This window comes from Corvus cornix, chromosome 2 (genome assembly GCF_000738735.6).
Source record: "Corvus cornix cornix isolate S_Up_H32 chromosome 2, ASM73873v5, whole genome shotgun sequence".
Lineage (NCBI taxonomy): Eukaryota > Metazoa > Chordata > Aves > Passeriformes > Corvidae > Corvus > Corvus cornix.
This window is the reverse complement of record NC_046333.1, coordinates 74,742,106-74,886,284: the sequence shown is the minus strand read 5'-3', so window position 1 is coordinate 74,886,284 and position 144,179 is coordinate 74,742,106. Positions and strand designations below refer to the sequence as shown.

Genomic DNA, 144,179 nt, shown 5'->3' with positions numbered 1-144,179 from the left:
ATGTGTCAGGGGCAGGGAAGGAAAGGATGTTTAATGTTTCTTTAAATTATAGGTTCTCCAAATAATGAGCAAAACCACTGGATTTTAATAGATCAATATGGAGTTTCTATACACTGTTTAAAAGTCTCCTCTATGGTGAGTGAAAAGAAAAATGTGTAGAATGTTATCCTACTTAAAGACGTGGGAATATATTTATGGATTTCTTATGAGATGGGTAATGCACAGTTCTTGTGTGACAATTAAGAAAGCCTTTCAAATTAGTTATGATTGGTTTTAGTATACCAGGTATTATTGGATTGGTGGTGGGACTCCCATGGTAAGAAGTTAATGAATAAAACTTTCATAGGATGGCCAAAAGAATCACAGAAAAGCATTATATAATGATCTGAGTGCTCCCTGAGAAGTACTGAATATACTCCTACATTTATGGAACCCTTAATGAATAGATATTCCGATAAACTTGCAAGAACATGTAGAATAAGAACGACAGAAAACATATAACTGCAGACAGTGTCTGTATATTGAATGAAATCTAGTCTTTATAATTCAGTTAAATTTATATAAATTAGGCTGTACTTTGATTAATGTAAATTTGCAATGCTTCCCATTTAATTATTTGGAAAAAGAAGTTTTTGCACCTTTCATAAAGATATTCAGAAGGCCAGAAAAAATGTCAATGATAACATAGTCCCTAAAACTTCACCCCAACATCCTTAAAGAATGCACATATATGGGACTAACATTTTTTAACAAATACCCTGTGCTTATTTACAAACTTTATTTTGATTTGTTAAAATCTGTTAAAAAGTTAAAAATTGGCGGGTTTTAGTCCAAATTTATCCCGTTTTATTTCCCCATATTTATTTTTGCTACTAACACTATTTTTATCATCAACATCAGATGTACTATTTCTAAATAAATTTTAATCTGTTCTAAAATCATTCTAATAAGAAAGGTAGAAAATAATGGTACTTACTCTGAAGTGCCACTATATAATTGCTTTCTACCATGACTCTAATGGATTTAAAATGTCACTAAAATTATTTATTTTGAAAATCAAAAATCAATAGTGATTTGGAGTCCAGCTTGCAAGAAGGAGGTGAAAAAGCAGGCACTTTATACTTTGTGACAGACCTTTTTCATAAATTTATCCTTTTAATAGAGTATTTCATCGCATTGAATAATATGTATGTGAAACAAGATACACAACATGAATACGTCTTGAGATGGAAGATTAATGCACAATTATGGTTATACATCTTGGTTCTATATCTGAATGGTACACATTATCAAGAAACAGGTAGGAGGACTGCATTCTGCAAACTTTTCTGAAATTAAGAAGCCCTGACTTCCTATGCTTCCAGCTCCAATCAGACATAATATTTAAATTACAATAATAACAATAATAACAATAACAACTATAATAAAATTGCAAAGGAGATTGAAAATAAACTGCATGGAGCAGTGAAGCCCTTGTTTATTAGAACTATGTATATCATATAGTGTACTTAATTTCTGTTAAATGGTGCAGAATCCCATGCAATAAAAACATTCATTCATTGAAGAAGGTAGAAAGTGCAGTAGGGATACAACACTTTTGTAAACTTATGTCCAGTAATATACCTAAAAATAGGATGTTAGTTATGTCTGGGAAGATAAAAAAACCCCAAACAACAAAAGCCTAACCAACAAAAACAAGAACAAAACAACAATAACCAAATCTCCCAAACAAACAAAACCAGAAACTGCCCCCTCCCCCCCCAAAAAAAGTAGAGTTTATTTCTGTGTGCTTCTAATTCATGAAAAATGACTCAGAAAGTTTTCACATTCTTTTTTTTTTTTCTGTTCCAGAAACTGTAGTTGGCACACTTTATTTCTCTACTGCCACTCATCTGACCTCTTCAAATGACAGGGCTAAGGTATTTTTACAGTCTTTGTAAGAAACCATCAAGCACCTTATGTGTGTATATTGGGCTTGTGTGGCCAGATTTTGGTAGTGGAGGGACTGCAGGGGTAGCTTCTCTGAGAATATGCCAGAAGCTTCCCCTGTGTCCAGTAGAGGCAATGCCAGATGACTCCAAGACAGACCTGCAACTGGCCAAGGCAGACCTGAGCACCAACAGTGGTAGCACCTCTGTGATAACATCTTTAAGAAGGGGATAAAGTTATTGCACCAGAATAACTGGAGTCAGAGAGGAGGGGAATGAGAAAATGTGAGGGAAACAATGGCAGACATGAATCTGTTGAAAGAGTAAAGCATGAAACTAAGAGCTCTTTCAAAGATGCTTCTGCCACTTCTGTATTCTGGCGAAAGGGTGCTCAACCAATGTTATCAACTGCATACACCGCAGCTATAGACTCTATTGTAAATGTGGACTAAGTAACACGTTGTGATTTTACTTACCTTAAAACTTTTGTTAACATTTAAACATGGCCATGAACTGTCACTTGCTGAGCTGAACAGCTCCAGTGCAGGCACAACCTGCAGTGAAGTAGAGGTGAATTTCACAGCAAACACAGTAAATTTCTAGAGCCAGGGAAACAGTTGCAGGACAGCACCGAGACCCACATGGAGACAGCAGCTTTCCCTAGGGTGATGTTTTAATGTGAGCAGAGCCAACAATGCCAGCAGCTGCTCCCACTCTTCCATAAGGGGCCTGTAGGGAGTGCAAGCGACCAGGAGTGTGGTGAACCTAGCAGGCAAACAGGGCATGGCACAGCAGCTTGCACGAGTTTGTGCTACTGGGAGGTCTCCTCTCTCACCATCTTGGAGCATCGAACAGAGGCAGTAACCAGACACAGAATTTTGTGAAAAAGGGCACACAGAGGTCTTTTCATCCCCAGTCTCATTAGTGTATGCTTTCTCAGCTATGGTTTTGGCAGGCTGCAGAGTTCATTCTCCTGTAGCTGCTGGAGTCACTGCACCAGCCATGTCAGAGGCCTCCAGCCAGATCTTCTGACGGTAGGCGTAGTGCTCTAGATCTCAGGTTGCCCAGAGCACCTGATGTCTCTCCATGAGGCTGGGGCTGATAATCATTTCTTTTGCAGAAGGTCTGCTGTTGTTGCTGACCTGTGTTGTCAGGTGAAGTATCTACAGAAGGAAATGAGCAGGCTGAGTAGCATTCATGAGAATGATTGAAAAAGGTAGGCTGTCCTGGGAAATGCTACAGTCTCAGGAGTCTCAAACCTCCACTTAGACCTCTGTCAAGTTGTTAGTCAGGGGTCTGTTTGAACATGAAGGCTGGAAGCTGGTCACTGCCCATACTGGGACGAAGGCTCCTACTGCTGAAATCTTAGAATAGAGTCATAGAATCAGTTCCTTGGTATCTGCACAGAACTCTGGAAGTGCATGTAATTTTTATTTGAAAACTGAAAAAATCCATTGTGATCAGGGACTAAAACCTAGGTTTTCCCCTCAAGGTGAGCAGTGAGTTACAAAGTAAAATCCTTCATTTTAAATCACATAAATCTTGTATTTCTCTCTGTACCATGATCGTTTATCTAGGCAAGGAGAAGAAGGGATTTCATCCCTGACTGGTTCAAAACAAAATCGAGTCTGGTCTTATTTCCTAGACAAGCAGTGCAATGAATGTATTATTTTGTACTTTTGTATTTTAAAGATTTTATGTATTTTGAGAAAATTCACTCAGTGTTGAGTATTTGCTATAGTTCTAAGACATATTATTGCTATTTCTTTATAACAAGAATGGTAATTAAAATAAGCCACTGCTTGAAGCTCAAAAATCAACTAAATTTTGTTTGGAAGCTTCAAATTATGTATTTCAACAATTGTATCTAAATGTCCTCCAACCCTATGGCAATATCTATGCTGTTTCCTCAGAAAGATTGAAAGGCTCCTATAAATACCCAGACTGGGATGCACTTGTGGAGTAGGTCAGTCTTCAGGTTATTTCCAAAATAAATGCATGGATCCTAAAAGGGATTAATACAAATCATGAAGCTTAATCTGCATCCCTTCTACCGTATTGAAAGTAATTTTGGTTTAGAAATCAAAAAAAGGCGATTTAACAATGTTAATATATTACTTAATTTTTTTTGGAAAGCAATGGCAATTTCCATTTTCTTCACCCCAAAACATAGGGCAGTTGAATTAAGAAAACTCATCAGATATGCTAATGTCTGAAAAGACGTACTAATGCTGATATAAACTAGAATGTCAGCAAGCTTATAAGGATAATGACTGGCACAAAATAGTTCCAAATAATTATTTAATTTTTAAATTTTTTACTTTCTTTTTGCTGAATTCCTAGCATTTTCTTTTAAAATTATTTTAAATAGCATTCATATAGAAGTAAGGGTAATTTTATAATGTCAAGTATTAATTTGGTGTTCTTTTGGCATACTTATGTTAGTTCATGATTCATTTCTTCAATATAGCCACTGTCAAGGATTTTTGTAGGAGTGAGAAGCATTACTTCCTTTTTTAAAATTCTTATTTCTTTTGCCCCATCCTTTTATATTTCTTGCTATAGCCTGTGAATGCCCTTAGTTATTTGATTCTGTATATGACACAGTAAAAATAAAACTACACTGAAAGGGAAAAAAACCAAAGAAAACAGTGTGAATCTATGGAAGATGGATGAAATAAGGTAACTTTTATTTTTTAAACTCATATTTTACAGCTGATCTACACTAAAGCTTTAGAGTATATTCCAGACTTGATTTTGGCATGTTAATTCATTATGCTTATTTTTTTTCTCTATGGTCTTTTACCTTTTAAAATATTCTTACTATAATACCATTTAGTATTTAAAAAATTAGTCTTGCAGCTAAATTTGAACCCAGAATGCTTCTTATTCTGCAAAGCATTTAGGCCTGGATTTGAATATGATAGGTTTGAATTTGTTTTCTAGGTTAGACCAGGTCCATTACATTCAGATTACTTCATATTTCTGCCGTGACATTAAATTCTTTGCTGTAATGGTGCTCATTACTTGAAACAATTTATATAAGTATCCTTTCAGCAACACTGTTTTTAATTTCAGTAATGTATTTTTTTTTTCTAGGGATGAATGCCAAAGTCTTTATTTCGGTTTTATATTTCCCTGTGAAAGAAATGAAAGCATTTGGGAAATCGTTAAAAGTAGCCAGATATTTGTCGTCACAGGGTGAAAACCGGTAGGGTTTCCATCACTTGTTCTCTTTCTAGAATATTTAGAAGAGTTTTGGGGGGACATTAATATTTTTAGCACAATATAGGACATAAATGATATAGGTCTAGTTAGGAAACACAAAATTGAGGTTATAGATCAGTACTCATGACAGTAATAAGATTCACAAAAGTTACTTATTTTCCTGCTTTGGATATATAACTGGGGGGGGAAAAAATACTGGTTTTAGAGGCATAAATCTATTTCTACATTTAGTAGGTTCTGGAACATGACTAATTCCTATTTCAATTTGGTCAGGGTCTTTTATATGTTTTCCTCTGAAAAGTTTGATTAAAAGGATTCTCCAAATAAGTTACAATCAGATTGTCACAACTGTTGCTGTTGGGAAATGTACACTGGAGGCAATTCCATGCAGATCTTGTTTCAATTAAAATCAATTGTTTTCCAGGAATAACTCTGAAGGTGAGAAACAGATGGAAATGTCAAAATGGATGGAAATCCATGGACCAATTTAGTTCTGTGAGTTTTACTGCTTGATACACTGGAGTATAATGTACAATACCAAAGTTCTCTAGAAGCTTGTGATATTTCTTGTTGCCCTCTTGATGTAGAAGTGAATTCCTGTCATCACGGGTAATTCAAGTTGAGAGAACCCTCCCACCAAACAAGCCACAAGATCAACAGATCTCTTAATAAAGATAACTTTTTGGGTTTTTTTTCATATTTTACTTAGAAAAGTACAATTATTCTATCAAAATAGAAAAGGTAGAAGCATGGTCTTTCTGAAATATTCTTTGAAAGATAAGCAGAGCAACTGGAATCCAGAAACTGGATACTTTAAACTTAGAGATAATTAAACTTATACTATTTGTTCTAAGTTCTGTTTAAAAGGTTTCAAGTTAACTTTTGGTGGGAGAGCTCTATTATCAGAAATATTTGATGGTTTTCTAAAGCAACAAGAATTAAGTAATCAGTGTCAGCCTTCTACCTTTCAGTTCCCATTATAGCTTTTGAACCCATGAACACTTACATCCAAATTTCTCAAAGATTCAAAAGTCATAGAATTAACTTCATATAAGTTAGACAATTGGAAGACAAATAAAAAAGATGCAGCTTATGTGACCTCCAGAACAATGCCTGGCCTGTTATGTGGTGTCTCTTGATCAGGAAAGAACATGTGGATACTTTAACAGAAATGAGTGGAAGACGTGTTGGAAGAAATACAGGAAATATGAGTAGAAGGGACAAGGTCTATGAGTAATTTTGTCATCTCTAGGAAATTAAGTTTGATTATTTCATATGCTTTTGCAACAGCTTATTTATTGCTAGGAAAAAAATGTACTAGGGCTGCTTTGAAATGTGAAGTCAGTTACAAGGAAGATTTAATAAGACAGGTACCTTCCACTTCATGAGAATTATTTTATGACCCTGGGCCTCCAACCATGATTGTCAGCAGTGATTACTCATGTTATGATCTTTATTCTTCTAATAGCCAATACAAGATGCAAAGGACCTAATGGTCAGCAATTATTAAACACAACCTTTGAAATGTAAAATCCTTTTTTTTTTTTTCCTAAACTGAGAGTTTACAGATAGAATACTTCTTCCTTTCAGCCATTGTCATAAGAAAATTAAAAAGACTGGTGGCTGTCAGATGAACCATGTTGTGCTTTTATGTTCATTCTGCGACTGTCTTGTTTAGTAATAAGGATTTTTTAATTGGTGAAACATTCCCAGGAGATATGGTTGTACATTATACTACCTACAGCTACACTTAATAGTTATCTTCCCTATGTTTTCTCCCTGATTATTTATTTTTAATTTAAATAATAAATAAGTAGTAGTGCTCAGATTGCCAGTGTAAGTACTTAATAGTGTAAGCTAGAAGACATAAACTTGAAATGCTGTTTGTAATATAAATGGGAAGAGAAAATAAATTACCTGGGATTTCAATCAGTAAAAAAAAAACAAAGACTGAAAATATTACTAGTGTCATCATATCTAGTCCCTTAATTTTCTATCAATCTATAAAGCTGCATCATCTTTCATAAATCTCATGAAGAAAAAAAACCAAAACAAAGTCATATCAAAAGTAATGCATCATTAAATGTAGTGCAGTACTGTCCTAGTTTTGGCCAGATAAGGGTTAATTTTTTACAGTAGCTGGGAAGGAGGCATGGCCAGACCCAGACATTATTTGATGCCATCTCATGTCACTTGCAAGGGGCAGGAGTAAGGGACTCGATCCAGGTGGGAGAAAGTGGGGTGTGGTGGGGAAGAACCAGTCAGTATTTTGTCACAGTTTTCCTGTGTAAGTAGTTTCTTACTCTTATACCTTTTGTTATTAATACTGTTGCTGTTACTCTTTGTTATCTTATCTCGTTGTTTCCAGTAAATTGTTCTTATCTCAGCCCCTAATTTTCACATTTTAGAGCCTCCAGTTCTCAACTTCATTCCTGGAGTGGGAAGGTGGAGGGGAAGGGTGGGGAATGTGCAAGCAGCAGTTGGTTTGGGAGAGTGTCAGTTGCAGGGGGCACTAAGTTGTGAAATGCCACTCCTGAACCATGACAAGTACAAACACTAGAAGTGTCGTCTTACAAGTACTGGAGGTCTAAGGTTCATGTCTGTTGTTTTCCACTGCAGTGCTTTTGTGTCTGTAGCAATAAATAATGAGGTAGGTTGCTAAAACATGATACTACTGTCCAGTGTCACCCACTTACCTTCCTTGAGTGTCAGAAAAAGTTTTCACAGATCTTCAATATTTCTGTAGCCTGAGTTTTGTATATTATTTTGTATTATATTTCTGTGTGCACTTAGAGGTTAATACAGAGAGAAGCAAAATATTGTATAAATAGGTATGAAGGGAAATAAAAAATTTTAAAAATCATTGTGACACTTAGATTGATTGCACTTTTTATTAGTTATATAGACTTTGGTCATAATTATGTTGAAGCCAAACTATTCCACGTATATGGTGTTAAAGAAGGTATAAGATATTTCAGGAAGCTCTGAATATCTCTGTTTTATTCTTACTCTGGTAATTGTGCATTAATTTTCAAGTAATTTCATTTCAATGTGTCATTGTTGTACATTTGCTGAATGTGTATGATGGAAATAAATGTATTTCCATCAACAATCTGGTTTTGGAAACAATTACTGGAGTAAAGGGTGCTTTTGGAGGATAGCTTTTAATGGAAGTTGCCCTGAATACACATCAGGTAAGTGTTTTGGCCAATCCAAGTGAAGGATATGTGCTACTCTTAGGGAAATCCCTCTCTTCCCACCTTTATAAAAGGAACCTTAGAAAGAAACCCATGTGTGATGAGGAAATCTGTTTAACAAAAAGCCTTGTAACTGTGTACTCATAATTCAATCACCCATTTTGCCTCTAGAGGCACAGGAAACGGTTCCTACACATCCCTTCAGGGAGGATAAGGTTGTCAAAGAGACTCTTGCACTATATGGCACTATATTACCATTTTCTATAAAGAAACATTGCAAAAGATTGGCTTATTTCTTAGAAACCTGGAATCTAAATACTTCTAATCTGTAATAAACTAATAGGCTTTATATAACTGTGAAATGTTTCTCAACGTTTTCTTTTTAGATTGCTCACACTTAATAAGAATTTGTGTGATTGCAATTTTTGTTGCTTTTATTTTCTTCGAATTCATTGTTCTCCATGAGTCTTGTTTTTAAAAGCCTGGTTTTTTCTTTGCTTTTTTTTATTAAAAGCCTGCTTTTTTGGTTTTTTTTTTTGTGTGCTTTTTTTGTTTGTTTGGTTTTGGTTTTTTGTTTGTTTGTTGGTTTGGTTTGGTTTTTTGTTTGGTTTTGTTTTTTTTTTTATTAAAGGCATATTCTATCATATTATTTTTTCATAGAAAAGAAGTTAGAGCTGTATTTGAGACTGGAAAAAATGTTAAAATATTTTCTTATTATTATGAATAAAACATGAATGAAGGAAATTATTTAAAAATTAATAACCTAAGCTATCTTGTAGTACAAATATTCAACAACTAAAAGGATGCAGTATGGTTCTTCTTTATTGCACATAATCACGAACATCTCTATGCTGTGCTGTACAGTGTTCACTGTAACAGCCTATTATGTAGTCAGAAAAGTTCATACTACCCTTCCATCATTTAAAAATCATTTAAATTCAGTAACCATTACAGAAATGTTTTACATATGTTATTAATATTGTGATAATCATGAGAAAGATTATTTATATTATAGATATATAATTAATATGTCCATAATAATGAAAATATTTTAATATTAAGAAAAGTGCTCCAAAAATGCCACTGTAATATACAGTCCTAGCATTTAGTCCTTACATATATATAATATGTATATATTTTATATACATATGGTATAATTACTGCAATGTAAAAACAAAAATAAAATTTTGGTCCATAAATACAGCAGACACATTTTTATGTAAAGTGAAGAAGAGTTTGAAAGAATTCCTACTATCCAACAAAATTTAAAACTGCATGTTTAATGATCCATGGTATGTTTAGGTACATATACTTCACATCTAGATTTCTTCATCAGTGAGAAAATTTCCTAGATTAATGGATTTCTTTAGGTTGGAAAAGACCTTTAAGATTATCATGTTCAACAGTTAAGCCAGCACTGACATGTCCACCACTAAACCATGTCCCTGAGTATCATATCTATATGTCTTTTAAATGCCTTTGCTTCTCAGGTCCCTGCCTTGAGGTCCATCCACTCAATAGATGTGGGAAGAGAGGTTGCCAGTGACGACTGAGGCACAAATGTTATTGAATACCTCAGCCTTCTCCTTGCGCATTGTCTTTGACCTTAATTTTCTGGCTGACATACCTGTAGAATCCTTTATTATTATTATTATTATTATTATTATTATTAGTGTCCTTTCCTGAGCTCTAGCTCTGCCTTGGACTTCCTGACTCCATCTTTACACAACTGGGCAGCATCCCTACAATCCTCCCAACATATCTGTTCCTGCTTCCACTGCTTGTGCTTTTACCTCTTGCCCTTTAATTTGTTCAGCAGGTCTTTGCTCAGCCATGCTGGGGTTTTGCCTTCCTTTTCTGATTTCCTACACCTGGGCATCAAGAGCTCTTGCACACTATGGAAATGATCTTTAAATATCTGCCATCTCCTGTTCTTCTCCCTAGTTTCTCAGGGCAGTTTCCCTGGGAGTCCCATTGACTAACTCTTTGAACAGCTGGAATCTTGCTTTCCTAAATTTCAGGGTCCTGAATTTACCCTTTCCCCACCCTGTAACTCACTGGTCTGTGAACTCCACTAGTGCATGATCACTGCAGCTCAAGATCCCTCAAATCTTGATGTCACTGATCAACTCACTTGCATTGGTGGCCATGAGGTCCAGTATTACATCCAGTCTTGTAGGGTTGTCTACTATCTGACATAAGAAGTTATCTTCAATTCACTTCAGGAATCTCCTGGATTGCCGACAGCACATAGTGTTATTTTCCCAGCAGATGTCAGGATGGTTGAAGTCCCTCACCAGGACAAGGAGCTGCGAATGTGATGCATCCTACAACTGGAGCAACAAGGCCTTGTTAATAGGCTCTTTTTGATCAGGCAGCCTGTAGTAGACACCAATCACAATGTTCCCTTTCTTGCTTCATTCTCCAGTTCTTACTCATAACCTTTTCAACTGCTCATGTCTGTTCTTCAGAGACAGCTCCTTGTGCTTCTTTTAATTTTTTGATGTAGAAGGCAGCCTCTCCACCTTTCCTTCCTCTCCTGTCCCTTCTGAACAGCCTGTAGCCACGGATAGCCAGACTCTTATCTTTGTACTCATATCATCAAGTTTTAGTTATGGTAAGTAGGTCATAGCTTTCTAGCAGCACAGTGGCTTCCAACTCCTGTTTGCTGATGATGCTGCATGCATAACCGTGGGGGCACTTCAGCTGTCACCTTCTTAGAGGAATGCACCTTAATTCCTCTGAGGTGTTTCATCAGTATTTCCCTGTTGGTTCCTATTACTCCATGAGCCCCTAGCCCATCTGTGCAAGATTTAAAGTGTGCTCCAGTCTACCCACCATGACTCCGAATAGCAGGCTGAGGGCCCTCAACAGCAACCTGTCCCTCTAGCCTTGGCTTTGCTCATTGAGGAATATTTCACAGACATGAAAGAATTGGTAATATCCTGACTTTATATAGTGTAAAGACCTATTTTTTCGACTCTTTCTAGATTTTAACAATGAAAGGGAACATGAAAGGAAACATGGAATGTGAAAACTGGAATACTGGAATAGAATAGATTATTCCAATTGGAAGGAATCTACAATGATCATCTAGTCAAACTGCCTGACCACTTCAGGACTGACCATAAGCTAAACATGTTTTTGAGGACAGTGTCCACATGTGTCTTAAACATTGACAGGCTTGGTGCATCAACCTCATCTCTAGAAAGTGTTTGTTTGACCACCCTCATGGTAAAGAAATGCTTTCTAATATCCAGGATAAACCTCCCCTGATGCACTTTTTTTTTTCCCCTGCACACCCTATCACTGGATCAGGGAGAAGAGATCAGTACCTTCCTTCCACTTTACTTCCCCTCCTCAGGAAACTGCAGAGAGTGTTGAGGTGAGCCTTCAGCCTCCTTTTCTCCAAAGTAGGCAAGCCCAAAATGGCCAGCAGAAAGAAGCACTCCAACTAGCCAAATTTGGTTGATTGGTGGCAATTTGTAGGGATAATGTGCCATATTTTACTGGATAGCCCTCCAGTGATGCTGGAAGCCAAGGTAACAGGTTATCTTCCTGAAGCAGCACATTTGGCCGTGGACAGTCCTTCCCCTAGAAGATGGCTGCTGAGAAGACTTTTCCACCTGTTCAGATGTTATGTAATTAGCATAACTTTAGTAGCTGCTGTACATCCAACACCTTCTGTACAGGCAATTTTGTACATGGACTAACAATTCAAAGAATTTCCTTAATATAAAATTTTTGAACATGCACTGAAGAGGTGATAAGTGGAGAAGTATATCCCACATAGAGGAAGAACGAGTAATATTTTGTCCTTCCTTCACATTTCGTACTTCTACAGGCTGACAGAATATAAAGACATATAGAAGAGTGCTTACAGGTAATTGAGAACTACCTGACAGTACTGGGGAGATTAAGTCAGTGAATATTTGATTTTTAATCTAAAATATTAATTTTGTAATAATACTAAAGAAACTGTAATATTCCCACTCATATATACTAATATTCTGAAGATGGCAAACTATGTGAAATATACTTTTGTCATACAAGGGATAGTAGAGATTCTATGAATGGATAGTTGCAGAAACTGCCTTAGAAGATAATAAATGAATCTAATTTTAAAGAGATGCTGAGATGATCCTAAGCAAGGTACAAGCTTAGCCTACTTTTTCTCTCACATTTTACTTAGAATGCTTTGTGCTAGCTAATCAACTGATATTAATCATTCAGGTACCATGAAATACGTACAAGCCCTAGGGGCAGTACTGCTACATTTATCTTATTGTGACAGAACTGGTGCAGAACTGCCTTAAGATATCTGTATTCCTACAGTGTGTATAATGTCACCTGGAGCTACCCCATGAACATGTGGCAGACTAATCAATTCTGTGAGCTTGCTCCTTCTCTCCTCACTGGTGCAGGGAGTGTAGAATGGAGGCAGGAAGCGAGGAAAAATTATGACTTTAAAGTAAATATCTCTGGAAGGGTGGAAAAACATAGAAAAACTCTCATTTGAGCTGGAACTGTCATATTTCTACCCTACGCCACAAATGAAATTCTAGGGGCTTGCTTCCTTCCTTTCTTTCTTTCTTTCTTTCTTTCTTTCTTTCTTTCTTTCTTTCTTTCTTTCTTTTTTTCTTTCTTTCTTTTTTTCTTTCTTTCTTTCTTTTTCTTTCTTTTTCTTTCTTTCTTTCTTTTTCTTTCTTTCTCTTTCTTTCTTTCTTTTTTTTCTTTCTTCCTTTCTTCCTTTCTTCCTTTCTTATCTTTCTTCAATCCTGTCAAAATATTATTTGTTGTGATGTGATCTTCATGGGTTAAAACAGTGTTCTGACCCCTTGTGAAGATTGTATCTTTATTTTGTTCTTCTAGTACAGTTTCTTGTTTCTAAATGTGTGTTTGTTCATAGGTACACATCTTAATAAATTTGCCATCTTTTTCAATTCTCAATAACATTGGAAAACTAAAGATGGATTAATCTAGAGTCTGATTTTAACATTCTTTGTCCTTCTAAATGGGACTTGAAAATCAGATGGAAAGTACTTACAATACCTTGCTTTGTCCTGTAAGCCTGTATTTAACTGCCTGTTGGTCAGAATAATGTGCACTTATTGCAGAAAATTGTGAGCCAAAAGAAATCTTCAGACTGCCACTATGAAACCTATGCACCTTCCATTTTTTTTCTGTAGTTCTAGAAATTGCTTTGCACAGTGATAGAAAAATCTTGGTGAGGAAGAAAATTCAGGACCTAGTTCACAAGAATGAAATTAGTAGAAAGAACTGAAATAAATGGATTTCCCTTGCAATAGGTTTATACTACTCTTTTGATGCTTTTTTTCTCTTTTTTTTTTTTTTAGCTTTAGCAGAATTAATCTTGATATGCAGTAATTTAGGGTAAGCAAAAATGACATTATAAGATATCATTTCAAAGAATAGCCTGATAAAGTTATAATCTGGCACTCTTAGCTTCAAGCAAGTAAAGATTTGGAAACTAAAGTATCACATTCTTTAAAAAATTACATGTATTTAATAGGGAAATTAAAATTCCTTCTCATTCAAATAATGCATATCAATCACATGAAAATTCAAAACTCTTTTGACTGTTCTAATTCGGTGTATTGTTCCTATTCAGATTAATACTTCAAGAAAATATTTGGATGCCTCTAATTTTAAACTACTGGATTTAAGTGAAAAACTGAAAGTTCTTTGCCATATAATAATCTCACTGCTGTTCTTGGATCTACACTGTATAGGAAGAAGTAGTATGGTTTAGTGAAGACCTGCAGTCAGTGGAGTGGAAAAGAAAGTGCATTAGACCAGAAATAGTAGCCTCTAAAGGAATGTGCCATAAACACAAAAGTATAAATGTTATATACAGCAGAGTATTTGAATTTCTCTTGTACATATATATATACACAAACACACAAAAAAAAGAAATATTGTGAATCCACACATATAAAATCACTGTTTAAAAATAGAGTATAGCTGTTCATGAAACAATACTTAAATTGCATCCAAATAGCTAATATGTGCTACTTTTCTACATAGCAAAATGAGAGTTGTCCCTACCAGACTTACAAAGGGTAATGACTTGTTTTCTAATGGTTGATGCAGACATATTAACCACCCCAAAATTTCTCTTAATTCTTCTGATGGACCTTGGTCTAAGTCAGAGCATCCTAACCCTGTCTGCCACCTTCTTTGTTGTAATTTCAATTCACCATGTTTCACCAGTTTCTTCATGCTTACATATTTCTGCAGTTTTGCTTTATCTACACTTGGAGAGAAAAATTAAATACTCAAAATCATACATCAAGCTCAAGACTAATTTTGAGATTGTTCTTGAAAAGCCAGCTTCTCCTCCAAGTAAGTCTCATTCTATTACACATATCTCAAACATTAACTGGATATTTTTGCATTGCATTACATCTTCTGTGAGCTACTAGATTAGGCCCTGAGTTCATCTTAATCTTCATATAACTGTTCTCAGATACAAGCTTGCGGCCATTAAAGTTGCCCCTCAACAAAAGCAAAGCACATTTGCTTTTCTGCTTGCTACCTTTCCAATTGTTCTACTGATCCTATGATTTTTTTTCTGATCCAAATAGGAAAAAAGAGCTTCTGTTGGGTTGCTGAGATTAATTTACTCTCTGTTCCATTCCTCAACAGTCAGTTTGAGTGTCAGAGTAGGCATGTTGGCATGTAGGAGGTGTCAGAATGTTGCAGAATTTCAGGAAATGCACAAGAGAACCTTGTGAAGAATAAAACCTCTCGCTGTGGTGTCAGGAAGCTACTAAATGGACTCACCTGTATTTTTTAGCCGTGATCCATTGCCCTGTTTGCTAGGCAATGATTTTAATCATTGTTTAGTCTAACATAAATAAACATCAGTGGTGTGGTTCAGACTTCTTGTCTGTTCCGCCTGTGAGTTCAAAAGGGTCTCATAAATACATTTTTGATTTCATCAGACAGAAGAAAACCACACACCAAACAATTGAGTACCTTGCCCGTCTTTATAACACAATGAAGATATTTCTATTGACATCTTTCCTATGTTCATTATCACTGTCATTCTCCTGAAAGGTTAAGGTATTCACAAACTCATTTGGACTCATTTAACACACAAAAACCCCCATTTTTCACTTCCATCTGTGCAATGATACTAAATCATAATATACTTCAAATTATGAGGTCTGTGTTAAAAAACAAACCAAAACTCAACCCAACCAACAAACTGAAATTCATTTCCATTTTTTTCAGAGTTCTGATTTCCATTTGTGTCTGGCCATCTTTTGTAGAGAGATAAAAGCAGAAATGTTGAGGGAGTAGGCAGTAGTGAAGGAAAAAGAGGAGTAGAAGCTATTCCTGTCCAAAATCCAAACAAGAGCACACCCACAGGGTTCCAGATCATGAATAGACTTGGGTAAAAGTATTGTTTAAATAAAAGCTGTGGCAAAAAGAGAATACTCTGATTGTGCATGGTAGCTGGAGCTGTGTGCTTTAATTCACCACGTTAAGGACTGTTCTGGTCCAGTTATTCATTTGTCAAAGAGATACAACAAAGAAGATACAAAAAAAATGTGTTCATCACCCATCATGTACAACTGCCTGATGTAGTTGCTGTCTAGTGCAAAAATAAATAAATAAATAAATGCATACATAAATATTAGGTTTTTTATGCAGAGGTGCCTGTATATGAAGAGAAAGTGGAAAAGTAGTCAATGAAATTTTAGCCAGTCCCAGTAGTCAAGGTAATAATGCTCATCATCCACAAGGCTTTGGATTGACACATTATTTCCAAGTTTAAAACATCTATTAATGCTTTATTTCATATTTTCCAAAGATATTTTTAAGGTTGTTAAGTTGGCATTTGTACAATTTTGAGGATACTTCTTGTATGCCTCTCATCAAGAGGTAGGTACTTTCCAAAGGTAAACAGGAAAGCTGATCAAGTTGACAACAGAAGCAATGCGTAATAAGCTAAGAAAATTCACAGGGAATGTCAGGATTGTCTCTAGGACCCTTAAGTAAGATGTTGTTGTCAGCTGAAAATGAGCTAAGACAATTCTTCTAATTGCTGAAGAGATGCTTCAGGGGCCTCAAGTTATCACCATAATTTCCTTTTCAATCTATGCAAAATGCATGTATGAACCAGCACATGCATTTGCTACATCTAATAGGAATACCATCACCATATGGCAGTTTTCCATTACTTCTAGCCTTAAATAGGTAAGTACAATTCTATCCCTCTCTGCTGAAAGGCTGCTCACAGTTGGAAAAGCAGAATGATGTTGAAAGAAGGGTTGGAGAGACAAGACTCACAGCTGGAACCTAAACAGTTTGAAGAAAACCAAGTTGGACTTGGTCAGTTACTGAGTCACCTATATTTCAGACTTGTAAAAGGTATCTTTGTATCCAGAGCGATCAATGACTTTTTATTCAGTAACAAAAACCAAAAGAAATTAAGAAGATGGAGCATTTTTACTTATAAATAAAACCAAATCATAGAATCGTAGAATCCTTGAGTTTGGAAAAGACCTCCAAGATAATTGAGTTCAACCTTTGACTGAACACCGTAACGTCAACTAAACCACAGCACTAAGTGCCATATCCAGTCTTGAACACCTCCAGGGATGGTGGCTCTACCACTTCCCCGGGAAGACAGTTCCAATGTTTAACCACCCTTTCAGTGAAGAAATTCTTTCTGATGTCCAACCTGAACCTCTCCCTGCCACATCTTAGGACCATTTTCTCTTGTCCTGTTGCTAGTTGTCTTTGAGAAACGGCCAACTCCCACCTGGCTATGACCTCCTTTAAGCAGTCGTAGAGAGGGATAGGGTCTCCCCTGAGCCTCTTTTACTCCAGGCTGAACATCCTCAGCTCCCTCAGCTGCTCCTCATAGGACTTCGTCTCCAGACCCTTCATCAGCTCTGTTGCTCTTCTCTGGACATGCTCCAGCACCTCAATGTCTTTCTTTTGGCGAGGGACCCAGAACTGGACAGGGAACTTGAGGTGTAGCTTCAGCAGTGCTGAGTACAGGGGGACAATCACTGCCCTGGTCCTGCTGGCCACACTATTGCTGATACAGGCCAGGATGCCATTGGCCTTCCTGGCCACCTGGGCACACGCTGGCTCGTGTTCAGCTGGCTGTTGACCAGCACCCCCAGATCCTTTTCTGCTGGGCCCCTTTCCAGACATTCTGTCCCCCAACCTGTAGCACTACATGGGGTTGTTGTGAATCAAGTGTAGGAATGGGAACTTTCCTTACTGAACTTCATACCATTGGTCTCGGCCCATTAATCCAGCATGTCCATATCCCTCTGCAGACCCCTCCTACCTTACAGCAGATTAACACTTCCACCAATTTAGTGCCATCCTGAATGGATGCACTAGATCTCATCACCCAGATCATTGACTGGCCCCAATAATGAGCCCTGGGGAATACCACTTTTGACTGGTAGCCAGCTGCATGTAACTCCATTCAGCAGGTAGACTAAATCCACAAGTTTTCCTTTATCCAGTAGGCAGGTCATGAAGTTTTGTTTACCTAAAGTCTTCCAAATATTTATTCCAAACTTTGTCAGCTGCAAACAATATATTGCAACATATATTTGTTTTGCTGTTTTGGTTTGAAATTTAAAAAAAAAAAAAAGGTCTATAGTTTAGTGTCTCAGAACATATTTTATGCAGAAATAATAATGGCCCAATTTTCACATTCCTGTCTGGAAATGTTTTTCCACCCTCACCCTGGAAAAAGAGCAAAAAAGTCAGTGTGAATCCCACAGAATAACAGAAATAACAGATAGGTATATGAGGCCTCTGGTCACCAACATTCCTTGTCCATGCATTCAGGAGACATTGTGTTTAATCACAAGTTAAACAAAACTTCTCACAAGAGTATTGTGGTCTGGCAAAAACAAGTTTGGAGGAAATATTTTCTATCAGCATTTTACATTTTACATTTACATTCAGCCTCTGGTCACCAACATTCCTTGTCCATGCATTCAGGAGACATTGTGTTTAATCACAAGTTAAACAAAACTTCTCACAAGAGTATTGTGGTCTGGCAAAAACAAGTTTGGAGGAAATATTTTCTATCAGCATTTTACATTTTTCTCTATGCTAGCGTTGTATGTTAGTAGATTCCACGTGCAGTTGATCACAACTGTGCAATTAGTAGCCAAAATCTCTGAAATTACCTAGAGAAAACAAAACAACATGCGGATAGTCAAGCCCTGCATGACAGCATGCACAGCAGTGGGTGTTTCAGAAAGTCAGAACTCAGGTTTTGACTTTCATAGAGAAGTTCCCCCTCACAAGATAATGCCATTCACTTTATAGTGCAAACCCTCACACAGTCCCTGGGAAATAAAGACCTGTTAAAAATGTGTGAAATAACTAATTAGCATAAAAGTAAGGAGCAGTTCACAAGGTACAACATCTGCAGAAATAAGGTGTGAAACACTTTTTCAGAAGGGTAAATGAAATAACCATCAGTGGTTTTTAAAGAAAATTGCTGGCTATTTTCCCCCTACACTGAATTTTGCAAACAAAGGATATTTAAAGAAATAAAACCAACTCGGTGTTTATCTGAAAAAAGTATGCCAAATTTTGATTATTTCTTGTTAAAAACACAAAGAAATTAATTGAAATGTGCTTTCTCTCCTTCAAAAATTTGCATGGAAGAAAATTAGATCGGTTTCACTGCTGCAAATGTTATGAAGGCAGAAGCTGAATTGCCTAAATCATGTGTTTTATTGCCATGTTTTAGAAAGCATTTTAGGAAAGATGAGATGCTATACAAAATGATATTTTTTCTCAGCCTGAAAAATACGTATTCCATATTCTGCAACAGCTGATGTGGTTCCTTAGAGAAATTATATATCCCACCTTTAATACTGCAAGTGCCACAGTAAAAGATGTCTCACATTTAATGAGAAAGGTATAACGCTTCAGAAAAACTTTGAACACACTTGCAACTTCATACTTTGATGTTTAAAGAAACAGTACAGGTTCTTTACACATTAAGTGAACCTTCCCAAAGGTTTTCCATGGAAGGAATGAATAGTCATAGCCTCTGGCATCAGACAATCTGACCAAGAATGAGCAGCCAAATCTTGAGTATGATGACACGGCCAGCTGAAAAAGACCTAAAACTGTTCTGAGACTTCAACCCAGAAGAGATGCTAAAGAGCCACAATTTTTTTGTCATACTTACGATTTATATAAAGTATATTGAGAGATTCCTAATAGAATGTCACTGAAAGTTATAGTATGGGGTTGGGACATGACATTTCTTTTCTATGAAGATAGTATTATTTAATATGAACACAAAAAAAATGAACAACATTCTAACAGATATTTCTTCAGTACGTAGAACCACTAAACAAACACCTGGATTTGGTCCTTTTTCTAATTCTTCCTGGTGTTTTATATTTTGCATTGATAAAGTTACTACAGGACATCTAGTCTTGATTATACTTTAAATAAAAGTCTTAATAGGGTTGAAACAACAATTATTACGGCAATATAATCTTTCATGCAGAGTCAGTTAATGCCATCATTATGTGATTGAGTCCAAAACATTAAGGTGAAAGCAGTTTTGCAGCATTTTTGCACAATATGCCTCTGCTTGAAGCATCAGTCCAGTTGAAAAAAGATAATGTTTGGAGGGGGAGAAATGGGAGAAGGAAGATGAAAGACATATAAATCAAAATAGGAGGATTTGAAGCCCATATAAAAAAAAAACCCCAAACTTTTAATTTCCAAATATAGAGCATAGATTTGGTTGTGATTTTACTTTTTTTCAGTTGGCACATCAGTTATACTGAAAAGGACTAGAAATGTTTCACCATGTACATGCATTATCCTAAAGCAAAACTTCACTAAATTAATAAAACATACAATAACAGTTTTGTATATGCTAACATAAACATATTTTAATTCTCAATGTAACTCCTCACATGAAGCAGTGTTGAAGTAAAATGTTATATTTGGGAAGTTGTTCACTTGAGCATGAGGATTAATTATCACAAATTCAAATAATGGTTAATTTTGTATTTGTAAAATGAGTTTGTCTAGAGAAGAGATTTCAAATGCCCTAATTTGTAGTTTGTGAGCCATTCCTCTATATATATTAGTGAGATAACAGTTTATATGTCTTGTGTAGTCAGAAATCTGTGACATATTTATTGAGATATTCCATCTTTGTGAAATTTATACTTCTAATGATGTTCTGAAATGTGAACCAGATATGTTTCAATAGAGAGACATGATCAGATCTGTCTTATCAGAGAGGGATGATATACCTATACTATGAAAATGTTATGACATATACTAAAGCTTGCGAAAAATAATTTTTTATATTCCTGTACAATTTTAAAATGTGTCTTCCTAAAACACAATATGAGGTTAACACGGGAGTCAGCAGTTCAATTTTATACTAGGTCTTGGTGACATCACAAGACCTAATTTTAGGTGGCTTTATTTTTTTTATGCTGTAAAAATATCATTGTTGCTTGCTGAATATTTGGATTTCTATTTAAGTATACTCAAGATGATATAACTGAAATATGCTGATATTTGCATATCATCAAGAAAACAGATGATATCTTCCAGAGACATTAGAAATATAGAGCTTCTTACTGAAAGTCAGAAATATTTGGTCATATAGAATATGTTTTAGACAGCTGTATCTTGAATTCCTCCTGAATGGCTTAGGTGATATTGTTGAAATGTATACATTTCAGGGGGAGCACCAGCAAAGATCAAAAAATTGACCAAGTTTGCATCATTCTTGCCATTCTTCGTAAGTCTTCTGGTTGAGAAGAAACTGTAACCAAATATATGAGAATCAAGTAATAGCTGTGCTTTGCTATTAACACATATATCTGATTCTCAAAGTAATTATGAAATATTAACAATGGAATTTCCCTGAAATATAATAATAACAGGATGAGATGTGGGTTGTCTTCAGTCATAGTAATGCCAGGCAGAGATACAGATAATTTTAGGTCTTGGTTTTCTGAAAGTGATAAGTAAAAAAATCTTTATATTGCTTCTAGCTGTTTTTATGAATCAGGCAAGGGTCACAGACTTTGCACTTGAAATTTTCTTTTCCCTAGTCTTGTTTTGCTCCTTATCCACCTGGGACTACTGATGCCTTTAAAGTAAATGAATGGTGCTTCTCTTCGGAACTGCACCAGGACATAGTAGAGGACTCCACTACAGCTCTTTCTCAAAGGTAGTCCCCCTCATGCTCAGTACACAGTTTAATTTATGCCCATCTCTGATGAAGAAGAGAGTTAAAAATCCACAGCCCACTGTTTGTCTTTTTAAAACTCTGTGACTGCTCTTCTATACTGAAGAACAAATGAGGGCAAGGTAGACTTTCAGAATGAATAAACAAGTTGATTCTACCTTGTACATACTGGTTTCTCAAAACAAATTTATTTTAATAGAAGGTTTTATTTATTCATATGTTTTTATCTTTGCATGTTCTGCTTCCTTGATTGTGCATGACAAACCCCACTATAGTTATGAAAGAGATGGAACACTCAGAAGTCATAAAGTAAATGGTCCTAACTCAAATTGGATGCTGCTGAAATTACATTAAAGTTGTCTTATGACTTAGGGTTCTATTTTCTTCAACATCAGCAGTGGAATATCAAGGTGCCAAAAGGGACAAGGGCCTAAAAATATTCAGTTAAGCTGTGAGTGGCTCGTTGATGGTTATCAGAACAGAACTGAACCTGTTTGAGGTAAAGCCACTGGAAGAAATAAAGCTGAGCCAATGATCGAAGCAAACATTGGCCATTTTTTCAAGTAATACAACAATATTTTATTGCTACATTATTTTAATACTTTGTCCTGTTGTGGTGATGCAATGTTTTTATTGTATTTTTATATGTTCTCTGTACCCCAATGGTTCATCCCTACCTTCCCCACTCCTGCCCCCAGTTGGTCTGTCCCAGATCCAAGCTGTGCCCCCGGTGCTCCCAATATGGTTATCCCCTCCCCTTGTTCTGGCTCTTTCCCTATCAATCACCCAAACCCCTCCCATTGTTCCTGAAAGTTTGGTGTCCGTCACCTGAGCCCTCCCGGTTTATCCTTATGGTCCTTGTCAATCCCCCGAGATCCTGCCCCCTCGGATACCTCCCCTCTGGAAATCCCCTAAACCTTGACGCCCCATTGGGGCCTGTGACCCCTTTCTCTCCACCCCTCAAGACTGTTGGCCCATGTGAATGTCCATCCCTGTCCACATCCCTCTCCTAAAGATCCCTATTGGTCCTCTGTCAATCCATCCCCGTTGTAACGCCTCCCTTTATAAGTTGTTCAGATCTGATTGGGGCTTGTTCTCTGTGGATACCCTCCAATAAGCTTGGATTATGTCCCACGGCAAGCCTCCCCGCTACTTTTTATCGTTCCCTTCCTCGAGGGCTGCTGGCTGCTGCAGTGCCTGGAGCCGGTGCTCCCCTGGGTAGAGCGGAGGCTGCAGAGGAGCAGCTTTAAAGCTCCGTGCCTCCAGCTGCTCCCCACTCCTGCCGCACACCGCTGGAGTTAGCCTGGGCAGTAGACAGCAGCGGTCACTGCGAGATCCTGTAATAACACTTCAAAAAACAAACACAAAACCAATTGTTCAGCTTTCATTACTTCATAAATAAAAATTAATTTATATTTAATGTCCGGTGGCAGCATGAATTGCTGTTAATTCGTTTCACAGCGTTTGAGTCCTAGACAAAAACTAGGCTGCTCCCCTCTCCTGTCTGACATTTTCCTTTTAAACATGAAATGTTTTTCCTTTCGTATCTTGCATAAGATAATTGTTTGTGCATTAAATGGCTTAGATATATGTAAATAGGTGATAGAGTAGTTATTTTTGGTGGGCTTAAAGAGATTTTTATCTGCATCTATGAATGTTGATTACTATTGCTTTTACTTACATTAATTAAGGGATGCAATCACAGAAATATTTTGTTTTCATTGAAATGGACTGAGCTGACAAATAGCTACAAAGCTGAAACTTAACTGTGCAGATTCCTGTAAGTTCTGTAGGTTGATTTGTTTTTCCTTACATAAAAACTTTGAGAAAAATTTCCTCTGTTTTTTCAGTTACAGGTCTTCAAAGTTACTCTCAAATTTGGTTTTAGGCACCTTCAATTAAGCTTGCTAACATTAATTTTAACAGTGTTAAGGCATGCTTGAGAAATAGATGGGCTTTGGTTTGTAACATTATGTACTTGATGCTGAAAGAAATAACATCCTTCTGTAACAATGCATAATCAGGCAGGTTTTTAGCTCTGGAACTACAAAGATTTGAATTCAGAAAGGAGATACACAGGACTGTTTGCTTACTGTCTTGGTCAAAACCCAGTTTCAGTTTGCAAGCATGTGCACATCTGCAAAAACGTGTACTGAACCAAATGTGGAAGACTGAAGCACTTCATGAGAGCAATTTCTCATTAGGTAATTGATTTTATTCTGACAGTTCTTAAGAGCAGGGGTAAGGCCTGTGGTATTGGTCAGAGCATGCCTGTAAATAAAATGACAACAGTAAGTCATATTCTTATATGAGGGTTTCTTAATGTGTTGTCAGAAAGGAATAAATATTGACAAATTGCTAAATCTACCTTTAAGAATAGTTAGAATTTATTATTCAATTGTTTTTATGCTATGAACTGGAATTTTAGGGAAATAGAATTTGCTTTTATGTCTCTGCTGATAATAAGGCTTTTCTTTTTTAATGTTTTATAGTTGAAGGTTTAGGGTATTTTTTTATTTTGCTATATCACAGATAAGAAATCTAAAGTTTTACTAATATTAATATTAATATAAGATTCTATTTTTTTCAGGAAACAATAATGTGGTAGGCCCTTACTTACACTAAACAAAGAAACTAACAAATTTTCCTTGCATTTTAAATGAGCTAAAACTACAAGGAATCTTAGACCAGTCACATTTGAAAATTTTATGTATGAAATGGTTCCTTGCACTTTACAATACAGGTAAAACTGAATTTGTAAGGAAAAATCTGATTAATTTTATCATCTACTAATGGGAATAATGCTCAAACCCAACATTAGCAAAATTGAGGTTGTAAAGGCAACTCAGAAAACGCTGTTATTGAGGTTGTGCTTATTCCTTTATTTTGTGTGTGTGTTATGGGTGAGTTTTAATCATGTGGTGGTTTTTTTCAGGTTTTTTTTTCTCTATAGAGGGAAAGCTAGCCTGCACTTCATCAGTAACTATTGACTTTGTCCAATGGATGGCCAAATATTTAATTTGCCTTATTATGCTTAGAAAGGGCTATATCAAGTATTTTGCTTTGTTTTGCTTTGTTTTTTTTTGTTTTTTTTCCTGACATTCCTATTGTGCTTGCCACTATAGAAGACCAGTGTTAGAAAATTAATTTAGTAATAAAAATCCTCATGGCCTAAAAGGCTTATTTATATATTTTTTACAAATAAGATCTGAGGAATAACTACTAAAGTAAGAAAATACCTTCTAGCTGAGATATGTAGTGAATTCTTGGTTTGAAGGGCTGATGATTTTGCCACAAGCTTGGAGCTCAGAAATTCAAACTATATAGATTATGTTTACCAATACTTATTTTATTTTAAGACTCTCCTTAAAAGGAGAGTAAAAGTAGAAATTGAAAACTACTTCCTTGGGAAGCGGTATTTTTGTTGGAATATTTTTACTACGAATGACAATCTCTGTATGAAATGAGGCAAATCTCTACAGAAAATAGTCATTATATAGTAGCCTCAAACTATTCCCAAAACAAGTCTACCCAGTGTGGAACTGAGGAAAATAGAGCAAGTAAAATAGGGAAGCATAAGAGCTACCATAATACTTGGAGTATATGGAAATTTGCAATAAGGAAGATTTTTCTCTCTCTCTAGTGCACTAGTGTGGAAGAAGGCCAGACTGAGCCCTTAGCTAAAAAGGAACACTTTTTTACATGAACTGTTTTTCAGATGATATAATTAAAGGTCAGAAGACAACCTTCATGATTCTCTTTTTTTTCTATCTTCCAGTCTCATTTGTACAAAGGCTGCTCAGGTCACTGTTTTGAGTTGGTGATGCAGGAAAGTTTATATATCTTTGGTGTAATTGTGCATAGCAGTTTTCTAAAGTTTCTCTGCTGGGAGTGTCATCTAGAAAGGTTACTGTGACATTTCTGAAATTGTATCTTGTTAATAGGAATGAAACATGTTTGTTTCCCTTTTAATGCATCTATATTGTGTACTTGTTTATCTGTATTGTGATATGCTTATTTAGAACATGAATACATACTTGTGTATATATATATATATATAATATTGATTTTAGAAATAGTATTTTCTTTCGGATATATTTTGCTTTGAATGTACCATAAACAGTAGTAAGCAAAACAATACTTCTCAAACATGAATAATTTGGAGGAGAGAAAGAAGTTGGACAACAGTTTCCTTCCAATATTAGTTTTCAGCAGCCTCTGAGTTACGAAAAGGTTTTGCCAACTGCCATAACTAAACAAAGTGATGGTTATGGCAGCTAAATTATCTATGATATCCTTGACTATGTCTGATGGAGGGAAATATTTTAAATTCCAATTTATATTATAGTCTTATTAAACCTAGTGTTTGCTAGCTATTATGCTAACAATGTCTTGGAAAAGTACCCACTAAATTTTCTTTGAATAAATTTATATTTTGGCCCCACTTATATTAAAGTGCAACTGTAGTGAAGGGAAGGTGAGTTGAGCTGAGTAAAGGTAAAATAGAGCTTTTCTGTCAATACCATCTAACATTTTCCTGGTCTACTTCTATTCTGGATACTGTTAAAACATTTTCTGGCATGACAATTCAGCAGCTGTTAGAGATACATCGAAAGAATGTCAAGGATTGTTGATCCATTTGCACTGAGAATTAAATGGTGGGATTTGTTTCTGGGGACAGAGGGAATGTCATATAAATGAGAACATATTAATCATTATACCAGAAATCCAAATGTCTAGATCATCAAAGCCTGTCTTTGATGGTGGCCAGCTGTGGGTGGTTAGGAAGAGTGAAAGCATAAAATAAGCATGTAGTGATAATTACTTTTAAAAGTTTCTTCTATGATCACTGACAGCATAAAATTCCAGGGCTTCTTGATTGATTATAACTTACATGGAGGAGCTCTTGAAACATTTCCTTCAAAAATTTTGTAATCCATTTAAGCAAAAATGGGTTACATCTACGTGTAGATTAAGCATCTACAAAATCTTGCAGCAAGGAACTCCATGGTCTTAAGTGTGTTTTGTAGCTGAAAAATAATCTCCTTTTCTTCTTTTTGAACCTGATATTTGTTGTTATTATTAGAAGATTCCTGATTCTAATATTCACACAGTGAGTATTAGATCCTCCATATAACTCGTGTTTTCATAGACATCTGTCTCCTATCAGCTGCAATATCCCAGCCTGCCTTGTTTTTTATAGAGAAAACATTTTCTGACTTTGATCATCCCTTATCCTCTTCTTTATCTTTGCAAGATGGAGAATAACTTTTCTAGGGGAGGACATGCTAATGACAACAAATAAAACCTTCAATATAAGGACATGACAGTCAGTAGCATAATTTTTTTTTTTGTTCTTTTCCTGATAATTCTTAATATATTATTTCCTTTATTTACTTAATACTGAGGTAAGACTTTCCCACAATTAGCTATCATAAATACAAGATCTCATTTGTGAATAACCATGTTGTATCACTTCATCAGTTCACATTCTTTTGAATGGCCTTTTTATTTACTCAATAACAGTCCTAAATAAGCTCTCATACCCATTATTCATTTGCTTTGCCAGATCAAAAGAACAGATCTAGAAGAATTCCATTTTTGTCCTTCCTCTATTAGGATTATTTAATATTTACTTTAATTGATTTTTCTGTATTTTGTTGAGAAGATTTTCTAGCTTAATTTCTTTAGGAATGTTGGTGATAGACCTTGCCAAATATCTTTTGGAAAGCTAAGCAGACTGTGAAATCTGAAGTTCCCTTCTCTATATGTAAAAACTGTGACTGCCTTAATTCATAGCATGAAAATGAAATTCCTGTAGGTGGCAAAAATCTGAATTTCTGTCCTTTGGAACAAGCAGATTACCATACTAACCAGAAACCAGCCAATATTATGAATGTTCATTACTTTTGTAATTTTTTACTATTTTGAAATTAATGGGATGAGAGACATAATAGCCACGTGCAATATGATGGAGATATTTTTTATGCATATATGTTAAATACACCAAAGTTCCTCTGTAAATTAAAGTTTGTCAACAGTGTCATGACTTCCAAATCTTTTCAGTTGTTACTGATTAATCGATTTGTATTTGCTGTACTTTCTGTGACTGCAGAGTTGCAAAACATCCTACCTGTTTGGAATAAATAAAACATACATATAACATATATAAAACATATTTTCTAGATTAGCTGCTGACTTTCCTCTGAATTTTAATGAATATAATAAATTAGAACTTGTTCTGCTTCCCTCAAAAAGTTTTGCTAAAAGTTTCCACACACAGTGCCTAGACATGGGTGCAAAAATATTTATAAAATGCTTGTCTTCCAAAATTTAATCAATAAACAATATACTGGTTTGCAAACATGAATGGAAATGTAAAAAATTATTTTGCCAATTGCAAGTTTAAAATTCAAACGATTTCTGGTTTGTAGTCAAAAAACAAATATTTCAGATTTATTTTCAAATTTTTTTTTTTCCTTGTTGACTAAGCTTTACATCAATTTAAAGACAATGAATTTTCTCAAAAAGTAAATGTTTGGTTTGATTTTTTTTGGGGAAAAAAAAAGAGAAACTAGCATTCAGAAAAAAATATTGGTTTAAAAACTGTCATTTTGATTTCATGGTTGACTATATTTTTTTAAAATGGAAACAAAAATAGCTGTGAAGAAGAGAAACCAAAAAAAATTAGAAAATTCTCTCTGGCTTATTTTATTTGCGAATTCCCATGTAATTAGTTCTATCTTCTGTCATGTAGAAAGTGACTTTTCATCTAGCTTCACCATGTTAGAATAGAGTTTAAATAAGCTTCTGAAAAACTGGAGAGACAATAGAGAAGCCCAGAATACTTTGTTGGAAAAATAAAAGTTGTATTCACATGTCTCCTTATATTTCGTATTTTCTCCTTATGTTTACGATTTATAGGACGGCTTTGAACATAATAGATAACACTGTTATGAATGAGTGAAATTGTTTTAGCTTGAACATCAATCTGTGCATCTTGCTATGAACAGATTACAGGTGGGTGATTTCTGTGCTGTTCAAGTGAGCCTGATAATGGTAACACAGTGTTTGAAGGCTTCTGGTAACTTTTGTTGTCTGATCTCTAATTCAACTTATTTGACAAAAAGTAAGGAAACCTAAGCTCTTGATATTCTTATATCAGATGTACGTTACTAACTAGCTTCCTGAAAGGGTCATTGTTTTTTGTTTTGAGTAGTTAGTGATGGGCCAAAAGAGAGCATTTACTTTTTTTTCACTGTTGGACAGACTTAGAGGAACACTGTCAAAAATTTTAATGCTGATAGAATAAGGGCAAACCAGTCTGAAGCAACCTGGAGAAATGATTGCATTTAATTTTCTCCATCATTCATGATGATTCTTGTGGGTCCCTTCCAACTCAGAATATTCTGTGATTAGCATAATGAGCAGCTCTGTAGCCATTAACAAGTGTTTATGTAGTTAACCCAGTAGGAGAAAATTATAAGAACAGGTTTGAAGGGAAATAATGTAGCAAATTTGGTCCTCATTCTTCCAACTTTGTGTGACAGGTAACATAGGAATAATTTAAGAAGTAATAGGAACATCTGATTCAAAAGCAACAAGAGTCACACTGGAAAATGAGTGAGAGGAATGAAAGGTAAACTCTTGGCAGACAGTAATGTAATAGATAAATAGTTTGGTCTGGGAATACTATTACATATGACTGAAGGAGAAATGATGGAAATATGATACCTTGTAAGAGTGAATGAGTGAAAAACATCTGCATATACAGAGATGGAAGCTGGTGGGTATTGACCTGATCATTTGCAATGTGAGGATTTTGTTGGTTTAAGTGCTTGTTTTGCTCTCTGGGTTTTTTACTCTCCTTACTGTTCCTACTTACTATCAACCAGTTTCCTGAAGGACCTATGAAATATTACTCTTTACATTACTGTCACTAACATAAGATCTTGTGCACATCTCCTTCCAAAAAATCCCTTTAATTCTTTAATTTTTTTTTTTTTTTTTTTGCAACAGACTCCAAGAACTCACTGTCCAGGTCCAGTGGCTGCAATAGTTTTTATAGGCTTCTGACTTTTTAAACATTCATAAGGTGTGTCTTGTCAGTAACATGTAAGTTCCACCTGAAATGCAATATTAATGCATTTTCTTTGTTTTCTATGGTCCTGCGGCATTTTTGTCTTAAGAACATATAGAAAATTCATTCAGACTAAACAATACCAGGATTTTGTTTACTAAATGTTGTTATATTTTGTTAATTTTCATACCATTTCGTGTGGCTGAGCTTAGGAGGTACTACTTAGGAAGCAGGAATCTTGTTTTACATTTTTTCCACTTTGAATTGTCTAAGAGTTTCACTTTCCAATTCCTCACTACTCTGAGGGTGTAAGAAGACATTGTGATAGAGTCCTTGATTCCTTTCTTCTCACTTTCTATGACATAGGATGCTCGTGGAGATGATCTTTTCCTATATGGCCTTACACTTGACCGAGCTGTTGTGACCCATCCATGGTGTGTAAGGCCATGGAGAACATTGTGGACTATTCCGAGGTTGCCTGTAATATTAAGAACCAGAGCCAGTTGTTTGTGATACATACAGGTCCTAAAATAAATCAGATATAACAATGAATTTTGACTTCCAGAATGCTATTGTAATGATTTGTCTGCACAGATGACCTCATATTCCTGTACCCACTTCCACTAGGCTGGAGCATTGTATAGTAAAATATTGTATATTTGTACAGGGAAATTCTATTGTCAGAGTAGCATCTACAATGCTGAAATGAAAATTTGTATTTTAACTTTTCCTAAAATGTACTGAGAAATAAATGTCCAAGGATATGGCAACAAACTTTAAAAAATTCCGTTCATACTATTTATATAATAATGGTAGTAGTATGTTTATATATGGTTATATACTTTCACAATGTATACTAACATTTTATTTAATAACACATACAGGATTAAATTTAAAACATCAGATTCAGATTCTGCTGAACAGTTATAAAATAACTTCCTTGAACATAGTGATAGACAAATATTTCCTTATAGAAATTAGTACTGTAATGTAAATCAAAGTTATACAGTCTCATTTGATGTTTGCTGATATGTATGAATAGTGAGGGAGATGTGTGAATTTGTTTGGTTTTTTTTTTTTTCTGGAAAAAAAAACCCAGAGATTTTTACTGAGTCATATGTAAAAGTGTTGTCTGGACCTTTTAAACGAAATCTTGTTTTTAGCAAAGAGGGTAAAAGCCCAGACGTTTTACTGCCATTTTATCTTCTGTCCTAGTACATACTCAGTTAAATACCTAGGGTGTCACTGATCTCAATGTTGCTGTAGTCAAAATTAGTTTAAGAAGAGTGTCTTTTATCTATGTACTTAATGGATGGATATTATTTGTTTGCTTCTTCCTATTACATGCTGTTGAAGACAAATGTAGATTTGGAAGAAAAAAAATTTAGTCCTGTTCACTAGGTACTCATAAAGAAGATCAACTGTTTGTATCACCTGTAAGACTTTTAAAAAGCTTTGTAATGCTGATTATGTAAGACATTTCTTAATATTCTCAGATTCATGTTCTATTAAAGAATATAAAAAATCCTTAGTTAATAAAAGTATTATTGATTGAAGTGAAGAAAAATCCATAATAGTCACAGTTTCTTAATAGATCAAATAGTTTAACTTGATATCAAGTCAATAAAAATTTGGTCTCTATTGCACCAAAGTAGATTGCATAATGGTACTGTATTCAGCTTTCAACTTCATTGGGTTTTATCAACCCATTAAGAAGAAGAAATATCCAACTAAAAGAGAATGCAGCATTCCACTTTTCAGAGGACTAACATATTTCCAATATCTCTTGGTTTTATGCCAATAAGCAGCTAAGAGAACGAGAGGAGGAATAATCCTTCAGATGTGTTTCTCCCACACTAGCTAATACAGACCTTGTAACATACTGCTTTGGCTCTGAAATTACTTGATCTCAGCAGCATTTCAAATTTGCAGTGCTTGTCTAGTACAAAACTTGTGTAACCTAAAGATTAAAAGAAAAGAAGAGACATTTCAAAATGCTTTTGGGTACCTATTTTGTCTTGTAATATCTAAAGTATAATTTTGGTTACAGTTGGCTAGTTGCTCAGGTTTCTTTTTACTAGACTTGAGAAACCTCAGTAAATTGAGGGGAGGGGAATGCCAGTTTTTGTGACACGTTTTGTCTTCAGATTGACAGCTCTAAAGGTGGTTGAAATGCATCACATAGTAGCTTGTCAGCAAATGATTTGTCTTTGGAAAAAAAAGAGCTTAAAAATGATTGAGCATCTTTTTACGCTGTATCGGTTGCAATTACAGATCACTTCTGATGATGTAATTATGATTCAAAATGGAGAACTATAGAACAAATAAACTGAGATTTTGAAACTAATGTTATATGTTTGGATAGATAAATTGTGCCAGCATATTTTTAGAATAAGGCTATTCAAGATAGTAATTCATCTTTCTGGACTAGAATATGATCAGTTTAGTTAAAAAATAATAACAAAAAATTCTCTTAAGCATTGAACTGTAGACAGCACTTTTGAGCAAGTAAGTGCATAGCTTGTTCCTCTCTCAGTAAGCACAAGCACTTCAGTCTGTGTTGCGTGTATGGACAATATTTCAGCACAGAAGTACTAGCAGTTGGTTGTGATGTCACTGGAGAAATTCCATGTTCTCTTCAAGCTTGAAACTCATGGCTAGAACAGGCAGGCAAGCATTAACATAGTTGTAAAAACTGGTTTATTTTTTAAAAATAAATACAAAAATATAAATATAAAACATTGGCAGATAGAATTTGATGAAATGAAGTTGCACAAACTTTTTTTAAACCAGCTGCATATTACACTTATTAACACCACATGTACATTTTGTTTTATTTTAATGTACAGAACAGGACATACTGGATTTTTTTTCTTCTTTGCCATCTTAAAAGCTGCACTTGCAGGGATAGGACATGTACCTAACAGAAGCGGCTTGTACATGAGGTTGCTTAAGGGATTATCACCCTGTTCAAATTTCTGAAGGTAAGATATTGTTTATTTTACTTACTAAAATGTACAACACTGAATTTCCATAGCTTTGGCTCTTGGAAGTTGATTAAATAAAATGTTGTATATATTCCAAGTGGCATCCTACTAGAAAGAATGAATGACATTAATGGACAAGTTTAAAACAAATTTTAAAAGGAAACCATTGTGCTGAGTGGCAGGAAAATTTTCCTGAATGTTAAATACTGTTGAGTGCAGAAGGTGTCTGTAAAATTACTTCCGCTTAAAGGAAAAGACAAAAGTAGCCTACTGTAGGTTAAGAAGTGTCTTTGTCACTTTCTCCTCCACCGTACATCTCAGCTAGCTTATTAAACCGAGGGCCCCACTCTCGCAGGTAATCATAGTTTTGGTCTCCTTCGGTAGTACCTGACTCCAAGGAGCTCAAGGATTCAGCTATGGAATCATTTCCTTCATAGGCATAGGTTGCAAGCGAGTCATACGGCGGCGCAGAGGGATCAGTGTCATGCTCTTTTAGCCTTTGGTTAATGAAATCTCGGACATCCGTGTTGTCTGGGGCCGAAGGAGTCCTCCGTGGCACAAACAATGTTTCAGGGATAATGTCTCGTCGAAGCTTCTTATCTTCAATAGCTGCTGGATTCCTCAGTGTGCCGATATCAAAGGCTTGGGTGTCTTCCTCTCCGCCGCCTTCGTCATTATAACTCACAATGTTGTCTCTGATGTCCTCTTTAGAGAGGATCAAAGGCTCCTTCTTTCGTTGCCTCTTCAGAGCAGCAAATAGCACCACTATAACTTAAAGAGGGAAACAAAGAATGAGTAAAGATCTCTATTTAACAATTTCTTAGCAGCAAATCCATCAGGTACAAGAACCACATTTCAGCTACATTTCACCAACTCATTTTTTTGATAACTGGATAAACACCTCTATCTGTATAATGGTGGCACAGTACAGTCTATATCAAAAAGCTATTTTGCTTTGTGTGCTCTGCTTTACAGGACCATGAGCTTGTCTGCATGCTCTTTCTGTAGCTGTAATGAGCTTTAAATAGCCAGGTCTATTCTGAAGATAATTTTCCTCTTTCAAGCTCAAAGGACCTTACTAAAAAGTGGGTTTTAGTTGAATTATAGGTCATTGAGAGTTATTCTGAAAACCACAAAATGGAGGTTTTACAAAATTTTCCTTTTTTTTTTTCATTACAGCACTGAAACCACTAGATAGGTAGTGCTTTAATATAGTAAAATTACTTCTTACTGTTATATTAGATGTGAAATATATACTGCATATTGATCTTTAGTAGTTATTTAAATAAAAAAGAGACTTTTCCTCAAAAAAAAAAATTAAAATGAAAGACATGAAAGCAATTTTTGGTTATACTATTCATCCTCTCTGAACTTTTTTTTGGACAACTTAATGAAAGAACATAAATGAGCTTCTGGTTGCACACTGATAATTTTACCAGTCTGGGCCTTGAATTCTTATTTACAGTGTTCAATTAGCAGATAAACAAGGTTTGCCTTTGTTTTTCCTTTTTATTTTAAGCTGCAGTTAAGTTCTTCTTGCAAAATCCATCATCATTAATTTTATCAACCTGCATAATTTTGTGGAATGAGTCAGGCCTGAAATATTTGTTCCTGGGCAGAGGAAGATGTGTTTCTCTTCTTACCTAGCAGAATAATGATGCAGAGGAGAATGGCCACCAGTGCCCCCGTGCTGAGGCCGGCAGGGAGGAGCAAGGCCTCAGCGCTGCAGGACTGCATGTTCCCCCGGCTGTCACAGGCGCACACCCGGATGGTCAGCGTGCCTGTGCTGCTCTGGATCGGGTAGTCGTTGTCCGATATCACCACTGGTAGAAGGTAAGTACTTATTTCATGTCGACTGAAGCCATTCCTTCTTGTCAAAATCCTGGCAGTGTTATCTAGATTGATTAAAAATATACTGTTGTAGACTATACGAACAGAAACCACACCACTTATAGTAAATGCAAATCGTCATATTTTATATCACTGAAAAATAATTCCTGATATCATAGTGATACCTCTTGTTTTTTCTAACAACATTCCCATTTGATCAGAAAGCTATTTATGATTTTTTAGGTGCATCTGGCCCGCTCCTCTGTGCCTCTGCACCACTTTTGCGTGTGATTTGAAAAGAGGATTTCTCAAAGCTTAAAGTGCTTTCTAGATTAATGCATGCAGTGTGTGACACAGTTACAGTTCAGGGCTGAAACCCTGAAATACAGCGGCCAACTGAGGAAAAATAACCTTCCACTTTGAGCAGTTCAAAAAGCACTCTGTTCTGGAAGATTCTTTCTATGGATCATCTGTGACAACACCCACAGGAACGCTATCTGTCAACTCAGTATGAGATTTGCTACACCAAACCACTTCCAACACGCTGTAGAACAATGAATATGTACCTCAGCACATGAAGTAGATTTTTTTTTTTTGGATAGAAATTGACTTAGGAATTCAGAAAATGTTAAAGATGGTAAGTATTCCTGCATGGTTTTGAGAAGTGAACTTACTAAACTGAATCTGTAGCAGACAAATCTTAGTTGTATGCAGGATACTTCAGCATCAAAAGCTGTTCACTGAGTGGCCAGAGGAAAGGGAAGGAAGAGAAGGAATGAATAACACAGAGAGACTATTTCTTCTACTGTTAGAGCCACAATGCTAGAGTGTCAGCCAACACCAGAGTTGTTAACTTTTTAGTCCAAAAGAGAGAAAAAACAGGTTTAGTGTGGACTAAAAGCAAAATTTAATTTTCATCATAGTTGTGGATTGCTTGAGCTATGTGGTTAGCTATCTTGACAGCCAATCTTCAGACAGAACTAAAATAACCCATTTGCAAAAAGAAAGAAAATAATTACAGACAGCAAGGAAATACCAAGATCTGTAACTCTCTGAACTCAGGACCTAATTTAAAACATTAAATCATATATTTTTTCATAGACTTCAAGATGTGAAACACAAACTTTTCTTTTATTGCTTCCCTTCACTGGTTTTGTGTATTTTAACACTATTTGTTTTCACTCAACATCAAAAATTATGTGTCTTAGGCATCTTTAAATAGCTCTCCCACAAGTGACTTTATAGGGTACCCAAACTATTTGATTTACTTCACTTTCCCTACTGTTAGAAATTTTTTTCTGCTGTTGTTTGTAGTCTATTACTTCCTGAAATCGTCATCAGGCGTAGAGGATTATTCCTGCTGCCTTTATGCTTTTGACACATTTGAAGGCTGATACCATGTCCCCTCTCATTTTAAAATTTTGTAGTTTAGAGTCCTCTCCATTAGTCATACTGATAATGAAGGCCAAAATTCATAGTCTCACTTCCTCAACAGAAGCTTCTGAAAATTTTCTCTGATAAAGACCAATTGAGGAAGGATCAAAAGAAAAGCCAAAGTGCCTCTCAGAACCATTATTTTCATCAACGGTCAGAAAGAAGCAAAACAGAAGGCCAGGGCAATCAGAACTACTTGACAATAGGCTAAAGTGAAAAATCTCAACTTGTCAGCTGAAGGAATTTTTGAAAGGTTGTTATTCTTTTGCAGTCAAGCATTTCATCTGTCTCTTACCCCAAGCCAGAACTTTTTCTGATTTTCTTTATAATTTGTTTTATCACATTTTTGCCTCACTTACACAGATAAAAATGTAGAAGTCTTAAACCTCAAACATTCAGGTAAAGTATTCTTGACAGTAGCAACCTTCACAGCTTCTCTACATATTGATAGACATCAAAAGCAAATATATTTCAGGAATGTAGCCAGACAGCAAAGATAAAACTCCTTCCTTGGAACAGGCATGAATTTTACCTTCGTTATCCTGAACAGTGAAGTTAGGGTTAACGGCAGCTAAACTGAAGAAAAATTTTTGTCCACCAAGAGGGTCATCTTTGTCTACTGCACTTATGGTTTGAATAAGCTGCAGGAAAAAAAGCAAGCAAACAAACAACAAAAAAACCCAAATACACCTGGGTTTTTGATACAGCTGTCTGATCAAAGAAGATGAAAAGCATTAAATTAACTTAGCATTCAAACATATTGACTTAATATTTAATTGGTAAAATATAAAAACTAAGCAAATGTTCAACAAGTATCTTATATAGTTTTTTTCAACAAGGACATCTGTATTTTTCATGTGGTAGTACATGTGCACCTATATTTTTATAGCTACAGAGTGGACAAAACTTGCCAAAAATAGTTTCAGCTGTAGCCAGTAGTTTTTATGCTTCATTGTTGATTCATCATTTTAAATTCTCATCAACACCTAAGACAGTAATTCACATTACTTTTTCTATTTTTGTGATAGAAATGGTATTTTATCAAAGCAGTATTTTTGATAGGGAAGTTAACATTTCAAATTAAATTTCAACATTAAAGCATCTTTTCTTAAACATGATTTTTCTATTTATTAATACAGCAGAACACACCAACATGATTCCAGAGATGAAAAATGCCAGTTAGATTTTACATATATTTCAGCTCTTGTAAAACATTGTAGCACACCCTAGAGATGCACCACCTTGGACTGGGATGAGAATCTGGTGTCACAATTCTCGGAGAAAGCTGCACCAGGTCAGTCCCATACTCAGACTCAGAGCTTTGTGCAATGCCTACAAAAGATTTTGGGTGTTTTTGGGGAAAGTAATGGCAAGCCCTTTGTCAGCACTTATTTGTCTGTCAGGTAAGGGAATATGTGGCTTTTTCACTGAAATTTCTATACCTAACAGTGGCAAAATATTGTTTCCCAAGCAAAATGCATTTTTTAACTTTATTGCTTAATTTCACACTGGGGCTTTTTTTATACCATAACATATAAACTAAATTTAGGGCTGGATTTTTGTGCATGCATGCTTGAATTTTCCATTATGTTCTTAAGTCTAACTTCCAAAAATAGATTAATCTTTAGTCTAGATCATTTTTATTCTTCATTTCTTATCCATCATTTTAAATTGCACTGCTTTTTCAACCATGGAATCACATCTAATTTTTACCCCTGCTCCTTCCCTATGTACTTGTTAAACCCTGTTTGTTTTTCCTCTTCCAGTTTTTCCAAATGCAGCCATTTCTCTTCATATCACAGCTTTTGTCAGGTCTGATCATCTTTAACATCAACAGCTGCAATGCACTCCTCTTTGCCTTAACAAATGCATGACCAACTCCCAACTTCTTTCTTGTCCATCCAGAAAATAGCAGTAAATTTCTTGATCAGGCAAGGATGGGATTTTTTTTAATATTGCAGCTTCCTTGCTTTTTCAACAAGAGTTTTGTCTTTCTCTTCTTTCTTACACAATCCTCCAGTAAGTTTCTAAATGAACAAAACTGATAATGCAAGCATAGAATATTATTTGTTTTTAAAGAATGAGTATTTTAATTATTTAGTGAGCAATTAGCATATGAGTTTTGATAGCTATTTACAAAATGAAGTCAGAAAAACACTAGCTTATTTTACTTTACAACTAGAGACCATGAATATGGTCAGTTGCAGGTGTTGGGCTGATGAAAATCAACTGATTTGCTGAGTGTCCATACTCATAGTTTAAAAAGAGTATGTAGAATTGGAAGCATTAAATTGCAGTTTGAAAACTGTTTCCTGAAAATATTGATTACTATGTTAATGTGATATATTCTGGTTTAGGTGTAGTTTCAAACAGTGTTTTTTCCTTTTAGACCTGCCAGCCTTGGGAAACCCCAATTACCTTGTAAATAAGGGTATAAGACTCTTAAGTTGCTTATTCTTTCTAGAAATGCCACAGAGCAGTAACTGCAGGGAAGACAAGGATGTTACTGTCTAAGATAAATCAGAAAATTAAGGGCCCGGAAGTAGTCATGAGGATTTTTAGCCACTAAAAAATTGATAAACCAGTAGAAACAAGTTTGTTGTATGGTCTTCTTATTCCAACAAAATTCATCTTTCTGCTTGGTAGGACCTCTTCAAGCATCAGTTCCATCAACTGTTTAGGTAGATGCTTTTATCTAAAATATGCTGTACAGTTGCTTTTAAATTCAGGTCAAAGAAAGAAAATATAATGTGCTATTAAGGAAAATAAAGCAGAACTATTTAGAAACCCTACACCAATTTGCAGTTCAAAATTTTTTCTTGCCAGTGTGAAAAAAAAGTAAACCTTTGAGAGTTTCTGAAAAAAAGTAAGGCAAAGACAAAATTCTGATACCCGTAAAACCACTGGAAGATATAAGATCTATGGCTATATAGTGAAGAAACTAAAGTAAGAATGAATCAGGGGAACTTGAAAAGAAAGAACAAAATTCCAAGTAAATTGACCACAAACTCTCATTTGTCAAAATAAATGAGGGAGATGCAATAAACAAAGATAAAATAACACTTCAGGATTAAAGGATTTAAGAAATTTCTATAAAAACATCTGAAAAATAGGAAGAGAAAATTGAATGCTAGAAAACAACTTCAAGGAATTTAGTTTTTTAATAGATACAAATTTTAGCTCATTTTAGAGAGACACTTGGTGAATAAAACAAGGAAATTTCTGGAAATATAAAGACCCCAAAAGCCATGTTTAAGCAAGATTATGGTGAGAAAAACCTCTGATAAGGATTGTTATATGGGTCAAATGAGCTGATAGCATGAGGAGCAGCATAAAAAGAACTAGGTTCAAGAAACCTAGTGTGTTTATATAGTCTATGCTGAATTAAGTTATAGGGAAAAGGAAAATAGATTACATCATTCATATTTTAAAATGTCTTTGAAAGAAAATCCATTATGAGCTAGACCTATTTACATAACATTGGGCCATGTGAAAAGGGAGTGGGCATGTACGGACTTGGTAAAATGAAGGCTAATAACAGCAGGATAGTAAGAAGCCATTTAAACATCACAATGTACTTGTGCCAGGTGGAGGTGTCCGAGTGCTGGCGCTGGGGCAGTGCCGGGGCTGCCCGGGCCGGGCCCAGGCGGTGCCAGCGGCTGCAGCGGCCCCAGCGCAGGGCACGGCTGAGCCCCTCAGCCACGGGCGGGCGGGCGAGAGCCCCGGAAAAAGCCTGGCCAAGGGAGGGCAAAACGCTGCCCGGCAGCCAGGGCTGAGCGGGGGAACCGTGCGGGAAACAGCCCTGCGAGCCTGAGGGGACAGCGGGAGCGGGGACGGAGGCGGGAGAGACCCGGCACGGATGGCCCTGGGCCAGGGAGAGACCCCGGCGGGACAGGGGCTTCCCTGCGGACCTGAAGGCGATCCCATGCAGTAGATTTATGCTGAAGGACTGCACTCCATGGAAAATACTCACACTGAGGCAGAGAAAGTGTGAGGAGGAGTGTCCGAGAAGAAGAAAGTCAGTAGTGAAGGGGTGAAGGTGAACCTGGGAAGAAGGGGGGTATTAAGGGAAGGTGCTTTAGTTCTTCTTTGTTTCTCACCATCCTGCCCCATTTTAAACGGACAGTATATTAAATTAATTTTCCCCAAATTGAGTCTGTTTTGCCAGTGATGGTAATTGGTAAGTTTGTCTCAAGGCACTTTCTTTTTTACCTTTTATCCCCCTGTACTGTTAAGGAGGGAGGAAGTGGCTGGGTGGGCACGTGGCTGCTGACCAAGGTCAACTCCTGCCGCCTTTTGTTTTTGCAGGTCATTTACAAAGAGAGAAGCGCCTCTCTTCTGACGATTACGATAGGGAAAATGAATGTATAGAAAAGATATACTCAGCTTCCATGCAAAATCTCTCTAAAGCAGAACTGACTTCTGCTTTCTAAACAGATTCTTGTCTTTTACGTTAGAGGATCTTTGGAGACTGGCAGCTGAGCTGCCAGATGTGTGACAGCTGGGAGCTGACAAAACCAGTGGGATTCCATCTGTCCAGATGCCCAGCTCCTGGATCTTCTCACCTGGGGGTGGAGGACAGCTGAACTTCTTGGGTTCCAGGACTGCAGAGGTCTGAGCATTTTGCTGCTTTCTTTTCCTGAACTTGTACTGAGTCAGCCTTGTGTAGCTCCCATAAATGCCTGTGTCCTCTTTACACCGTCACACCAAGACTGTCCTCATTTTTGGGGGGGTCAAAACAATGGCAACCACTAAAATAGCAGTCTGCCAGAGGTGCTGCTTGTGTGTAGCTTGAGCTTTTTAAGATAGGATACCCTCATTGTTTGTAAGGTCACGGTACGATCTGACATCAGCAGTAACAGCAAGCAGGAAAACAATCACAGACTACAAAAGTCACATTTCTCTCCTGCTATATATTTGCATATATGTGTATGTTTGTATACATGTGTATATGTGCACATGCCTAGGTATCATATATAGTATATATAAATGTACATATATATGTATGGAAAAATATAATATTCATTACAATGTCTGTCTTTAGCAGATGGCAAATGCTGAAATGAATACCACAGAATCTTTGACTGATGAAGCATCATTAGCTTCAGTGGCCTAATAGAAGATATAAATTTCATGGATCAAACCTAATCATGAAAACCTGAAAGGGAAGAAGAATAGCAGAAATGTGGGAGGAATCAAGCTTAAACAACCATGTTCAGCTTGGATTGATTAGATTGTCTCAGGACAGATTGAATTTGAAAAATAACAAGTCTTATTTATGATCTGCCAGTAAACAAGAAGAATATAATTACATTCAAATAGATTATTCATGTTATCCTGCATTACATTTTTTTCTCTTGCTGTGAATTGTTTTCTTTAAGCAATCATTTGCAACTCAGATTTCTTTAAAAATGTTTATATTTATGGCCCTCTCAATAAATTTGGCAGGTTTTTTCTGATAAAGACACTATTGAGCTCTATAACAAATAAGCATTTGTGGATGTGTAAACTTATTTAGCATCTCATTCATTAGTTATAAATGATTAGTGCTATTTTATTGAACTTTTTAACTGATGGCCTATTCTGAAAGTAAACAGAAAAACAATGAAATGTAGAAATAACTTTTATATTTACTTTCAAGTTATACTGACATCAGTAGTCTAGATAGCACAAAAACACCTGTTCCTCAAAATACATTTATCTGGAAATTTAACTGTTCTATTAACATTTCTTGTACCTTCTAGAACCTGCACAGAAAAAAATTCTGAAACCTCAGATGGGTAAAATTTGTGGATTAATGCATTTTTATATATATGACTTTTTTAACACAGGATTTTCTTTTGTGAAACTGGAAGAGGAAAATTCAGTGTTCTTCTTTTACAATTCTTATTCCATATGGCATATTGAAAATGATTAAAATATTATTTTAGCATTTATAGTAGACACTTGAACTGTCAAAAATTCTACATTTTTAGCCAGTGATTTCTCTTTATCTAACAGCTTGAATTCTCTTACGACTGTCATGGCAGACAAATGCACTTGCTCAGTACCTTTAGATACTTTATGCATTATAAATTTGGGCCTTAAATTTTTTGTTCTAAGTTCCAACTGATGTCACTTTGGAAAGAAGAATGGCAACCTGGATGTGAAATTTGTAATACAACCTGAATGTTATACCTGTGGGACTCCAACAGTTAGACAAGCTGGCACTTCTGCCACATTCTATTCAAAGGTACTGAAAGGGTTGCACTGAGGTACTACTGCTACCATTTTAAAAGGTTTTATTATTGGCTGATTATGCTCTGGGACGTGTAATAGGAAAACATTTTTTTAACAGTTCTAATAAGCAACTGCCTGTTGGGATTTAGGTATTAAGAAGTACAGTCATTTCATTTAAATTGAAGTACACATTGTGTAGCCTCTAAGAACCAAAAGAAAATGTTACCATTTAAAAAATGTATGTTTTCTTTTCAGAAATTTTTGATGTGATAATGAAAGAGAAATTCAACAATTAAAAAAAAAAAAAAAGTGTGACAGATTTTACAGTTTGTAATCGCAGTCAGTGTGGATTGAAATATATATGAACTTTGCTATTGGAGAATTACTGAAAATATAGATCAAACTTTTTAGTTACATATAGTGTCCTACTTTGTGAAATTAATGGCAGAGTGAATCATGACCATGCCTTGGACATATCTCATCCAGATTTAACAGCAGTACAGGGTTCTGTAAGGAAAAATGGTGATTGAAACACTGATGTGCTTGTAACATATTGAGATTTCACTCTAAGCTCATTTACAGAGCTACTTCACTTTCATTTTTAACATTTCAAAAGCTATTTTGGATATGATTTTTCCCAAGCAATAGGCAAGAATGAGGTACAATTGAGCACTGTAGCAAAACTGGATAGTGGGAAGTGTTTATCAAAGGCATACCTGTCCAGCTCTTGCATTTTCACAGACAAAAGTGTCGTAGAATACAGCAAACTGTGGGGCATTGTCGTTAACATCCAAAATTCTTACATAGACAGGAACACGAGTAGTATCTTTGGGGTTGTCTGGCAGCATAAGAGAGAAGAAAAATGAGATTATTTTTTTATTAAGAGTTTTCTGTTTTCTTCCAAATTTCATGAGCATGATGAAGTTTGAATCTTGTCAATATTTAGCATACAAACCAGTAACAGGTCAGAATAAGTCCTTCTGGAAAATAAGGAAATTATTTGTGTAGAGTAAAAAAAATGAAGTATTGGGATCTAGTGAGCAATTAAGTTTTTCATGAAGATAGGGGGCTGCAATTGTTAATAATATATTCAAATGCTGTGTATGAAAAGTATGCCCACTACTACAATAAAAAAATTGATCATTTGGTGGGCTCAAGGTCTTGCAAGGTTTTGATTTCTGATTTTAAAATTCTTTGTGATCTAGTTTGTTTTACAAAGAGAGACATGATTGACTTTGTGCATTGTGTTGGTTTTGGCTGGGATAGAGGTCATTTAGTTGATGACATGCATACATATTTTGAAAAATGTTCAAGTCTGACTTTCCTTTCTTGGCCAACAAAAAAATGAAATTCCAACAAAATGAATGAAAGTAACCCTCCAAGTATTTGGTAAAGAATTTATTAGAATAAGATTTTTTTATGTTTAAATTGACTTTTAAAATATGAATGTAGGTTTTCAGACCTTAGGTTAAGAAACAAGAATAACCTCTCCCTTGCCAAATGCCAAGATCCTACTATTACTCAGAGTGCTCTTTTGTTAGTTTAGGTTAGTTCAGGAATACAAGTGTCCCTGTCCTCACTTGCTGATCTTGCTGCCATACCAAAATATGAAATAATGCCTGGGTGTAAAAAAGTGCAGCTGTTTCTTGGAATTCTGCTGGATGGTTGCTAAACACTATATGATTTTGCAACATTAATGGAATTGGATAAGTAACAACAGTAACAGATTGTTCCAAATTACTGATTTCCCCCTGCTTTTCTTCTGCTTCAGATAAAACTAAAGACATTTAGGAGCAGCTGGAATTACATTTCCTTGTTATCAGTAACACCTTTGCTAAAGAGCGTGATGTGGATCTTTTTGACATCCTGATTGTTTAAATTTCCAGGTTTAGGACACAGTTTTTCATAGCCTTCTGCATGTTTGTACTAGCTTTTCAAATCAGTTCTAACACTGCTTTCTCATTGTGTCATGCTTCACAGGTAACATTTTAAAATATTTGAAGGCCTAAATCTCCCTCTTCACTCCTTTCTCCAAAACTTACCTACCTCTCTGGAGAATGCTAGCTACTCCAGATATGTCCACAATGAAAATTTGCTCTAAGATTCCTGACAAGGAAATAAGTTTAGCACTAAGATATAGTCATACAAGGATGCTAAGTTTCATCATTATATAAATCTGAAAAGGATTTGTACAACATTGGACAGCAATCTGGATGGTTGCAGGCTCAGGACAAAGCATGACAAAATAAAAAGGGTGTTGAAAAAACTACAGGTTTTTTTGGTTGGTTTTTTTACACAGAATCTTTAATTGGCAGGACACAATGTTTCATTCAGTTCTCTGCAGTGTAGCTCTTGCCAGCCACACTTCACTGCTGGTCAGTATGTTTTCCTTTTTTTTTTTTTTTTTTTGACTGATATAGAACTAGCCCGAAAAATAAGTGACTTTGAAAGGAAGTAATTCTTAGTAACTGATTTCAAAGATCAGACCTTTGTCCCTTAGAAAATGTTCTGTCCATTGATTAAAGCTAATCTCAATAATGTAGTAGGTTTAGGGGGATATCTGCTTTTCTCTTTATACTGTTAACATTAAAATATCTACAGAGAGAGAGATATTTTAAATGGTCCAAGATATGCTACAGCTTTGGGATCAAACTGGATGGAACTTGTAAGATTGATTCTAAGAGCTGTAGTTGTAGATACCATAGGAAGGGATAATGAAAGTATTTCTAAAGAAATGAAGAAAACAATTGAGACAAAAACACAGGTTACCATGCTAAACTCAGCTATTTTAACAGCAAAATCATGTTATTGTCCTCCAAGAAAAGGAATAAAACATAATTACTCCAGTCTTATTATTTAATTGGCTAACATTTCAGAAGTAACTTGGACATTAAAGGTCAGTGATGGATGTAGGTGAGAACAAGAGCAGTGAGGAGACAGCTGCTGTTAGCTACCCACAATTCACTTTTCCAGAACATCCAGTAGAAAGGGGCATGGGGCAAGGAAAGGAGGGGTTTTATTTTCATCACAAAGTTCCAGCTGTAACTTTACAGACTAAGGAAAACTGAAAGGAAAAAGAAAAAGCAAATTGGCTTACTAATCTCAGCTGCTATAACGCTAAGATTGTGCCATTGTGATATCTCACGGTCAAGTGGCTTAGAAGTATAGATGGATCCATTTCCAGAATGAATGTTAAATATCCTGTCAAGGTCAGTGTGACGATCCAGAGAAAACCTAAATATAATAAAGAAATAAAAAGTATTGTCAAAATCATAGAAAGTCAAATAAAACATATATTTCACAAGTCAGTATAGGTTTTATGTTCTACAGTACAAAGGTTAGTTTGGAAAGACATATATTTAGTTTCTATACACATTTCTGAAAATTCTGAAGGTTAGCTCCATGGAATAAGGAATTAAAATTTGAATTTTAAAAATTTGATACAAGTGTAATATTTGATAATTGGAGCTTTTACAAGAATATATGAGAATTATTTTAAAAAATCAGAATTTCAAATGTTAATATAAAGATATTAATTAAATAATTATTTTAATCTTGAAAGGAAAATGGTCTTTGATACAACGTTTCTTCAGACTGAGACTGACAGCTAATTTACAAGATCTTCAAAAGTATTGGTATAAGCTCAGCTTCTACTATTTCACTTGAGATCAAGTTAAAACAACCTGTATAAAAATAAGTTCACATGCAGAACTTTCACTTTCATGCACAGATGTTAAAGGACCTTCTATATAGCTGCCATACTTCTGCAGGCAAGATGTCCACCAACATGATATGGTGGTGTCAAACTAGTATCAGAAAATTGCTCTTTCCTCCATTTTTTTTTTGCTAACATTTAACATTGCCTTAAAATTAGAACTGAACCTTTGATGTAGAATTAAATTTAGGATTTTGCCAAATACAGAATGTCTATCAGAATATGTGTCAGAATTGGGCCGCATTTTTTAAAAAGTTATATAGTACACTTGTGCAGTACAATAGAAACAAATGTTTATGTTTCTATGAAAATGTATGAATGATCTAAACTATTCATCAAGTGGTTTCACTTACAGTACTTAACTAAACTGAGCCAAATAAAAAAAAAAGCTGTTATATGAAAATAATATCTGTAAGGTTTTGGTGGCTGCAGTTTGCTCTCTCCACCACACACAATCAAAGTAAATACGTAAGAAAAACAAATAAAACCCCAACAAACAATTCAACACCAAAATGACTACAAAAACAACAACAAAAAAAGGAAATTAGAACAGCCAATTAAAACTTCTGATAGTACTACTTGGCTTGTATGATTAGCATTTCATTTTACTTCACACATGATATTAATTTTATTGAAGACTAGAATTTATTTCATCATCACTCTAGAAGTTTTTCACAGTGTGAAGCAAGAAACAATCCTGAAGGGCCTACTTGAAATCAAGTTTTCTATGAATTGAAGCACTGGAAAACATTTTGTGTGTCTCTTGTGTGCAAATAAATTGCTGTTGCCTGACATGTTTGGAGGTTTACAAACAGCACCATTCTCAATTCTGTCTATCTCTGGGACACTAATAAATATTAGAAAAAGCCTCTATGTGAAATTCATGATTTATTGCTCTTTATCTTAATTTCTTTAGCAAATAATGTGTTTACAGACACTGAAGCATTACCTTATTGGACTTGAGGCAGAATCAGGGTCCCGTGCCATTACTGTTCCTATTATTGTCCCTAACTCGATATCTTCATGCACCTCAAAAAGGTAAGAAGACCTGCTGAAAACAGGAGGTTCATCTACATCTTCTACAGAGATTTTCACAATAGTTGTGTCTTTGAAAGGCCCAAGGTAATAGAAACGTGGGTCCACATGGGTATTTTCAGCTTCTACTTTCAAAGTATAAAGTCGTCTTGTCTCATAATCCAGTGGCTAAAAATGAAAATTGTGATAAATTTTATTAAATTATATTTACATTTTGACAGATATAAATTAATTTATAAATAAATTATATTTACATTTTGACCTATATACATAATGGAAACAAAAGAGGGCTCAAGCTTTATCAGACCCTGCCCTGCATTGTGGGAGCACTAACACAATCAATACGTTCCCCACCACAGGACTCACTTTGTCTAATAAGAAATTACCACTGTTTTTGGAGGAAGTATCTTTTCCTAAATATTAGTTGAATTATCTCATCACGAATGACAAAAATATTTTCAGTGCAAATTAACCAATTATTCAAGGAATTTTGCAGCTGTTTCACAAGAATATGGATTTGAAACAATCATAGAATCATTTTAAATGCTTGAGATATTGTCTGGAAATACAAACATTCCAGAACAAGGTATTTAATACCTGTATTTCATAGGAAATACTGAGAACTCCTGGATAATAAAAATGGCCAGAGTATTCTTATTGTCAAGCCTATGTAGCTGGTCTTAAATATCAGGAATGTTTTAGGTGTCTTTTGAGGAAGGTGTGTGTGTCAAAGCTCTCTATATCTAGAGGAACAGTAAGGTTTAATCTTGTTCCTTTTCATTTAATTTAATGAATCCAACATCAGAGGGGGTTTTTTTTGAAAATATATTTGACATTTTTGTCAGTAGTTCCTTTTTAAAATGGAAGGAGGAGCAGTTCACAGTTATAATTAGAAATCATATTGGATAGAAAAGAATTCTATTCCTTCAAATTTTTCTAGCTGTCATAGATGAAAAGCGTTAGCTAATTAATGATTCTAAGGAAATGAGCAAGCTGAAAATCTACCTTTCTGACACAAAGAAGATTTTATTAACTCCCACAGAATCTCAGAGAGATATAGAACTGGTGGTTTTCATTCATCAAAATGGGTGGTTGATGACTTATCTTTTTCTGCCTAGCTGCTTTTAAATACTAATTAATGTTCACGAAAGATGCTGAAGTGACAGGTTAGATATTTAAATACACTATTCAAAAGCAGAAAGATGCAGTCCAGTGAAAAAATGAGTTTCCCCACTGACCCAGACTTGTTTTAAGAAAGTAGTCAGAGCAGATGGGAGAGTATCTATGAATACAATTAAGAAATGCAACTATTTAACCTAGATCTGAGGCTATTGCTGTGTCTGTAAAGTGCATCATTCAGCTGTTAAGGGAGGCTGGCTTCAAGCCTAAAAGCATAGAAGACATGCTAGTCCTGATTCGTTCTAATTGGTTTAATTTGACAGAATGTGCACCATGAATATGTAAACTTGCTACTACAACATTCACATCCAATTTGGACATCTTGGCCATCTACAATGCAAAACATGGATATGAAACCTGTGGCTTATACAGGAATTCCAGCACATCAACAGAATGAATAAAACTCTTGCCCAAATATATGAAATTGTGGAAAATCAATTATTTTGCCTGTGAGAAATTGTATAGAAAATTTGTATAGAAAAATTTCTTTTACAGCAGATAATAAATTCAGACTTAATAACTTCCAGGCTCTGTAGAGGAACACAAACTATTTGTAGTTATTCACCACTGAAAACAGAAATTACAATCAAAGTGGATAAATAATAATAATAAAAAAGGGAGTATTTTAATAAATCAATGAACTGAGCATTCTCATCTCCTTCCTTGCTTGTTAGTGCTGTTGTCTGTGGTATTGAATAAACTACTTATTCATCACTGAGAAAGCATCATGAAAAATGCAAATTCTGTCAGACTGTTAATGACAAAATCAGAAGATCTTGTTCATTAGTATTTATTGGTGACATTTTTGGAACTGCTATATTATAATTTAGGAAATTTCTTATGTTTGATTCAGCTACTAGACTTTTTTTTTCCAAGATGCTATTGATTTAATATAATAGTCTGTGTGAAAAATCTGAAGCAAGAAAGAAAAGAGCATCTCCAGAGAAGCCTTCAAAACTTCTAGGAAAAATATTAGATCTCAAACTTTGTTTTTTTCATTTTTTCCCAGATAAACAACTACACTGACTATGAACACCATAAAACACAGAAATTAAAAAGGAACACTCTTGGCAGAACTTACCACTTCCTTGGTTGCCATTATCAAGAGATGTGGAGTTATGTTTTGTATCACTGTTTATTTCATTATCCTGTGTTTAAGAACATTCATTTGGAAAGCTAATATAAACAGTGCTTTATGTTAAAAATTATGCCTGAATATCTTTTCTTTAGAAGCACATCTCAAAATCCCAAAGACAAGGACCAAGGGGACTTCTGGAAGGGAAATTTTTGAGGAGCAGGAGAGTGGCACTTCTGTGTGTGAGATCTTAGACTTCGAAGACAAGCATCTGAAAGTGCTCTGACAATGCAAGACAAAAGGTAGAACTAAAGCTAGTTCTGGAACAGGAACACCATCATTACATACACATTGCTCAAGTTGTAACCCTCTCATATGTTGGAAACAGGAACAAAACCATATAGCTTGCAACACAAGTCTGTTCTGGCATACATTGGTCACTTAAGTAGATGAGAATCTCACAGAGAAGGAAAATCTCTGTCTTTCAGTACTGAGTGAGCTGCTGATTGCTTGCTGAAGAAAATAGGTTAGATAAGTACTAAAGAAGTCTGCATTTGAAATCACAGAGATAATTAGTGCTAACACACTGAGGCTGGTCTACTTTTTCATACTTTGCTGGCAACAATGCTTTAAACCTACGCTGCATCTTAGAGGTGGTCACCACCTTTTATTTCCAGTTAATCTTTAATAGGAAATAGTACCTTTCAGTCACTGATGGGGGATGCTTGCAAATGTTCAGCAGTTAGCACATGTTATCACATGATCTAAGCAATGAACATTTGTGACATAACATTGACATCAAAATCATTTAGCAAATGCCGTTAATAGACACCTTTCTCACAGTGATGATGCCTTCCTGCGTGTCTTTCTGTGTCACAATATCAAACATATCGGTCCCATCGCCATCTATAATTCTGTACTCTACTTCTGCATTTTTTCCAGTGTCCGCATCTGTGGCTTTAACGCTGCCAATGGCTGTCCCAACCGGGGAGGACTCAGGAATGCGGAGATGGATGGTACCTGTCAAAGACAAAGAGCCATTCAGGACTCCCACAAGCTGGTATACATGCATGGAGTAACACTGTGTGACACAATAGCTGATAATATAATTTTGTATGTTTTTTATTCTAGAGAACTTGCTATTTAATATTGAGAGGATGGACAAAATATGAGGTAGAGAACTATGCAGAGGAAAGCTTTATATAGAAGATTGAAAACAAAATTGTAGAAAAAACATTAATAGAAAAGTAGGGTTGAGAAGGACCCTTATTCTGTCTCAGAGTAGAATCAACTATATCTGCACCCTTCTTGCCTTTCTTTTCCTTGTAATTTTCTTGTCCTTATTTTTCTTTCATTCCTGAAATATCATCTGGAAAGACTGCTTTGTGTTCTTGCCAGGTTTCACTCTTCTTTTTTACCCCATAATATCTAAGGGTAATCTTTGAGATATATTTTACATGTATTTTGTCATGGAAGCAATAACAAGAATAGAATTCCTTGATTTTTCTGGCCAATTCTATGCAGGAGACTGACATTTCAGCTTTCAAAAATAGATAGTAAGATATCATATTAAATAAATTTGAATAACCCATTAATACAGGGGGAGGATTTTTAAAAATCTACAAGCAGAAATTATGCCTATACTTGCTAAAGCAGTTAATTCATACTCAAATAAGCTTGTGAATATTGCAGTTCCTGTTTGTGCTACTTTTTCTATCTCAGTTATATCCCTTTATTGTGGTGTCATACAGCTGATAAAATACACAGGAATAAAACTGCCATCATTCAGACATGCTGCAGTAAATTGAAATAAGTATCTTGCCATATATTTTAGCATTCTATGTCCTAGTCTTAGTGTGAAAACTGTAAATAAGTGTTGAGATCTTTGGTCCCATCTGTTGGAACATACACTAGATAAAACATGTTGGGGACATAATGCACTATGACGAATTCTCAGAAAAATATTTTTAAATTGATTAAAATCTACTGTTGTCATTCCAAAGATGAAAGTGAAGTCATCAACTCTCTCTTGAGCAACATTTTCTTCTCTGGCCTTAGTTAAGTTTTCCAAGGTTTTCTGTTCTACTTAGAGACTACCTAAGTTAAATGAGTTAGAAGTATACTTTAGTTGACAATAACACAGAAGTGGAAGTGGTAAAGGGCAGCAACCTCAACAGTAAAAAGTTGAACAGGGCACCCAAAAAGCAACACATACATGCATTGCAACAAATGAGTAGTACAGAAAAGTCCATTATGGGAGTTATCAGCTTTGTGCAATAAAGAAGAATCACGGGGAGAGAGCAATGGCAAGGCTGTATGGGAAGGTCACTGACAACATGACTTTTAACACATCTTCAGGAAAGCATGAGCCATTTGAGGGTTATTGGTGTATTACAAGCCAGCTACAGAGTGACAGTCACTATAAAAAATTCCTATTATTCATTGGGTCATTTGAGATCTTTTTCTGTTTCTACAGAGTTATTTTTTTCTGTTTGATTATGTCATTATTTGACAAACCTAAAAAAAAAGCAAAAATTAAAAAATAAATGCATTCACATTTAGTTTACAATTAAATATTGAATGAAAAATATTGAAATATTGAAAGTCAATTTCTTCGTTTATTTTTACTTGAGCAGTTTTTAATATGAAACTGACATATAGCAGCAGAATGAATTCTTTATGGCTGTGTACACCCCACATTCTATTTATATGTGGTTTTTTTTGCTCAGCCACATTTTGATGATCAATCTACTATTTTATCCTGCATTTTCTATAACATTTTCATTACCTTTCTCTAATACATAAACCTGTATGCGTCACTACTAGAGAATCTCTCTGTAATCACCTAATGGTTAAAAAAAAAAAAAAAAAAAAAAAAAGAAAAAATTAGCACCAGTTTAGTACTTAAACAGTACTGTAGGAGACTATGGTGAAAAACTGGGGGGTTTTTTATCCCCCATTAATATTTATATGTTATAATTATTTTTATGAGGTGTCAACTATTCCCCATGATTTTTTCTGCAGTGCTTAAAACTACATCTCCAAGCTATGCCTTGTGGACACTACTCTGACTCCCAGTGCAATACCCAAGTCATTAATTTAGTCTACAGTGGTAAGAGCTCATATCATGAACTGCTAATAAGGTAGTGGAAACAGAGAGTGAAAATAACCAGAAACTTATAATATAAAAGATAATTTTTAATCTACCCTATCCATTTATAGAAATCTCCACCACAGTATGAGACACTTCATTTTATTATTTTTGTCACTGAAGACATTTAATGCTTTGACTAAGTATGGGATACAGTGCAGCTTTAGACACTGTATCAGAATACAAACTACACCAAAGTAGAATTATCCTTGCAAAACTCTGCTGTCAGTCTTATTTCTCTCTTCTCAAGGAAAATAGTCAACTCTTGCATTTACTCCAGTGAATGATGTCCTTTAATTTGTCTGTCAGGAAAAGAAATGGGAGAATCAAGGAAAGGAACACTTTTCCATATACTAAGGAGAGCAGAAATCAGCTCGAAGATTAAAGTCTACACACTTGGGATTGCAAATACTTCAGTCAGTCAGAAAGAATGAAAAAGCAATCTTATTTTGCTGTTTACCCTTCTTCCCATTCACTCTTGAATAGCCATATAATGTAAAGGTAAATATTATAAAGTACTACAGGCTATAGTCTCACAGGAGACATGGGCTGCCATAAATCAGCCTGGACTGAGTTTCATTCAGAATCAGGCTTCTAAGTCCATAAATCACATTTTCTGTTTATGACTGATCAACAGTATCTCCTTACTTTTGAGAACACTTGGAAATATTACAGTTGAAACAGAGATCCAGTGTCTGAGGTCTTTGAAGACCTTTCTGTAGGACCTTGAAAAAGTTTTTAATCTCATCACCACCATTATCTATGTGGGTTTTAGTATATTTTTAAGATGAGAAAAATACTCTGAAGAATCTTTGCTTCATAATCTAAACAACAGAGGAATTAGGGGTTCTTATGTATATATTTTTTTTTTGAGAAAGTACGATACAATACAATATGTAGAATTTTCCACAATTTTAGTATGAGTTTCTCGTGGGTGACATTTAAGCTGTTATTAAAAATTTTATTGAAACATATAGGTGTAATATGCTGAGTCCTATGGAAACATAATGGGCATTCTAATACTTAGTCTGGTAATTTATAAATATGATATGAATATTATGGTCTCATGAACCTAATACATCTATTTTTTTATTAATGGAATAGAAGACTAGTTTAACTTAATCAGTTTGAATTCTAGAAGTCTTACTGAACTCTGTTAAAACCATGAATCATTATAATGTCTATCTGCATTTTGAGATAAAATATAAAGATTTTTTTTAAAAAAGTCAATAGCTATTTTTACTTTCATATATCTAGTAAAATGTGTCATCTTTGTAAATGTTTTATTTTTCATCTTCAATGAAACATACATTTATATCTAACAAAGAAATTGTCAGAGAGAAAACAGAGAGACAAAAAACCAACAACATCAAAAGCCCATGAGAGTAAAATTAAGTCTCCTTAAAGCAAACGACAAATCTGATTTAAACTGGCATTAAAGAAAAATGCAGAGATGCTACATCAAATCCTCCTCTCACTCAAACATTATGTTGGACTCCCAGGTAAGTCATGTAAAAATGGTCCAGAAAGTTGATTCCATCATTCTGACTTCTAATTTAGTACACTCTTAAAGAAACAAGAAAAAAGAAAGAAAAACATAAATATGCACTTTTGAGTCTTTTATGCTGTCTTAAGTTTAACCGTTTTTTTTTTTTCTGTAAGGCTTTGAACATGACACCTCTTTGAGTAGTCTTCTTCAGTATGTCCAGAAAGGAGTAATACAGCATTCCTCTCCTACACACCAATGGAAATACCATAATCTTCTATATACAAAGGGAAACAATAAAGATAATAAATAAAAAAGTTGAGGGGAAAAAAAGAAAATAAAATTATAAATTAACAATAAATTCTGCTCAGAACAGAACACTTGTAGAAATGCACAAATTCTAATTACTCAATGGTGCATAATTTTTTTATTTCAAGTGTGTAAGTGAAATGACGTGCTGCGAAACAGCTAAACACATATATATTAACTGCAATATTAAATTGAACAAAATTACATACTCCAGTTGTGCCATAAAGAGCATAATTTGAAGCTGATTCTGTTATTTTGATCCAGAAGAGTGCATCAGTAACTACTGGATTGAGTAGAATTATACAGAACGTATAAAATATGTGGTGAGGATACTCTAAATCCTTTACGTATCAAGTAAGTCTAAATCATCCTGTAAGTATTGCAACTTCAATTTATTCAAAAGGCCTCAAATGTATTTAAAATGCTTAACTGTTATAAGTTTGATGTTACATAGTTTAGTATTTCCATATTAGATAGAGACCAAGAACATTTTAACATTTTAGTTTGAGGATAAAAAGTCTTGACAGCTGTATTATCAAAAGGCAAAAAGCATTATAAAAACCTCCACTAAAGCTGTAAAAAACCCTAAAAAAGTTAAATGTCATTTACTTTAATTTGGGAAATTTTCTATGTTTTATAGCTCTTATAGCTGAAAAAGTACAAATCTGTTTGATTCTCTTCAAGTAATTTTTTTTCCACGTTCTTCATGATTAAATACTTAAGCAGATACTTCAATTCAAACATTTCTGCATATCTAGAATTACAACATGTTTTATTTTCCAGTGGGAGAGCATGTAGGATTTAAGCGATAGGTATGGAAAGAAAAAAACATTGCTCTAATGCTCTTATGAGTCCACCTACTATTGCTCCCCATATTATTGGGAGGTATTCCAGATTTACTGCAGTTATATTTGATCATGTAACTGTTTTCTAACAAACAAATCCTGTAACATTTAATATACTGCTTTAATAATAATAATCAGCACATAAGCCTTTTGTTTATGTGTGCCCCATAATCTAGATTTACTCTAAATTAAACCAGATGGTGATTGCTTAACTCTTATAGCACAAGTCAACTATTAAATGCAGCTTACTCTGGGGGAAGCGAGGTGGATTGTCGTTGACATCAGTCAGTGTGATGTTCACAGTGGTGGTCCCTGATAATCCACCCATCTGGCCTCCCATGTCCTTTGCCTGGATAACTACTTGGTACTGCTCCCTGTTTTCTCTGTTCATGTTTGGCAACGCAGTTCTGATGATACCTGAAAGAAATACATTGAAAAATAAAATCGCTAATGATGCATCTTTTTTTTGTATTAGTCTTCAAACATATTTCTAAAATATTCATTTAATGTTTCAAGGTACACATTTCTGTCCATAAGTTTTATCATAGTCTACTTATAATTATAGTCTTTAGTCTATAGTCTTTAGTACAGGCTATGTCTTGGTTGAATACTTAGTTTTACATCACAGGTCCCTTTCCAGTTTCACGCTAAAAATGATTCAAGATATTTATGCATAAGGTTTAGGAGAAAGATCACCTTCTATTAATCCAAGTAGAATCATTAGAAAAAAAAGAACAATATTTTCTAAGAAGAAACCTTTATTCTTGCCTTTATCAGAAATGTTATTTAGATCTTAATCTATAAATAGTACTGCTGTAAAATCACTTATACTTAATAATTTCAGCTGTAATAACTCTTGATTTTTTATATGTATTATAAAAATTATACATCATGAGAAAAAAGCAAGAAATGTTCTTTCATTTCTGTTAGGCTTTAAAAATAAAATTTTTAGGTGACCTAAGGTCTTTTAAATGAAAGAATTTAAAGTTTATGATAAATGAAAATAATCAAAATTTTCATGACCTGTTTCTGGTTCCACAGAGAAATATGGCTGCCCTTGAAGTATGCTGTAAATTATTCTGGCACTGTTTCCATATGAAGGGTCATCAGCATCAGTAGCTGTAACTTGGACCACAGAAGTACCTGAAACATCCAAAGCCAACTTAGTTTCACATGACACTATGTGGAGATCTTAGGGCATCAATTTCCATTCCAACAGACACCAAAGAAAATTTCAGTTAATATCGATTGGATTTTCCAAATATATTTGTGATCTTATAATCAACATCAGGTTAATTTTGCATCTCCTTCTAAACAAATTAAAACTAAACTTCCCTAATCCCACGTGTGATTAAGATTTAATCAGAAAATGTAAACAATAGCTATGTCTGAGATTAATTCTTATCCTTACCTAGTTACAATAATTTCTTGTATTCACATCCTCTTTTCAGAAGATTTTTTTTTTTTTTTAATTGCAATAAATACCTGCTTTCCATTGCCTAGAATGGGTTTGGGGTGTTTTGTGGTTTGTTTTTTTTTTCCTTTTGCTTTGTTCAGTAATATCAGGATGATATGAAACTATACATGCAGGAATATGACAGACAAAGATGATTAAACAGGTCAATGGAAGTTGTGAAAAACAAGTCATCAGTTCTCCCTGCTTTCTAAGTGTTACTATAGATAGATACTACCAGAAGAAACATTTTCACATGAACTTTGAAATCTGCTGATTATTTAGGCTACAGAAACTTTCCTAGCCTTAAAGACCTCTAAATTTTAGTAGAATATACCAGTCCTTCAAAACATGAAATGTTTGCCATTACTGCTGACGGTTTTTCCTCAATCAAAATATTTTCTACATCCTGTTCAACTCTTCCATCAGAGGAATAAAGTATGGACAAGAATCTCTCCTACTGTGCATCCATAAAGTGCAAATACTATTTTAAGCATATAGGAAAGAACTGAAAAAAAAAGGGAAAAAACCATCATCATATGCACATGACTGGCTAGCCATAGGCTAATCTGAGGATCAGAAGACTTTAAAACTTGTTTCTCCTTTTATCCCAATTCTTTCAAAATTCTTTTCCCCACCAAATACTGCCAAAAATGAAATAAAGCACCTGTAAATCCAAGGCCCGTGACACAACTATTTATTCCCTCTCATTGTCTTTCTATACTATATATTTATTCTAACATACATAGAAAAATGAGCAGGAACAAACGCTATTTCTCCATTTATTTGGGATTTCATGACATGATGACAAATATGCTTTTAACAAGTAAATTGTTCAATCACAGCACCAGTATCAAGGGAATGAGCATGTGCCTAACTGTTGAAACAGAGATGAGTTCTCAGAAATTTTCAGTTCTCAACTGCTAGAGAATAGAAATACTTCTTTCAGTGCATCCCCGAAAGTACTGGTATCTCATAAAGAAGGCGAAACAGGCATTTTCGTGGTTATATTATTCCATATTAAAATGAAATGAATCACGGACTTAAGAGAGAAAAGCCCCAAACACAAAATAAAATTTTAAAATATAAAAAAATGCTACACAGGTATAAAGAAAGTAAGTTAAAATAACTTTCTATTGTATTAAAGATTGCTTTAGTGACCATCTGAAACATGGCTGAACCTGAAAATCTGAACTTTTTTTTTTAAAAATAAGAATGTAGGGATGATAGATCTGTTCTAAAAGTTTTGTCTCTACCATTCAAAAATGTCTCATGTATTCTGCCACACCAAACCCCATTTGTAGATATATGTCCATACAAGTATTCTGTTTAAAGGTGAATGGCCTTTTTGTTGAATATATTTAAGTTCTGAGGAGTGTTGTCTTGTTTCTGAAATGCACTTTTGGATCATCCTACTATATATCAAACTGCAGTGCTAGAATGTATACTTGTTCCTAAAGAACATTTTCTCTGAAATAGTAGAGTTGTGTAAAAGAAGGATAAGACAAATCATGTTCAGTAGCTGGAGTGCTGCAAGTTTAAAAAAAAGGCAAAAAAAACCCCAAGCCACTGAGTACACTGACCAACATGGAATTATACACATAAAGTTTACAACTCCATTTCATATCCATAAAAACAGAGAACAGTCATAATCAAGGTCATGTCACAACAGCATGATGTATTAATCAGAAACCTCTACAGTGCAAATCCATGAAAGGAAATACTTTGTCTCTTTTCCTAGTTTTCACATTTCCTTCATTTGTGCAAACAAGACATATCTATTAATAGGTCAATTGTATGAGACTTTTATTTCATTTTAGTTTAAAAAAATAAGGAGAATCAACTTTGAAGAAGAATTTGGAAGCAAACCGAAGAACATATTTAATAACTTTAAAATATATTAAAATAGTTCCATTTTAAATGTAATAATATATGTCTAGCAGTTACTGCTGCCTTGAGTGTCATAATGAACATATATTAATTATTACTATCTCAGTACACATGCAATGAGACAGAGCAAATTATATCATCTGTGCTTCTCTCTAGCTGCAATGAGCATGGATGCATATGTCCACCCCAAAAAATCTATCAGACACTTCTGAGAACTGTAGATTTGCACCTATTCCCTTTAAAGTCTGTGGGAAGAGACTTGTGCTCCTTAATTTCATCACTATCACACTGCAATTGGTGGGTTATGATCAAGACAGTATACTCTCCATTAACTAAAAGCAGTAAGGATGAACTTTACTTTTTAACGTTACCTCTGCTCTTTGGCTTTTATGGGTCAGGTAGTTGGCAGGAGAAGTGCAAGGGCACCACTACACTTCCGAGTGCCATTCAGGATGCAGAACTCTCCTTTGATCTTGGCCCTCGCTATGAGAGGAAAAGAGATGTGTTCTCTAGGCTTCCACAGGGGGATCAGCAATTCCCTATTAAAAACCTGACAGAAGCCACGTCAAGAAGTGAACAGGAGTAGTGCTAGCAGTGTACCAATTACATTGTGAACATCAGCTGCTAAACCACCAGCTGGTTTTGCTTTGCTTCAGTACACTGAAGACCACTGATGCTCAATAAAACAAATATATTGTTTATTCTGGTCTGAAACCTGGACCAGAAATCCAAAGGCATTGAAGATGATCAGTTGTGCCAGGGCTTAAAAACTACAGTATAGAGATCACTTAGTGATCATCACGTGGTCTAGACCTTGCTCTTTTACATAGTCACAGGTTACTTCTGATGAAGGTAGTTGACCTTCAGAATTTAAAGCCTGATCTGAACTCTATTGGAGTGCATAAAGGAGACACTGATAACATACCAGACAGATGGAGATGGACATTTTACAATGGCATGTAGGGATAGGACAAGGGGAAATGGCTTCAAACTGAAAAAGACCAGGTTTAGATTACATATAAAGAAGAAATTCTTTATTGTGAGGGTGAGAGTGACTGAGACACGGACCCAGACCAGCAGGGAAACTGAATTGTTTATTCAAAGAAACAAGCTGGTTTTATTTACTTTTTGAAGTCACAGTATTTCCTTACATGGTAATTCTCACTACGTGACCTACCCCATGTTGCCACGTCAGCAACACACTTTCTAAATGTCCTTCCATGGGGAGATCAAGCGCTGTTCACCCGTCCGTCAGCTCCCGGCAGGCTCCTCTCCGCAGGGGTCTTCCCTGTGACACCTTCTTACCCCAGGGTCCGGTGGAGACAAGCCTCTGTGTGCTGCCATGTGCTCCTTTGTGCTGCCATGTGCTTCTGCAGGCACGTCCCACAGCCCATAACCCAGTTCTATCTTATCTCTCCCCACATGAGGGTGGTGAGACACTGAAACTGTCTTGGGGTGACTTTATGATGTGTATCCCCTATCACCACCCTATGCCCAGACATGATTCCTGTGCCTTTCTGCATCTTTAAAACTGGGTGTGAGAGAAAGAAAAAAAGCCAGAAAAGCTTTTCAAAGCAGTTTGTGCTCCAAGGACACAGAGCTAGTTGCTGCTGCTGCTGCTGCAGAGAGGAGGCAAGCACCTTCCTGCTTTTCCCGGCTCTTGGCTCCTTTTCTTGGAAGAGAAAGATGGAGAGTTAAACTCCTTTGTTTTCCTGGTACTTTGGTTTCTTCTTCTTCTCTTCTGGACTGTTCAACAACACCGGAACACACCAGGAGACCTTACACTGTGGCCTGGAGGGGCCCAGGCCAACCTGGCTCCGAATAGGAGAGAGAGAGACCACACCAAAGAAAGGACTCTAAAATCTTATCAGGTTCTCTCCACAGCAGGTTCTCTCCACAGAGCAAGGTTTTATTATCTGGCATCATTCTTTTCCATTGTGCATTGTGTCTTTTAAATAAATAGTTTTTTCCTTTCACTTTCCTCCGAAGAAGATTTTTCCTGAACCTGGTGGGTGGGGGTGGCTGTAACCTGCCTTCTATCAGAGGACGTTCAAATTTGGACATTCCTCCAAATTTGTCTCAAACTGGGACAAGCAGGTTGCCCAGAGAAGCTCTGGATGTCCCATCCTTGGCAGTGTTCAACGCCTGGCTGGATGGGGCTTTGAACAACCAAGTGGGTGTTGGAACGAGAAGATCTTTAAGGTCCATTCCAACTCAAACAGTTCTATGGCTCTATTAACATGGCACCATGTACCTTATTAATAACATACCAGTGAATTCTGTTATTTTCTCCTTGCATAATCGCCAATTTTACGATACCGTGAACTAGAATTCAACAGTGGTAAACCTGGCCCAGAAACAAACAGTCTTTTGTCAGATTATTGTAGCTCTCAGAAGGCATATTTTAACATAACTTTAATTATAGTGTTTGACTCTCCCCAGGGTCTAGGACTATAACAGTAATTAATATATTTGGCCCTTGCTGATGTTTGCTGCAAGCATCTTCAAACACAGTACAAGTATTAATTACTTCGACCTCACAATTCATTTTGTGATGCATACATATTAGATAAAAATCACCAGAGATAATTATCTAGGAAAAGGAATACACAAAATATCCACTGTAGAGCTGGATTCTAAACTTAGATTTTGGTTTCTTTACTCCCAGCTGAGTTATATGATATTTAACTAGAGGAAGTACCCTCCATAGTAAATTATCCATACAAATAACAAGACAAATTAATAGAAATTTTCTGCTCTTTCTGGTGGAAAAGACAAGAAATAATGACACCTATTTTCCCCAGAAATAATGACACATGTTTTCCCTTGAAATAATCTATTTCAAGCTGCGGAATACAGAAAAGAACTGAAAAGGGCTGCATTTTCAGAGAACTCAATGTCAGAAAGATCTTTGACTACATGGTACTCATGCAACTTAGAAAACAATAAGTTGTAAACAAGCACAGAAGTGGATAATTTCAACTCTTTTAAGATGTCCTTTTAAAGGAAAAATAATGTTTCATCTTAGGTTATTTTTGCTTTACTTTTTTTTTTTTTTTTATTTTTTGTCCCATCTCCTTTTGGCAGGATTTGTGTGCAGAGTGAAATCAAGCTTTGTAGAAAATCTAAAAATATAATAATTTGTGTTTTTGAAATGTCATAAGTCAGAAGATGCAAAAGGGCTTGCTGAGAGAACTTAATATGAAAAAAAAAGATTTTAAAATATCTTTGTTAATAGGAAACCAGAAGGAAGTGTTGTAAGATGAACTCTGTGGCAGAGAGGACTAAGCATTGGAAACTGGTAAACTGCACTAATGAGGGAGTATATAAGAAGCCAAGGTAGAAAGTTAAGGAGCTCTAACTGCTGTCCAAAGAAAAAGCATGTAAAGAGGTAGAGATGACAGGCCAACAGGGCACCCTGTACATCACATGTATACCCAGAAGGAGGTTACATCTTCCGAAGCTTATATTGATAATTTAGAACACTTACAAGATGAAATAAGGATAAGGAATGATTAGAGGATATATAGGCTGTGAAGATATATAAATATATAAAAAGAAGTCTAAATAAAAAGTTCTGGAAACTTTTCTAAAATACGCTAATAGGCAAAATCCACAGGAAAATCCATCTAGAGGAAAATAGACTATCTGCAGTTCTGAAAAGAAATCTCCAAATGAGCAGAAAGAGATAGGTGAAAAATATGATAGAGCAGAAGACTGTTGTCAAAACCTTAAGAATATTCTGGGTCATAAACTCTGAAAGTAAGGAAAGGAAAGAGTGAAAGAAGATGAAATATCCAGTAATCAGTACAAAGACTTCAGGAGAATAAGTTGTCTTCTAGGATATCGATCCGGCTGCAAGATCCTGAAGTTGGCCCATTTATCTCTATTTTCTATGTTTAATGAGCAACAGAAAAAAGATGAACAAGAACAAAGAATTGTTCTTGTCAAGGCACTCTATTTGATAATAGCCATATTCTCAGGTACCCATCTGGTACCACAGCCCGAGGAAGAAATCTGCTGTTTGTGGTCTGAAAGAGGCTGGTGTATGGCTACATCACGATTTGCTACCTTAAAGATAGAGGCATATGGAATAGATAAAGGCTTCATAGTGTTTTTCTGACCTCCTGATCATCTTATAGTTCCTTCTAGTACAGGGCACTTCAGGATGGAGCAAATCCTGTACTCCAAGGGTGCACAGATTTCAATCACTTCAAGTTTTTCTACATAAGCATTTATTTATTTTCTTTGTATTATGTGATACCCTGTTTGTCATCTTTCTGGTGTTCAGGTAAGTGCATACAGGGTTCATATGAACACCTCACCATTGTGGCTCAAGTATAGATGCATAGAAATAGACAACACAGTGGCAAAACTGCAGAATTGTTGACTTTTTGGGTTTTTAACACTGCTTAAAGTAAAGATAAGATTAAGCCCATTTGAAACATCGGTATTCAGTACCAGGACTGAGAATGCCAGTCACCAGGTGATAGCAGAGGTTTTGAGAATGCAGTCACAGAATAGCATAAATAAAAGGCACAGATACAAGTTGTAAGTTATTAGTCGTATTAAAGACTGACATGGATTTAAAGTATAACAAAAAAAAAAAAAAAAAGAACAAATATTTATTATCTATAAAACATCACTTGTGTGGTAAAAAATACATATAAAAGATGATGACAACATCTACAGGAATTCGAAACAATGAACAAAGAGAATTATTCTAGTGTTGTGTCCTCCAATAAGAGGCGTGACATCTGATGTCTGTTACCATCTATCTGCAGTAGGTCCTCTTTCACCTTTGATAATGAAAGTGACATGTCTTTTATTTTGCTTTTCACCCCATTTTACTATTGCCACTCACCCATCCTACTTATATATAAAAGGGTCTTTCTCTATGAAGTCGGTTTGAATAAACTGAAATTTTATAAAATACTGTGTGGGTATGTTTGTGTGTCTTTCTAGTGGTCCAGCCTTTGTATCCGATTGATAGTTGTGCTAGCTTGAAAAGAAACCGGTGGGAGATCACAACTCAGGATTATAATTTAATAGGAAAATTAAAATAAATGCAATAGTACAAGAACACCAACAGAGTCAGGATATAACCTGACACCCTGTTGTGGTGAACCATGACCAACCTGAGGGCCGGCCCCAAAAGCCTTAACAGAGCACCCAAGAGGCTGGGATCTGTGCCTTACCTGTAGCTGCAGCTCTCCCTTCTTCCTATTTCTCATATTCGGTTGTATTTCCAAAGAGTTCTGTGTTCTTCAGCAGCTAATTGGTCTGTGTTACTCCTCCCCTCCTACCACTTTCCCCATGGGCTGTAATCCCTTCTCCCCACCCTCGTAACACCCCCTGGCTGATGTATCATTGGTTACTGTGTGTTTTCCATGCTTGCTTGTCGGGGTAGAAAACCAGCCTGGCAGGTAGGTGGCTGGGTCTTTCATCGTGGGTTTCTACCCTGCAATGAACTCTGTTCCCCCACGTGGAGTCCCTCCGCTTTATCCTGCCTCCTCCGCGCGCCTAGCCATCAGGGAGCCAGGCGAACACAAGCAGGTGCTTTGCCGGCTTCCCCCATGCCACCATTGGACTCCATCTGTCCCGCTTGGGGCAGGCAGCAGTTTTCTTGGTACCAGGACAATGTGCTAGCCACAGGACGGTACTGCAGCAACACCCTGTTAGTCAGGGTGGTGGTAGCAGTCCAGATGAAGTGGTCCTGTTGAAGCAGTGATCCTGTAGAAAAGGGTCTGGTCTTCACCTGAAGGTCCAGTGGTGTAGCTCTTGTCCTCTGGGAGTCCCATAGGTAAGGGCTGCTCGTACTGTTCCAAACCCCAGATTATATCCAGGTAGGAATGCTTGGCTCCTCCCCCTGGGCAGAGCATCTCACAATGGGTTGATGTAATTCTGTGAGTCATGCGGTGGGTCCCTGATTGCCCATTAACAGAGATAGCCCCTGGAGGGAGTTATCAGGGATGAATCATGGTAGGAGATAACAAACACTGTCCCACCTGCTTTAACAGCTTGTGAAGATGATAATACAATAGTTGCTTTTGGTTACATCTTACATTGTAACCTAGGACAATAGTAAACTATCAAACTTGGTTGTACCAATAGTAGCAGGAGTGCAAGTCATTCTATAAAAATAATGATGTGGATTTTAGTGGATAATTCTATCATAGAATCACATAATATACCGAATTGGAAAGGACCCATAAGGATCGTCAAGTCCAACTTCCTGCTTCTCAAGGGACTACCTAAAACTTAACCAAATGACTAAGGAAAGCATTCAATACACTCTGACACTTTCCTGGGGAGCCTGTTCCAGTGACTGAACAATGTCTCAATGAAGAACCTTTTCCTAATGTCAAGTCTGAGCTTCCCTTGACACAGTTTCATTCCGTTTTTGTGTGTCCTATTGCAAATCAGCAGAGAGGTGAGGTCAGCACCTTCCCCGCCTGTTATGCAGGGACACCTGCAACAGTGAGGTAGTCACGGAATAGATGCACCTGCAGGACTGGGCAGGAACTTGTCACTGTTCTCCCCTATCCCTTAAGTCACTGCACTCAGCTAAGTGGAACAGAGTGAGGATAGGGAATCCTTCACATGATGTGCTGTCTGCTTGACAGGTCTGACCCAGGAAAGGCAGGGTGTGGTTCCAGTAATCTCTCTCTCAGACTCCCAATGTATAGCACAGTGCCATACTGTGTTGACTATGCTGGATTAGGTAATGAAAATATTACAGTCCTGATAGTATCATACTTTTTATAGAACCATATAACTCATACATACTCAGGTAAGGGCCATAGTAATTTAGCTTTGTCATTTCTCTTTCTGGGACGTACCACTGAGAAAATACTTATTATCCTAAACTCTGCTTAATGTTTCCAGACACTTATAGAAAGATTAAATGTTTCTACATTCTCACAGAAGTGGGTACTGCAGGAGACATTCAATGCAACAATGCAATAACATCCAAGACTGCAATTTCTATCTGCATTCCTTACATCAAGCCTAACACTTTCTTAGCCCATGGCCGACTGTACTGGGCAAGTAATGGGCTGCTCAAAATAATATAACTAAAAAAAAATAAAAAATAATGTGGAGAGATAAAAATAGAGAAATGCAGGAATTTCTTCCTATTTTCCTTTGGATGGGGAAGTGCAATTGTCATAAAAAAATATAATTGTTTCTTCTTTCATAAATTTCTCATGTAGGCTGCTGTACTAAAAATGCTTGAATTGTACAATGTCAGAAAAATACTAATTTAAAAATATTTTGTAATTAATGATGTGATAGTATATTATTAATGTACAAATATGTGAAGAATTTTAACATAATGACTTCACAATCTCTAATTAATTTTCTCAATCTTCTAATTAATTTTCTCAAAAGTTTCATGCAGCTTATTCTTTTAGAAGATTTCTCCCCTTCTACATTCAGCCTTTAGTTTTGAGATTACTGAGTAGATTTTTTTAAGTTGGATAATTAAATTAGTGTTATTAAGAAATGAATCAACTTTGATGAATACTTTATAAAATCACGTCATTCTCTCATGGACCACAGATGAACATATACCTCTAGGGATCAGCCATAAAGCTAAAAGTAATAAAGGTAAAAGAAAATTCTACCTATCGGGTAGTCAGTCAGTCACTCTAGCAGCTGAATGGCCACATTTATGAAATCCAGGAACATGATAGATTTGAACTGAGTTATAATTCTCTAAATTATTTCCATTTTTTTGACAGAATAAAGTCCATTTGTTTCAGCACAGCTATTTATGCAAGATACAAGGTTAAAACACTAAGTGCACCCAAGCTTTTTTTTTGTTGCTCTTTATTTTTCTATACAGTTTTCTTATCATCTTATCTCTTTTTTGTTGTTGTTTCAATGCTGAAATTTTGCAGTTTCAAAATTTTATCATCTATATACAGATGTACAAATACACTGGAATCTTGGAATCTGAATACTTTAGAATCATTGAAATAATGCCGTGAATGTTTGAGAACACTTAAAGAGAAAGATGATGTTTTTGGAATTGAGACCGATAAAATTAGGAATCTATAGATTATAACTGAATATTATATATTTGCATAATATTTAATGAAAACACTGAGTAACTTTTTTAAATGTTTCCAATCACATTTTAAACAATGCATTCAGTAATTTATAGAAAGAACATGAGAAATAAAGTGGAAACTCTAAGCCATACTTTTTCAACCCTACTGTAATCTTGCCATAGGCTTCTCTAGAAAACGCAGCAATGTTCTGTCAGGATGCACTTTCAAGATGCTCTACCTAAAGCTGTATATGTTTATGGAAATTTAGAACTGATCAGTCCATTAGTAACTTTGTATTACATTTTATTAGATTTTGGAACAGTAAAGGTGGAAGACTTTTCAATTCTTCTCTTTACATGGACTGATTTGATGACATTTCAGTGCAGGCCTACATAATCATCTGTCAGATTTTTTTTTATCTTTCTTTTTTTTAAATTTATTTTGCTTTATAATAAAAACGACTTGCTGAATGCTGGAACTTTTAAAAATTATTCAACCACAAACTGAAAGCAGATTGAGATATTAAGAATAAAAAACTATTGGTGTTATGCTTCCATACATTGCTGCACAGATTTGCTGAGGTCATTCTCTTTCAATAGTTTTTTTTTCTCTTTTAGCGTTTTCTAAGGCCCAGGAAGGTAAGTACTAAATCTTCAATATCTGTATATATAAAACGTCTCAAAAACTAATCATCTCAACAGGCTAATTTAGTAATCTAAAACACCTGTTTGATCTATTCAGGCAGTGGAAGTAATTAAAATCCTAATAATAGCCAAAAGTTACATTGAATTTATTGTTTGTTTTCTGAATTTTTAGAATTTAACATTATAGTAGCTACAGTTACACAGTGAATAAATTAAAACTAATTTTTAAAATAAACTTCATATATTTTTAAGTTTTTCAAAATTATTCCTAAAGAATTGTATGCACTAATATCAATAATAGCTCATATTGTTTATAAAATTCACCAGCTGGCATGATCCAGGCCACAACTTTGTACTTAAGATAAGAACTGAAAATACGTTGCAAACAGAAAAAGATTTACTCAAACAACTGTTTAATATTCTTGAAGGCTTCATTCATGGATGGAGTTAAAGGAGGGTGTGAAAGTACAAGAGGATTTGGGTATACAGTAAAAAAGTGAAAAAAAGAAAATAAAGAGGGTGTATACCTTCAGACAGTGCATCAACATCACATGAGTCAATATATAATTTTCCTCAGCCACAGAGAGAGTGGAGACAGCTCTCCGTTCAGTTCTTATCACCACTGGAAACTTCCAGTGAAAATGAAAGAAAAAAATTTATTGAGCTTTCAACAGGCTAATTTAGTCATCTTATTCTAACAGTTCTTGAGGAGGAAGATGATTCACCATTACCTACTATCTATTAATATTTATATTCCAAAGAACTGTAAAGCTAATAATTTGGATGTTCCAAGTAGAAATAGATCTCAGATAATAGAAATCTGTTTCTGGATGCAATTTCAATATTTGAACAAACAAGTCAAAATGAAAATTACTTAAGTCATCAGGTAGAATTCTACATGACTGACTTTTGAGAGGACAGGGAAATAATTTGTCAAGTAATGGAGAACAGTGCTTCAGTATAGAGAACTCACCTACTACTGACATTTCAGGAACACTAGCAGTATAAATTTCTTCTGGAAATGTTGGTTCATTGTCATTGATGTCATGGATCTTGATGACAAACTCAGATTCAGGTTCCACTGGTCTTAGAGTTCTTCTGTTGATAGCTTGGGCACGCAGGGTGTAAAAGGCTTTCTCTTCCCTGTCAATTCTCCGAGTTGCATGAATGTCTCCTGTTTTCTCATCAATTATAAAAAGAGTACCAGCCCCATCTCCTGACAAAATGTATTTGAGGGATCCATCTCCCTTATCCTGGTCAGAATGAAGCTGAAATGGAAGAATACAGAATTTTGTTTAGAAGCAATGAAACAGATGGAGGTTTTAAAAAAAACATTATTATATGTTAAATTATTCTGTATGTAAAAAATGTGGTTAATACCCTTAAGAAAGTAATTTTCATTCACCCTGACTGACAGACAGTGTTTCCTAACTTAGCTCCAAGCATCTTTTCACTTGACTATTCTGGCAGATTTTGCTTTTGCAGCAACACCTGTTCTCTGCTAAGAAACCTTTGCACCACAGTTCTTAAAGTATATTTTTATGTTAATACTGACCTTTTCTTTCCTTGAAGAGATCCTATTAAAAATTCACAACTGCTGTGCTAGTTGTAAATTCACTAAGCAGATAAAGAACATGGCTAAATACAAGACAATTAAGGAAAACAGAACCACTGGTTTCATGAAATAATAATTTTTAAAAATTTCATTTCTTATTATTTATAGTTCTCCTAGATTGGGGAACATTTCATTTTAAGTCATTATCACTTTCACTCCATCAACTAATGTAAATAGCCTAAAGGAAAAAAAAAAACAAATTTATTAAGCATTCAATACTGATTTAACACCCATTATATAAGTTGTATAAAGCTTGACTTCTCATATATAACTTGCTGCCCTGACTGTCTTTATATAAAAAATATTCAATTATGTTTTTTTGTTCAGTACAGTAGTGTGGATGATGGCTTATTTGGTCTTTTGGACACAGCATAATTTATCTCATCACCTTGTTGGAAAGGTCTTTCCAATCTCATTGATTTTATAATTAACTGAAAGAAACTGGCACTCAGATTTATTTTCACCATGAAATATATTCTGTCTGTAAACTTACTTTTGACTTCAGCAGAAGGATCAAATCAAGCAGAAGCTCTTTTAACAAAAATGAAATGCAAATATAAAAACTTTTTTTAAAGTCACACCCAAGAAATATCAGAATATTCCAAAAAGTTTGACAGAACTAGTGCATTTTTTATTTCTAAAAATAGTTATTTAAACACATAATAACAACATCGATTAGATCTGCAGTAAGATTATATTCAGTCATGTGAAGAGCTTTGGTTAGTTTAAGCTTACATTTCAGATCATGAAAAAATGTCATACATGTCTCATAGTATAAATATCCCCCTTGCTATGCAGCCAAGAATATATTTCTCTTTTTCATCTATGATCCCTTTGTATTGTCTTCCATAGCACCCATTTAAAGTATTAGAAGTAAAAATATTCAATTATTATATACTATGTTATTTTGAATGTGTCTTTCCTTGTCTTTTGTGCTGAAAACAAACATACAGAGTGGGCTGATAGGATAAGCCGAAGTTAAACAGTAAACTTCTATGTTGTGAAAAATTTTCAAACACTGAACATTTCCCACAGACTTGAAACATGTGGAACAGACAGAACTCACCAGGAATCTTGGATCAAACCCTTCATGTTAGAAATTTGAATACTGTTATGTTCTGAACTTTGATTTTCTACAAAGTATTTAGAACTATTAAACTTCTCTTACACTACACACATGTATGTTTACTTTACAAAGTGAGTATTTTCTTACTGCTTCTTTTCATTCTACAATAAATAAAAAAAATAGGAAACTCCACCAAAAATAAAGAGTAGGAAGGTAGATGTTAAGAAAAATCTTTTGCAAATAAATATATTTCTTTCTTTTGCTTCTATTTCTCTTGATGACTTCAAACTGAAGATTTCAAGCCATCCTCAAGCCTCTTTTGAGGAATGAATTTTTAAAGTGAACTTTAATTCCTCAGTCTCCTCCCTTGATGGTCCACAAAAACTGTGACCTTTCACGCCTCCAATTAACCCTTTCACCCTTCTTTTTAAGGGACTCAACAGTATCTTCCAGGCCGTGTCCCATTTTAAAAGGTCATTTAGTGTAAGTAGTCGTTAAGTGTTTTCTCCTCCATGTCTTCCTAGAATATAATTTCATCTTCTAAAACATTTTGGTCCTAGGAACTTGCTGCTGGTCCATGACCACTCTATGAAATATTTTCACAGCAAGAGTGATGAAGAGCATGATAAGAGGCTCCTCTTCCTTAGATGTCTGACAAAAATATAAAATAAGGTCCTGTTTGAGAGGGATCTTTAAATGGGCACATTGCAGTTTTCCCAGATGCTTTCCAAAGCCAGGTCTGGTAAATTCTCACAAAAGTTGACAATAATGTATCGATGCTGCAATATCTGTTTTTTGACTCAGAAACCAGTTAGCAGTCTGGCAAAACCCATTCTAATAAACTATCTCCAGAATAGCATAACTCCATGCAAACAGTTCCCAGCAAGAGTGTTTGGACAAATTTAATGTACAAATGATGCATGGAAATTGTTTTGGAGAGTGATAGTTAACAAAACCATGCCAGGAATTCGTAAAATAATTTAGCAATCCCAATAATCATATTCTGGTGCCTTAAAATGTTGCCTGGCACTACAAGCCTGAACAGAGTAGTGAGGAGAACTAAATCAGAAAACTAAGAAAATCCCTGAACTAAAAACTATGAAGCTTTTGAACGATTATATTTCGATCCAATTCAGCATGAAAAGATCTTTTAATATACTTATTTGTCTAATATGTAAGGTACTATCATTTTCTATGGCTTTCCACTGCCTCTCCTGTAGCTATGTGTAAATCTTAGTAAGGTAATTTGGAAATTATTTTTTATGCCCACAAAATTATTAACCTATTACCTCTGCCAAATTCAAACTTTATACTTGTGTGGGTTTTTTGGTTTGTGTGGATTGTTGGGGATCTTTTGACTGTTTGTTTGTTTTTTCCCACACATATATTAGCCAAAAGTCTGGAAGGGGAGCTGAGTAAAAGACTGAAACATCCACATAAAGACTTCTAGGGAGATGAGAGTTGCATTTCACAGTAACATGTTTAAAAGGAATACCAACCTTCATAGCTTAGAAGAACACTTTAAGCTATAACACTGTGTTGTTTAAAAAAATGTTAATAATGCCTTTGGCAATCCAATTTAAATTGTATGCATATACATAAGAGTCCAGAGTTCTTGTAGAAAAACTTCAAATTCAGAATAACATTTCCAAAGGTCTTTTGGGGTGATCAGGAAACACAAGCTATAGATACAATGAGCAAGTCTTCCAGATATAATTCAAGGGGTGAAAATGCACAGTATATATAAACAAGGAAAGAGAATGTCTCTCATTTTGTTTTTTTATCTCTTAATTCAATCCAGATGTTACTAGAGGAATCAAGGAGACTAAAGGCTGCCCAGTGTGCTTCACAGCCCTTTACAGTGAATCATTACCCAGCTTTGAAATGCATGAGCAGTGTGTCAATCAGCGCTGCAGAGCTTTTTCATTTTACTCAAGTACTAAAAAAATGTTCTGCGAAATATTTCTCTGCTACTTTTAGTATAAAGTGTTTCCTATAGTTATTTTGGCTAATGGGCATCTGTGATTCATGTCAGCCAAGCTGAGAAACAGAAAGACATCTGTTTCGTTTAGCAATTTCATTGCACAAAATGATCAGCTGTGAAGATGTGGTTTTGTTTTCATATCTGTCACTGATATTTTGCAAACTCCTATTTCTTGCTGTTCTTCTACAGAAATGCTTCCCTTTTCAGCTGCACTGGTATATGTATTTTAGGTACATTTTTTCTCACTTTACAGGAAATCAGAATGTCAGCTGGTATTATTTTATATAGCCCTGTTTCATCATACAGAAATTGCAATTACCATGAAAGACATTTTTGCATATCTTCTATCTAAATTGGTTGAACAAACTTTTTAATCCAGAAGGATTTCATATAAATAGAAAAGGAAGGTCTTGTTAAACAGAAGATAATATTTACAGAGGGCCACAAAATGGAGTGTTATGTGAATACTTAAAAATGAAACTGAATTACCAATCCAAGACAGAGACAAAAACAGGTTTTAAGAGACAGATATACTTTTTCTTCAACTGCAGGAAAAGACCCCAGAGTTAATTAACATATTATATTCTTCTTTAGGGTAAGTGCAACCATAAACAAAATGAGTTCATGAAAAGATACCCCAATCAAATTCAGCTCAACAACTTTTTAGGTCTGTAAAAGACCTTCGTAAAAATACTTTCAAAAGACTTTAGTTGAACAACATAATTATTCCGCTTTGGAAATTACTTGAAAATTACAACACAAGAAATCCATGTTAATTGGCATCCAGTGATTCAAAGTAAACCTGTCCACTCAGAAATTTAGGGTTTCTCCCCACCTTCCTCCATGAATTCCACTAAATTCTGAAATCTCCCAGAATGAATATAAAGTATGTGGACTTTTTTTCTAATAGCATACAAAGTGCTAACCCTATTTTCACCAAAAAGCGACAAGATGCTACTGTGAAAAACAGAGAGAAGATTGGGCTAGTCAGATCTATTTTATCACACAAGCTACTTCTGGAATTCAAAATGATTTATGACAATGCCAGATAAAGACTTTAAGATTTGTCACACCTATTTCTATTTGAATTTCAAATTCAGAAGTCCCTCTATGAGTTTTTAGTGATTGGTATTCAAATAACTAGACACCAGATATGACTGTATTAAGAAACTTCCCTTTAGTTAGAAAACTTACTGTAGGCATTAATACAGTTCAAGTGTTTTTTAAATCTTAATTTAATAGGCTATAATGTATAGGACATTTTCCAATACAGTTTAAAGTTTTTGCAGCCTTTGCAAAATGACAGACTATTTTAATATTAACCTATTAAATGCACTCTTACTCTCTTACTTTATAGTAGCCATTTTTAATTGTATAATGCAGCATTTTTTTTTCTACTTTCTTCTGCAATGTGTCGGTATTTCAATTTTATCCAAGTATCACATTAACAATGAGACCTCAGTACACTCTTAAATTACTCTATCTTTTAGATTTTATTCAAATAAGCTTTGAATGTCTCCTCATTCTGAGGACAAATTGTAACCTATTAGCTTTTTTCTAAGTAATTATATTAGCAATGTGAAGCCAAAACACACCATGGAAGCATTTGCCATTTCACTCAGTGTTCTAGTGCACATTTAATATTAGCAGCTTGACTGGATACTTAGTTGAATAATAATGATTGTCTCTCTAAACATTGTCACAACAGTTGCCAGATTTGACATGAAGTTAACAAAAAATAATTGATATAGAGTTTCCACAATGGATATATTTATTTTAAGCATCATGAACTGAACTGTTAAATGATGCAGTTGTTTAACATTAGCTGCACTTACTGTCAAAGATTTTCAGTAAGTAAAGCTGTAAAAGACCAGCTCATATCCTGTGTGGTATTCCCTCAGTTGGCAGATTTAACTGTCATGGCTTTAAGCCATATTTTACTCACCAAAGAGGTTCACTTATTTAAATTTATCTGAAAGGTAACCTTTTAAGCAACTCTTTTCAGTGATTCTGTAATTTGCACTAAGTTTTATTGAGACTTGTCACACATTAAATTTTCTCACTCAGTTATATTGTCCGTTTGCCAGGGCTGTTCTACTGTGTGTTATTTAAGAGAAGATGGGCAGAAAAGAAAAAGACCGATTTCAAACAATGCTTTGTGAGACTGGGAAGGGTAAGGGGTGAACAAACTAAAATGGAAGCACAACAAGTAATGTAAGATGAGGAGTATTCTGAAATTCTTTTGTAAGAAGCGGAAATGAAAACTCCAGTCTGCAATGCATTTTCAGACTGTATTTGCTTAACTTGATTCACTGTCAAAAGGAAAGATAAAAATATTTTCCACCATTTTTATTGATAAAGATCACAGCAGTTCCTTGTTGTTCAAAATTTGTGTTTGTTCTTACCAATGTTTTAAAATGGTAAGAGATAAATTATAATTAGTAATTTTTTTTAGCATTTCTTTCCACATCCCTGGATGTAATAATATCTATCACATAAATAGAAATATTATTTTCACAGCCCCCTACAATCTTCACTATGGATATAATCTTGAGAGTTCTCAGTTTCCAGAAACTAACCATACAGCAAATAGATTTTTTCATCAGTAGATTTATATCTTTTTCCTATTACTGTAGCTTATTCTAAAGGGAAAAGTCAGAGCAGGTAGATGGTCTTGTCACTGACAAAATAGTCTAAGATTTCAGGTGAGAAAGGCAGGATTTTTTTTAAAGACACATCATATGAGCAGCAGCAAAAGGTCTTTCATAGATGCACTAAGTCAATATACCAATACCCAAACTCCCTCCACAAGCCGAGATCTTTAGCTGATGTTCAGAGAGTTAAAACAAGAAAGTTTCAGCTTCATTAGGTTGTGGCAGCTTCCACTCCAGAAGACACAGAAGCATTGAGCTAAGATGGAAGACTAATTGAATGCCATACACCAAAAAGTTATTTCATAAGCCAATATTCATATTGTTTTCCAATTTTAATGTAATAAATACAGCCTGTACATCAGGTAAAGACAGAAAGCAGAGAAGTGCCAGTGGACCTGAAGTGCCCTTACTTCCTGGCACCTCCAATAGATGTCCGGGTATGAGTAAGCAGAAGGGAATTCTTGTGTTAAAAAGAAAAAAAGAAACCTGACCTATGGCAGTTGTTCAGGTCCCCATTCATTAAAACGCTGGACTGAACAAAGAAACATTGTTTGGTTCTCCTGCTGCTGAAATCAACTTGGCACAAGCTTACATTTCTACTTCTATGAGTAGACTCTGTACACTATCCTGTGGTCTCAGAATGAAAATACGTTTGATAAGATTTTCCTCAGACTTGGTTGGAGGTTTTTTTAATATCCATATTTTTTATGTGTTATGTTTTTTGGCTGTTTTTGACTAAAATAAAAATCTGCACTAAATATTTTATAAGGTATTAAGTAGTTTCCAGAACAATCTCCCTATTCCACCAAGGAACAGCCTAGGAAGGCAAATATGCTAAAACAACACATGCTTTTCTTTTACTGAATTCACAATAGCTTCATGTATTTTAAAAATTAGAGGTTTGTCTGTTTAGTTTAAGGGGTTTTTTTCAGGAAAAGTCACCACTTATACTCTCTACATTAATCAAAACAAAGTGGTTGTAAGAACCAATTGTCAGTTTGGAGTTTTTTTGCAAAGAAGAATTATTTTATTAAAACATATGTATGTTTTCCTAAAGTAGCCTAGTTATTAACAAAATAACCATTAAAAAAGAATTATTTTTTATATATCCTAATGTACAGTTTGCACTATACATATAAAGCATTGAATTTTTTAAAACAAAAGCAGAACACATTTAAAATATTGATGCTTAGTTTATTTCACCTACTGCTGGAGGCCACTTAAAAATATGTTACACAAGATTGTCTTTGTTTCTGTCTGAAATCATTGTAACATGTAAAATGGTAAGAGTTTGAAGGTTTTCTGCCTTTGTGATGCATTTTCTCCTCATGTATACTCTCTATTTATCACACAGAACTGACTGACAATGTCTGTCAACCCAGGAAGTGGAAAATGTCAACTTCAGCAGAGGCTGTATATCAGAATTAAGGAACGAAAACCATTTTAATCATCTCCAAAACAGTGATATCCATGATAATATAGTAGTATTAAACTCAATCCCAAGGAAGGAAAGAGAGGGAAAGAGAGAGAGTTTACGTATTTTTTCATACCTTTCAGGAGACTTCTGATGAATCTGAATTGTTACTATATCTAATCATAGCAATTAAAACAATGAGGGATAAAGATGTCCTGCATCAATCCCGACTTCATTTATATCATGTTGAAATCAATGAGACTACAGCTGGGAGAGAAATCTTATAACCCTAAACTGGTAGTCAAGGTATTAAATGTGGATTGGTGATAGAAGAGATGGGGAATATCTTTAAACTCTTAAATGCAACTCATATTTTTATTTTCCTGTCAAGTTTTCCTCTTCTTCTACTAAATTATTAAATCTGTTGTTCTAGGGAATAGTATTCTCAAGAAAAATCCTATCTATATATCAGTTACTAAATAAAGAATTGTAATTTAAATCATTACATAAAGTTACATTGCAGAATGGTTGTGCCACTGCTCAGTCACCCTCACAGGGCAAAAGTGTTTCCTGATGTTCAGAGGAACCTCTTGCTTTTTGGTTTGCACCCATTGCCTCTGGTCCTGTCACTGGGCAACTCAGAAAAGAGGCTGGCTCTGTCCTCTTTGCACCCTCCCCTCAGGTGTTTGTGTGCATTGATAAGAACTCCCTGAGCCTTCTCTCCTCTGGTGTACAGAGTTGCAGCTCTCTCAGCCTTCCCTCGTATGTGAGGTGCTCCACTGCCTTAATCATTCTTTACTGGACTTTCTCCAGAGTGTTCATCTCTTGTATTGGGATGCCTAGACCTGGACACAGGACTCCAGGCATGGCCTTGCACGTGTTGAGCAGGGAGGAAGGACCCCCTCTCTCAGCCTGCTGTGCATATGAGGCCATTCCTATCTGTTTTTCGAGAGCCGCATCCACTTGTTTTTCTTCATCAAGTGGCCTATAGCAAGCACCCATAATAAAGTCGCCTTTGCCTGTCCTCCTTTTAATCCTAATCCATAAACTCTCCATTGGCTCCTCTCCCATCCCCGAGCAGAGTTCCATGTACTGTAGCTGCTCTCTCACATAAAGAGCAACTCCCTCTCTTTGTCTTTCCTTCCCATCCTTCCGAAGGAGTCTGTATCCCACCATTGCAACACTCCAGTCAAGGAAGTCATTTCACCAAATATCCATAATCCCAATGAAACCATGGTACTGCAGCTGTATGCAGATTTTTAACTCACTGTGTTTATTCCCCACACCTCATGATTTACTATATAGGCATTTAAGAATGGAATCCCAGCATGCTGAGGTCCTGGAGACAGTTTGGGGATTTATCCACAATGGTGCCTTGTAGACATCTTGTGGGCACATCATAGGGAATTACAATCACATGATGAAATTTAATTGAATTCAATCATGTTTCTATTAACACTTTGTAGGTAGCTATAATCACAATTTAAACTTTTCCTACCAAAGCAGCATATTTCATTCCACTATCAGAGTGCAAAATAGCAAAACAACCAGATTTGGATATAAATCCTGGCACAAATGACACAGAGAATTGTATGTTATGTGTGTATACATAAAAGACAACATCATCAGCCCCAGTGAACTCTATTCCTCAAATACTCTTACTGGGGACAAAAAGCCCTTCCTGATCATCAGTGACACAAATTAAGAACTGTACTCCACAGTAATTATTTTCCCTTGCAATGTTAATTGCTGGTTTAAAGAAAATGTGTTCTGTGGACTACATCACTGATGAAAGATTATTTCTAATTTACGTGAACTGTGGTAATCAGCTGATAGGCCCAGCCAGTATTTCCATAAAGCTTCTGTGACATTTACTGACATTTGTAAGACATCAAAAGCACCCTTTACTTAATCTCCCTTTTCCTAATTGCTAATAAAGTACACTATATTCGTTATGCTGCTGGTGTTTCATTTTCTTTGTGTGGGGTTTTATATTTTGTCTATAGAACAAAAGAAAATCCTTTACATTGCCTTTTTTTTTTCCCCAGAATTAGTTCATTTTCACAGAGCTTTAGCTCTTGCCTTGTGTATTATTTGCTCCTACTTTCTTCTTTACATAGTAAAAAGAATTCTAAACTATCCCTGGAAAACTTCCTGCTTCTCTTTTATGGTATATAGACTTACATGGCACTTGAAATAGTATTCCTTACTCCTTTAATGACTTTGTTTTCTATAGCATGTCATTATCCTTTCCTAGGAAATACATCAGTATTACTGAAATCTCTTCCATTATTCTTAAATGATGAGCCTTGATTAATCCTGTGCAGCTCTTTCCAGTGGCACAGCCATCAGCAGTCCTCTAGCTATTCTATTTATTTTACTTGGCTTTTAGTAGACAACATGCCACTCCTGACACATAGAGAATGGTCTGTCACATAACCTGACCTAACTAAATAGGTCATTAAGCAGTTTCCATATATTCCAACTGTATTATGTATACAGCAGTCTCATTATCCTTTTTGAATGAATGACCTAAGATACCCTGCTGATTGCTGGAGGTATTTCTAAGTCCTCTATGGCATCTTCAGTAGCAACACTGTGTAAAAATGTAGCTGTACAGTAGTTCTTACAAGGGACAGGTATTTTAAAAGTACCAGAGGAATGGAGAATTCTGTTAAAATTTTTAAGTAAAAAACCCAATATAAATTAACAAAAGGTCTTTTTTTTCTGTCTCCTCATGTATGTATTTATTTGCTGTATGGCTCTACCCAAGTGGCCTCTCCTGCAGCTCCCATATTCTACTTGCCACATTATTTCACATTTTACAAGTACTTTCACTTAATTAAAACTTTTCTTAAATTTTAATAACATGGCTTGGAACACTGCCTTATTCTATCTTTCTTTCCTGTTTCCTTTCTCAAAATGGATTTTCATGACATTTCTTTAAATTCCTACTCATTAAAGCAAAATTTAAAAAATAGAACTCTCTTTTTCTCTCCCTATTAACCTCACCTCTCACAGAGTTGCATTAGTCAATTTTTTTCACTGTCAAAACTTAAAATATCAATATAATTTTAATAATTTAGTACTAAGATAGGTAATTTCTATCCAAGATTGCCTAGGTAGTAATAGTTGCCTATTATTATATTCACTCAAAAATAACATTTCTTAAATATTTCTAATTCCTAAGGATACCATTTATAATGGAATTTACAATCATCGGCATGGAGCCTCAAAAATTTGAATTTATGCATACTTTGCAGCAAATGTCATACCTCAAAATGGATATGCAAACATTGTTATTAGAGGGTGGGGTTCTTAATATAGAAAGAAGAAATCTGCATTACTGCTCGATGTTTCTGTATATCAAGTATAATTTATTCTATTAATCCCTATATTGTAATATATTTACTTCTAAATTACATATAATTACTAAAAAAACCTATTTAAACATTTTAGGAATAAAACCAAGAAAAGAACTTTGGTAACATAAACCAGTTTCTAAACTACATGATAGGAAAGAGTACTTGCTTGAGAATTATTAAGAAAGGACAAACATTCTCAACAAAAGAAAACCCAACCAGGACCTAAAAACCCCTCAGATCACCAAAACATTGGCAGTGAAGGACAGTATGATTACTCCTAACTTTACACCAAGAGTAAGCTTAATATGCTTATGTCTTCCCCTGCAACTGCTTTGAGATGCATACTTCAGCAAGTTTAAAGGAACAGCAGGATTGAAGGAATAAAATTTCAGAGGCAGGGAGAGCACCTATACTACTGCCTAAATAAAAATGTCACCAGAAAAGTTAATTTGGTATGGGTCTGCATTGTGTGTAAAACAAAAATTCTAAATCCAGGTAGCATAACTGGACTGTAGGCCATAGATCTAGGAAACAGAAGAAAGGCACAGAGTATCTGTGCAAGCTAATATGAAGAAGCAAAGGTTTTCTACAACCTTGATAAGGAGAACAGAGGAGATGAACAGAATTGCTGTTGAGCACCAAGGTTTTCTTCAGCTGTTACACATCCTTGCATGTATGCAGAATCTTTTCCCACTCAAATTTTGCATGCCCAGTCATCTGAGTTTACAGCGCAGCAATTGTTGCAACTTCATAGTTTTAAAAACTACAATACCATGAATATCCCAGAACATTATTTTTCTTTGTTCAGCTTATATTTTCCACTAGCTCTTTGCATAAATTTATTCACACATGCCTTTTTAGCATACCAAGCCTCCTAACTATTCACTAATAATTTTCTAAGCTCTGAAGTGTGTTCAGATGTGTAAGGTACCTTTGTACATGCCTTTCAGGCAACTGGATGGTCTGTGAATTGAATCTTTGAAATAAAAACAAGACAGCTTCTGTTCTCAGGCTTGAAGAGTGTAGGAACTGATCTCGGGTTATACATTTAAAATTGCTACAGACCAAAATATTGTAAAATTAAAGGACAAAGTGGTCTTGTCCTCCTTTAATGCTCTGAAGTAAACAGCCATTGAGAAACTCAGGAAACAAATAATTGTTTGAGAAAGTAACACTGATGAGTTGGACAATGATGTTTATTTACCCCTGCAAGTAAATCCTACTCTGTCTTCAGGGACTTCAGATACTTACTGCCTCAAAAAAGAAGGTATTAGATGCTTTGGAAGAACTTGCCATTATAGTCTTTTGTCATGGTTTAGCATGCTTCAGCTTATTTTTAGTTCTCTTCAAAGACAAAAACACTCTTATAAATATAACAAAAACCTTCCAGCAGGAAGACATTTTAAAAGGGTAAACATCAACTTTTAACTTCTTAGAACTTTCTCCCTCATGGGTATTTTGTTGCAAGTCACCAATTTTTCCACAGTATTAGTCCCAGATCTTCCTTGTTATCTGTGTATACAGGATATTTAAAAGGTCATCTGCATCTGATTTAAAAAAAAAAATCAAGAGAAGGAAAAAACCCCAAAACCTAAGGAGAATCAGCCTTTGAATTGCTGCTGAAATTATTGGCTATTTACACATTTATAAGTTCAAACAAGGTGTAGGTCAAACATTTGTAAAGCTCTCTTTTCTATTATGTTTTTTAATTCCTTGAGTGAATGAATGTACTGTGATGAAGTGGACTCTACTTTTTCTGAGTTGTGGCTTTGAATATAAATCATTTCAGTTTTATCAGTTCTTTCCCTTTGGACTATCTTTTTGTGACAAGCAGATACAATTTAAAAACCAAAAGATAAATTGAACTGAAAGGAACTGGAGAGTTCAGATTAAACCATTTCCCAGTTTCTTATACTCTTTTGAAGCATGATGCTGTTTTAAGTACAATGCATAATCAGATACAAACTAAATGAAAACCACCCAAGAGGGCTATAGCTGGTCTTCATAAAGACAGTAAAATGTATCCTATTTGTGATTTTACACCTGCTGGAAGTATGCCAGTAATTTAGACTGTCTTCCTTCTAAATATTCCTAACAACTGATAGATGTTATTTCACTTTGTGCTTGCACAGATCAGAATTCTCTATTTTAGAAATCAGTTTCAAAGTGGCAGACTACTGCTACTGGGATTACTATGAGAAAAATTAAAATCTACCATTTTAACATAGTTTTCTCAGATATTAAGAAAGCCAGTGGCAGGAAACCTCCCTCAGTGACTAGCAGAACCATATTGACCCCTCAGTCTCATTTACCACTTCTCATCAAATTGATAAATGGCTGGGACTCAAGTATCAATGTGCAAAAGAAAAATGGAGAAGTCAAATCATATTCTTCCCTCTTGTATCAAAACTAGATAGTTTTCATTAAATTATTTAGGTAAAGCTAGCCTGCCAGAACTCAAGAAGCATTTGGACAATGCTCTTAGGCACATGGTGTGATTCTTGGGGTAGTTCTGTGCAGGGACAGGAACTGAGCTCAATCCTTGTGAGTCCCTTCTAGCTCAGGAGATTCTGTGGTTCTACGATTCATATATTCCCAGTGTTTTCCATTTACCATGCTAGCTCGAAGCACTCAATACCATTAGATGTGTAGCTTCCATTTACTTGACAGAAGAGGAGGAAACAATATTCAGCTACTTGTCCCTACTCATATTGGCATTAGTTTATGAGTAGACTTGCAAAGTTTTTTGCATAAGGGTAAAGTACTTGAAAGGAATTAGGTGGATGGATTTGGAAATACATTAAGTGAAACACCCACACTCCTTTGACAGTGGTATTTGTGAAGCACTCATAGCAGATTGAGTATGAACGTAGCATGTAATTCTACAATACTGAGAACTATTGACACATGGACAAGGAAATAATAAAAAACTGTTTTAATATACGTGAGCTAAGCATGTTTTCATATAGAGAGCAGGTGCCTGGGTAGGGGCAGCGGCAGTACTGGGGGCTCTGCCGGGCATTCCCTATGCACAGTGCCGGGGCTGCCGGGCCGGGCCCAGGCGGTGCCAGCGGCTGCAGCGGCCCCAGCGCAGGGCACGGCTGAGCCCCTCAGCCACGGGCGGGCGGGCGAGAGCCCCGGAAAAAGCCTGGCCAAGGGAGGGCAAAATAATGCCCCTGAAATATGACAGCAAATAAGAAATACTTTTTAGTGTTTTACCTCAAAAGTTAAACATATCAGTTTTAGTATGCAAAAGCTGTGCTTGAAACAGAAAGCTTTAAAATGCCTCCAAAGGGTCATTTTGGTCAGGGAGAACTATTAAATTAATTTAATTTTCAATTGATTCATAACTTTGTTTAGGAGAACTTAAAATTTCCATGAGTATCTTCCTCTACTTTGCACCTCCCACATTCAGTTTTAGTTTGTTTTCCGTAGAGGGAAAAAAATTAAAACCACCTCATTTTTGTCAAGATCTATTGCAGATTCCAATTCAAGTCCATTAAAATTTTTAAACTTGTTAAGAATAACACTTATGGTCCTATAGAGGCCAAGGAGATATAAGAACAGATTATAAAATGATTATTTGCTTGAAAGCTGAGCAAATATAATTTTAGATGTTATATCCCACTTCTTTGATTGTACCTCCTGCAGTTACCACGACCTTTAAAATGATGCAAAGTATGCCTAAAACTACCCATGGAAGTGAAAAAGGTCTTCTACTAAGGTTAGTGTTTAACTGCAAGCTGTTGTCTATAAGCACTTTTACGTGTGTCTACCTGAGATACAGATATGTCTACCTAAGCAATTCAGTGTCTCACTGTTCTTCTCCTCTGTTTTTTGCCTTGCTTCTCTTTTTGGAATTGTAAGGACTTAAAGAGCACAGTTGTCTGTTTTGACCACAGTTAAGGCCATGGAAGGACTTTGCCAGAAGCACAGAAGACAGTGACAGGACGGCGTGAACTCCAGGCCCAGCAGAGGGGAGATCTGGTTAGCTCATCCTGGTTAACACATCTGGACCAAAATCCCCACTGTGGCAAACTGTATAAAGCAGCTGCTCGAACACGTATCATTGGTCAAACAAAGACCACTACAAGCTATGGGACAGATGGCATGTGTGACCATCAGTGACCATCCAAGCCTACCCAAACACTCTTCCATGAATACCCAAAACTTGGACTGTAAGAGAAGCCCCACAGCAGGAACTTGAGATAAGATAAAGGTGGTACTGTTGTCCAAGTGTTACCTCAGATGTAGGGAGGCTAAAAAAACTGGAAGAGAAGAGGACATCACTGATATTGAACACAAAGAACACAGAATTTATGGACCACAAGGAAAGAAAAATCAGCAACTCTGCTGAATCGGCTCTGATTGTGTACAAGGTAATTCTGGCAGGGGGAGATCATGACCCACCAACTCAAAAAAATCACTGATTCAAAAGAAAAGGACTGAGCATGTGGACTAATTGGCATTAGAAGAGAGGGAATAATTTAACCAATAGAATAAGAAAACTGTGCAGCCAATGAGCATTAATTCTTTTATTTTGAAAAATGTAGAGATGTTGAAAAGTTTTTGAGTGAGCTTGGGACCCCACCACCAGGAAGCCCAGGGTAAAGAAGGACCAAGAGGATGCCACTGGGTGGTGACTATCTTCTTCTTCTCTCTTTCTCTTTCCCCCTCCCTGCTCCTTTTTTCTATTTCTTTGTATCTTCCTACCTCACATTATATTGTTAAATAAGATTCACACTGTTGACTTAGGCATATGGTCTCATTTGCACCTTAATTTGACCAGAGATATCTCTCAATAATTGGATCATAACAGGAGCCTTGGAATCTCGGAGCATGGTTTACACCTTGGAACCATGGTTCACTTTATTCACCAATTAATCACTTGCCATGAGTGTAACACAAGGTCCTCTGGCAATTACCTGTATATGGATATGTGATGTTAGCCTGAAACTGGCATAAACTTCATTGCCTGTGAAGATTTGATGCAGCTGCAACCTGGACCCACAGAACTTCCCTCTTCTCATCATACCAGTTGGTAATGAAAACATTCCCATTTGATTAAAACTAGATTAACACTGTTAGCCAGAAAGTCTTTTTCCCTATCAATACCCATACCAGCATTGGCATGCTCTGATGTTTTTCCCTTGCGTCCTAGTCATACAGTATAAAAACATAGGACATGCTGCCTTTCAGTTCTGTCAAACCAGATCTTCTCTGCTATGGTAGGGATTAAATGACACCAGTGTTAGTAAGCCTGTTGTTTCACCTTTTTTGTCCTTTTCATTCTAATTTTGGTATCTTTGCCTATATCCTTCCTTCCTTCCTTCCTTCCTTCCTGCCTTCCTGCCTTCCTGCCTTCCTGCCTTCCTGCCTTCCTTCTTGCCTTCCTTCCTGCCTGCCTTCCTGCCTTCTTGCCTTCATGACTTCCTTCCTTGACAATATCTGATGAGGCCCAACAGATTTTGTGAAACATGGCTCTTGAAATGCTAGGTGGTTCTGGTTGCATAAACAGTCCTACTGACTTTACCATTTTAGAGGAAAAGCACGCTGCAAGTCATCTGCCTGTTAGATCTTTAAGGACAAATTTGAAGCAGACATTCAACACATCCAGCATTTCTGACTGAGAGAACAAATACTGACACTGGACTCCCCAAGAAGGGCAAAATTGCTCTGGAACATCTACCTTCAGCTCTGTTGGATGTGGCTTGCACACATGAAACAAAATCTAAAAGGATGGTAATCCATTCTAGCACTATTTCACTGTGAAACACTGGAGTTTCATTGTAGGTCTCTGTGCTTCCTCATGCTTTCCAAAATGTTACCAGTCTTAAGAGGCAACTGGGATTGTTCGCTTAGGTCTTTCATTTACAGTATGTGGCACATCTGAGCAAAAACATTGTAAGATAATTTGGACAGTGGGAATCATCCCCTTAAGCAGTTGGTTTAAATATGCCCTCAGTACGCCCTACTCAAGTGACTTAATCCCTCTTTCCTTCTGAGGAGACAACACTTTAAAGAAACATACACAGACATCTGTCCAGGGCTGTGAAGCTACAGTCTTCGAACAAATATATCTGACTTTGAATTCAGGCACACAACAACTGTGGGTCTTTTGGTCATCACTAAAAGACTTATGGACACTACAAAGCCTTTGCATTCTTCAACAACTGTCAGTTCTGTTCTGTGTCATCCAGCAAAACACAATGTCTTGTAGGGGTACATCCAGAATAGTAGCTAACAAACAATTCACTATTTATGAGAATAAAACCTTAGTATTCAGCCTGGTTAGCTCTTTGTCACCACTACCTTCTGCTGCTGTTTCATGAAGCAAGAAATCAGAGCCTCTGGCATACACTGAGGTTTCCAAAGGAATAGTCCTTTTGCAAACAGAAAATGAATCTAAGCAGTTATAAACTTCCTACTAAACTGAATCCCAGCAGACTTTGAGAATGAATCTTTCTCAGCACTCACTAAGAATCAATCAGCCTTCAGGACAACCCTACGGGAAGCTTTTGATGTCTCTGATGTTATGGGAAAGCAATATTTCTCTCTGACATTGTTGACCTGTTCTTAAATATCTAGGAGGTCACACATGTACCCCCAAAAGCAATCTTTCATATGCTTGAAATGAATTGGTCCCTTAAATAACCCTCTTCACAGTCTATGTTTTAAGTCTTGCTGAGAAAGAAATACATTTCTAAATGTTGTTGTGTCTGAAATGTCAATTTCACCACACTGAAGTATCTTCAGTAAGATAAGGTTTTTGAAGATACACAGCTGTGAAAAACTTGGGCTTTGCTTCCAGTAGAGTTACACCAAAAACACCTCACGTGGAAACTACTAAAGGACTAGCTGCCCTTTTTCACCTTGACAGATCACTATTCATTTATTCAGTTTGCAAAATATCTTCCCTCCCTTTCCATACTTTTTTATTGATCTCTGTCACAAGAATCTGCTCTAGCTGAAAATTCAACCTCTGCAGAACTTGAGTGCCACGGAGCTGATTACCTTCACCTCAAAGGAAAGGCATTTTATATCTCTCAGTCAGATCTTCACACCAAATATTAAGCCTGCACCTTAGCATTTGCAATTCAAAGTCCTACTCTTTAGTCTCTCATAGCAGCAAACCTATGGTAGAAACACTCTTCAGAAACCAAAATGCGGAGATTTTTAAAAGGATTTGGTAAGTATTCACCTTAGCACTACAATAGCATCACTTCACTGGGATCTTTTTTTTTTTTGTCACACCTGATGATGAATCCTTTGAAATCAAAACATGGTATTTTGTATTGCCCTCTCCAAAACCAATGCTTTTGGTAGTTGCTTCCTCAGAAAGAAAAATACAAGCAACATCTGTGGCTTTGCTGCTTTACACGTTTATGACTGTTACATGGTATATCACCCACAGTGTCAGTAGACAGTTACTAAAGCTGTAACTGCTGTTCTTGAAAATGTGTCATGCACGCACAGCTTGCTAAGTTTTTTCCTCAGAATCATGTCTGTGTTGGGATTCTCAAAGTGAAAAGGAACTAAGTGAGGTTGACATGTTCTTCTCTTTACACCATCAAAGATAATGACTACACTTACAAGCATGTGATAGTTAATACTGCCAGGATAATCCTTTCTGGTAACAGTTCTACTATGACACACACAAATTTTACATACATTTATGTGCAAATATAAGATAAATTATCCTTTGAGATACTAAAAAGCACTTCAGTGTTACTAAGAACTTCAGTCTCTCAAAGTACTGAAATATTTGTGTCAGTTGATCCTTCATGCAATAAAACTACTGTAATGGAAATTGCTAGAAAAAGTCAATATCTGTCTCAGAAAGCTAAGTGGGGAAAATATCTGCAAAACTAAACAATTGACAAGATCTGGTGAGATAATAAGGGGAGAAAATGAACTTCAATGTGGATAAAGAATTTATCTGTGAATCACACAGTACTAAGATATTATTGATGCACAGTAGTGCTTCCCTTAGGTGGAAACTACTAGAAAGTAAGGTTTAGACTTAAAAGATTTTTTTTCTCTGGATATACTCAAAGTAAATTGAAGGTTTTCAGAAAGGTTTGAAAATGTGTAATACTTTCTAATTGCAGCACTTTATTTGAAAAATAATAAATGGGCCTTGGAACTGTATACTAAGAATAGAAATGAAAATTATGAATCAGCTTTCCATAATATTAATAAAGTGTATTTTCTGATATGATATTTTTACTTCTTTTTGAACATTCCTGCATTGTTTATCTGAAACTAGGAGGACCACTTTTACTCAGATTTTCTTCTAGTATATTTTTACAAAGATACCTCAAAGACAAATAGTATAATATATATGTACAGGTTTGGTTTTCAACATGGCTCTTTTTTATGACTTCCACTTTTACAAGAAATACAGTTGGAAATATTATTTGAGGTTCTGCATATACAAAAATCACTTACATAATTTGGATTTCTGCCCTAAGGATGCTGTGTATTACATGAAAGAAAGGATGACCATCTTCTTTCTTGTGATAATAATAAATTCCATGATCTAAAGAAATCTGGGAATGTGATAACCAGTCAGTATGTACTCTGCCACCATCTCCCAAGGATAGTTGACTTAAATAAGAAGTACTTCATTTGTTAGGGGATTATGTATCCCATTCATTCATTCATTGAACCTCATTTCCATCGTATTATTCTAGTTCAACATTCTCAAGATGACCCAAACAGTGAATGAATGAATGCCTAAACTGCACTGTGAATTGTAGACACTTGTTTCAAGAGTATTGTGATATTCAACAGTTCTCAAGTTTCCCTGACAGATATATACATGCAGGTTAAGAAACAAGAAAAATTGTATCAGTCATGAGCTCAGAAACCAAAATATGTAAACCATAAACCCAGATGAATTAGCTTTGAAAGTGCTACTGATTCTTCCACTGAAGAAATTACACAAAAATTCTCTCTTAGTCCTTGGCCATGAATCTTTGAGTTCTAACTTTTGCTCCTATTATCTCCCAAAATTTCCAAACACCATCTTCAAACGTGTCGCAGAGAAATTAACAGGAACGTGGCATTTCATGTCACCCACCTATCGAAATAATTTTGTCTCTGGATAGAATCAGGTGAAAGGAAACATCCAGAAATCTTTTGAGTATAGAACTGAGATGGCTGTTGGAAAGGTAAGTGCAAAAACAAGGGAAAGGAGATAGATACTATAACATTTATGTAAAAAATTTTTAATCAGTAATTATTTATTTACCTAATAATTTGAGAATTTGGATTATCAGACTAAAACATTAATTAATGTAACAATCTATTTTTAATTCCTCTTATATCTCTTTCCATTAGCTTCCTTTGTGTAAAACTCTCCCTAAACAAATAGCATGCTATGATACTCTTAATTTTATATGTGTATTTTATTTTTTCATTTTATATGTTGCCTCTGCGTCCTTTTTGGAGCAGTTCCCACTTTGCCCGGTCAGCTCTGGACGCAGCAGGCTGCGGGGGCCAGCCTCCGGAATCCGGGAGACCAGAGGTCTGGCTCGTGGGTCCTTCCACAGGACCGCGGCAATAGAGGCAGGTGGTGGAAGAAGGAAGCAGGCTCAATTGTGGATGAAGTCCAGAAGGTTTATTGTGTCTCCGAACAGGGGACCTCGCCCCCCGCGGGTGCCCAGCAATGAGCAACCCTGAGCCCGCCTGCCAGGGGTCTTATGGGGGACTGGCGACAGGGGAGGGATGACCACGGCATTGAATCAGGGAAGGAGTAGGACGGGTCTGCGGGATGAGGGACACACAAGGGAACCTATCTTGGGAAAGGAAGGGAGGGATCCTCCCCCCCAAGACCAATCACTCGATGCCCCTGCCAGAACTTTCTAGAAGCTTGGGAGGGGTGCCGGAGCGATTGGCAGGGGTCTGGGAGGAGACAAATAGAGAAAGCAGGGTTATGAACACGAAACCAGGAGGGTATAAACTGGGATGGTACAGTAACACGAAACCCAAAGGGGAGACCTGGACTGAACCAAACAAGACACACTCCCACAATATGTGTTTTCCCAAACTTGTCAGAAAATTGCTACAGGGCAACTTTGTATACTCAGTTTAATTTTAAATTTTCTTCCTCAAATTAACAACTCTTTTAGTCTAGGCAGAGCAAAATAGATGAAAGGGTTGTCTTAAATGCTCATCAAGTTTCTTCTCAGTTCTGTACTCTTAATCTGTCATGTTACTTATCTTTACTTATCACTTCTCATTTGCAAACACTTATTTTCTCTCAGCCAAAATAGTTTGATGTGTATCAACAGCTCTCTTTTTCTAATGCAGGTGAGTTAGTCTAAAAAGTGTTAACCCTTTCCCCTCTAAAGAGTATTCCTTAACTTATGACGGGAAGAAAATTAAGTAACACCACTCCCACTTTGTGATTTGAAATCATAAGTATTCAAAAATAATACAATAGGAAAAAAAAAATCAGCATGCTTCTGAAGGTACTTAAATAATATGAAGTTCAGAGTGCCCTGGCAAGCTGTTTATCTCCTAGGACTTCTGTAAGCAATATATTTTCAATACAATAGTATAGTGTTTTGATACAGTGACCCTTCTTATTTTGTGGGTAACGTCAATTTTTGTAAGCTGTCAATCTGATCCAAACTGAGGAACTGGCCTACTTGCTTCAGAACACTTGGGAGTCCTGACTTTACACTTGAGAACTGCATGAAATAAATATAGGGACTATTTACAAGACTCTCAACATGCTTTGGAAATGGCTGCATTATTTAAATGCTAGTGCTAATATTACAGACTCAAAGCAACAAATAAAAAATGGAAACTTACTCATTTATAAGCCTGCAGTCTTGAATTTTTGCGTAGTGTTTAAATTTCCTAAGTTTTAATAAGCATTTCCTTTCACAAATCCTCCAGTGTCTTTAATTCTTCTGCAAAATGTTTTATAATATAATAATCCCATACACAAGTACATACTGGGGCCCAACTGGCTAGGTAGCAGTTTTGCAAAGTGACCTTGGTGTCTTTTTGAGCAGCAAGCTGACCAGAAGCCAGAAATATGCCCTTGCAGCAAAGGTCATCAGCACCCTGGGCTCCATTTGGAAAAGCATCACCTGGAGGTCAAGAGAGATGATCCTTCCTCTCTCCTCTGCCTTGGTGAGACATGTCTGTACTTTGGTGTCAAGGTCTGGGCTCCCCACATGACGAGAAATAAAGAACTACTGGAGGGAGTCCAGCAAATAGCCAGTAATTTGAATAGGGAATTAGGGCATTTTTCATATGAGGAGATTCTGAGAGAGCTGAGATTGTTCAGCCTGGAGAAGGCTCAGCACAGACCTTATAAATGTATATAAATACTTGTCGGGAAGAAGTGAGGGAAACGGGCCCAGTTTATTTTCAGTGGTGCCCAGCGATGTGACAAGAGACAATAGGCACAATGTGATATACAAAAAATTCCCTTTAAGTATAGGAACAAACCTTTTATTGGGTGGGTGGTCAAACACTTGAATAGTTTGCCCAGCAAGATTGTGGAGCCTCTACCTTTGAAGCTACTTAAAATCTGACAGGACATAGACCTGAGGAAGCTCAAGCTTATCCTCCTTTGATCATGGGAGTTTGACTAGGTGATCTCCAAACATGCCTTCCAATCAGCTGCTCTGTGATTCCATGATTTTCAAAAAGTCAGAATTTCACTGTAGTATTTTTCAAGTTCAAAATCACATAAATACTGAAAATCTGCTTTATAGAAAATTGAATTTCTGTGTTTAGAACCAACAATTGATCCTAAGTTGTACCATTACTGCTGACACTAACTTTCATTTTCAAGAAAATTACCAGTTTGAATTAATATCTTGTATCAGCTTGAATATTATTGTGGCAGTATACATTATATATTTTTTAATAAATCACATGGGAAAACCTAAACAACAACAGAAAATAATTTAAAGGACACTTCCAGTGTCCTTTATGTACACCTCTAGTAAGCTACGCAGTCACATGTACCATTCTGCTGTCTTCTATTGCAGTTCACTTCCTAATCACGTGATTTGTATCATGTGTTTGCTAATGAACTTTATTCCGTGAAGTTAAATGATTTTCACGGATAGGTAAAGAGGAAGAATATTTTTTCTTCAAAATAGGTTGCATTCCTCAAACATGAGCATAGAAAGAGATGCAGTATCTTGTATGAAACACGAAATATTCAGAGACAGAGTTGGAAAATTATTTTATAATGATTTATAAAATATTACGCTTTGATAACAAAGACATACTGAGTGGGCTGCTGGCTGGTATGATGTGCTGAAACAAACTAATCTGTCAAAAATAATTTCATTTGTTTCCTTCAAATATTTCTCAATAATTCTAACTAGCAACATTAAGTTAGTGATTCTAGTAGGAGAAACAGTATATATGTTGCTTGGAAATCTGCTCCTTACACATTAGAACAAAACATAGAAGGTAAGCCTATGTGGAAAGATAAGAACACTTGAAAATTATACAGAAAACCTTATGAGAAACCCACCTTGCCAACATACTGATAATCGGATCCTGTGTATTCCTCTAAAAGAAAAAACTGATTCCACATCCAGCCTCGCTTCTGGCGGTGAATTGCTTTCCCATCATTCCCTGAAGCACGTCCTCCAAAGGTTTTGGGTTTGAGATCAGGAGTCCTTCTGAACAGCATTTCTGTATGGCAGGGATGTGGCAGCCACATCCAGAGCAGCAGAAGTAATAGGACTTGCTGTATTGTCATAGTTCTCCACTGCTGATGCTCTTCAAGCCAGTCGGCAATGGAGCGTAAAGTTTTGTTTTCCTTGGCTCTTATTTTTTATGTCTCTAGTTTCTGTTGCAGCCAAGCAGTTTCCAGCAGCTCATCTCTGAACTGTATACAGTAAACAAATCCTGAAAGTAAATAGAGAAGAGACAATGTAAGTTGAAATGCATTCAAACACTAGTCTCCAACATCACTGCTACTGTACCCTTCATATAAAAACATAACAACATAGAAAGCAACCTGGTCAGAAATGTAAAGGTTATCCATAAAGGGAGAACACTGAATATATTAGGTAGCTGCTGTCAGAATACTTCCTAAAAAAAAAAGTAAGAGTGCCATTTAAAAAATTTCAATTTAGAAACTTACAAGAGTATTCTTTATTTAGACTGGTGGATTAATATTGCTGAAACTTACACATTAAATACTGCTGCCTTTGCTTCAAATGTTTTCCACCCAATTTCATTTACAAGAATTCCAGTGTTTTATTAATCTTATTATCAAGAGACATGAAACTCTAACATAAAGTAGTTTTAGAAATTACAAATGGTGAAACACCAGCTCTCCAGGGTATTTTAAATGGTAAAAGGGAATATCATATGCATCAGAAGAGCTACAACATGACAAGAAGCAAACTTTTAAACAGAGAAAGTTCTTCAGATGGTCTTGTAATATGGAGCGATGTGAGCTTACCCTTAAACTGTAGGAAACATTTTTAAAAACATGAGGGCCAGTTTTCCAAATATCCTGAAATACTGAACTTAATCTCATTGTGGGAAATATCACAGGGAGAAGGCAAGCCTCTCCCAGCTCACTTTTTTTTTTTTTTTTTGTCTCCACTTTTGTTTTTTGCTTTGCTTTGCTTTATTTTATTTCTTCCTTCATCTAACAGAACCATGAGATGTTATTTCAGCAAGAGAAATTTAGCCAAGTTCTCTTCACTTTACTTCTATCCCAAAATTTAAATAGTTACAGTTTTTGTTAGTGAGACCATTTGGTAATTATTCCCTTCAGTAAATCATAAAAGTCTATGATTCTTCCTCTAAATAGGGTGTAGTTTCTGCAAACTTTAACCAGGGTCATTTTGCTATTCTTTCTAGCATATCCATAAAAAACCCATGGATGGTGGTTGCATTTCCTTGTATATTCTTGCACATGTGGCAAAAAACTCAAGTAGTAATAAGCTTGGGTTGTTTTTTCTCCTCTTTGCTAATTTAAATAGTTAAGTAACATGTGCTCTGAAAAACACTATACTATAGTTCACTGTTATCTTAAATATTTTTATTTTTCAAAGAAGGTACATGTAAAAATTCCAGAAATTCTTTGTGTGTTTCAGTTTGATATTGTGTTACTCAAGTCATTTCCAGTAAGCCTGTGTTGATTAAAAGAGCTTATAATAAAATGTCAGGATTTTTAAAGTGAGTAGACTATGAAGTGACATAGTTTAAAAACTCTGTGCCTGTGTGTACAGGCATGTTAATAACTGAACAGATTCTTTTCAGGAGCCAGTTGTTGTGTTCAAGTTATATTCACTCAGGAGAACATTTTCCCCTCTCTCCCAGCATTTGGAAGTCCAAACAACTTCTAAAAGCCACTGCTGTTTAGGATTTTGGCCCCGAGTCAGTTCTTAGTAATGCACAGATACCCATTTCCACTGGTCTAAATAAAAACCAAGTTATGTACCATTTCATTTACCCCTTTTCCCTTTCTCCTAAAATTTTGACATTTACTTGATTTGTGAACTTTGATTACTACACAGAACAATCCGTTCTAATATAAACTACTAATAACATGTGCTGAATTATATCAGCATGTACAAACTGGAGATGTGGTCCTCCACCTTGGAAATTATTTATCTCAACTCATACTTGCGTTCGAGACAAAGGTATACTGAGTGAGAGAGGAGGGTTAACATGTATTCTAAGATGATTAGAAAAGCTTCTTCTCAAAGACCATAAGAAATTCAAAGTTGAAATTTTCTCTCTCAGTTTCCCTAAAATTTGGAAAACTATTGGGTCTTTTTGAAAAGGGAATATAGAGTTTACTTCCCTTTTTTTTTTTTTTTTTTTTTGTGTGTGTGTGGGGCTTTTTTCCTTTTTATTTCCTTTTTTCACTTTCTTGTCCCATCAGTACGTATATTCCATTATCCACACATTATTATTTGATGTAGAACTGTTGTTAAATGCCTCTTGGGAAATAATGCTTCAATATTAGGGGTTTTTATTGAATTTCCTTCTTGTTAAATTAGGTCAGCAGAATGAAAGCTCAGATGAAATTTGTTAAACTTACAAAAGTAGCTAATGTACGTGGACTTGGCAAGCACAGCTGCTTAATGGATGTACATACCAGCAAGGCCTTTTCCCTCCTTTGAGACTCCTGTTGGAGTTCAGTTGCCTGCTTTAAATGTGATGAGTTTGATAGTAGTCTACTCTAAAGCAAAACATTTACCTCTAAAAATAAGTTAGCAAAAAAAAGTAGAAACAGATTAAACAAATAAAAAGCACTGTATAAAGGAAAAGTTTGAAGACAATTAGATGAAGGAAACCTTTTAATATATAACTACAGAAATTAAACAGAAATCTGAGTTCTGTACTACATTGCATATCTGGATTCTGTGCTGGAAGAGTCAATGGAGGAAGAAACATTTTTCGTCTGTTTGCTTTTTTGTTGTTTGGGGGTTTTTTGGGTGGTTTTGTTTGGTTCACTTTTGTTTCTTTTTAATTCCCTGGAAAACTAATTGAAAACTGTCTAACTTTTGGCAAAAGAAATTCTCTTAGGAGAGAGTCTGAGAATTCAGAAGAATTTTAATAGTTTTGCTGGCTTCAAGTATTCCTTTTAAAAAGAATTTAAAGAGTTGAAATACCTTTAAATAGTTCTAAAGGAAACTATTTCACCAATCTTTCTCCTCAAATTTCTCTCTACCTCTTCTTCCTGATGATCACTTCTTGAATTTTTGCCACAATAGAAAAGAAACAAGGGGGGGGAAAAAGAAATAAAGCTTTAAAAATCTATCAGCTTTGTCCAATTTCTGTGTAATATCCGCCTGTGTAATGCCCATATTTCTGTGTAATATCCTTCTAAATTACATTAAAATTACTACAGAAGAGCATTGTGCCCAACTGTGCTCTTGTTTATACAGGTTTTTGTTATTAGTTATTATTTTTAATGAGTTTTCTTGGAACAATTTCCAGTATGCAAGAGATGGATCAATCATCACTGAAGCTGTTAATCACCATTAGCTTTCAGGTAACAATTTAAAAACCATTAGGCAGTACTTTCCACAGATTGATCACTTCTATATGTCTCAAAACCTAGAAGAAAATGCTTTAATGCCACTCCAAATGTATTCATCTGATTTTCAACTTGAAAAATACTATATATTGCTTCATGCAACCCCTCAATCCAATACTAAAACATACTTCATGTCGTTTGAGACTCATGAGATTGAACAGATGTATAAGATGGGCCATGAACGTTTTTAACTGATGCACATGTCAAAGTTCCACTTACTGTTTCAAGAGACTGAACTTTTACACCAAGGATGTTATTTCTATATTAAATTATGTCCTCTTTTTGTCTATTTTTTGGCATACATATATAGTTGCTTCTGGAATTCAGCAGAACTAAATTTAAAATAGTAATTTTAATACAAATTGTTTGTTTAATTTTTTCTAATAAAGAAATTTTAGTAAATTTCTCTTGTGAAAAGCAAATTTGAGCAACAAAAAATTTGCCTGGGATAGCTGCCAACAAGAATTTTGTTGTTTATTTGACCTTGGTCAAACTTGAACTGAATCTTAATTGTGTGACATTTCAAAAAACTTGTTTAAGGGGAGATATTTATGCAATGCCGTTCCTGTTTTCTCCATTTCTCTTTCAGCTGGGAGACGCTCACAGCTCTAATCTTGTCTTTCAATCCTTTTTGCTATGTTTGTATAAAAGAAAGATATTTTTGGAACTGAAGTTGCTTATTGAAAAATTAGGTTAAACTGTGTTGGAATCTCATGAGGAGAACAATATTTAATTTTATTACACTGGAAGTAAGCAGAGCATATTTTGTTCCTGTTTAGTTCTTGCTCGCAGAGTTGATGCCAATAGAGCTATTCTTATATAGCCACAGTGAGAAACTTTTCTTACTTTCCATCTGATTTCTCCAAATTTTTGGACCCTCTCCAGCCACTTATTAGACTTATTACCACAGTCTGCAGACCTTTTATCATAGCTCCTACAGCCTTCAGCCTACAGCCAAAGTTCCTATGGCCATCAGCCATGAGACATAATTCCTACCATTTTGGTTCTCCCTTGAATTAAGCAGCTTGCTAAGGTGGCTCTCTTCTTTCATTAAAACTCTTGTTCCTGGCTTATGATGTCAGAAATGAAATTCAAACCTCTGGCTACATTTTAAAATAATAGGGACCATTTAACAAGCTAGTAAAAGTAGAAGTAGCAAGACAGCTAAGTGCAGAAAAAGCTGTATTTTCACTGAGCCTCAGAAGACCCTTCAACTCAAATAATTTAGTTGTAGTAATTTATTTCCTATATCTTTATCAAAATCAGAAGTTCTAATGCTTTAGAGCATCATGCGATGAAGCAAGTAGTTTAAAAAGACAGATTTGCAAGAGACTATAACTCAAAACAGAACAAATCTTTCCCTCTGTATGTGTAACCTATTGGTGGAAGCTATTCCTTAAGGGAAAAGAAGACAATACATTTTTATGAAGAATTTTAGTAGTATTTGAAACAAGCAAATTAGCTTTGTCAAATGATCAATTCTTAATTGATTCTAATCTCATCACTCCTTGTATTATAGATTTATGTTCATTACTTTATGTATTATATCCCAGTGAAGTCAACTAAAGTCATTCATAATTTAATTGCTTGGTTCTGAACTAAGAAGATAATTGGTAAATTGTCAATAAGCTGCTTATTTCATAGCCTGCAGCAGAACCCTTGCACACCGCAGTGACCACACTTCAAGTTATTAAATTATAACTGGAATTTGCAGTTATTGTCAGTTATACCTTTGAACTTTATAATCCAGTCTTCTTTATGAAGTCCTGCAACCATTGATCTGGTTAGGAATTTGAGTTGAATATATATAGTTCAATGCTAAATTTAAAAAAAACCCCAACAATTAACATTTTAGGGATCAGGTATTATAATTTGTAATACTAATCATATTTCCCAAACATCAAAACTACTTCACTCAAAGGAGTGTTTTCTGTTATTTTCACAATTCATGGGGAGAAAGGTACTGAAAAAGAAGCAGAGAAAAAAAAGGAAAAAGGAATACTGATCATTACAACTTTTGCTAGAAAAGTTGATTTTTTTGTGCTACAGAGAGACTATATATAAGCGTACCTTATGTCTTATTTTTAAGTATATTTATGTATTAAAAATCCTAATTGTTTTTAAAAAAACCCAAGTGAACATGTACTATACTAAATTTAAAGTGGAAGGTTAAAGATGCAATCTGTGTTCCACTGGTAGTTCAGTAATTGGATATCCAAAACTCTAGTTAAGCAGACAGAAATCAAAAACGTGGAAAATATAACTCCAAGCTGATGTTAAAATGAAGAGGAAGAAGGTATCAAAACTCACTCCTCCCAGTTCCCCTGCTGTGAAGAATATAGTCCCCCACCATGTAAAAATCTCTGAATGCCTCACCAAAATTTTTCCCTGGTCTTGTTAAAGAAGAGTGAAGCTCTCAGGCTTAAGACAGACTGGAACATTCAAAGGGTGAGTAGAAGACCAGAAAAAAGGCAGAAGATATTAGTAAGTTATCTTGCATAACAATTTTGACTGTTTACTAATGAGGATTTTGTGTATTCATCAGATTACATGGATAGCTAACAATAATTCTTAGTTCTCTACATACAGTGAATACACCTTTTCTCACAGTACGACATTGAGAGTATCACACTGTTACGGCAGTTCTCTACATAGATAGCTAAATTTACCTCTGTCGCTAAAATTTTGCGGGAGAGGTTATACATGCAGCAGTGAAAAAATGACTTGTGAACATGCAGAAGTTATTTGAATCTTTATAATTTCTGTACCTTGTGAGGTACCCTGCGCCTTCCATTACGTGTGGCACCCTACTCTCCCTTCTGGATTACTCTTTCCTACCTGATTATATATACTGAGTTAAGTTTCACAGGGTAGCTGCCCAGCATTTTTCTGCATGGTAGCTACCCAGCATTTTTCTGCATGACATGAATGAACAAGTATAGAGTTAATTTGTTAAATTTACAGAGTGTATAAACCCTCCCTGCTGAATTAAAGAAAAAAAAAAACAAAGTATTTAAAAAAAAAAGTTAAAGAAACTATCTGAAATTTGCAGGATATAGCAAAAAAGTGGACAGATCATAATAGGTTGCACAACATAACAATGAACTACTGTGTTGAGTCAAGACAGGCAGGCAGCCAGAACAACCACAAACCCATGTCTGAAATGCAAAGAGTAAAATTATTTCATTACTCACTAACCAGAGGATGCTGAAGCAACACTGGGCAGAGACACCCAAGAGGGAATGCAGGCACCATCAGGCTCAGTCCATCCTGATGGACAGCAGCCCTGCTGTTTGCACATATCTATCAAGGGCCTGTGCAAGTTTAGTTTACCACCATGCTCTGATCTTTGTGGTTTTTTATGATCTCTGCCTTGTTCTCTCTCCCAAAACAGGGAGAGAAACGTCTCCCAAAGCACGTCTGTGAGAGTGTCTCCAAATCTCTCAAAACATGTACATCATCTCTACACGGAAATTCTGCTTCACAAAACTGACAGAGGACAAACAATAGCAGGCGTTATATGGGGGGTTTCCCACACTGTTATTCTCCAGGCCTTGGCCTTCCCAGTTGCAAGATCACTTGAGGGAATTTACCATCCTCCTCACCATTCTTATGCTTTTAACCCTGTCCTCCCAAGAACTACCTAGGCACAGTTCTGGAGAATATAATGGAGAAATAGTATAATAGTTCTGAACAATCTCAATATAGTGAACTTTTTTATCACTTATCTTAAAAAAAAAAAAAAGAAAAAAAAAAGAAGGGGTGTCTTGGGGTGTCTTAATGTTGTATTCCCTATCACTGCTCTATGCCCAGAAATTAGTTTTATGTCTTTCTATGCCTTTAAGCTGAGCCTGAGAGGGGGGAGAGAAAAAACCGAACAAAACTTTCAAAAGAGTTTTGCAGTTTATTTCCATGTTTTTCGAGGACACAGAGATAGAGATAGAGATGGCTCTAGGCATTCAGCTGCGGCAGGAGAGTGAGACCAGAGGGAAGCACCCGGCTTGCTTACTTTCCAGCCAGCTTTTGGCCAGTTTTTCAGCTCCTTTTCCTCTGGAGAGTTGAACTTTGTTTTCCTGGGACTCAGACTTTTTTTCCCTTCTTCTCTGCTGGACTGCTTCAATATCAGAGCACATCGGGAGGACTTTCCACGAGCACAGAGGGCCTGGCTCTGGGCCAAGCCCCAGCTCCAAGGAGACCAAAGGGAGGACTCTAACACTTTCCCAGGTTTTTCTCCACAGCGAGAGATTTTATTATTTAGCATTATTATCCATTTCCCATGTGTTTGTTAAATAAATAATTTTTATCTCTTTCATTTTCCTTCGAGGAAAATGTTTTTTTCCCGAACCTGGTGGGGGAGGGGTGGTTTCTAACCTGCCTTCTCTCAGAGGATATATTCCTAAATTTGGCCAAATCAGCACAAAGGGAAAGAAGATATATGGACAGGAATATTATTCTTAAAAAATATTAAATAATCCTTCCTCTCCATTCAGCCTCATTTTAAATTCAGTGTTCAGGTTTGAGCACACATCTAATTATTTATAACATGTAAATTATTAGACACCAGGCTAGCAACAAAACCTTTAAGAAAAAAAATTATTATTCTTGAGGAAAGAACAACTATACCCAATAACCCAGTCTACAGAAAGAAAACAGGAGGAAGAAGGGTCTATGGTTGTAGTTTTTAGAAACATTTCTTGAAATTAAGAAATTATTCTCAATGCACACCACAGATAAGCAATTGACTTCAATCACAGCCACAGTGATTTAGGTTAAGCACTAAGTAAAACTTCCTATATATTTGCAGGGGTAGTTGGCAGCTGAAATGAGATGTGACTGAAGGATTGGAAGAACAGTCTCAGCAAACCTCTTTCAGAAATGGGCTGCCTGCAGCTGGTATGACCAAAGTATTTCTCAAGATGTTTTCAAGCTCCATCCCATAAAGCTCTATCCCTTCTTTTTCCATGTCATTTTCTCTTCTCATTATATCTTTCTATGTCTGGTGCCACTGCTGCCAGTGACCACTGCTGCCAGTGGTCACCCTATTCTCCTATATATGAGTATGGGTTGTTCATTCCAGATCAGCCACATCCTTTACCATTTATCTGATTTCATCTCAAAAATGTCTTTAGATTTGCTTTTGTGGGTTGAAAGCACCTGAAATTCTCTTTCTTGCTAGCCAGCATAACATGCTTTTCCACATCAAATGATGCAGTCCTAGACACCTGGTTACCTCCCCTTTAGATAAGTTCTTGCCAGTCCCCTGAGTTTCCCTCTGTAAGATTTTGTAGTTGTATTTATCCCATAAATTGTCTGCTATACTTTCCCAGACAGTGAATTTAGCTCTTTCCTCCTCCATTGTGAATTCATCCCTTGCATTTCTTCCTAAACAATTATCCTCTGTGATTTTAGCCCATAGCCATTCTGTCTTCTAAAACATCCATATTTACTATTAGCAGACTTTTTTCTTTTACAAAGAGGGTAGTCCTCTACTTCGTATATTATAAAACCCAACTGAAATCCCAACCCTGTTACAGCTTTTTAGTATTTGATTGTCTTTCTTTTCTCTTTCTCTTTCTCTTTTTCTTTCTCTTTCTCTTTTTCTTTCTCTTTCTTTCTCTTCCTTTCCTTTCCTTTCCTTTCCTTTCCTTTCCTTTCCTTTCCTTTCCTTTCCTTTCCTTTCCTTTCCTTTCCTTTCCTTTCCTTTCCTTTCCTTTCCTTTTCCTTTCCTTTCCTTTCCTTTCCTTTCCTTTCCTTTCCTTTCCTTTCCTTTCCTTTCCTTTCCTTTCCTTTCCTTTCCTTTCCTTTCCTTTCCTTTCCTTTCCTTTCCTTTCCTCTCCTCTCCTCTCCTCTCCTCTCCTCTCCTCTCCTCTCCTCTCCTCTCCTCTCCTCTCCTCTCCTCTCCTCTCCTCTCCTCTCCTCTCCTCTCCTCTCCTCTCCTCTCCTCTCCTCTCCTCTCCTCTCCTCTCCTTTCTGCCTTTCCCTTTCCCTTCCTTTCCTTCTTCAAAAACAAAAAACCAAACCAAAACCAACCAACCAAAACAACATAAAGTACTTCTTACAATGAAAAAAAAAAAAAGAAAAACCAAACCCATTTGAATACTGTGGTTTTTTTGCCCGGCATGGTTTTAGATAGCAGGGGGCCACAGAGGTGACTTCTGTGAGAAGCTGCTGGAAGTTTTCACCATGTCTGGCAGAACCAATCTCTGATGGCTCTGAAGATGGACATGCTGCTGGCCAAAATGGGACAATGAGAGAGGTTGATAATGCCTCTGTGATGACATATTTAAGAAGAAAATCAAAACAAAGTCATAAGATTTTGGATTCTAGTCAGAGAAGAGGAGGAGGTGAGAACACGTGAGGGAAAACAACATGGATACACCAAGGTCAGTGAAGAAGGAGAGGGAGTAGGTGCTCCAGGTGCCGTAGCCAAGGTTCCTCTGCAGGCCATGGTGAAGGCCATGGTGAAGCAGCTGTGCCCCTGCAGCCCATGGGTCCATGGGGGATGCAGAGATCAACACACAGCCCATGGAGGAGGTGCTTGTGCCAGAGTAGGTGGATGCCTGGAGGAGGCTGTGATCCAGTGGGAGACCCAGTGGAGAGAGGGGGCCCTTGCTTCCAGGCTGGAGCAGCCTGTCCTTGAAGGACTGAACCCCGTGGAAAGAGAGACCCACGGCATAGCAATTTTGGGAGGGCTGCTGCTCGTGAGATTGGAGCCACACTGGAGAAGTTCACGGAGAACTGTCTCCCGTGGGAAGGGACCCCACCGTCTCACAGGGGAAGGACTCCTCTCCCTGAGCAGTGGAAGAAAATCTCAGGTGATGAACTGACCAAACCCCCATGCCCTGTCTCCCTGCACTGTCAGTGGGAAGGAGGGAGGGGTCAGGGGAAGGTGTTTTTAGAGGCTTATTTTACTTCTCATTATCGTCCTCTGATTTTGTTAGTAATACATTTACTTTGTACCTCTAAGTTGAGCCTGTTTTGCCCTTGGAGTGTTTTCTCCCAGTCCTTATCACAACTCATGAAACCTTAGCCTTAGCATGGCTGGGTGAAGGGTAGAAGAGAATGATGGTGGAGATGAGGACAATGACCTGTTCTGATGAGTACCAGCAAACAACTTCCAGAATGCTGTTTTCTTCTTTGAAGAGTTATGGAGTAGGATGAGAGCAGTGATTTATCAGTGAAAGTAGATCTACTTACATCACTATCACACTGTAATTTAGACACAAAAGAATATGCTGAAAAGGTTTTGGTAAAGCCCTATTTTATTTTTCTTATTCCCTACATTTCATCTTTGAAAGACCATGGCTTTTCTGGAAATAAAAATATTAGAAAATTCCATATGAATTTTGCCAAGAATTAAACCTGAGAGATCATTGAATAACTAGACCTGGTGACTGTTCTTTCTCCCTGTACTGAAGTGTTTGCCTGAACAGGGTGAATTATAATGAATAATGCGGAACAGTTAAGAAAAAGACATTCTTTTCCTTCAGTGCAGGTGGAATTTTAAATCTCCTAGCCATTGCTATCCAATGCTTTTACCTGCCAGCAAACTCTAAGCCTTATTAGGGAAATAGAATAAGCACAGAAGCGTGCCAAATATCTAAAAACTCACTCTAATCTCATCAGGAGTTTATATCTTCAGCTCAGGCTGAAACCTTACAGCTTCAGAGAGCAGAGCCAGTTCACTAAAGCGTAAAGAATTGGGGCATTGAGAGACTGTGCCTGCTTAGAAAACTGTGTAATTTAATAAAGTGTTCATTGATGTCTACACAGTGGCTCCTCAAACTTGTGTTAGTGCCTGTGCCTGCAGCATGGATAGTCACATTCCTGCTAATTAGCTGATAGCAGAAGGATTACATTCTTTCTTAGCAGTCAGGAAGAAATGGAACTAACCATTTCTTAGGAAAAACCACAGCTGAAATTAACAAGAGAATGCCATTTAAAGAAAGTTTGTTAAAGCATATGATTTAATTTCTCACATTTATTTGAATAAAAGTGTAAGTATGGAAAAATTCACTCAACTATTGACAAATGTCATAAAATTCATATTTGGAAGAAAAAAAAAATTTGAATGACAAGAAGGTATATTTCAAATGCATTTGAAATTTTTCCCTATAAATATATTTCTTAAAATGCCTGGAGTTTCACCTTGTGCTTAATTACTTTATAATTATTTTAGCATACTGAAACTCTGCTATGGCTTTTTGCATTGTTCTCAATTGATATAGAAAATAAAAGTTTCCTTATAATAACTGCATTTTATTGGACCAGGCGGACCTGATATTATGAAAAAAAAAAAATAATTGTAGGGAGTGTTAATATTCATTATACTAGTTTTCTGTGGCTGGATGAAATTATCATAATTTTTTCACTTTTAGTGAGTGGGAATTATGGATCCTCCTTTAGAACTTGTCTATAAGCTGTTATAAATGTCAAACCATGACAAGAAACCTCTTAAGAATATACCAGATATTCTTAAGATTATATGTATAATTATATACATGTATAATGTATAATAGTCTGTAGACTTTTGTGCCTTATATTAGACCATCTACAGTGCATTGCAGCACGATGAAGTGCTTTCAATTTAGGCAGTATAATATTTTCTGTTGCCTATGCAATGTGAAACTATCTGTTGTACAAGGTATGCAAGAAGAACTCCTTTTTCTCAAATGGTTCTTGCTTTAGAACAGTACACAGCAGGCTGCATCTGACATCTTTTCAAAATTAGTTTTACAGCAGGATTAACTGTAAAAAAGTGTAAATCATGTAATAAAATTTACTGTAAAAGGATATCTGCTCTTAAGTAGCACATGGGCACGATAAACTGTGATGGACATGGGTCAGTTAGAAAACTTTGGAGGCAAGGAAATTTTCACTTAAGAATTTTTCTGTGTACTGTAAAACTGCACTATAATTACACAGGCATCCAAGAGTGCTTTTCATGCTCAGAAAACATAATTTATACATATACTGACACTGCTGTATAAGAAAATAAAGGTAGACATTGATGAGATAAATTAAATTATGCATAGTCTGACCTTGGGTTCCATACTTGGATCAAGTGTGTTCTGAATGCCTTCTGCAGTATCTGTATAGTACTATGTTTTATACAATCTCTGTGTCTCAGCCTTCAAGGTCCAAGAGGTTAGGCCAATGCAATAGATTCTATTGGACTACCAAGCTGAGCTGGAAAAGTCAGTTGAACATGTGGATTTCAGAAATAGTCACTGGGCAAGTCTGTTGACATTTGCTGGCTTTCTATATGTTGGGTTTTATTTTTATGTTGACCACAGCGTCTGAGGAAATCGTAATAATATTAGACTGTTGCAGGGATAGCCGGAGGAGAGCTACTGAATTTGTGATAAAAGCCAAACAAGGACATGCCTACTTTTTCCTGTCCAGGTATCGTCTATGGAGAACACTTCCTGAAAAAACAAATACTTGAAAATTATTTCAGGAAAAAAAACAATGTGCTGAAAAACACTTGCAATACCCACCTCAAAAATGTGAAGAGAAACTCTTCCCAACAAGAACAATTCTCTGGAGAACTAAATCACTGAATTCTACTTTTTTTTTTTTCCTCCCCATAATGTAACACATTTCACACTCTTTGCTGTTTGCTTTACTGAGAAATACATGGGTGGAAATCAGCAACAACTTTGCACTGGAAATGACCTTGCGTGGGTAGTTGTTAAGGGCTACATCCAGCTGCCACTAGAGACATTTTATTCAAAACAGTCATCTCATTTCTGATCTTTCTCTCCTGATTTTCAAGGGTAACCAACAACACCTTTCAAAGATAAACCTAGAACAGAACTTCAAAACTCATCTAGAAGACAAAAACAATGAACTCGAATGAATTTCTGTTTTTACTGAGCATTATATTCTCTCTCCCTTCCCTTTTAACCTCTATATGTCTGCAGGTTATAAATTGACTAAATCTCTCTTTCCTTTGAGAGCTAAATATCTCTTGTTATTCTCTACAACACTATTTTCATACCAATCTATTTCATTGGTGACAAATATATATGTATATACATTTTTTCTTTACAGAACTAATGCAATGGATAGCTATCTAATTAAAATTAGAGAAATTTCTTCAAATTCTGTATAAACTCCACTTTTTAAAATTTCAAATAGAAAGGGCTTCTGTGCTTGAAAGAATGTTTTGGATTATGGTTTCCTTTTTACCAAATACAACCAGATAAGCTAGCAAAATATTTTGACATTATTAAAAGAGTTATACCTTATCTGTAATGTCTTGGATCATTACAGTTACAGCAACACCAGCAATCTTTATGGCATTCATTACTGCTCATCTGTGATGCAGAAAAGGAATATACTCTTTTCTATTGACTCTACAGAACACAATAATAAAATATTATTCTATTATTCTAGATCACCTGAGGTTGCAGAGCAAGTATGTGACAGGCAAGAAAGCAAATTGCACTTTTGAAGTCTCAAGGTACAATACTGAGTGGTCTCTCATTTATCCTCTTCTGAGAGGCTTTTATTCTGTATCCTGTACTTGTGTACCCTCTTCCGAGCCTGCTTGATGAGGTCATTAATATAGGAATAGCAATGGATTTACTATTAGTCAAGTGAAATCATTTGCCTTCTCAGAAAGGAGGACATGTGGTAGACAAGAAAACAATAGCAAGCTCCTGCCTGTAGGATAAAGCTATGCTCTGGAGAGCTATAAATACACTGAAGTTATTATAACTGAAAAACTCAAGTAATAGAGCATTGACATAATTGAGTGTGGACCAATGAGTGTGGACAAAATGGAATGACAAGTGGAATCTTCTTATCCATGGCGGAAATATCTGCTTTGATGAACCAAATGAAGAAACCTATGTGTCAGATGGAGTATTGAGTAAAGTTATGTGGATAAGCACAAGCAGCCCTTTTCTTCAAAACATGGGAGAAATAAGCCAAACTCAGGAGTTTGTCACTAGCTCATGAGGGGTTGCATCCTGAAGTTCTAAGCATGGTTCACAGTGTCTGGAGAATCAATAGTTTAGCAGCGCACATACTGACAAACAGGACAAAGTGGAGAGTGAGAAGAAAAAAAAAGACTGTAGAGAAAATCAGCACCCTGCATCTCCCCATATCTTGCTTAGCGGCAAGCAATGAAGTATCAACACCCATGGTGCAAGGTGTGAAGATATTCCAAAGTAATGACTTTTGCAAGGAGAGGGACCAAGTAGCAAACAAAAAAGTCTGAGTCATGGTATAAATTAAAAGGAATGATTAGCCCATTGTGATATGTGTGCCTACTTTTTTGACTTGAAAAGTAGAGATCTTCCAGAACAACTGAAAATGAATGGACACAGTGATTTGACTTAAGAAAGCCTGAAATAATCCCATGTAATTATAGATAAACTTGTTCTTAAAAGAGCTGTAAGGGTAAGAAAACAAGAGAATGCCTGGGAAGCTACCCAGACCCTGGAATTTATCTGAGATGTTTTCTTGTGGTATGCAGATAGATGACAGAGAGACAATAAAAGTAATTTTCTACTATTCCAGGGGGCTTTTTTGTTAGCTTTGTTTTGGTTTGCTGTTGTTTTTGTGTGCTTGGTGGGTTGGTTTGTTTTGGTTTTGGCATTCATAAAACAATGATTTGGAGGTGAGGGCTTAGGTAAGGTTTACTTTGACCGCATGTTACTTTTTTGAAACACAACAGTTTTTGGTTAACCAGTCTTTTAAGTTGGAACACTGGAATAAAGTGAATTGCCAATTGGCAGGTAATACACAGCACCTAAAGTGCCTATTGGTGTATTATTTAAAACGAGCATCAGATGGAGAGTTTTCATCCTTTTCAGCCAAGAGAGAGGAGAAATTCTGCTTTTGGATAAAATTGAAGTCTGGATGAAATGAAGTAAATAGTCATACAAGCAAATTAATGGTCCTTAATTAGTTGTTAAAATAATTAGTAACTAGGAGTAACACTATGTCAAGATAAAAAAGCAATGTTTGAGGAGTACAGAGAGAATTAGGCTTTTTGATAGATTTTTCGTGTTGGCTGGTTTCTTTTTCATCTGAATTCTGTGAGATAATTCCGTGAATGGTTTTGGAATTCGGATTACAATACTGGAGCTCTTTAGATGGTAAAGGCTTTATTTTGAGTGCCATCTGAGAGGTGGTTAGATAGCTGATAAAATTTAAAGTTTCCAGTTCTGGGTACAGTTGCATGCTTGTTTTGTTTCTGTGTATGTAAGTGTGTGTGCATGTATAAATTTTGCTGCTATAGGGATGCTTATTCAGCAAAGTGTATATTAGCTGGAATATTATATGAAGATAGAAAAAATATTCTGAAGGGAAACCAAGTGAAAAACTAAAAAAAATCGAAGACTTTGTTTTGCTTTTTAATTTCTATTCTATTGTTAATTCTTTCCAATATTGTGTTTCAAGGAAACTCACTTCTATTCAGTTTCTCTGATAAGTCCCCTCCAATCAACTCTGCTAATTTGCTCTGGGTTTTGTGGTTTTTTTGGGTTTTTTTTTTTGGTTTTTTTTTTTTCTTCCTTCCTTCTGAATTCCTTCCTTCCTTCCTTCCTTCCTTCCTTCCTTCCTTCCTTCCTTCCTTCCTTCCTTCCTTCCGAATTCCTTCCTTCCGAATTCCTTCCTTCCTTCCTTCCTTCCTTCCTTCCTTCCTTCCTTCCTTCCTTCCCCTCTATCACTGTAGATTCCTTTTACATGACCACTGGCCATTCATAAAGTCGCAACCAATATTAGCTGTTCAACCAATATTGACCAGCCCTGCATGTCCCATGTCACATCAAGCAAGACTGTTTTTTGCCTAACAGATCTTTTTAGTCAAAACTGAAAATACAAAGCTGCAAGAGGCTCTGATAGGCAGAGTCTTTGACTGTCCACACCATACCCAAAGTAACAACGAGTCCTGATATTTTGCTCCAATAATTCTCCAACTGCACCCACAACAGCCAGAAAACAAAATCCAAACAGTGCATATGTTCTCACATTTAGCTAGCAAGCTTAGAACAGGCTGCTGACACTTTAGGTATACTGTATTACAATTGCAGGGTAACTCTCATGGTCAAAGGGAAAATGGATTCATTCTTTATAGGTTTATCCAATTATTTCCTTTGTTAAACAAGAAACAGTCAATTAAAATGATACATTTCCACAAATTTGGTTAGCTAGAAAGTCAATATTTTTCCTAACAGATTAGGATTACATTTATCCCAGTAAAAGTCAATGATTTATAGCAATATACCTGTTGTACTGTGAATTCTGTGGTTTTACTTAAGTAATTATTTTATGATGCATGCAGTATTTACAACAGTTTCTAATTACCTCTCTCTGTCTTTTTCTATTTTGAATCTAAGATGAATAAATTACTATTATAATTGGAAACCAAATGTTTATAGTTTAATTGGAATCAGAAGTCAATTAGCATTCAAAACATATTTCTGTGTGAAAAAAGTCCTGTTTATTTGTATTTAATGTGACTGAATAAAAATTGTACAAGAGAAATACAAGGAATTTAGTATATAGGAATAATTTATGCCTGTCAATTACCATCTAGTCTCTGGGTTTTAGGTTTTTTGAGGGTTTTTTTTAGAACAAGGGACTGTTTCACTAAAATATGGACAGCTAATAATGTAACTTCGGGGTTTTTTTAACAGTCTTTTTTTTTTAAACTGAAAAGAATTACAGGTGATTAATGATGTATTGATCTTTAAAGTTAAAGACTTCTTAAAGTGTTAAAATGTTTTTACAGGGACTTATTCCTACCTTGTGCTATATTATACACAGTATTTTGATATCATTTCTGAATGAGTGATGTTGTCCTAAGCAGTATCTGTACATTTTTCTCTACAGAATATTCTTCTGTAAATTTACCAAATCTCTAGAACAGAAAGTGAAATATTCCTTGTAAAGATCAAAAATGAAAAAGACTGCAAAAAATAAGTCTCTAATTCCAATTCTTAGAATCAACAATATTCTCAAAGTGTCTGTTCAGTTATAAATGTATTTCCATCCCAGCCTCATAAATGAAAAGATAATGATGTATATACCACCCAGATACATAAGAAAACTGTCTGGAATAAAGCTATTCTTCGTAGAACAACAGAAATTGGATAATTCTGTGTATTTGAAGGCAACCCCCTTAAAATCTGGATATTTGAAATATACAGAGATATATGCAGCATATACCTGAGATATTTTACTTATAGTTTCTTGTCACTATAAACTAATAGCTTGGAGAAACATGAAGTATTTCTGTAAAATGATTAATACTTTAAAATTTTTTACTCAGCTATGGGAAAAAGCAAAGAAATCTCACCACTTAATCCCACTGTATGCATAACATACTAGAACCCCTTTGACTCATTTCTTCATTGTACTGATTTTGCCTATTATAATTTTCTTAACAATATCTTTTATTGTGCTGTTTTTGGGATTTTTGCTGGGAACAGTGTGGATAACACAGGAATGTTTTCCTTATTGCTAAGGAGCACTTGCATGGTGTTAAGGCCTTTTCTGGTCCTTACCCCACCCCTCCTGTGAGTAGACTGGGGGTGCACAAGAAGATGGGAGGGGACACAAACCAGGACAGGCCACCCTGACTAATCAGAGGGATGTCCCATGTTATGTGACATCATGCTCAGCAATAAATATGGGGGAAGATGAAGGAAGTGGGGGACATCAGGAACAATGTTGTTTGTCTTCCCAAGTCACCACTGCTACATGTGATGGAGCCCTGCTTTCCTGGGAATGGCTGAATACCTGTCTGCCCATGGGAAATGGTGAATTAATTACTTTCATTCTCTTTGCTTGTGTGAGCAGCTTTTGCTTTCCCTATTAAACTGTTTCTATGAATTTTCTCACTTTGATCCTTTCCTTTCTCTTCCTTATCCCACAGCAGGAGGAGTGACAGAGCAGCTGTGTGGTGCTTACTGCCTACAAGGTTTAAGCCAGAAAATCCATCCCTTTTTTTTTTTTTTTTCCCTCATAGGAAGTTATCTTCAATAAAGTTACTCTTTAGTAAGGGATAGTAAGAACCAGATGATCTGTGCATTTTTACCAGCAGATTTCTTCAAATCACTTGCAGGGAGGAAAATGCCACAGAAGATCACCAAATGTGATAGATGTGTCTGTATATAGTAGACTCTCCTTACAATTCTTGGGTTACAAAGTCATCAGAAAAATCTGAATCTCCCATCTTCTATGAATACTATTGTCTAAAAGCTGGCTAAGAAATAAATCCACAAAGACACAGCTGCAAGAGTACACATACTACAATATATTCAGACACTTTCTGCTCAACAGAATTCTAGGAATTGTCAGTTTAGGAAATGTTGACCACTTGTTATCAAAATCACTCCAGGGAAAGCAAATCCATTTCCATCCAAAGCATACCATGACTTAACTAGTAGATAAAAAATTACTATTTTATCCAATCTGCCTTGATGTTTTACAGGGTGGCACAGCTTCTCACTTCTGAAAGGCTTGCGTCAGACTGGATCTCTGTCATATTGCTACAAATATCATTTTTTGCACCTGCCAAGAAAAAAATGGATCGACCCAATGCTAGTGTCACCACGGGAAGAAGCAATGCTGAGCACTTTAAATTTCCTATTTTCATTTATAGCTTACTTTACAGTAAGGCAAGCAATTACAAGAAGGTTAGGACTTTAGACAAACACAGGAGGAAGGCTACTTGAGGTCCTACATCAATTTATTAAGTTCCAATGGATCAATGGCTCCAAATGGAAAGTAAAAGTGATTCTTAGGGGGGATGTAAATGTCACATAAATTAAATGGCAATACATCCCACTAAATGTTTTTATTCTTATGACTCATTGTGTTGACTTTTCCAATTTCCATCTGGTGTCACTCACGTTACCAGCTCTAGCCTATATGTTGAAAATGGATTTTCATTGCCATGTTGACAGCTATCCTTTCTTTTCCCCAAAGTTTCTTTTTATCTCTAGTGTTTCTTTTACTTCTCTTCCAAACAGCTGTTTGAGAAAAGCAGACTAGCAGAAGAATCTAATGTCAGTGACAGTGTTATCCTCATATTACTACAAGAATGTAAAGGATTTTTTTCTCAGTTTCAGCAACAAAAAGTCAGCTACTTCAGTGACTGAAGTGTACTTGCTAAAGATACTCACTGCTGCTACTCAGAGGAAGATGTGATATGTAATTGAAGAGTACATTATGATTTTGAAAGAAACTATGGGGATTTTTTTCCTCAGTGATGAGAAGCACAGAAGTAGAATATTATGAAATATATATATATACACATTAGCAAAACTTAGTGAAAATGTCAAGCCATGAATTCCTCCCTCTTCTTAAAACATTATTTTAGAGTAAAACAGATATCTCTTCTCTAATAACTGTTATATGAGTGAAGATTGAAGAACTCGGGTGTAGTTTCTTCCAGTGCCTATAAACAAACCTTCTAATTTGCAATCCCACCTTCACATTACTCTTTAAGACAGACAGCTCTATGACAGCAAAGAAAAATAAATACCAAAACCACAAAAAGTACACCAGTTTTGAGAGAGAAAGGTGTTTAAAAAAGGTCCATACACTGAATGTGATAGAAAGTCACTCTCACACTGTTGAAAATTTTGCACCTTTCTGGCAACTAGTGAGGTAAAATGTCAAACACCCTTGACAGACAATGAGGTCAGCAAGAAGTCATGTCACAGAGCAACCAGATCACAGCAGCAGCATTGCTGCTGTCATTTGCATCCTCAGCCCTGACAGGTGCTGCATGTGAGTTCCATCTGCTCTGCAACTGGACAGCAGCCTCTTCAATGTCTCTGTGCCTTGGGGTTTTTCCAAATCCTGTTCCATAATCTTTTCCAATTTAATTTCCCCTCCAAAAGCTTTATTTATGCAAATTGCTGAGGTTTGCTATAAATGGTCATCCATTTCAAGGTATGAAAGTTTTTTCCACAGTATCAACATCTTTAAAAACATCTTACTGTTTTCATTAACAAACTCCTTTTATTCATTACCTTATAGGAAACCTTCTCATTAGGAAAAAACCTCCAGTTCTATAGAACAATATTCTGGAAATAAATCTGTGGTTGATTATGTCACCTGGACTTCTTTGCCTTCCTCACTTAGGGGAAATTTTTCACTGAGTTATTAAATAAAGATGATTTTTTTTCTTAGGGGCCCTGGAGGAGAATAAGGAAGGAAAAATTATGTACTAGCTTAGTAAAAAGGATTCTAAAGATGAAACAGGGGTATGCTAACACAAACACGTAAGTTAGGTATAGATAGGAAAAAGGAATATAAGATAGAATAAATAACAATAGTCTAGGGGCAAGAAGGGTAAAAAGCACAGATGATAGCAAGTCAGGGTGAAGAAGGTACTGCATTAGGCATCTAACACCTTTGACATCTGTGTATTAATACAAAAGCGCAGTGAGCAAGCCTAGAAAATCACACCATTTTTTGCTTTAAAAGTTCAAAACCACATAATAAGCATAATAGAGAGCTGGTGCAGTATCCCACAGGACTGGAAGATTATGGTAATATTATGTGCAGGAAAGACAAGAAGACCAAAGGAGGAGTAATTTTTGAAAGAAACTATATGGCACAAACATAAGCTTTTGTAGTGCAAAAGTGGAATAGAAAATGCAGTAAAGAATAGACTTTGGCTAAGCCACTGTAATATCATTCAAAACATAGCAAAGCAAACACCTCAAAAATATAAAATACATTGTATTGATAAATATAAGTATAAAGGAATTAGAGGCACAGAAAGAGGTAAAATAGACAAAGTCAAGGCACAAAAAAAAAAAGTCAGTGATATCTAGGATGAAATAATTCTGTAAGAGAATTAGGAATTGAAGCAAGATTGGAAATTTTGATTCAATACTCAGTGGAGAAAGAGTGTTTTACAGGTAGAATGAAGGTGGAGAATGCAGTGTGTTACCACAGCAGCATTCTTTTTACAAATAAATGTAGGGCAGGTAGCTAATACAATTTATATCAGCAACAAGATGTTATGATGTCTGCATTAAACAGGAAAGATTAATTGAAGAATTTGGATGTGAATGGCCACCCTTTGCAATCCTATTAGCTGTGTTACAATATGTTTTACAACCAAGAGACATGAGGCGCTGAGGAAATCCATAAACTATTTCTAGGTGAGAAGTGATGTAAACTCACCCTGAAGGGGATGGAATAACACTGGACAAAGTGTGCAGCTGTAAGCAAGGCAACTGTTAACTTATGGGATGACTCAGTAATAAGACATTCAGAAAACCCAGCAACCCAGCAGCAGCACATTAACATGTTGATAAAATAAAACCAGCTCAGCATGAGAATCAGGCATTCTCAAGGACCACACACTGTTCACTGCAATTTACAGGTTTTCAAAGCGTGGGCCAAATGAATTTACTACTAGTATAGAACATGAATTGGCTGAAGCAGCTTCAGAATAATTATTCATTCGCTGATTAAAAATATGTATTTTCCACTCCAATTCCTCTCTAAATTCTTCCTATGATTGAATAATTATCATGTCTGGTGGACAGAGAAAAATTACTAAATGTCAACCATCTTAATGTTCGTGAGGCAAAGATCACTGAATATGATTTAACGGCATCATCTGGATTCAAAAAAAAACCCCTGATATATAAGGAGGATTACTACCTACAAGAAAAATAAAGTATATCTTCTCTACTGAAGCAACAATGGGAAGGGTTCAGCTAAAATAATGAATTCATTTTGAACACCACACCTTAAGAGAGGTGTGGAGAAGGCAAAGAGGAACTCTCACGACTATCCTGGCACAAGTGAACAAACTGGTGCTGCTACATTATAGAAACAAAGGCATGTGAGAGGGGAGAAGTGATTACAACTTAGAAATATAAAAGACTTCAGTAAACAGGACAGGGGTTAATCTGTTATCCATATTTACTGAATGTGCAAGAAGTAATGTTTAAAATGATTTGTAACTAAGAAAAAAAAAAACAAAAACAAAACACAAACCCCAGCCCAGTGAATTAATTTTTTTTGGTAACTTTTATTATAATCACATCTACAGACAGAACTAGCACACATTAACATAGTACAATTCATCTCTTAAGACTCTCTTGGAGATTAACTTCCTTTTCCACCTCTATCCATCCTTAATCTTGTAAGTGCTATACCCAGAAGACCAACCCTGAACTTCATTTTATTTATACTGAAAAAAGTAACAAAAGGCCATTACATAATGTATACTTTCAGATATGTTTCACATCCACAGAATAACTGAACAAAGGAGGAGAACCAATCTTAATCACACTGACCCTATTTTGTAAAATAAAAAATAATAAAGTGTTCCATTAATGTAGGTTCAACATAAAATAAGTAATATTTGCAGGCTGGCTTTCACAGCTGTCTAGGGATTAAACATAATTTGAAAAACTAAATGCTTACTCATATTTTGTTTAGTAGTATCTCATGTTATGTTTGCTTTTTTAGAATTGCCACTTTAGACTACTGGATTTTCAGAAGTACTTTATAGCCTCACTGGAAACAGGAAACAGCCTGAGGGCCTGAACACAAAATGGTTAATGCTTATGTACCCACTGTATCTTCAAGGAAAGAAAGATGGAATGATTCTAAGCATGCAGAAGAAACGCTGTCCAAACGAGGAAGAATTGTGTGAAAACTGTAATCTCATTGCTATTAAGAATGACCTGTCTCCAATACAACATTTGATTCTCTTAGATATTTCAGCTGTTTCAAATCACACTTAGCTCTAGTGTGATACATCATTTAGCATCAAACATAAAATGTTATGTTTCCAAAGAGACTGTCATGGAAAGAAGCAGAGGAAACAAATAAATATTGCTTAATTTAGAGAAAACTGCTTAAAAAAAAAAAAAAACAAAAAACCTAATGTTTTATTAAACTGGCAAACTACTTCATTAAACTTGAAATTTTCCAGATTTCTTTTATTATGTATTTCCATGTGTTTTTTACTTAAGCAGAAATACAAATACCATACATAGCCAGTGAACAGGGATGAACCTGAGTTAGGACAGGTCATTTCCAAACTCTGTGAGCTATTCCCCAGTCTTAGTTTACAAATGCCTTATCTTTGCAACAGTCTAACAGGCAACAACATTTCTATACAAAGAATTCCATAGAAAGACGTCCAAAATACAAGAAAATTCAAGCACCTAGACTTGGCAGTTTGCATAGGTCTTACTTAGCGCTGGAAGCCCAACACCAACACACTATAGAAAGATGGGTTTGTTTTTTACTTTTTTTTTTTTTTTTGCTTTTCACTCCTTGTGTAGTGTTAAATGGGTAAAGCTGCACATCTTCAGAGAACTGTATGTCATATGTACCCTGAGTTACGTGTTTCACCTGCCAATACACAGCTCAGACATGCTGGCTCTTTTCTCCCCATGAACAATTTTTTTCTCAATCCTTCCCCAAGCATTATGACACACAACCTCCACGAAATTGAAGGTTTTTGAAGAGATAAGCAAATCCCACCAGGATGTGTTTACAAAGAAAGAGCCCAGAGATTATATGTAAAGCAGCCCAATTGTTAGGAAAAATTCCAAGATGAAACTGAGATAGAATGCTGTTCTCAACACCTATACACTCATAACTGTATTCTATAATTTTTGATAATCCCAAATGATGAAGAAGACTTGATTACAATGGTAATAGCAGTGCTCCCTCTCTAGGCTGAATACTGATTGTTAGTTTTGTTTGAGTTCAAAACAGAAAAAGCCCCACCAGTTATGGAATTATGATTTAATTTATATTTCACTAAGTAGTCTTCATGTGCTGCCCAATCATCCATATAACACATATTTCTGGGAGGTAATAGGGCTACAGATTAAGCAGAGTGGATATAGTTTTGGGGGAGGGATGGTGGTGGCAGCTGTATTCTTTAATTATAATATATTAAATGGACAAAAAAGCAGCCTAAAGCTCTTCATCAGTTCTGAAGCCTTTGCTGTTTTGCAAACAACCAGGCAGTGCGCAAATAGATAAGAGGTCAGTGCCTATGCACAAACACTGTTGCAACTCAATAACTCCCATTACTTCCCATACCTATTAGTAGATAATGACTGATATATTATAAAAACCGACTTTATAATTAATTAAATATTCATAAATAATAGCCTTTATGCACTGAAAATTATCCAGGAACTGTAGCTGTACATCATGAACACTCTTGATAGCATTGAGTATTCTTAAAAGAACCAAGGTACACCATAAAATCAATGTTTAAAAATTAGCAAAGACTGAAAAAACACTAGAAAAAATGTATTTGTAAGCTTATGCAAAGTATCATAGTGCCTTATTATCTGTATTTGTGTACTGATACCTAGAGATAGTCTTATGGATAGATGTAAAGGGACTTATCACATGATTGCTGATGTCTGAACAGTTTCTTAATGTTTCTCTTTGCTGCTGTGCCATATGGTCTCTTACATGGTTTCAGGGCATTGCTGCACCAATTAGGCCTGCTCAAGTTTAACCAATTTTTGTGGATCCTGGTGATACAGCCCAGGAAGGCTATACCTGGAAGAGGTATGACAGTACTTAGAAGCCCACTACAACAGAAGTTTCGTATGCCCAGATTAATATATTTTGATGCTAAGAAACAAGTGTTCTATGTTTCAGCTACATAATAAAGTTTCTCACAGAGGACTTCAGACTCATTTTAGCCTGTCACAGTAAACCATTTGTTCACAAGCACCAATTGTTTAAAAGCACTCAGTTGTTAATTGAATTTCAAAGCATTCAGTTGTTATTTTGCTATATTACATCATACAGATGAAAGCCAAACATCCATGATTGACGGGAAATATGAAGTGAGAAGCAATGAACATAAGAAGCATGTCCTAAGCAAAGAACAAGACACATAAAAGGAACTTTGAAATAGCAGGACCCACAAAGCACAGAAAGCAAGCCAGTGATCAAGAACTGAGTTAAGAGTTGGGCCACATTAGAACGTAATGAACATTACAAAAACACTGTTTATAATTTTGGAAATTTTGTTAATAGAAACACATAAAGGATAATGCAACAATCATTAAAATTCTAGGAGTAAAATATGTGTATTAAAAAGGCTTGTAATTTGATTCCCCTTATAATTTTATATTATAGCCTTATGTGGAAGATTTAATAATTCTAAAATATTTGGCAGTGTTTGACTTACAACACTGTAGTATTTCAGTGAGGTCACTTATTAGTATTTTATTATATATATAATTTTGTATATTGCTTTGGATGTGAAAGTTTCTGCTCAATGTATCCTGAAGGAAAAGTGCAATTAAGCACTTCCTAGGCAATACGAGTGTTCAGCTCAGCTCAAGTTCTCATTTTGCACTTCTCTTCCAGGACAAGCTCTGATCACGTGTATTCCATATAAAATTCAATCACTCCAACTGTCCTCTTCATTTCATTACTAAAGCAGGCTGCTCATTGTGGTCCTTAAATCAATTAAATCAACTACCTGACAAATACTTATAGGACATCATTAAAAGGCTATGAAAAAAGTCACTGCCTCCTAAGAATTATGTGAGCTATTAAAATTACCCTTTTATTAAAATTAGGGTGGAAACCAATGAAGTGTCTGAAAAATTATAAGTTCTGAACATAGTACTATTAAGCACGATCTGAGACAAATATGTAAGGTTGATGGTTAACTGGAAGTTAGAAAAAGTTAGCCTCAGGAATAAAGAGCTGTTTTATTCTTCTTTTCTGCTACAAAATTAGTCTCAGAACAAGGCACAGCTTTGTTTAAGGAAGAAGTTGCCCAAAGCATATCTGGACAGAATTAAAAAAAAAAAAATAAAGTACATGTGGTGAACTTTGTATATCTGATCAAATCCTGTCAACAGTAATGGAAGTTAAACACAAGCTTAAATAATTTTTGCAATGCTGGGGTCTCCCCTACACAGCAGCACATGAATATATCAACATACCCTGGCCCTCAGACTCCTGTGGTTTTCTGCATACAAACTCCAGGTTTGCAGTACATAGTAGGAGGTCCTTCCTGGAGGTAAACTCTTTCCCTGAATTATGAAGAGGGCATCAGAAATCCACTGGCAATGAGGAGCTTCTGCAGTGCTGTCCAGCCCTGAGTCTCCTGGTTCTTCACATGCATGACTCTTCCGCCTGAACAAGCACCCAGCACTTTAAGCATGGCCTAATTGACAAGAGCACCTGACTGCTGCTGTTAACCAAAAGGCCTTTCAGAGAAAGTACCAAAACACACAGAAAGAGGGAGATTAACTCTTATTTACTCTCCTTCAGGATTTTTTTTTTTCAAGTAGCAAGAGAGTCTCTAGTGTGGTCTTTTTGAAGTGCAAAATCTTTGAAGCCCTTGTGGATAGCAATGTGGCCTAACAAAAAAGAGGGAGGAGAGCCGATAATTGTCACCATTCATTTCTCATGTAAATCAGTTGTCACAAACACCTAAGGAGCTAGAAAAGAGCTCTAGTCTGGTCTAAAACTATCATAAAGACTTCTGGACTATCTGGAGATAAAGGTGTTTTTTTCCTTTGGCTTTCCTTGGAGAACTTGATTGAATGCTGTTAGAGAGACATTTCTAGAGATATAAGGGTTTAGTTTCTCTGAAAATGTTTCTGTACTGCACAAGATATTGTGAGGCTATTAAGAAATTATGGTTAAATCAGGGGAAAATGGTGTTTTAAAATTTGTTAAGGCTGGACATTTCACTCCCATTTTTAAGGGAGTACAATTCCTTTTGCCTTTTGTTCCTGAATTCTCTTAACAATACCAAAAAGTGACAGTCTTTCACAGTGCTTTACATCAGAGAGGATGGATATAAATCCATTGCAGAAAAACAGTTTTATTTCTGAAGCATGTTTACTTCATCATATCAGTCCAATAAGAGATAATTCTAATTTTTTTCTTATTTCTATATTCATACCTCAGACAATTTAAAATATTTCTATGCTGTAAAAGGTAGGGTAGGTAAAAAGGGATTTATTTGCAGGCAATGTATACCTAGGCTTCTCTGTTTACCTTCACAAGAAAACAACCAAGTTTACTTTGGCAAAGGTAAGATCTTTTAACCTAATGCCAAAAATTACAGATCAGTGTCACTACTTTTAATTTAGCAGTTCTCTTTTCTATTTAAATAGCCCTTCCCAGTTTGTCCTAAGTACTGCAGCCTCCAAAGGACAAAGTCACAGCTACAAACTCATTCAGACTGTTTCTGCACATGTCTGAAAAGATGGTGCAGCTACATTGTGCATGTAAGAACAGCACCCATGATTGTCAGGAACCTGTGCTGTTGTGACCTTTATGTCTTGTTTAAAATCTCTGTCGGCTCGTGGGCCCTGAAACATGTCAGTTATTTACTACTGCAGCTGTACAGAAGGATGAATTTTTTTCTTTCACTGCCACAGCTTAGGCATGTGTTGCTTAGACTAACTGGTCGTCACACTAGATATAAATTATTTTGACAGTCAGGAGAACACACTAAATACACAAGTTCCACAGATCAGCAATCAACCTTATCTGACAGACTAACCCTAGAAACAGTTTTAAAAAGCATTTTTTCCTTTTGATCATCTAGACAAGTTTGGTGACAGACACTTTTCAGTCTCTCCTTTATACACAGGATCTAACAGTTTCCAGCATAAATAATGTATTTACCTACCTAAAATTCTAACTAAATTATGCACACTGGGATTGAAAGAGCAAAATCTACTGTTCAACAGGTGCAATTTGCAGAGATGAAATACAAGGGATTTTACAACAGAGATGAGGAGATTCTAGCAATTCTTTCAAAAACATATTCTGAAATTGTCCTGTACACATTTCCAGGCTTTTCTGAAGATAATCACAAAATCATTAACTTTTCACCTCCAGAAGCTCCACAAATAAGAAGAATCACTTCAATTGACCATGTTTCCTCTTCCCTCCCTAACTTCAAAGAACACATTGATAGATTGAATTATTTCATCTTTCTAAAACACTTTCCTAACTGTCTACATACTCATTTTGTCCCTTAAAATGATTTTACCTCCCTCTTATCCACACAACACTGTCTGCAAATTCTCTTAATCTCATCTCATGGGAGACTTCCTCTTTGGTGACTTACGGCATGCTACATCATCTTTCTGTACCTGTGCTTGGTTTTTTACCCATCTCATTCCATGTTTCAGGTGAAGTATACTGCCTGCCTTACCTGAAGCTTTTAGAAGTAAGCACATTTTAAAAATGCCTTAAACCAAATGTAAAAAAATCAGTTCAAAACATATAACAGAATTTTACTTTCCCCCTCCTTAATATTCTTTAAAATATTTTGTACTAAGTTTGTATTAAATGTAACAGCAAGAAAATTAAACTGACATGAGTAAACAAATATGTATTAACCCAGAATAAGAATTTAAGAAGATATAATGTTGGTAAATAACTTTCTAGAAAACTTTTTTAAGATTTAATTTGTAAGGCCTTAAGCTTCACACTTTTCTGTCCATGTTCCTATCAAAACTATGACACATAATTAGATTTGTCTTTCTTGTAAGGGAATTCACATCATGTCAGTTCACTGGAATGAGCAATTGCAACTCTTTCTTTTGTTAAGTCACCACTTTAATTTTGTTGGCAAAGTCTATTACAAGAGGCAGATATAGAAAGAGAGAGAAGTATTCAATACTTAACTGTTAAGAGAGTTTTACTGGGATGAGGAGAAAATAATCACATTTCCACATACCTGTACAAAACTGTTGAAATTCTGTATCTTATTACACTAATGTTATGATTCTTCTCTTCATTCTAGCTGATAGGGAGTTTTATGTCTAGATAATCCTAATCAGAGAAATCACACAATCTCTAACCATCCAAAATGAATGCTTCAGCTGTTGATTGACTTATCATAGTACACTGAACTTATCACAGTGCTACCTCAGCTAGTGATTGCTTATTAAAAGTCACATTCTAGCGACTAACATTTTAATATTTATCATATAATTGCTAGAAAAGATATCTTGAATTTTTATCCTCCTAATATTTTTATTTTCTGTACAAATAAGAAAGCATATACTACTCAGGCAGTATTGGTCATGTGTACAGAAAGAAATGATCATATAATGATCAAATGATCAAATAATCTGACATTAAAAGAAAAGATGAGATCTTAAAACAGTGTTCTAATTTTGTACTAATTTTGATTGATAGTATTTACTCCTTCAGCTGGGAGGATATTATAATAACTCACAAAGTAATAATCTGACACTGATTTTCAATCACTACAGCATATTTGAATGTTATTTGAACAAGACTATAATAATTATTATTTTTGTAAAAAAATAATAAAAACATCTTTACTTTTGAAAGAATGAGGACCCCCACCTTAAGTAAAAGCAGGATTGTCATCTTGATTCTCTTTCCTGCTCTTTACAGAGAATAGTATATTTGCATCTAGAAACTTTCATCAGACTGGAAGCTAGAGATAAGTAAGCAAATATGGATTATCACACAGAAAACTCCTTCAGAAATTAAGAATGTGATCTATACTGATTGCAGATACCTACAAGCATTATCTTTAAATATAAAGGTATTAAGCTAGTATTCATTTAGCACAACCAAAACCACTCATTTTGCTGAATTTCAATGAAAATACCAGGAAAATATACAGCATTCCTGTGCTGTTCTTGGTCTTTTTTTGGATGCAGGCTGGTATGAATTTTCCCAAGCCAAAACAAGAAAATAAAATGAAAAACAAGAATGCTATCACAGACCCTGGCTTTCTCTTAAACGTTACAGGATGCTGAAGTGAATATTGCCTTGAGCTAGCTAAATATTAAAGTATTCTACAGAGATGTAATGCACTACTACAATAAAAATATGTTCACAAATGCCTTGAACCAGTTAAGTATGCTACAGAGAACTAACACAGCAGACTAAAAATCTATTTCTATGTGGTAATGACAGTCAATTTCTGTGAGATTTCTCCAATCAATACTCATAGGCTCTTCAAAAGGAAAAAACCCAAAAAACAAAGATGGTTTTGTCCTATGCCTGAATTGGTTTGTTATTTTACAGTCACTATTAAAATTCATACATACATATATATCTCTAAAGCAAGGTATATTGTTGGTAGGCTTAGAAAATATGTGCTGGAAAAGACTACGTCTTTGTTTCATATAATTATCCTCTTGCCACGAGATGGCACCAAAAGATTAAAAATATCTGCATTCCTAAGGTTCCCATCTGAACAAACTTTTCAGGGAATTGCACAAGAAATGTCTTCATTATTCGACTTTCAATTTTGTTAGCAAGTTATGAATATCATTCTGCTTACTTTGACAAACTACTGAAATGAAGAGACTTACCACAGAGTTAATGGAGAAAAATATTGTTATGCTACAGCTTAAGTTTCCTACAAATTGCAAAGAGCAAGCTGTGGACATTTAGAATTATATATTTCTGCTATTGGACAGGGAAGTAAAAATATATCCAGTATATTAATAAAAACTGAAAAGACATAAGAAAAAATAACTCCAAAACCATCAACAATGTATATATAGTTTCCCCTGAGGAAAATTTGTGAAACTTCAACAACATATGAATTATGAATTATTTCTTCACTCAATTTTCCCTCCCAACCGCAATTTAAAAAAATAAAAAAAAAAAAGTTTATCTCAAATTTAGTGAGCTCTTAAAAAAGCTGTGTGGTATATAATGTGAAAACTGAAGAAACTCTATTTCTAGCTTGTAGGATATCATATTGTCAGATGAATGCTTTTCTATTCCCATGGCAAAACCTCATCCCTTATGAAGAGTATTACTCTCTGACATGAACAGCTTGGAGTGGATAACTGCATAAAACCAAACCAAAACCAAACCCCATAGCCCATGTAGGACAAAAAAACTCAAACCATAATCACTTCACTGGCAATTATTTTATGTAGCACATTTATCTATTAAAATTCCAGAAAAAGAACCATTAAAAAATGGTTCATAACCTCTGACCAGAAAGAAACCAAGCATCTCAGAAAATAAAACTACTAATTCCACAGCAAATTACAAGTCCCTATAGCTTTTTCCTTTAAAGAAAAATGTTAAGATTATAAAAGAAATATGTTTGTGTCAGTATTCTCCTGATCTTCATCATCAGTATTTCTGATTGTACAGAAACATATTAAGCTACCTTCAAACATTTTTTCTGCGCATCACTTCATTTTAGCTCATATATTTTAAAGCACTAATGGATTACTCTTCAAAAGTCAGTGCTTGATTAAACATTAGAATCATTGAGATGAATTCCATTTACTTAGATAGAACTGAATACTTTAAAGTTTTTTTTTCCTGTCATCATGCCATTATGACATCACATTTTTTCATTTTATTTTCCTCATAACTAATATCCCAGTTTTAATGCGCTAAAATGTTAACTAAATAGCTTCTAAACTTGTCCAGGAATTAGTTCTTTAGTGCTGGAATATCACGATTTACTTTTTTTTTCTGCTTCTTTTTTTTTTTCCGCTTCTTTTTTTTTTTTTTGTGAAAAGAAGGATTTTTATATACTAGAAGCAGAAATGGACTCCGACCTGCATGCACAGAGTAACAAGGAACCAGTCACATCACTAAAATGACCCAATGGTCATGGATACCTCTAAGGGAAAACTGCCTGGGTGCTTTCCCAGAGATTCAGCTGGAACCGTTTAACTGGCAGCTGTGGGGCTGATCCACCTAGGCCGCTTTTATCCCATTAGACCTGACTTTCACAGCCTGTCCAAGTGGCAAAACAACCTCAAACCCCACATACACAAGCACTTACTGGTTGGATCTTGATGGCTGCAGCTATGGAGAATGGAATGTACAGAACCTGAAATTTAACAAGAACTTGCTGCTCTGTTAACATAGAGGTTTTGGTCCTGTAATTTAGAAGGCTGAACTACTTTGAGCTTTACCACTGGTTGTAACTCAGCTAAGTGGTTGTTGTTTAAAAGCTCATTTGTAAGTTGTAAGTTCTGTTCTGAAGCACAATATAGCAAATGCATTTAAACCCTTGAAACCAGAGAAATGTATTTATACTGGTATTTAAAAAAAAAATCCCTTCTGATTTCATAGCTTAAATAACTGGTTTCTCCTTCATTATCGTAAAATTTTAGGCTACCTATCTAGAATATCTCAAGCCTAGTGACCTTTTTTAGTCGCATTATAAATTCTTCAATTCTCTAGAAGATTTATATTCATCAAAACTTTAATGGGATTATTACTATAATGCACTATGTCTTAGTTCTTTTTCCTTTTCTATTTCCTGTTATCCTGAACTCAAATAAAAAACTAGAGGAAACCAACGACAATTAGGATATATTCACAAATAGCACACGTTTCAGAGTGATTCAGATGCCTTGCTAATCAAGGATAGAAAGAAGAAATGTATGATTTTGTCTTAATTTTCCATCCTGTACGTATATTCCACACACTGTGCTTAAATTTTAGAGATGACATCAGTTTATTCTGGTCATCAGAATGATTAAAGACTATCTAAATAATATAAACGAATAAACATAGAATATATTTTCCACCTTAAGAAAGGTTTTCTCAAATTAATCAAATGGATCAGGGTATTATTTGGTTTGAAACCACTTAATAAGGGAAATTTTAAGGAATAGAATAAGCAATTTTATCATAGAGTACCACTAGAGAGGAAAATCCATCTATCTCTATCTGTTTACGTGCCATTCAGTTGTGACTACCAGAAAAAAAAGTAGCCCCAGTAACACATAACGCAATTGCTTTTAACTTCTTAATCAGAAACTTAATAAAATCCCCCCAAGTAATGGAGAGAACCAAATGTATCTAATATGCCTGGAACTCTGTTCACCCATTTTAATCAAGATGCCAGCTTCAGTGCTATCTTCACCATGAGCACGATACTCTTACTCAAGGGAAAGAGCACATCTCAGCATGCTAATGTCAGAAAAAACCTTTGTCCAACAGAGGGGAAAACAATCACACTTCCCTAAAACGGTTCTCACGATAGTGTTTTACATCCCACTCTTTTATTGACTCTAGAAATTTCTGCCAAAAGCCTGTGGAAACTGTCCCTAAGAGAAACAGAATTAGAAGACAAAAATGCTATTTAAAACTTGGCCATGGGAAGTGGGAAGCAGTAGTATATTTAGGGAACTTGGGTGTAATATGCTTAAGCAGATCTTATAATATATTTCATGTCATAATGAAATGTCTTACTTCTGCAATCTCAGAAGCAAGGAAATTTTTTTGATTTGGCTGCAAAGTAATTAGGTGTACCCCATTAACTCATTCATAAATTGAGGTCTACATTATTACTTACCACTTAGTACTATTCTGATTAACAGTGCTTTTACTTTTTAGCAGAAAGTCATGAGAGCAGGCTAGTAGCTCTGCATAGCTTACATCACAGAATCAAAATTACAATGCATGAAAAAATAATACAGCATGCAACAGTATTGACATGTAAAAACCTTCTCCCTACTAAATGAAATTAAAAAAAAATAAGAGATATCTGTAGCCATAATGAAAATATGATCTATAGCATGATGTACACTTTTTGTAAAAGAGTATTTGCATAATTTGTTATTCAAATTTATTCTTACAGGTGGAAAGGAAGTAAGAACTGAAATGTTGTCATTCTCTTGCTTCAATTCATCGTGTTTGCGGAGTTTTTGTTTTAAACACATTATGTTGGGTTTTTTCTTTCTATTCTTTCCACTTTTCTTGGGTTTTGTTTTGCATTTACTTCTAAAAACTGAAAGTCCAGATAATCTTCTGAATAATCTCAACATTTAAAAAGAAACAAGCAAACAAGCACCCATTAGCTTAAGAATTAAATCTTATCCATCTAATTAGCACATATAAACTTATGGTAAGTGTATAACTTATAATTTTCATGATGTAGAGAATCAATGACGTTTTATCATAGAGTTATAGAAAGGGCAGGGTTCTAGGGGACCTGAAAGATCTTCAACATTGTGTACTTCCAACCCCCTCCTACCATGGGCAGCGATGCCATCCACTAGTGTGGATAGGATATCCACAGCTCCACTGGACAACTTGTTCTAGTGCCTCACTACTCCATGAGCAAAGAATTTCTTCCTAATGTCTAACCTAAATGTCCACTTTTAACTAATTTTCTGGTGACACAGAGATAAAATGGATGTGCATTTATGGGTCCCAGTTCCATGCACCATGGAAAAGGCATCAGGCAAATGGCAGGTCACTACTTCTAAGAGAAAGGAATTTATACATTTATGGGATAAATTTTCTTGGAATTCTGAGAAGCAGAAGAAACTTAACCGTCCTCCCCCTATTGGCAATATTACCTCCAAATAATCACACATACTTTGGGTTCTTCTATCTTTTCTCGTTCTTGTTTAAAAACTCATAGATTTACTCCAAGTATTTTGCTTTTTGTGTAAGATATGAAATGTTCAAAACTCTCTTGATTCCAGTGGAAGTAAGAATTGGCTGTGAGAGCAACTAATGACAGAATGCGCAGCATGTAAGTGTCCTAGACACAGGTATATCTCTGTTTTACTTGTGCTTGCTATTAGGAGAGCATAACAATTAAAAGGATAATTTTTGCATACATTAAACAGATGGAAATATTTGAACTACTGACGTGTGGTAGACACATGCATGCAATAAAAAGTTCAGTTATATATTTATTTGATATTATTTTGGGGAAGAAAAATTAACAGTCCTCTAGGACACCTCATTTTGAGTCTTGCTAACAGTGCTGCAAATTACATTGGTATACATTCTTCTTATACAAAGAATGTGGGCATTATAGTATTGCAAAGTTCATGAGGATTTGCACTCATCTTTAAGGATCATGATCTGGTCTGGATAAGTGGTGGTATGTCATGTTCTTTATGTTGTAATGCAAAGCAGTGCAATAGGCTGATACGATAAACCCAATCTGTAATGTGGTAGGTGATGGAACATTAACAGTAAAATCATAAAACATACATGTACATACATTCATATATATCATACCATATACAGTTCTTCATGAGGTAATATTTGGAGAGAGTTTTTTGGTTTTCTTGGAAAACAGAAGAACACAGTTGTAGCTTTTGAGAAACAGAATTCTGGAAATATCTACTTTCAATTAATTTTTGAATCATTACCTTTACATAAAAACACATAAATGTTCTCTTCATTACATGATTCCCTACTGTTTTAAATATGGTTCAACTTTCACTTTGAGTTACAACTAAGAGATGCCAAAATAAAGTTACAAATATAAACATCATGTGAAGAATGATGTACATGTGGGAATAATATTAAAAAGGACACTTCCCATGTTACTTTTCATTATATCAAATTAACTTCCTAGATCTTTTTATTTCCCTGATGCAGCCTGTTAGTACATGGTACACACTTCCAGATAGCAGACTTGAGTTTATATCCCAGAGCAGATGCCCTGTGACAAGCTGGGAAGTACCTCTGAGATGATACTAGAGCTTTATGCCTCCTGCTGGACACACTTCTTTACCAAAAAAATGATAAATATTAGCCATTTCATGTAAGTTAATAAAGGCAAGAAACAATATTGGGACTTGCAGAAAAAGTCAAGTAATAAAAGGCTTGATATAAAAGTGAAATTAAGAAAGAAACTTTACAGTATTCTGCTTGCTAGAATGCAAGCCCTGTTTAAGATCAAGGTTGTCCCTGTTTTACCTCTACTGTAGACACACACACATTTGAGGTAATTGTCTCTGACATTTAATTATCAGGAAGACTGCATGTAAAAAGAAAGGTGTATAAGGGTTCAACTGGTAAATATTTGCCAGACTGCCCACATATGAAAAAATAGGCTGATAGGCCAGTAGAGGGAACATAAAAGCTCTATAGCCTTTGGTTGGGTGGTGTTCTGGCTTCCCACCAGATGAAAACAGAGCAAAGAAAAAAAGAGTGTTCAGGTTCTATTGAGTTCTTTTTTTTTTCTGTGTGCAGTAATGCAGCCTGGTAATTATAATACACACAGCTCCCAGAGAAGACTTTTTTTCTGTTGCTCTATTGTAGAGTCATTAACCCACAGAAACAGGCATGTTAGGGAAGTCACCATGCCAAGGATTCAAAGCTGAAGAGATGTAAATCCAGGGAGCAAAAAGCAAGCCACTTTTATTACAGGAGTTCCTCTTGGCCTAAAGAGAGATTTGGAGGACATTTAGCGCTCAGAATACCATTGCTTCTTCTTTTCTTTCTTTTTGCTTTTAAGTTTTTCCAGAAGTTGGACAGTAGAGGAATTATGGGGTTTTTTTCTCAAAAAGCAAGAGTTCACATTAGTAGATTTGAAGGTGCAGGATGTGCAGCATGTGTGTTTTTTTAATCACCCAATGTTTCAGTGAACTGTGCCTTTATTTAGAGCTTTCATTGATAGTTATATACTATTCAGAGCAAATGAAAGTGTGCTATGGCATGGCATCCTTACAGGGATTGAAGTCACCCTTCATAATATTTTCAGGCATATTTAAACTGCTCATAAGAAGATGATTTTTATTTTTCTAATTTCAATTTTCCTCCTTTACAATAAATGATGTATCAAATAGTATGTTAGTAGAAAGCCCATAGCAAATTCAATGGTAATACAGAATAAATATTCATGTGGTTCACTGAAGTCACTCACAAAATGTTCCTTACACCCTTATATTCTGCCCAAACAATCAGGGTTTTTCTTCCATTTCTGTCAGTCACATAATTAATAATAATGTCAAAGAATGAACAGCAGGTTTTTTTAAATCTATGAAGGACATACTGTGAAGTCCAGTTAAAACACCCTGGTTTTCACAAACATGATTTCAGGCGATAATGAATGAATTTAAAATAATATTATCATAGCCCCATATTCACCCCATTACTACTATTCAACAGTAGTTCAGTCTTAATTTGACCCCTTTTACCAGTGCTGCAACCTAGTGGTATGATAGGGTATAAAATTATACTCCTTTTCAATCAGCCTGTAAATATGGTTAGCAGACCTAAAAACTAAGTCAGCTCCACAGAATTATCCAGATGAGACAGGCTCTATTTCATTCATTTCATTTCTTTCCTTGGGAAATCATGCTGAGATCAGGAAATTACACTCTCAGAATCAGAGTGTACTATCTTCAAATTAACCTTTTCTGACTTTTACATTTAATTATTTAATAAGGAAAAAAACTTACATTACTTAGCTGAAATTTATATACTGCTTTGCTTGTCTATATGTGTATTTTATGAATCTCTCTCTAAATTTAATTAATCATATGCTCATTCGCCTTCACATATAACATTATTTTGCTGCATTTTTCAACTACCGCTAAGCACAAAAAGAACAGTAGCCACAGTGTCTACTGTGAGCACATTTCAGTATTTCATCATTCTTCACGGATCCTTTGTCTATTGAGAACATGCAAGTGTGAAGTTTTAGTGTATCTATACTCATTTATTCAAATGCAAAGCCGGAAAGATAATTTAGGAATATATAAGATTCTACATACAGTCTTTCTAAGATGTATTTTGCTATTTTCTTTTCCACAAAATGTTTAAAGTATTATAAATATAAATGGTTGGCAAGGCAAGTAGCCAAGACATATTTTCCAATGCTATCCAAAGTAACAAAAAAAATCAAATAATCAGAATCAGTTTTCCACTTAAATATATGCATTATAATCAACACTCTTCAGACATTTCAGTGTTCCTATTTAAGAGTATAAAATTGTCTTGACACCACACATAAAAAACCACAGACATAAATCTGAATTAAAATTAACAGAAACTGCTACAGAAATGACTACCTCTTCATTCAAACTTTTAGGTAACAAAGTATATAAAAATATGAGAAGACTCCCTCAGGCCCAAACCAGATTAAGAGTTCATAATCCGAGAAGTATTCCTCTCTTGACATAAGTCCATAGGGACTCTAAATAGCTGGTTTTCAACTCTTGAGGAAGATAAGCTGTCTTTCCTTCTTGCTTTCCTTAGTTCCCTAAGTTCCTTCTTTCATTTCCTCCTCTAAAGGAGCACAGACTGTTATTACATTCAAAAAGTAAGCAATTAATATAAAACTTTGTGTAGCTGTAAAAATCTCAATAAATCCTAGTACCAGGCTCAGAATATTCCTAGTAAATGGCATATGTGAAAAGGATTTAGAGATTCAGAAGTGTGTTCCAGTCTCCCACTCTCTGCTTTTCCCATCCAGTAATATCACCATGTAAATTTAAAGCCTACTACCTTTAAAAGAAGGGAAAAAAAAAAAAAAAAAAAAAAAAAAAAAGACACTATTTTTTCAGATCTGCTTCCTCACAGTGTGCACATACTCACACACTCACATATGCATCTGCACATACATGCACAACAAGTTGTATAATTAAAAAAATACCTTCAAAGCAACAGGAGTGATGTTGGGATAATACAGAGGCTTTTACTGGAATGAAAGACGAAGATTATAGGCAACAGCTCCATTTGTGTGGAAGCAACAGAGATGATAGGTCCGTTTTAAAATGCTGGCTGCTATTTGTCACTGATTGCACGTGTAGATGCATTCTCCTAAGCTGAAGGGCTGTTAGGTTTTTACAGCTGCAACTAGTATCATGTACAGTATGAGCCTGTTGGAGATTTCTTATGCAGCTGACAATGCCATCAATAGTTAGTAGTTGGGAGCATGGATTTAGATTTGTATTGTTCTGCATTAATTTAACACCACATCAAATATGGATTTTATTGCAGCAGTGACAATAAATGCTCACACAGGTGCGGACTAAATTTTTCCTCCCTCCACCTTTTCCCTTCTGCCCCCTGGTTTCCCCTTCTCCCTCCACTCCCCCTTTACTGAAATGTCCAACCAGGTAATTTTTTCCCCATTTGTGTGCATATAGCTCTGTACAGATATTTGAAATATTGCCTGTATCCACTCTGCTATCCCTCTCCACAGGGATTTCCTTCATAAGAAGCATTTTCTGTGAGTGTGGATAATTATTCTGAAATTCAATCCAGGGCAGAACAAATAACAGTGAAAGCTGCAACAGACTTGCACAGGTATACAGAAAGTGAGGGCACATATGTGTATGTTTCATGCTATGTTCATAACTGTTACACTATGAAACATCGTGCTTTTTTCAATTCAATTAGAATTGTTCCCCCTATGCTGAATTTGCAAGAACTGAATACAGATGGAAACTGCTGCTCAAAGGAGAGCCTGCTTACTATGAGAAAAAAAAATATAAAATGCTTAGTGTTTCAATCTTGAATGCACATGATGATATCGGTTTACTTCGAGGAGAAAATGCACAGCAGTTATTTCCTATCCCTTGTCTCATTACTCCTGACACATATTTCGAAAATTCAAAAAGTTGTATACAGTAGAACAAATATACAAATTGCATTAAACAACATACTGCTCTAATATTGTAATTTTAATAATATCAACAGAAAGAAAAGAAGAAAGGTTCCTACCTTTTATTCTGCTGAGAAAGTGGTGTCCACCCCAACCAAACTGAAAAACGAGCTATTAGAGTCCTTTTTTGGTCAGTTTTCCCCTGTTATTTTTTAAGACTGATCCTACTTGGATCTAACTCAGGCTTTTTCTCTCAGCATCACTTAACTCTGGACAGTCCGGAACCAAAGCGAAGGGGGAGCTCTCCCTCCGACTGGCTGTCATTCAGAGCTTCTGATTTGGGAAAAAAAAAAAAAAAAAAAAAAAAAAAAGACCAGACGCACCACCACACACACACACCCGCAGCGTGCACAGACACTCACACACACACACACCTCTCACTCTCCCTCCTCGGAGGGGAGCGGGAGAGAGGCGCTGCTGCTGGAGCCGCAGCACTTACCCTGGGAAGGTTGGAGCCCGGGGAAGTGCAGGCTTCCCGAATACACAGTGATTTGCAAGTGAATGCGGTGGGAGGGTACAGCAAACGGAAAGCTTTTTTTGTGAAAGCCTGTCGCCCTCCCTTCGCTGCCAGAATGGTTCTCTGGTTTTGAAGTCTAAGCCTCATCTGCTTAGCCTGTAGTAATAATGAATACTGAAAACACCTCCACTTTTTGTGGAGTGTTTTTCTTCATTAAATGTAACCACTTTATTGTATCACCAGTGGTCTTACAGCAGTGCTTATAAAAGATACATATATATTTAAAAATGTCATGCTGCCAAGTTAAGGGAAAATCTTTGAGGGCTGAGATGAAAACATAGAGTAATTATTTTCTTCATTGAACTGCTTTTTCTATTAGATTAATAACATTTTTCCTCACACCTCATTATTTTGCCTTATTGTTAATACAAAACAAGACAGGTTCATATAAAATGATGTATTTTTACATTTCCAGAGGTTCTAAAAAAAAAAATTCAGCACCACTACTAACTCCCCATTAATATTTTTCCCCAGTTGATACTTGTGATGCCTGCTTTTATTTTAGTCACTGTATTTGGACTTCACATTTTGCAATGTGTTTCTTTTCATCAAGTTAATCTGTGTTGGTTTCATGTTTCTAATACAGCAAATTGGACTTAGCACAATCCTCCTTGGATCGTATCAAGTTCAATCCTTTCATTTTGATACTGTAGAGGGTTATGTGTACATTAGTTAGAAGCAATTTAACAAATAGTCACATAAGATTAAACCAATGGATGTCAGTATTGCTCCATCTAAGAACTGTCATAAGAGACTTTCTCTGGTTGCAAAAAACTCTTCAAAAAAAAAAAAAGGGGAAGCCAGATTTCCTTAAAACAGGAGCTGAAAAATGTATTTGGGAGTGATGAAGAAAGTAACAATGAAAATTATTTCATTATTAGTAAATCTAATACAGAAATATGTAGATCACTGGGTATTGTTAGGCTGCTCACTGTTAACTATTCTGCTTGTTTTTAGCTGCTGTCAGGAGAAATGACAAAAAAAAAAAAAAAAGCAAGATCCTTACCACGACTGGTATCATTTCCTAATGCAACCACCTGCTGTTGCTTCCCCTTATTTGTAATCATCAGTAGGAACAGAAATGACCCATCACCTAAGCACAACCTTTTTGCTGATGAGCAAGTCAGCACTTAAGTAACATGCTATACTAGCATGTGAAGACATCATCTGGAGATAGAAACAAGTAAAGCACCAAAATGCCAAGTATTGGGGGAAGATGGAATCTCTTTTCACTGTCATATATGAAATTATTTTGTTTTGAAAAATTCATTACACTGACAGATTTTCAATCTTCAAGAAAAACAAATTCATTTACTTTCGTTGTACTTGGGCTCATAAATACACAGTGCCATGTTTAAAACCTCTGTAGAAAAAATAAAATATTCTTTCCTTCTCCCTTTCCCATTCTTTTATCAATGTAAAAATCAGAACTGCCATGTGGCCATCTCCTCCTGGTTTCCAAAGACTTTCATTCTCAGTGCTTTGACAGGAAAGGAGAAGACTGGAGAATCTAACTCAAGCTTCCTAGTCTCTACCACCATTTGACACTACACTATATAAAGATATGTTCACAGTTCCCAGTAATCCACGTGGAACTGACAATATGGAGGCATCTGTGCTGTCTTCCAAGTTTACACATTTATTTGTGCAAAACTAGAAGCATAAGATTCTTTTCTTTGGGGCAAATCCTCTAATATTGATCTAAAGGTAAAGTTAAAGGAACTTGCTTTTCTGACTGTACCGACTTGAGCTTCTGTCTCCTAACATTAGATCTAGTCTTTGATCCCATAGTTGAATGCTAAGGATTATGTTAGAATGGAAGTTGCACTTTCAATTTAGTAATACTAACAAATTAAATTATGATGAAGGGAGATAAAAATATGTGCAAATGCATATACATGGCTGTGATATATCTTTTTTAAGCTGGACTGCTTTTTGGATGATGAACAGAATATTAAGTGTTGAATATTAAGGTAAAAACTTGAGTTCTTTTTAACATTTTTCTCATTGGCAATGTGAAGTTGGTAATAAATAACAATTTGTGTATATGCACAAAAAGTCTATTCTACACATGCACACACACACAGAGAACTATGCCAAATTTTGAAATCAAGAAAATAAATGGAATAATTCAGGAAAAAGGAGGTCAGAGACCCTGACTGTATGCTTGCTCCCTTTTCTGAGAAGCATTTTGGTATATTTCTTCAAGGGTTTTATTCAGCTGAAGTGAACCTATCTTATCCTAGAGAGATACTAATTTACTCCGGCATAGTTACTGCAATTCACACTTGTACCCTTAAACTCGACTGACTTTGAGAGTTAAAGTTTAACTCTAGAAAAGCCATAATTTGTCACAAGCTCTTGTTTCTGTTGATATGGTCAGCTGCTTAAAATTCATATGAATACTGATAGCATATGGACATGTAAGGAAAAACACGTATTCAACCATATACTTATTCATACACATGACAGTGACTTTAAAACAAGGTGGCATCATAACCTATTTTTAACACTGCCTAATACTTCCCATTAGAACAGTCCTTTTTTAGTTACTTATAAATTTACCAAACAAATTATTTAAGATTAAATTTTCTACACTGATGGTCTGCCTTGGGCAGAAGTCACTTAAAAACATTTCAGCCAAAATGATACTTAAATTTCAGAGAATCAGGAAAAATTATACAGCTGAAATTTTCTCACAGGAATGAAACAACCTTCATGCTTTGAAGGCAGAATGTGAAACTCCACAGGGTACAGCTGGCCTTTGAGTCACAGAATCTTACCAATGGGGACAGATTAGGTCAAGGAACATTAAAATAATGAAAGGGTGGTAGAAGCAGGGTTGGAGGCTGGAGGAGTCATTCTTCTTGGCCAGAAAAGGAAAAAAAAACCAACATACTTCTGATAAAGAGGCAAGAAGGAAGAAACAGAGGCAGAATAGAGGGAAAGGAATAAATTCACAGCAACTGAACAAGGAAACCTGAGGTGGGAAGAAAAAAAAAAAAAAAGAAGCACATGAGATGAAAAGTCAGAGAGATAAAGACCTTACCAGGGACTGTGGGGTTGCTTTTTGTCGTCTCTGTCTTCAAGGTAAGCAGTTTTATCCTCTGAAATTATATATCTACTACTCACACTACAGTGGAGATGCTTTCCTTTCTTTTCATTTCTGGTTACAATATTGGCAGAGATCCCATAAGCCAACAGTTGCATTTTTAGGAAGATGAAAAGGTATAAGAAAGAGGAGAAAGGAACATCTGGAATTAGACCCCATTCTCCTAAGCATTTCTACTGGCAAATATCTGTTCTACCTACTGAAATTCTCTCCACTCAGTGTTGGCCCACATGGAGCATGACAGCACATTAGTTAGCATCATGACCTCATGAAATATGGATCAGTGTGGTGCTTGTAAAGACTACAAACTTAGCAATGACCTGTATGGAACCTGATGATCCTATTTTTCCATGGTTTTATTCCACATTTGATACATTTTTTATCTCTGTAAAATTGTGCACAGCAACCTAACAATAAAACTCAAGTGCTCCAAAATTAACAAAGGCCAGAATTGTTTTTTATAAATAAAGAAAACTAAAATAACATAAAATATTCTAGTGCATATATGAAAAGAAGTCAATTTATTACACATTTTTCATAATTATTTTCCATCTCTCTTCACACAATCCTGAAAGTATCCTTCCTCGGTGTACAAGATGGACTGGTTTATGGGTAAGTCACAGCCTGGCAACAGTTGTCTAGAAAATATTTTCTTTTATGGTGGCTAGAAAAATTGTAGAGAATGGAGCTGAATGGAGGGGTAAATAGACATGTTCACAATGAAAGCATTCTTTGAACGAGACCATATCTAATCCTCTGCCACTTACACCTGTTTGATGGTGAACATGTTACTTGAACTAGATATCTTTCATGGTTGCTTTCCTGTTATGTCTCATTATTTCCAAGTTTCTGATTGAAGTGCTAGGACTGATATAAAGAAGTGCTGAACATTCAGTTTCATGTGCTATAGTAACAGCAAAAATTGTAAAAATTAAGTCTGATTCTCTGTGTCTTATCACTAAGTCAGCCAATACTTCTGATCATGGTCTCTCTCTATGTCTTAAATTCTGTTTTTTGCAAAAGGTTAAATATCATGGCTCCACATCAGACACTTAGTAAGAGGACAAGCTAATGTTTGGAAAACATTATAATGTTAGGAGCTACAGAAGTCCTTAAAAAATGCGTAAAAAATCACGGTTTGAAAAGTATGCCCCAAAGAAAGTCATACACTATATTGAATAATCACAATGAAGCGGGATTTTTGTTAAAGAGAATATGTGCCTTTAAGAAAATAATCCAGCAAAATATCATGATTGTTATGTACCACATGCTAGCTGCTGGATAAGCAAATAATTTTAATATGTTATGTCCCTAAGTTCTGTAAGTTTGAATCTAAAGACTTAGCTGTATTCTTCTACAATGACTACATGCACATCAGTAATGTTAATTATTTATTCCTGAAATGCCAATGAATGGCCTAGGTACTTAGGTATGGAGTCCAGTTGGAGGCCACTTGTTAGCAGTATATCCCAAGGATGAGTATCAGGGACAATACTCTTGAACATTTTCTTTAATGATCTGGATGACAGGGCAGAGTGTACCCTCAGATAGTTTGCTGCTGTCACCAAACTGGGAAGAGGGGCTGATGGGCCATGCTGCCATCCAGAGGGACCTCAACAGGGTGTAGAAATGGCTGACGGGAACCTCCCGAAGTTCAACAAGGTGAAGTGCAAAGTCCTGCGTCTGGGGAGGAACAACCACGCACCAGTATGTGCCTGGAGCTAACCAACTGGAAAGCAGCTTGGCAGAAAAGGACCTGATGGTTCTGCTGGACGCGAGGCTGGACATGAGCCAGCAACGTGCCCTTTCTGTAAAGCAGGCTGGTGGATGCATTAGGCAAAATACTGCCAGCAGGTCAAGGGAGGGGTTCCTTCCTCCCTGCTCAACACACCAGGACATGCCTGGATTCCCATGTCAATTCTGGGCATCCCAGTACAAGAGACATGGACACACTGGAGAGAGTCCAGTAAAGAATGATTAAGGCAGTGGAGCACCTCACATACGAGGGAAGGCTGAGAGAGCTGCAACTCTGTACACCAGAGGAGAGAAGGCTCAGGGAGTTCTTATCAATGCACACAAACACCTGAGGGGAGGGTGCAAAGAGGACAGAGCCGGCCTCTTTTCTGAGTTGCCCAGTGACAGGACCAGAGGCAATGGGTGCAAACCAAAAATCAAGAGGTTCCTCTGAACATCAGGAAACACTTTTGCCCTGTGAGGGTGACTGAGCAGTAGCATAGGTTGTCCAGATGGTTGTGGAGTCTCCATCGTTGGAGATATTCAAAAGCTGTCTAGGCATGGTCCTGGGCAAACAGCTCTAGATGGCCTTTTGTGAGGAGGGCTGAGCTGGACAAGACAATCTTCAGAGGTCTCTTAGAACCATAAAAGAATAATGGTAAATAGTAGAGAGAGGTGATGGTAATAAAGGAGGAGAGGATCCCATGTCAAACAGTCTAAGTACTGTGGAGAAACATATTGATAGTACTGGGAACAAAAGGAAGGAGGAGAAAAATATTTCACAGTGCATGTATTAAGAAAAAAAATCCAACACAGCAGTACCCTATTACTCTTCTAAAAGTAGCATCACCTCTCCATTCCATTCAGTAGTGTTCATACCAGCTGCTGCTCTGAAAATACCACCATTTTCTTTAACTCTCCATGCAGTCTCAGCAATGTCTTACAATGCCCTGACTCCTGTTATAAATCCCCCTTGATCTATTGTTAGAGAAAAAAACCCCAAAAAGTTGTTTGACTTCTTTGGGTTTCTGGCATCTCATTTTAACCAAAACACAGGGGATTTTTTCAATTTTTGAAAGCTAAAGTTAAGTAGCTGTCTCCAAAGAATCAAATATCCAGTCTTTCATTCACTGCAGTTATTCCAGAATGTACACATCCTGGTATCTGCTAAAACTCTTTTTCTTTTATAAATCATCTGTCCTCCTACTCCTCTATCTTAGAGTACAGAGGTTCTGATGCTACAAATGAATTTTAGTACAACAAACTAAAAAAGTTTATAGTTGCATGGAAAACATCCACAGACGTGGAACTATGTGCCATTTATAAACAGAACATAATTCATACAGAAGTCTACACACAGGAAAGATTATATTACTAAGAATGATGTAAAAAACAATCTATATTGTGTGAAAAACTTGTCTATGGTTTACTTAATAATTATGGAAAAAAATTGTAACAACCATAGAGACAAATCTTTATGGAGTATTGGTAACATTCTTCAAATAGCCTATGATTTCTTTAGCAGTTAGACAGAGCTTTTACAAAATAAAGCTGTATTAATACAAGCAACCAGAAGTCTTTTGATAGAACAGATATCCTCTGATTTGGACAAAATTATTTCTGTATAATACTATGGAAATAAATATTAAAAAAGATATTTTTTACTTGACTTCACTAAAATTACTCTGTGGATTTCCCCTTTTCAAGTCAGCCAGTTTGTTATTTTTTGTTAGTACTGGTTCAAGCCTTGTTAAAGTTAATTTGCAGATATAAGACATTGCATGGTGTAAAAAAAAACACTGCACTGCAAGATGTCCTTAGTAATAGTTATGTGAAGGTTACCAGATCTCTCTTTTCCTTGATCTTTCCATTTCTTAGTTTTCATGCAGCGACAACTGCACCAGAAATATTACAAATAATTACAAAAACTTGTTATTTGATTCCCACCTAACATTAATATGTCTCTCTGCATTCCAAAGTAAATGATTTTTTTTTTTTTATACTTTGGGCTTATTTGCTTTAGATGCATGATTTTGACTTAATATCATACACATAAATCTGTCTTTGCAGGTTTATTAGGAGGTTTAGTGTCCTTCCATTACAGTTAAATAAGCATGTTCATGTAAATGCAATTTAAAATAAATTAACAAATACACAGGAAATCCTTCCTGCCTTGATAAAATATCTGGAAGAACACAGATTAAATGTATCAATTTTGCATTTGGCAAGTGTGATGGTGATATGTTAAGAACAGCTAAAATGCTAACCATCTTTAGATCAATTGTTCACAATTGAAAGAAACTATATTTCCACAGAGAACAAAATCAAATTAAGCATACATTTTCAGCCTAAATAATGCCAAGAATTGTATTTATGACAAAAACAGACAGTGAATCATAATCCTGCTCAGTAAAAAAAGACAGACTTACAAAGAAATGCTACATTTCAACATGTGTATGATGTTGTAGCTATATTACATTTGAGTTCGGAGACTTAGGGACATTTTAAGCTCCTTATTCACTGAACTGTTCATACTCAATTAGCAGGATCCACATTGACTCTTTTCAGTTTTAACAGATTATGAAAAATGCTACTTCTGTGCTATCCTCTACTTGTCAAGAGGTACACCTTCAAGTTAGTCTAGCAGATAAAAAGTGAAATAAGAAGCGAAATAAAGAAAGGACCTGTTATTTCTTATGTTGTCCCTGTTATGAGTCAAGCTTCCAATGTACAAAGCTGTGCACCTGAGGAAATGGTTTTTTTCCACACCTATCTCATAGAGAATGACATATAGAGGGCACAAGTCAGACAAAGAAAAAACATAAAAAAACCCAACAAAAATCATCCCCCCAATTCCTTCCTAGCAGGTCTTAGATGGTTTGCAGTTAGCAAGTTCAGCTGCAATCAGCAGGTATGGAAGTCTCATTAACAGTCTTTCTTATTCCTTCTAAGTTCTCACCTATAGATTCTCCTACAGGAATTAACCATGCGCATGTACTCCTCCTTTACTTTGAAACTTCTCATTAGGAGAGCTTTTACTAGGGACCGGAGGAGAATTTGTGTTCTGACTGAGAATACAAAACTATGTAACAGCAGTGGTTGTAAAATATTTCATATTTTCTTGTTAGAACTGATTCAGATACCTGTTCTTTTACAGATTCTGTTCACAAGAGCATGTAGTGACAGGACAAGGGGGAATGGCTTCAAACTGAATGAGGGCAGGTTTATATTAGATATTAGGAAAAAAATTCTTTACTGTGAGGATGGTGATGCACTGGAACATGTTGTTTAGAGAGGCTATGGATGATCCATCCATGGAAGTGTACATTGCCAGGTTGGATGGTGCTCTTTGCAACCTGGTCTAATGAAAGGTGTCCCTGCCCATGGTAGGGTGTTGGAAGGAAAGGATCTTTAAGGTCCCTTCCAACCTAAACTACTCTATGACTCTGTGATTCTTGATTAGCAAGCCTAAGCATATTCAGTCTCTTCTTTTGTATCTGTAATTGGACAAGGAAAAACTCATAGGTTAGAGACAGGGAAGTTGTCTAACAACAGAAAAGTGATGTGGCATTGCATGTTTCACATCCTACCAAAAATAACAGTAATGATAAGTCCCCTACTGAATATCAACCTGGAGTCTTCCAAATAATTCAGACAATACTTGATTTCTATTCCAGATAATCGGGACAGTAATCCAGTCTACCTTTGAGAGTAGGTAGAGGGAGATTTCTCTATAATTCCTTGCTCAGTACCAAAACTCAGATAGAAAACCAGGAGTTTCAGTTCATATGCTTAAAATGCATGCATTAAAATACTACAGAAGTGATAAGACAGAGCCTAGGATCTTTACCATAAACCAAATCAGATTAAAAACATGCAAATCAAATACTGCGAGATTCTGGTTATAGATGTTTCATGCATGTTATTTTAGGGGCATCACACACAAACCAACAGTTTATCTAAGCATATAAAATACTTCGTATATATAACTGACCAAGACATAGTCTAATATCCAGACATAAGAACAGAGCTTCAGTGTTACAGACATATTTTTAGACTAGAAGTAAAGAAAAACAAAAGGTGAGGAAAAATTAGGGTGCCTTTGTAAAACAAAAAAATTTATAACTTGTATAGGTTGATGTTAAAATATGTGTATCAAGCAGCAGAAGATGGCCTTTATTATTCTTGTAGCAAAGGAACAAGGCACTGAAATAACAAATGTTAGTTAGCACCTTTTCTTAACATCGGGGTTTACCCTGAATTCCCAATCACAAAATTGAATCTCTTATCTGCATGTTTTACATTGAATTATAGGGAAAAAGCCCCTGAACAGGCTCTTATAAAATAGAAGGATTACACTTAGAACAAACAAACAAACAAATGAACAAACAGCTGATAATTGACTGAAATTCTATATCTGTACCTAAGCAATGTAGCTGTTGCACAATGTTGCACATGGCATCTTTTTTTTTCCCTACCCCTCCCAGTAGAATGCCTAACTAACTTTCTTGTCTTAAACTTCCTTGGCTTTGCTACAGGAATAGCAATATCTTTCTCTGAGGAAGGAGTAAAAATACAAGGTCAAACAACTCATCGTAGTTTCCAAAACCATCATCAATATCTGTGAGCAGAACTGTTTGTTTTCTAACTTCTGTATTCATGTGGTTTAGATTTTTTTTTTTTCTGGAAAATTTAGTGAAATCATCAGCTTCCCTATTCCAAATACATTACCAGAGACATATCAGTCAGACTACTTGTAGGGATTTAGGTCTTAAATAGCACCCTAGATTAGAATTCATCCTCTTAATATTTCAGTGGGGTGCAAAACAGACACAGAACTCACAGACTGCAGAATGACTGTTGTCATCTGACAAGAAAGACTTCAGAGGGAAGAGCACTCAACTCTAACACCAGGGGCAAGTTACCTGAAGTCAACAAATGTTCCTGTCCATGTTTGGATGACATAGTTGTTCCTTCTTAAACCTTGAAATCTGACCTTTCTGTGTTGAGGAAACGATCCTACTGAAGTGTCACTGAAAGAATGTCTCATTTTTAAGTCAATCTGTCCTTTACTGATTCCTGCAAAAAATATCAGCACTTACATTATGTGCAGAATTATAATCATTAAGCTTTCTGAAGAAGAGACATGTTAATTGTCAAAAGGAAAGTTTTAGCCAAATAGCAACATACTAGATTGCAATTCAAAATCATGTGATAGCTACAGGCAAGTCTTCTTTTAGAACTGGATGTTTCCAGAGCAGGCAAACATATACATAACCAAGGACATGACTATGCACATACCTTATGCTAAAATTTAGTCGGTAGTTAATATAAGAAGTCGTCATCATTTAATGTCCAGTTAGTAGTTTAAATAAAATCACTTTATTGCTTGGACAACCGCCCAACGAATAAGTACCCACATCATAAATATGCACGCATAAAAATCACCATCAGTACTCTTTAGAGTAGCAACCTTGTTGGCAGACTCAACATAAAGGGAAAGGAGATTTGCTTAGGTGACAGCATAACGTGATGCTAAAATAAAAATAGATGAACAAACACAGAAAGCACAAGCACAGAAAACTGCCTATGAAGTCAGATGAGTTAAAAATCAATCAATCAATCAATCAATCACATTGTATTGACCCAAAATCAAATGAAAGCTAATACATAGAGTGTGTTGCTTTGTTGTCGGTTTTGGCTTAGTCAAAATAAGGCATGGGAAAATTCTTGCATATAATATAACAAAACGCAGTCAAACCAATACTTAAAAGTCACTGTGTATTTGTGTATAGCTTTATGTTTCTTTCTGTAATATTGCACACTTCCTGGCATAAATAAAAATTTAAGTGTTGTTTTTTTGTTTTGTTAGATATTTTTATAGCAACAGATATTATTTTCTTCATTTCTTGAAATTGAGAAATTGCTACATTTATATTACTCCAAATGTAAATGTAAAACTGTTCTGAAGGTTTATACACATATTTGTTACCACAATGATATTACCAACTGTTTCTTATCTTCTGAAAAATACACTGATACATAAAGAGAATATACTGGATAAAATTAAATAGATACCATTCTAGAAACATATTCTTCTATATACAAGATATTTTTATGCAGGAGTCAGGAAGTGACCTAAAAGTTACAGGAAAGTAATTTACCTTCAAACTCTGACCCTTCATCATTTTAGCAAAATATGGTCTTTAGTTACACAGTAACATAATAATAAAATAAACCTCTAAACAATGATTCACCATTCAGTCATTTAATGCTTCCTCTTTTTGTTCAACAATGTCACAACACAGCACAAAATGAATTTCCCATACATCTTTCTAAAAGACCATAATATTTTAGCCTCAGGACAATAGCATTACAAAAGGAAAAAAATCAAAGAAACCCTAACCAAACAAACCAACACAAAAAGAAACTCAGTCAAAGAGGACTCAAATAAGCCAACATCCTTTTATAGCTTATCTTCAAACCAAACATCAGACAAGAAGCCTGGGTATGCTCTCTTGTTAGGTTATTTATTGTGCTACATTCTGATCCCCAAAAAGCAAGTATCCAAGAGTTCCAACTTCTGGCATTTTTTAATTATGCCTCTGTGCAGTATAATATGAAGTTATAAGGTATAATTAAGGCCTACGGGAGACTATTAGCACAGATTTTTTTGGACCTAGCAAATAATTTTTAATATTTATTTTTTCATAAATGCCATATGCAGAATTAGCAATTAAGAGAACCAGACAAAAGAACAGAACCCTGAAAAACAGACTATCATTGTTTTACATTTTTAACTTAATATTGCCCTTGTTTAGTTTTTGATTTTAAGTAAAAACAGTAAATAAAAAAAGTTCTTTAAAATGTAACTGGTCTCTTAGGTCTCAGGACAGTTAAATTGTATAGAAAATACAATGCACAGTGCACTCAGAGAGAATACCATGACAGCCTCCTAGGTTTCATTGTGAAGGAAAGAACACTCCTGAATTTTTGAAAAACTGACATAACTTACATGAATCAAAAAATGTAAAATTTAACACTAAACTGTGAAAGCTGTAAGATGATGCATGGGACATAACTCACTATTAATGGGTACTAGAAAGAAGCTGATAACTGCAGAAAATCCCTTCTATAAGTATTATACAATAGCTTATAAACTATGAATTCTGTCTAGTCTAACAGTAATAACACATGTCAAGTTCTAGAGGAAATAACCTCTATTCCATCTCCATCATAAATGCCTTTTGTGAATTTTGGCCAATCACTTATCTGAATTCAT

The 144,179-nt window shown here is 35.7% G+C and overlaps 1 protein-coding gene across 3 annotated transcripts; it reads right to left on the bottom strand.

The window, feature by feature from the left end:
- Nucleotides 1-32,375: 32,375 nt before the first annotated feature.
- On the bottom strand, nt 32,376-132,056 carry CDH10 (cadherin 10). 3 transcript variants are annotated; one of them, XM_010400172.2, is made up of 12 exons: nt 131,974-132,056; nt 91,619-91,998; nt 67,977-68,271; nt 55,983-56,102; nt 55,209-55,376; nt 50,001-50,188; nt 46,829-47,082; nt 45,262-45,398; nt 42,881-43,002; nt 36,478-36,586; nt 34,325-34,576; nt 32,376-33,452 (listed from the first exon to the last, which is right to left on the bottom strand). In XM_010400172.2, the coding sequence occupies exons 2-12, from the start codon at nt 91,847-91,849 to the stop codon at nt 32,959-32,961; spliced, it is 2,370 nt and encodes a 789-aa protein (XP_010398474.1). In that variant the 5' UTR covers nt 91,850-91,998; nt 131,974-132,056; the 3' UTR covers nt 32,376-32,958. The 3 variants fall into 3 exon arrangements, with proteins under 3 accessions (XP_010398474.1, XP_010398473.1, XP_039405180.1); XM_010400171.3 differs by lacking the exon at nt 131,974-132,056 and adding an exon at nt 131,594-131,967; XM_039549246.1 differs by lacking the exons at nt 32,376-33,452; nt 36,478-36,586; nt 131,974-132,056 and adding an exon at nt 131,594-131,967 and having other exon boundaries at nt 34,458-34,576.
- Nucleotides 132,057-144,179: the final 12,123 nt, after the last annotated feature.

Excerpts from the sequence above, each read along its gene's own strand:
- CDH10 (XM_010400172.2), bottom strand. The coding sequence starts at position 91,849 with ATGACAATACAGCAAGTCCTATTACTTCTGCTGCTCTGGATGTGGCTG. Across the intron at positions 50,189-55,208 it reads TCCACCTCGCTTCCCCCAGA|GTACCATCCATCTCCGCATT; the intron begins GTAAGCTGCATT and ends TGTCTTTGACAG. Across the intron at positions 47,083-50,000 it reads GCATCATCACTGTGAGAAAG|CCACTGGATTATGAGACAAG; the intron begins GTGTCTATTAAC and ends TTTCATTTTTAG.